Source organism: Ochotona princeps, chromosome 30 (assembly GCF_030435755.1).
Source record: "Ochotona princeps isolate mOchPri1 chromosome 30, mOchPri1.hap1, whole genome shotgun sequence".
Taxonomy (NCBI): Eukaryota; Metazoa; Chordata; class Mammalia; order Lagomorpha; family Ochotonidae; genus Ochotona; species Ochotona princeps.
The window spans coordinates 21,257,364-21,401,542 of NC_080861.1; the positions used below are offsets into that span (position 1 = coordinate 21,257,364).

General features: G+C 46.7%; 2 protein-coding genes and 1 long non-coding RNA gene across 3 annotated transcripts; 1 reads left to right on the plus strand and 2 right to left on the minus strand.

Moving 5' to 3' along the window:
- Nucleotides 1-12,266: 12,266 nt before the first annotated feature.
- Nucleotides 12,267-88,256, minus strand: LOC131478333 (serine/threonine-protein kinase OSR1-like). The gene is made up of 18 exons (XM_058657034.1): nucleotides 88,221-88,256; nucleotides 87,516-87,598; nucleotides 69,807-69,877; nucleotides 69,344-69,485; nucleotides 53,794-53,849; nucleotides 51,837-51,946; nucleotides 49,682-49,783; nucleotides 47,400-47,533; nucleotides 42,788-42,836; nucleotides 41,964-42,020; nucleotides 30,520-30,642; nucleotides 24,932-24,967; nucleotides 22,508-22,654; nucleotides 20,018-20,082; nucleotides 17,429-17,481; nucleotides 16,128-16,196; nucleotides 15,268-15,332; nucleotides 12,267-14,873 (listed from the first exon to the last, which is right to left on the minus strand). Exons 1-18 carry the CDS (start codon nucleotides 88,254-88,256, stop codon nucleotides 14,799-14,801), a joined length of 1,473 nt encoding a protein of 490 aa, XP_058513017.1. The 3' UTR covers nucleotides 12,267-14,798.
- A 19,738-nt stretch (nucleotides 88,257-107,994) lies between these two features.
- Nucleotides 107,995-112,667, plus strand: LOC131478334 (ADP-ribose glycohydrolase MACROD2-like). Its single transcript, XM_058657035.1, has 3 exons — nucleotides 107,995-108,094; nucleotides 112,465-112,581; nucleotides 112,648-112,667. Exons 1-3 carry the CDS (start codon nucleotides 108,049-108,051, stop codon nucleotides 112,665-112,667), a joined length of 183 nt encoding a protein of 60 aa, XP_058513018.1. The 5' UTR covers nucleotides 107,995-108,048.
- An 8,963-nt stretch (nucleotides 112,668-121,630) lies between these two features.
- LOC131478361 (uncharacterized) lies at nucleotides 121,631-123,201 on the minus strand. Its single transcript, XR_009244429.1, has 3 exons — nucleotides 123,167-123,201; nucleotides 121,908-122,110; nucleotides 121,631-121,775 (listed from the first exon to the last, which is right to left on the minus strand). It is a non-coding gene; the product is annotated as an uncharacterized LOC131478361 (long non-coding RNA).
- Between the last annotated feature and the right edge of the window lie 20,978 nt (nucleotides 123,202-144,179).

Genomic DNA, 144,179 nt, shown 5'->3' on the forward strand with positions numbered 1-144,179 from the left:
GACCCTGGCAGGCTGGCGGCTATGCAGAGGCTCAGCAAGTACCTGCTGTACACATACGAATGAACAAATGAACGAACGAGCTAAACAACGGTCAACTACCATCACTCCACTAAGGCGCAGGTTGCCTGTATAGCAAGAAGTCATTTCAAGTGTGTAGTTACAGGGCTGGCTGGGTGGCAGATCAAGCTAATCCTCTGCCTGTGGTGCTAGGATCCCAAAGGGTCACAGGTTCAAGTCCTGTCTGCTCTGTTTCCAATCCCGTTCCCTGCTAATGGCCTTGGGCCCGTACACTCACATGGGAGACCTGGAAGAAGCCCCTGGCTCCCGGCTTCAAATGTGCTCAGCACTCTTTATTGTAGCCATTTGGGGAGCTAACCCGCAGATGGAAGGTCTCTTTCTCTTTCAGTCTCTTCCTCCCTCCTTCCCTCTCTGTAACTCTGAATTTCAAATAAATTTTTTTTAAAGAAAAATTTAATGCACAGTAAGAAAGATCAGGCTCCACAGTCAAAATTCAGTGGCCTTGTGTGACCCTGAGCCTGTTAGCTCCCTGTCCTGGTTTCCCAAACATAAAACAGGATCAAACCATACTCCATTGCATCATTAGTCTCCTAGGACTAAAGTAGGAACACATTCAACACACTTAGCTCATAGCATTCACACAGCAAGCTCTCAGCACCCAGTAGCTAGGCGGAGGGTGTGAGTAGAGGACTCAGCCCAGACACAAGGAATAGGTGCAGGCCTCTGGTAGGATTTTTCTGCCAGCCTGGCACCAGCTTTCTCAGGTGCCTCTCCCAGGACAACCAGACAGAACCAGGCCTTAAAAACGATTTCAACCAACAACTGGCAATGCCACTTTTGCTCTGTGCAAGTGGAATGCCCCTTCCCACAGTCAACGTGCCCCGTCCCCACCCACGAGCCAGAGGATCTGAAACCTCCTTTCCCCCCCCGCAAAGCGACCCCCTCTACAGGAAGTCATTTCTGCCTGGGCTGGATGTCACAGTTTCCTTAGACCTGAAAATCCTAACCCTTACATCCTGGCTTCTCATTTCCACTGTGAGCCACTGACACAGGTTAGGATGGGTGTGGAGGCCCAACCAAGACCGTAAGGTGGACTCAGGACAGGTGCCGAGGCCACCCAAGACCGTTAAGATGGCCTCAGGACAGGTGTCGAGGCCTACCCAAGACTGTTAGGTGGCCTCAAGCCAGATGCCAAGGCCCACCCAAGTCCAGAAAGCGGCCTCAGGCTGCAGGTGGGTTCTGGCTTGGGAAAGAAGCCAGCAGCCTCCCTGACATAAACTGCCCGGGCTGCCCTACAGAATCCCACCGTCATCTTCCTTAAGCGTGCCTCAGTTCCTCTGCCTCCCGCTCCATCTGGCCTCAACCCTCTCAGAGCTGTCTTGTGCACAGTCCAGCTTCCATCCATGCCTTACCTCTTTGGCCTCTCTCATCCCTGTCTCTCCCTGGGTCCTAGGGCACCCGGATGATGATGTTCATAGAAGACTCTTCTCCCTCCCTCTGCAGAGTTCTCTGTGCACAGGCCTGGGAGTCCTCTGTTTTTTAAAATTTTTATATTTTCCAGGGATGAGCACCCAGAAGATGCTGGCCACATACACTGGAAAAGAAACAGAGCCTGGTTTTCTAGAGCACTTACACTGATAGGGAAACTGCCTTTTTTTTTTTTTTTTTTAGATTTATTATTATTGGAAAGCCGGATATACAGAGAGGAGGAGAGACAGAGAGGAAGATCTTCCATCCGATGTTTCACTCCCCAAGTGAGCCACAATGGGCCGGTACGCGCCGATCCGATGCCGGGAACCAGGAACCTCTTCCGGGTCTCCCACGTGGGTGCAGTGTCCCAAAGCCTTGGGCCGTCCTCGACTGCTTTCCCAGGCCACAAGCAGGGAGCTGGATGGGAAGTGGAGCTGTTGGGACTAGAACCGGCACCCATATGGGATCCCGGGACGTTCAAGGCGAGGACTTTAGCCGCTAGGCCACGCCGCTGGGCCCAAGAACCTGTTTTTCATTCTAAAGATTAATGTCTCTTTATTTAAAAGGCAGATTTAAAGAGTGGCAGGGAAAGGATGGAAAAAGATCCTCCATCTGCTGGCATACTCCCTAGACAGCTGAAATGGCTAGTCTCCCACGTGTGTGCAGGGGCCATCCTCCACTGCTTTCCCAGGCCATTAGCAGGGAGCTGGACTGCAAGTGGAGTAACCAGGACTTGAACCAGTGCCCCTACTGGATGCTGGGGCTGCATTTCAGGAGGATTAGCCTGATACATCACTGTGCCAGCCCCACAGTTTTTGTTTCAGGTCAGAACAGTCTGAATGTGAAGCAGTGGCTTACCATAAGAACTTGTGAGGTGTCAGCTCAGTGTGTGTCCTTTCAGGTGGCAAACAGCTGGATGAGTTTGCGCTAAGGTGGATTAGCATACAGCATGGTGTAGGAGGGGAATATTCCTTTAGGAGTCACTCACTGCTCTTGGCGTGACGGTGTGGCCTAGCAGCTAAAGTCCTCGCCTTGAACGCGCCAGGATCCCATATGGGCACCGGTTCTAGTCCTGGCAGCTCCACTTCCCATCCAGCTCCCTGCTTGTGGCCTGGGAGAGCAGTCGAGGATGGCCCAAGGATTTGGGACCCTGCACCCGTGTGGGAGACCCGGAAGAGGTTCCAGGTCCCGGCTTCGGAGCTGCGCTCACTTGGGGTTCAACAGTACCGGCCCGTTGCACTCAAATGGGGAGTGAATCATCGGACGGAAGATCTTCCACTCTGTCTCTCCTCCTCTCCGTATATCTGACTTCGTAATAAAAATAAATAAATCTTAAGAAAAAAAAAGGAGTCACTGCTATTGTGAGGGTGCTGGTAGCAGGGAGTGGGTTAGGACCAAGGTCCAACCTCAAGGATATGGTTGCAGGCTGAGGCCTCTGAGTCCTGCCAACCCCTGCCCAGCAGGGGTGCAGCAGGGAGACTGAGGTCAATACCAGATCTGAAACACTCAAGTGGAAACCTAACTATCTTGGCTCTGCAGGCCAGGGACAGTGGTGGCATCAGGAGTGGAACTCTTCCCGGCCCACAGCATACATCTCAGTGTGTGCCCCTGGGCTTGCACACCTGTGCACACACTCTGCAGGGTGTGAGTGAGCCTGCCTAGCGCCCCCACACAGATGCCTTCCCTGGCTGCATTCCTGCCAGTGTCCCCAATGTAAAGAACTGGCACCTGAGCTGAGGTTCCACTCTTAACTCCTTCCTCACCTGCCGAGCCTGGGGAGGAGCATCCTGCTAGCTGAAAAACTTGCCGGGAACAAGCCAGAAGCTGCTGCCAGAAGTTGGTCCTGGCTCCAAAGGCTGCCCAGCATGCTCTGTGCCCATGTACAGAGGTCTTGGGGATGTCCTTGGGAAAACAATGTCAGCTGCCCTGGAGCTTCTGGAACCTGAGGGAAGCCGCCCTGGAGTGCCTTCTGCACAAGAATCCATGTGTGCCATGATGACCACTGCCCCAAGTCAGCCATTCGAGCACGTACCTGTGGAGGCCAGGCCCCTGCCTCTTTGACATGAACTTTGAGTCCTTGCTGAGCATCACAACAGTCAGGTACTTGACCATGCTAATGCAGATCCCTGGAGCTGCTCCCCAAGCAATCAGGAGCATCCTAGTGTCACTGGCTTTACCCTTTGCTGGCATGGTTTGGTCCTTTACCTCGCCACCCTTGGGCAACAGTGGAAGGACCAACTCTTCCCACCTCTCCCTAGGAGACACGTGGTCTAACTTCCGAGGAAATCTATTTGTAGGTGGTGCTAGAGACCCAGGCAGTGGTTCTTCCTCTTTCCAGTTCCAAGGATGGAGCTTTAGGAATGATGGAAGCCTGAAGCTTCACTGTGGCATGTCACATATGCAAGGATGGGGACACAAAGACCCCTGATTCCCAAGGCAGACAAGTGAGGCTCTCTGCTCTAGCCAACATCACAGTGGGCCAGTGCTGTGGCACCGCCTACAATACTCACACTTGACAGTTGCTCCACTTCTGACCCAGCTCTGTGCTGATGCATGGGAAAGCAGCAGAGAAGCATCCAGATCCTTGAGTCCCCACAGCTACATGGAAGACTTGGAAGAAACTCCTGGCTTCAGACAGAACCAACTATGGCCATTGTGGCCATTTGGGGAGTGACTTAGTAAGCCAAACATCTCTCTCTTCACACCCTGTGAATCCTGCCCTGTTTTTAACTTTCTTTTAAATATTGTTTTTATAGTTGAGATGAATGCACACCCACGTGGGCCTCTGACAAGGGTAGGGAGGTTCAGGTACAAAGAAGGTGGGTGGAACAACGCCTGTCAAATAACTAAATCAATTTTCAAACTATATATTTAAAAAAACAAACAAAAAAAGAAGACAAAAAAGAAGAAGGTGCTTGGTGCTCGGCTGGCTGCAGGACAAGCCCCAGAGTCCTGGTGTCCTTCAGGATCGTCACGACTGGCAGGCAGAGCCAGAGAGACACGGAAAGGAACAAAGGCCACACAAAGTGAGCGGAAGGGCTGAGAAAGAGAAGCAGAAAGACGCAGAGAGAGAAGTAGACAGGAAAAGGGAGCGCTTAGGAGACACAGGTAGACAGGCAGGGACAGAACAAAAAAGGCCAAGGGGTTGGACACACAGATGGTCAGGGTCAGGGTCAGGAACACTGGCCAGAGAAAAAGGGGGAAGACAGGAGAGAAAGGCAAGCAATGAGACAAGACAAAGACAGGCAGAACTGAACAGGTAGCTGGGCAGATGGAATGGGACGTACAGACAGGTAGAGGGGCCAACAGGCAGAGGATGAAGAGAACAGGACGGGCTGGCAAAGCACAAAGCATGCAATGGGGACAGCCATGATAGTGAAGGGACAGACCCAGAGACTGATCCCAACGAGGCACAGGACTGTCCAGGCTTGTTGGTAGGACAGCCCCAGCTGGCCTCACCAGGCTCTCTCACTCTCTAGGGGGTGGCTGAGGATGCTCCCCAAGCAGGCTGACCGATGTAGTGGCATGTGTGCCAGGAGGCATCAGGCAGCCGGAAGTTGCGGTAATGGGGCAAGACCTTGGGCTACACCTGGAAGTGAGCAGAGTGGCTCATCTCAGGTAAGAATTGGGCCAGACTGAAGCCATGAGCTCCAGTGGGGTTTCTTACAAGTTGAAGTGCTTAGTGTAGGGAAAAACTTAGTAGCACTTCTCCAAGCTTAGTGTAGGGAAGAACTTAGTAGCACTTTTCCAAGAGTTCAAGGACAGTCATTCTCTGGTGTTGTCTAGAGACCCTGTCTGCTCATGTGTGCCATGAATGGCTTCTGTTACCTAATGAAAATACACTTTGGTAGGAGGCATTCATGCCTTGCTCGATGGAGTCATGTCATAGAGGGTGAAGCTGCTGCCTGCAATGCTGGCATCCCATAGGGGTGCTGGTTCCAGTTCTGACTGCTCCACCTTTGATCCAGTTCCCTGTTACTATGGTTGGGAAAGCAGCGGAGGATGGCCCAAGGGCTTGGGGACAGCCACACGGGCAGCAAAGCAGCAGATCCAAGATCACTATCTCTCCCTCTATATACAGCTCTTTCCAAACGTATCTTTAACAAAGTCTGGGAGACACATAAAGTTCTATTAGCAGGTGCATATTCCTTCTGGTGTCTGTTTCAGGAAGTGTCATTTAGGATTTTCGCTAGAAGAGGATCTGATAGCTATCAATTTGGTAATTCCACTGACGAAGGCAATCAACTGATTGTTAGCTTTGCCTAATGCTACTGTGTTACTCGTGTGGTGAAGTGAGGACCTCCATCACCTCCAGCACTGGAGACTTGTCAGGAATGCCCCGAGTGAACCACACTTTAAGATTTGTTTTCAAGTGTTACAGAGAGACAGAGATCTTCCACCTGCTGGTTCATTTTCCAAATGATTACAACTGCCTGAGTCAGAAGCTCCCATCTGGGTCTCCCTGATGGGGGACAGGGGTCTAAGTCCTTAGGATGCACTTCTGTTGCTTTCTCCGGCACACTAGCAGGGAGTTGGGTCAGAAATGGACCAGCCAGGACTCAACTTGGTGTTGATTCATTCTCAGAGCACAACATGGGCTCGGAGAATCAATTTTCCACTAAGCTTACAAAATTGTTCTTCCACCATGGGAAAACTTCCATGAAGAATAAAACATACATGGAGGGTGGCCATGGCTTGAATGAAAACTGAATGTCAGGGCAGGCACTGAGACGTAGTGGGAAAGCCTCCACCTGAGACACCAGTGTTCCATATGGGCACTGGTTTGTTCCCAGCTGCTGTACTTTTTCTTTTTAAGATCTATTTATTTGAAAGGCAGAGTTACAGATTGAGGTAGGGGTGAAGGAAGGAACAGGGCTTCCACCTACCAGTGGAACCCACCAGTGGCCACAGGATGGGTCAGAAGTTAGGAGCCAGGGTCTTCATCTGGGTCTCCCACGTGGGTGCAGGGGCCAAGCTTTTGAACCATCATCCCCTGCTATTTTTCCTGGGACATAAGCAGGGAGCTGGATTGAAAGTATAGCAAGCAACGGACATTTGAACCAGTGCCCACAAGGGATGTTGGTATTGCAGGCTTCAGTTTTTTTATATACATATATATTTTATTACAAAGTCAGATATACAGAGAGGAGGAGAGACAGAGAGAAAGATCTTCCGTCCGATGATTCACTCCCCAAGTGAGCCGCAACGGGCCAGTGCGCTGATCTGATGCCGGAAACCAGGAACCTCTTCCAGGTCTCCCACGCGGGTGCAGTGTCCCAATGCATTGGGCCAGGCCACAAGCAGGGAGCTGGATGGGAAGTGGAGCTGCCGGGATCAGAACCGGCGCCCATGTGGGATCCCGGGACGCGCTCAAGGTGAGGACTTCAGCCGCTAGGCCACGCCGCCGGGCCCAGGCTTCAGTTTAAAACCTGCTATGCAACAGTGCCAGCCCCACCTGCTCCACTTGTGAGCCAGCTCCCTAACATTCTGAGAAAAGTAGCAGCTGATATATGGCCCAAGCATTTAGGCTCCTGCTACCTACGTGGGAGAGCGGGAAGAGGTATCAGCCTGGCCCGGCTCTGGCTGGACTCATATGGGGAGTGAACCAGCAAATGCAAGATTACTCTCTCGCACCCCCCTCCACCAGCTAACTCTTCCTTTTAAATAAATAGAAACCCTTAGAAAAATACATGTCTACTTGTTTAAACGATCCAGGAGTGGGAAACAAATCACCTGACGCTTTTACTACCTTACCAGAATGATGGACCTGTTACAGCAACATACATCATTCTAGCAGTAAGGGAACTCTCAGGAATGGCCCTATAGCATAGGAAATTAATCCACCACCTGTAATGCCAGCATCCCATATGGACACTGGTTCTAGTCCCAAATACTCCACTTCCATTCTAGCTCTCTGCTTACGGCCTGGGAGGACAGTGAAGGATGGCCAAAGACCTTAGAACCCTGTACCTGTGTGGGAGACCCAGAAGAAGCTCCTGGCTCCTGGCTCTGGCCTGGCCCAGCTCCTGCCACCGCAGCCACTTTGGAAGTGAACCAGTTGGTGGCAGTTCATTTTCTTTCTGTGTAACTACTTTTCAAATAAAGAAGTAAAATAAATTAAAACAAAAACCCTATAATCTCACAGGCATTTTTCCATCATTTGGATCACTTCACTGTTCCATGATGACTCGGGAAGGCAGAGCTGTTAACAGCGGAGTTCCACTGTCCATAACTCGGGAGAGCAGAGCTGTTAACAGTGGAGCTCCACTGTCCCATGATGACTCGGGAGGGCAGAGCTGTTAACAGAGGAGCTCCACCGTCCCATGATGACTCGGGAGGGCAGAGCTGTTAACAGAGGAGCTCCACCGTCCCATGATGACTCGGGAGAGCAGAGCTGTTAACAGTGGAGCTCCACTGTCCCATGATGACTCGGGAGGGCAGAGCTGTTAACAGAGGAGCTCCACTGTCCAGGATAACTCGGGAGAGCAGAGGTGTTAACAGTGGAGCTCCACTGTCCATGATGACTCGGGAGGGCAGAGCTGTTAACAGAGGAGCTCCACTGTCCATAGTAACTCGGTGGACCTTCTCTGTAAGTCTACCCTGGGTGTTAAATTTGCATCCTTCCGGACAGCGACTTCATTCCCCAAGTGCACTGTGCTGTCTGCATCTTGTTCTGTTGGATGCTGGATCAAAAGCGTTATGAGCCAACCAGTTTTTCCGTTACATTTTGGGTTGCTGCATCTTAACACTAGAGCACCTGGGTGCAAGACATGGCTCCAGCCCCCAACTCCAGCTTCCTGCCAAGGTGGTCTTGGACAGCTCAGTGCTTGGGTCCCTGTCACCTGCACGGCAGACCCAGATGTAGTGTACAGCTCTGGGCTTTGGCCTGGCGCAGTCCATGACATTACAGGTATCTGGAGTGTCAGTAGATGAGCGCATTTTGTCTACATCTCTCTGTATCTCAAAAATAAGTTTTTAGTTTTTTTTATTGGAAAGGCAGATTTCACAGAGAGAGAGAGAGAGAGAGAGAGAGAGAGAGAGAGAAGGTAGGAGCCAGGAGCTTCTTCTGGATCTCCCACACAGGTACAGGGTCCCAAAGATCTTGGGCCATCCTCTGTTGCTTTCCCAGGCCATAAACGGAGCTGGACCAGAAGTGGGGCAGCTGGGACACAAATTGGCACTGATGTGGGATGTCAGCACCACAGAGCAGATTAGCCTGTTAAGTCACAGCATGGGCCCCCTAATTTCTTATAAAGCGATGATTAAAGATCTCATTACCAAAAATTATGTAACTGACAAGGGAATTCCATATTTTAACACCTAGAATTGGGATTATACCAGGATTATTAAATTTATGAGAATTTTACATTTCTAAAATATAGTGCCAATACAAATATAAGAGAAGCTTTAGCATCACTTACTGTTTGACAATGCTTCTCACATAACTAAACATATTAAATAGCCCAATTATTTAATACCTCTTTTTATAAAAAGTATTCCTTTGAGGTTTTCCAAGAGCCCATCTAAAAATCCTGAAGCTTAAAAAAAAAAAAGACAATTCTGGGGTGAGCACAGTTGCACAGCAAGCTAATTTTGTGTCCTGCTGTAGCAGCATCCCGGTTGGACACTTGCCTGTATACCAGCAGGGGATCCCAGTGCGTTCAAGGTAAGAAGTTTTTTTTAAAGATTTATTTTTATTACAAAGTCAGATATACAGAGAAAGGAGGAGAGACAGAGAGGAAGATCCTCCGTCCAATGATTCACTCCCCAAGTGAGCCGCAACGGGCCAGTGTGCGCCAATCCGGTGCTGGGAGCTAGGAACCTCTTCCGGATCTCCCACGCGGGTGCAGGGTCCCAAGAATTTGGGCCATCCTCAACTGCTTTCCCAGACCACAAGCAGGGAGCTGGATGGGAAGTAGAGCTGCCGGGATTAGAACCGGCGCCCATATGGGATCCCGGGGTGCGTTCACGACGAGGACTTTAGCTGCTAGGCCACGCCGCTGGGCACTCAAGGTAAAGATTTAAGCTGCTAGGCCACGCCGCCGGGCCCAAAAATAAATGTAATTTTTAAAGACGTAATGTATAAGTTGATTTTAAGAAGTTCAATCCTGGGCCTGGCACAATAACTAAATCCTCACCTGGCAAGCACTAGATTCCCATATGGGCACTGGCTCATTTCCACCTGCTCCACTTCCCTTCCAGCTCCCTGCTTGCAGCCTGGAAAAGCAGCAGAGGATGGCCCAAGTCCTTGGGATGCTGTACTCACACGGGGGACCCAGAAGCTCCTGGGTCCAGGTTTCACATAGGTGCAGCTCTAGCTATTGTGGTCACTTGGTGAATCAATGGATGAAAGATCTCTCTCTCCTCTCCAGAAAATGATCTGCCTTTCCAATCAAAAAATTAGGTGTCTTCAAAAAATTTCAATCCTGTTATGCAGACCAGAGAACTTTGTTTTGAAATGATCAAAAACTAGCTTGTGTTGCATGCTTTAGGTATTTGTAGCTCTTCCGACTTAACTAATTACCAACAAATTTTACTTCGACAAACCTAAATTTCCTTATCCATTCAGGTTTTCATTTTTATTTTCTGGAAATGTATGCATTTACTTCAAGCAGGGAAGGAGGAAGGTTGATCTGTGTCTTCGGGTTCATTCCCCAATGGTCAGGGTTAGTTCAGGCCCAAGCCAGGAGCTTGGAGCTCCACCCCAGTCTCCTCTGGGGGTGGTGCAGAGGCCCAAGCATTGGGTCACTGTCCACTGCTTTCCCAGGGACATTAGCAGTGAGCTGGATTTGAACTTGGACTAGGGTTCCAATATGGGATACAAGCATCGTAGGCAGCACCTTAGCTCACTGTCACAAAGGCAGCCTGTCACTCAGATGTTGTCCTACCCTCCTTTCTCATTTTGAAAAACTAATCTTAATGGTACTCCAAGACAAAAACTATTTTTTCCTGAATAAATTTTCATAGTTTTCTTTTTCTTACACAAAGCACATCTTATTTTCCTTGCATACAAAGTTTTTCCTACTATTTCTAGTAATTTTAGCTATACATACTAAGTAGTTTTTAATACTTTGTGATCTTAATTTCCACAGAACAAGCAGCAGCAAGTGGGGGTTGACACTGTGGTCTGCTGGATAAAGTCACTCTTGCAGTACTGGTATCCCATACGGGCACTGGTGTGAGTCCTGGCTTGTCCACTTCTGAATCAGTTCACTGCTTAATGGCCTAGGAAAGCGGCAAAAGATGGTCCAAATGCTTGGGCCCCTACCATCTACAAGGGAGAGCAGGAAGAATCTCCTGGCTCCTGGTTTCACTCTACGCCAGGCCTGACCATTACAATCATCTGGGAATGGAAGTCTTTCCTTTGTCTCTCTCTGTGGCTCTTTCTTTTATACACAGACAGACAGACAGACACACACACACGGAGAGGGAGGGAAGGAGAGAGAGAGAGGGAGAGAGAGAGAGAGAGAGAGAGAAGAGCAAAGGTAGAAGATCAACAAGACTCGCCTTCACAATTTAGCAGAGTGCTACAGACATGACGTCAGGATGGTACTGTGAAACAAACATGCAACACAGGAACAGAACAAGGAGCTGAACAGAGTCATGTGTGTCACCAAGCGATTCCGACAAACGAGTGGAGGCAATACAATGTGGGGTAGACAGTCTTTCAGGCAAACACTGCTGTACAACCGGCCATCCACATGCGAAAGAACGCGGTCTAAAGATAGACCTCGCACCCTGCACAAAAAATGAACTCAAAATGCACGAGTCCTACACAGCAAGCCTAACTCCTGCAAGAGTACAACAGGAGAAAACAGACATCGCTGGGCATGGGAGTGGCTCTGGTACTTGAATCCCACCACCCCATGCCTCTGCTTCTGCCAGCTTCCTGCTAACAACACTTGGAGAGCCAGCTTGAGGAGCTAGGTCCCTGCCAGACACAAGGGGATCCAGAAGGCGCTCCTAGCTCCTCTCTTTAGCCTGGCCTACTCCCTGCTATTGTAGGCATTTGGGGAGTCAACCTGGGCATGGATGAAGACGTGCTGTTGGTCATTCTACCTCTCATAAAAATATATAAACATTAAAAAACAGAGCAAAAAATTACCTTGGAAAAGGTGATGAGGACTAAACTGAGGACTAAAGCTAAGGACCTGGGCCTAGGGACATGCCCTCCCCCAGAAGGAATGGGCAGGTAGAGACCAGGATGACTGATCCCTCTAGCTCCTTCCCCTGACACGCAACAGTCCCTCATTGGTAACCTGCACTGGCCCTAACAGAGTTCATTTTTGTCAACTTGTTTACCTCTGTCAGCAGTAGGCTGCAAGGTGCTAAAACTGGAAGACTCCACAGCCACAGACCATGCTGGTGGGGACAGATTATGATCGGGGGACCCAGCACGCAGGTGACCAACAGGAATCCAGAGGAGGCCACCCTCTTAGCACCAAGGCAAGCAGGGACAAGGTTAGCTCTGCTCTGACCTTGCCAGAAGGCTCCACACTGCTATCTGTTGCCTGCCCTAAAGCAGATTTCTGCCAAGAACCAACCACAACTATAGAAGTTCTACATTTCACCCACGTGACTTGGGCAGATCTGTCCCTCCCCAACTGCACCATGACTGTGCATAGGCTGTGAGAGGTCATCTGCAGAGGCGCACACACATTTCACAGCTGACCAACACTCTGGCCTCTGCCTGTCCCAGGAAAAAAGAAAGCTAGTAGTGGCCTCACGGAGCCACTCTCCTTACCGACAGCCACTCGAGGAAAGCGTCCACACACCACTAAAGACAATTTACTCTTTACTGATTAAAAATGAAGAAAACATGCAGTAAAATACAAAGTCAAAAAGGGGAGTGGGAAAGGGAGGGGGGAGAATATTTTATGTCCTCCATAATCTAGCATTGCTGTTAAGGAACCTCCATTTAGTAACACACTGTAACTCTCTCGCAAATTATCAGAAAAATCAGTTGGCTCTAGGATTGGGTTTACAACTTCAGCAGAACAATCCCAACAATTCTGTTAGTCATTCAGGAAGACCACGCATCTCACAAACTGCATTGGCACATATCACCTTGTGCTACAGTACGTCCCAGGCCCAGGGACCCACGGACGGTGAGGCAACCCAAACTGCCCGAGGAAAGGAGTGCCCAATGTACAACACAGAAGAAGTAAGGAACTGGGTGCTGGGACTCCATTTCTATTCTCAAATTCCCAGCAGACAGGCCATGATCCGAAAAGGAAGAGCGCCCCAGTCTACCTGCACCATCATGGCTGCAGCCCTGCAGCTGGAAGGCGACCAGCAAGCCGGACAAAGCAGACAATACGGTGAGCTGTGTCCACATCTGGACTGGCACCAGTTCACTCACAAATGTAACGCTACCACCACAGGGCTTCACAAGTCAGCTGCGATGCAGTTACTTGCAACTGAAAACAGACTCTAAGGTAAGCCATAGGCCTCGTGCCAAGAGGTCACCATCTCTCTTCCATACCTCATCCCCACCTCCTGGTCCTTGTTTCCACATGCCCTAATACCCCCCAAAAGAAAAAGTAAACAAACACTCGCTGTCTTTCCATCTTTCCTACCGCTCCCCCTAAAGCAGATCCCCTCCATTTCCCCATCCTGCTGGGACCCTAGATTTGGGAGGTCTCAACTTCTGATCAACTCTTCCTCTAATCCACATCCCACACCCATCCCTTCTCTCTCCCTTCTTCCCTCCCGCCCTCCCCCCAACCTTCATCCCTTTCCCAACATGCCTCTGCGCCTGCGAGGTACCACGTGAAGAAAGCCCAAGACTAAAACCACAGGCTTGAACTGAGTGAGACAGAGTGTTGACCAGTCAGCTGCAGGGAGCACTGTCAGGTGCATCCCAGGAGAAAACCAAGGGCACCTTATTCGTCGGACCAGCAGAGCTGGAGAGGGCACAGGTGACTCTCTGGAAGGTGGAGTCCGTGGGTCCACAGCCCAACTGTGGGTGTCTTAAGGCCAGGTGGGATATTCTGTTCATATATAAAACTTGGTAGGGCTATTAGCAATTACACAGAGGCTGCCTAGGAATCAGTAGGAAAAAAAAGAGAATCAACCCCCAACCAATTATTCCCATATTGCATTGTGAGTGCCCACTTTCTAAACCTAAAGAATAATTTATATTATTTCTGTAAAAAATCAAATGAACACTGTCTACTCGGAAACCCTAAAGGTCACGGCACATGTGGTTTCACTTGTCATCTTGAGTCGGGTCTGGCGTGCGTGCGGCCCTCTCCATGAAGTCAGTGCAGGAGAGGGAGCGGAAGGCAGGCCCCTCTGGCCCAGTGCGGCTCCCTTTATTGCTGTGGGCGTCTTAGCCTTGCACACCCAGTCCCTTGTGACTCTGGAGGCCAGGTGAACCAACTCTTCTCACCGGAGGAGCTGAGCAGCAGCTTCTTCTCCAAAGTTCATTTCTCCCAAGATCTGAAAATAAATACTTCCCAGTGATAGTTGTTTTCCTGTTCAAAACCACCGCTGGCCAAAATGAATTCACTCTCCTAAGCCACCACTTGACACCTTCTTTAGCAAACGGCCCAGAGTTCCACTCTGAAGCAGCCCACGGCTGAAGTTCAACTACAGTCAGATGTTTTGCACTGGCTGATGTTAAGGCTAGCAACCCTTCCAGAAGGGAGCGCTGGAGAAGGGAGTGCCTGAGCGCAGCTTCAGCAATACGCTTAGGAACGCCAGGAAGGAGACAGTACGCAGTTTAGGCTGCCTCCACCCAAGGCTGTGCTTTTTTTTTTTTTTTTTTTTCCCCTAACAAAGGTTGCTAGAATTCTTCTCAGGTACAAAGAAAAAGTACAAAATGAAATTCTCTGGGTTCCAGCTTCAACAGTCAGCTTTGAATTGCTACTGCAGCGGAAAAGAGATATCCCAAGACACCCACACCCTGGCAGGTGTGAGGGAGCAGGTGGATTGAGGAAGCCCAGGATAACTGCTACTTTCCACCTGGACCAGCCTGGGAGTAAGGCAAGAATGAGCCAATAGCTCTCCCTCCTGGCCTCGAGGAACACGGGCCACTTCTCATATGGAGGAAGGTGGGGACATAGGCAGGACATCAACTAACGGAACTCTTGAAGAGGGTGCCGGCCACAAGTGACCCAACTTCTCTTTCCCTGTGGGGAAAAGGGGGACTGATGACGCAGGAAGAACAAAAAGAAACAACTCTAAAGCTCCTAGCTGGGAGGTGCGTGGCTGGGTTCTTTGGCAGTAGTGGGCTGAGGCCAACAGAAGCAACAGAGATATGCAGGTGTGGAAACTCCTTAGGCCATCTCCTCTGGGGCTGTGACTTAGCTGGTGCTGAGCTGGGCGAATCCAATGAGCTTGCCATCATCAGGGGTATCTGAGCCTTCCACACCAGATGCCTGAAAACCAAGCAAAATGAGCAGAGCTTACTTAGAAACAAAGTGGCAGGTAGCAACCAAAGCAGATATAGGGCAGCGGGAAGAAAGGCAATGGGCCACAGCTCCTCGGGATACAAACAAGAGGCTGACCAATGTGGTTTTTTTTGTTTGTTTGGTTTGGGTTTTTTGCCCCCCTCCCCCAAATGGGGGCTGGTACACATCTGGAATGAGGGTGTGAGATCAGAGACCTCCTGCTATGGAAAGGGTCAGGAAGCACTCCAAAGGACACATCAGTCCAGGGCCTCTGGGAGACTGGCTGGATGTGACCCATCACATGCCAACATCCTCATCTTGGAGAATGCAGGGGCTGGTCACAACGGGCAGGAAAGTTTAATAAGCAGAGAGGGATGCATACCAATTTGAAAGTGACAGACCGGTTCGACTGAGGTTCTTCTACAATTTTCTGCAAATTAGCTGCCACTGTAATCACACAAACAGAAAAAGTAACGAATGACAAGTTACATGAAGTTAACTTGTAACCATATTTAAAAAGGTTTAACTAAGGTCAAGAATAGTACAGGGGCTGGTGTTGAGGCAGAGTAGGGTAAGCCGCCTGCAGGGTTGGCATCCCAAATCCTGGCTGTTCCACCTCCCATGCAGCTCTCTGCTAATATGTCCGAGAAAGTAGTGAAGACACCCCAAGTCCTCGGGCTTCTGAACCCACATGGGAGACCCAGAGGAAGCTCTGGGCTCCTGGCTTTGGATGGATCTGCCCAACTTCAGCCACTGGGGCCATTTGGACAGTAAGGCAGCAGGTGGAAGATAATCTTTCTCTCTCTCTCTCTCCTCCCTTCTCTTTTTCTCTCCCTCTCTATTTATATATAGCCTATATATATGTGTCATAAATCTATTTATAGGATATATATATCCTCTATAAATCTGCCTTTCAAAAGAAAAATACATCTTAAAAGTGTTCCATGTACAATCAGAACGAAAGCAACAAGCTGAAATGCACAGTGTCCTTTCAACTCATCTCCAAGTCATACAAGGACTTGAAATCTGAACACCAAGCACCTCTCAGACTTAGTGCTGAACCCCCTTAGTGACGGTTCTTGAAATGGTTCCTGGCATTGCTGCCTTTGCAGGCATTGTAACTAGTTCCTTACCCACCTCCCAAACCTCACCTCTGAGCTTGCTGTTCTTTTCTTTCTTTTAACTCAATTGCTTTAAGAGGCAAAGGCACATGGGCACAAGGACACAACACAGGGTAGTTACCTATCACTAAATCCCTTCCATCGACCAGGCCAGCAGATATGAGCTCCTGGGAGACCCCCTCCGCCGTATCTGTAAGGACAAAGAGGGGCTAAGTCTCACGCACATTCAGGTCACCACCACCTCATGGAACCGTGTGGATGCCAGCACTGCTGGGCCCAAGGTGTTCACTCGATCTACAGAAAGCAGGCAAGGGGCCTCCTCCTACCTGGGAATTTTCCCTACCACTGGGGATGATCTCAAGTAAGGAATTCTCCCAAGTTTGGCCAGAGGGCAAGAGCCACCGCGATACAGAGAATCTGTAGATGGTGCCATGTAGACAGGCTGAGCTCATGTCAGAACACTCAACGTGATGTTGCAGGGGCAATCCTTCTTAGGGCACCCCAGGTGTGACACCTCTGACCTCCAAGACATGCCACTGAAGGAGGAAGAGTTCTAGGGCTAAAAATACACAAAAATCCATTCTCAATTAAAAGTCAAAGAAGAGCAAACTGCAAGCTCTCCTCTGGCGATCATATTCTAAACGATTTTCATTTGGTATAGCTTTTCTTTTTGCATCATAACCCCAGGTATTGTAACCTCAGCAGTGGGGGGGAGGGTAACTAGAAACCAAAACTGGGACAGAAACCCCCAATTAACCTCTTCCTCAAATGACACAGTGGCGTCAGCCCCTCAGAGGCAACTTGAGCTCCCTCACCTAGCAGTCAGAAACTGGATATATTTCCTGAGAAAGCGATTTTGTTGGACTTTTAGGAAGTAAAAGAAACTTCTCTGCACCGGTTTCCTTTAACGGTTAGTCTAGTCACTGCTGACATGGAGACAGCACAATGAGTGGCTGGGGAGGGAAGACAGCAGAGGTCTCGTCTCTCTTTTGCTGTCACGAAGGGCCAACCACGTAGGGCCAGTGACAACAGCAGGGGCATTGGCCTTGGACAGATGTGGTCTGCCCTCCAGCTCTGCTTCTTTCTAGACCTGTAACTTACACAGGTCACTGAGACTCTCACCAAGCTTTGATGTTTACATCTATACAATGGAGATGGGAACTTATGCCTAGGGGCTGCTGTGACAATCTATTTAGATGGTGCTTAGCATGATGCCCTATTAATCAGTAAATGACAGCTGTCTTCATTTAGGAGTCTAAATGAATTTAGTAGTAAGTAAACTGTATTTGAATTTTATTCATATACCACTTGGAATCTTTAAACCAGAAAAATTTTTCTCATCCTTTATAAACAAAACAGATCCAAAGGACAGAACTTCACATTTCATGAAATACTTTGTTATCAGTATTTCTGAAGCCTCACCTCTCCCAGGAGTAAATTCAAATCGGATATCATTTAGTTCTTTTTTAGAATTCCTAGGAAAGAAAACAAAACATGCAGAATAAGAACTTCAGATTCCGTGAGTAGATTCTGCCAGTGTTTATTAGGAAAGCTATGTTTCCGTCCCCATGGATAGTATAACTCAGAGTGACCATCCAGGATCCAAGCAGCAATCTGACTCACTCCATCATCAATCAACGTGAAGATCTCACACTCTGAGGAGGCCCTTGCACGTCCTTCCCTCTGATCCCCACAAAGATGACGCCCCTGTACTGGGTGTGGAGAGCGGGGCCATGACAAGAGGCCAGTTCCGAGGGCTCTGCTGGTCCAGCATGGGTGGCTCACAGCAGCCCACGGCAGGTATCCACGAAAGGGAGCTTGGATTCTCTTGGTTTCCCATCTTCTACCACACAACCCGGCCCTGAGGTCCTCGTCATAGGTGAGCCCCAGCATATGGATTGCCAGCCTCCAGGATTAGAAGCAAGCCTCTGTCCTTTAAAGTCACCCAGAATTCAAATAAGAGCAAAATCTGTGTTTGAGTGGGGATGTGTGGCGCCTCCTTCATCTTACCCACGAACTCTGGCCCACGACTGATGAACAGCTCATCAAATGAAACGCACACCACAGGGACTCAAAGGACACATGAGAGCAGGATGCAAAGGGAGAGCCTTCCAGGTAGTCCTTAATTTACTTCCTCCATTTCTTTAAAAGGCAGCAAGTGTGGACAAATACCCTCAATAGCCAGGGGTGGCCCAGGCAGAAGTCAGGGGTTGGGAACTCAGTCTGGGTTTTCCACGTGGGTTGCAGGAGCCCAAGAACTTGAGCCATCAGCTGCTGCCTTCCAGGCTGCACACTAACAGCATGCTGAATTAGGAAATGGAGTCAGGATATGAACCCAGGCATTCTAAAACAGGATGCAGGCGCATCTGTAGATGCCATACCAAATGCCTGCCTCCAGATCTGACAGGACCTCATGGACAGGCAGGTTGTGGGTAGGTGGGCAGAGAGAATGGGGAAAGCAATTGGGCCTGTTAACGTGTGGCTCCAGAGGAGCTGGCACTGTGGTGCAGTGGGTGAAGCTGCTACATACAATGCTGGCATCTCATGTGGGCACCGCTTTGAGTCTTGAGTTCAATTCCCTCTTAATGCACCTGGGAAAGCAGTGGAAAACAACCCAAGTGCTTGGGCCCCTGATGCCCTTGTGGGAGACCAGGAAGAGACTCCTGGCCAAAGACTCTTGACTTTGATCTGGCCAGCCCTGGTTACTGTGCCCATTTGGGGACTGAACCAGTGGACAGAACAGTTTTCTCTTTCTCTGTCTCTATCCTTCCCATTCTCCCTTTAATTTTTGCATTTCAAATTAGGGAAGTCTTTAAAAAATATACATGACTGCAGAAATTCAAATGCATATGACTACTGAGGGACAGTAATGTAGAAGGGGATGAGCTGAGGAAATTCAGTGGACTGTGAGTACTGGTCAAAGGTGGCCAGGCAGCCTCCAGTCTTGTTTCTTTATTTAAAAAAAAATATTTTAAAAGTTGAGCCAAAGAGAATTCCATCTGCTGTTTCAGTCTCCAAACGCCCGATACAGCCAAAGCTGGGCAGGGCAGGGACTAAAGGCAGAAGCTCAGCCTTGCACACATGTGGCAGGACCAGTGACTCAGCCATCACTCCTGTCTCCAGCATCTGCATTAAGAGAGCCAGAGTCAGCCTGGGCATCAGACGCAGGCACTCCAAAGCCGGCTACGGGTGTCTTAGTGGCTAGGCCAAACACCTGCCCAGGAACGCTTTGATGGTTAATTTGTTCTTCAAATGCATTTGCATGTAGAAAGTGACTTAACAAGAGCCAAAGCTATTCTGAAATCCTAACCTCCAAACTGGCAGAGGGAAGGAGGGAGCTGGCTAGAACAAACTCCGCTGAAGACACTTCCTTTTGAGCAATCCCTGTAGGCCCCACCAGGCTGCCCATTAGAATGGAGACAGGCTGCAAACACACAGAGAGGTTTTTCTTTTCATCTTTGAAGAACAAGACCTCTATTATCATAATCAGAAAGCTTTCCTTCCCTCTTGGGCAAGCAACCTCCAAGTCCATGGTGCTTATCCAAGGGTATGGCCAAAAGCTAGTGGAAAATGGAACTGAAGTTTATTTTGGTGCAAAAACTTTCTGAAATCCAGACATCACTTTTTGCTCATACCCATCTCCATAAACTTTCTGAAGATCCCACCTAAGCTCACAATGACAAAACTGTTCTTTAGATGTGCCGGCCTGTGTTGCTTTTCTCATGACCCTGCATCGCAGGCCACACTTCCTGACTCTCCACAGCTACCCTGCAAAGGTTCAGCAGGTGCATTGCTGTGAGCAGGGAAACAGCTACAAGACCATGTGTGTCACAAGTCAGGGCACTTGTCAACACCCAGGTCCACACACTGCCACTGGAACCCCTGAAGAGCACAGTACAACCAAGCAGACAGCACCCAATGCTGGACGACAGGCCATGCTATGCAGCAACTCTGAGCCACAAAGTATTACAGAATACACACGACATTCAGAGAAGGAAAATGACTCCTTACCTTAATCTTAACACTAGACTGATAGGAATCTTGACCTCCTGGGAACCTGCTCCTGAAGTCACAGCCTGAAAAAGCATCAAGTTACAAAGTCACTGCCTGGCACACCAAGCATAGAAGTGACAGCAGGCATCTGCAGCCAGCAGGTTCCCGCCTTTCCTGGGGTCACCTGTCCCCAGTTCACTCCCTGCTGCAAGAGGACACGCCCTTGGGACAAGGGACAGCATTTCACATCAGCCTCAGTCAAGCATGGTCAGGAAAACGTTCCTCATGCCTAGGTGACATTCCATACATGGGCACCTTTAACTTTTTCTACTTTGAAGAGCCCTGCAAGTGGTTTCCCACTATACACATAGCCAGGGTTCCCAGCACCATCTGGGGAGCTGCAAACAGAACATCTCAAAGGCAACCAAGTCTGGGAGATGGTGGGGTGAAGCCATTTCTGCTGCCTGCAAGCGAGGTCTCCAGAACCAAAGGAAGGCATCTGAGCTTCTCTTAACACAGAAGGTGCCATGGCTGGAGATGAAACTGAATTCTGCCTGGGCGAGAGATGTCCTTATGTGCACAAAGCCAAGAGCGGCGCAGTGATTTCTGGTGGCAAAGCGGGCGGAATCAGAGTGGTTTGGGGCCAGGGACCCGGTGCGCAAGGCAACAGTAGCCGGGTACCTGCCCAGTTCTGAGGTGACCTTCATAACTCGTGATGCTGTTCCCCCTCCCTCTAAGGATTCAGTCTACTGAAAAGTACGTAGTCGAAGTGCATGTACTCTCTTGAACAAAACAAAACAAATTTTCCAACACAGCCCAAGGCAACACACATAGAGCATGGCCTAAAGCAGCGGCCTCATGGAAACCCATCCACCTGGGGCGCCCATCTTCCTATGGCTAACCTCACCCTCTCTGAGAGCTAACATCCATTTCTCATGACTGCAGCATGAGCATTCCTTTAAACAGTTTACAAAAGGAATCCCATCTGTCCTCAGTCTTCCTAAGGAAGCTCTGTATATTTTCCTACCTGGTGGGCATAATGGGAGGAAGTGACTAATCAGAAGAGTGGTCTTTAAAAGGGAAAACGCAAGTCAACCCATTGGGATGCAGAAGGAGAAAAATCAGAACTTCATTTATCTTCTTTTCATTAAGATATCGGGAAAAAAAATACTATTTATCAGTCACAATATTGACCAGAAATATTTGGCTAAAGGTGTTTGACACAGAGTGGGTGCCGGTTTGTGTCCTGGCTGCTCTATTTCTGATCCAGCTCCCTGCTTACAGTCTGGGAAAGCAGAAGAACATGGCCCAAAGCCTGGGGTCCTGCACCAGATGGGAGATTTTGTAAATCTGCCTTTCCAATTAAAAAAAAAAATCTTAAGAGACAAAGACTTTGAAAGAAAATCTGAGACCAGTGCTCTTTCTTAGATATTTCTGGTCTCAATAATCTAAACATTCATTTGCACATTCATCTCCATTTTAAAGGCACTGGAATGACGCTGTTTTTTCCTCCCAAGTACTTGTATCTGTGATGTGATCCTTGCAATTTTTGAGTCACGCTTTCAGTTACGTCTTCACGATTGTATGACTGTCAGATTTATTCCTCAGTAAAACTGCCACCTCGGTAAGTAAAAAAATAATAAAACAAAAGATATCGGAAAAGGAATCCTGGGTTCTGCTGAACATGGCCATGAGACCACGTAGAGCACGCAGCGGCCGAGGTTACTCAGGGAGCTGTGGAAGTCGGACAGCACGCAGGGCTCGCAGCAGGCCCACCTTCCTTCAGGCGCGGTCAGCACACTGTCATTTAATGAAGTCGCATGCCAGATCTCAAGGGGGTTCACAGGTTACATATCCTGATTTCAACAACATCGATACTCACAGAATTGACAAGCTCTTGCATCTCAAAAAGAGTCACTCAGAAAAGCCAAGAAATGGGCAGAGTATTAATAGAAATACAACTGGGCAATAAGAAAGCAGCACAGTGGAGAGCGTGTCTCGCTTCCACGTGAACTTACCTGCTGCCTTCTAAGCAGACTGCAATAACGATACAAGGAGGACCTGACAAGAAATCCGGCATTTGGAACTGATTTGGTTACGTTACTAGCCCTTTGTTAGTTGTTATTATTATTATTGTTTAAAATCTCTAAGATCCTGATGAAACTCCCTTATCTGTAAAGGCATAATTCTAACTGCTTATAGAACCTAGCAAGACATCACTCTGTGCATTTATATACATGTATTAATCATATTCCAAACAATTTGCATGTTTGAAATATAAGAAAATTTAATTGTATGATTTGGGGGAATCCCTATAGGTAGTATAAAAAAGTGAGTTAAACAAACAAACAAAAAAAAATCAGAGTTAAAAGAGGAAAAAATTCAAAGGGAAACCAGAGAGGCCTAGTTGTTGATGTATAAGCAAAGTGACACTGGCTCGTGTCCTGCATGGGTACCTGCTCTTCCCAGCCACCCCAGGCTGCCCGTCGCAGCCCTCCTTGGCCTCACCTGAGCTGTTTGTGCTGGCTCTGTGGGAGGTGGGAGGGAGACTTGAGTCGGCTGTGCAGGCATCGGTGCAGCTGGCTGAGGTAGGTGAGCAGAACTCTCTTCTGGAATTTGCAACAAAGTACCCATGGGCTCAGTTGTTGAAAAGAGCTGTAACAGAAACACACCCCCAGAGTTGGGGTCGCAGCTGAGCAGGGAGGGAGGCTGGTCTCCTGTGGGGGGGACCTCCCCAGGGCACAGCTGCCAAGTGGGGTTCAGTGTCACTGGCTGCACTGGCTCACCACCACTTCTGTAAACACATCTGCTCCAAACAGAAGTCAAACAATCCTAGGTTTTTCATCTTTGTGGGCTTTCTGGACTGCTTTTCTTTGTTTATGAGAAACACACACACACATACAGAGAGGGAGAAGGAGAGGGAGAGAGGGAGAGAGAGGGAGAGAGGGTGACAGAGGGAGAGGGAGAGGGAGAGAGAGAGAGAGAGAGAGAGAGAAAGAGAGAACAACAACCCACTGGTTCACTTAAAAATGCTGGCAACAGTCAGGCCTGGGCCACACTGAGGCCAGGAGCCAAGAACTCAATCCAAGTAGCCCACATGGGTGGCTACAGATTAAGACACCGAGACATTGCCGCCTCTCCTAGGGTTTACACTAACAGGAAGGTGGAATGAGGAGCAGACCTCGAACTCGAGCCTACACATGACAGTGTGAGTGCATAGTGAGAAACTGAGCAGACCTTGAACTCGAACCCACATACGACAGTGTGAGTGGACAGTGAGAAGCCAAGCAGACCTCGAACTCGAGCCCACATACGACATTGTGAGTGGACAGGGAGAAACTGAGCAGCCGACACAGGTGAAGCTGGGTTAAGAAACGATCCTAGAGCAACAGGTCAACATACAGTCTACGTGTGTCTGGCTAAGAAGGGCTAACAAGGGCAGTATGACGTCTGTCAGGACACAGGCACCGCTTGGGGCGGCAGGGGCGGGGCAGGGGGAGGTCATGGGGGCAGAACAGTGGCCAGGGTAAGAAAACAAAGGGACCCGAAAGAGCAGCTCTTCCTTCTGCCACATTCCCACCGGTCAAAGCAACAAACACCACTATGTGTAATTCCAAGGGCGCAGGGCAACGTAATCTCATCATAAGCCAAGATGAGTCAGGAACCCTGGTGAGCCGCAGTGCTGATGTAAGTCGTCAGAGACAGGCCTGTTACTGTGCTGAGGTACCGTATTTACATGCAGTCTTAACAAATTGTGTAATTGTGTATATGAAGTAGGAAGTGGCCGGCACGGGCATAAAGATGGCGGTCACGTAGCAAGAAATCAGGTTTCACAGAAACAGCAAAGTTTGGTAAAGACAAGAACGCTGAGACCGGATTTGAACTGTAATACTACAGTAAGGTGGAGCAATCCACCAGGGGGGAGGGCACGGGGAGGGGATGGGGGAACATCAGAGCCTATGAAACGATGTTATAAAATGAAATGCACGGGCTTGGCAGCGTGGCCTAGTGGCTAAGGTCCTCGCCTTGATCCCATATGGCTGCTGGTTCTAATCCCGGCAGCTCCACTTCCTCTCTATCTCTCCTCCTCTCAGTATATCTGACTTTGTAATAAAATTAAAATAAATCTTTAAAAAAAATGAAATGCAATAAAAAATGCAATAAAAACAACAAAAAAAGAACGCTGAGGATAAGAGAAGGAGATAAGAAATGCTGCCTGTGTGTACCCAGCAAGCTCCCAGGTTGTAACCGCCAAAAGCTAACCTCCGTGTATCCCTGTCTGCCTGCCCCCACAGGAGCTAAAAATGGGTTGTGCAACTGCTCTAGATAAGCTCAGAGAGGATAGACCATGGAGGCCCAGCCTTTCCTGAATGGTCCACGTTGGTGCCCTCTGGGGTAATAAAGGCTACTGCCTTTCCACAAGGCTGTGTATTTTCTGGTGCTCAATTTCCAGAACATACACAAACTGCATGCTAGCAAGGGGACAGACACCCTGAAATCCAATACCATGAACTGAACGGTGCTGTCGGAAGGTGGCAACTAGGAATGGATCCACGAAATGATGCTTTTCCTCAGGCAGCAACCATACACAAAGCCAACCTAATGGATTCTGTCTAGCAGGAGGTCTGTCATGGAGAACAGAAGCTTTAAAACAAGAGGCTCGAAGGAAAACTCAAGACACAAAAACATTTCACAGCCCGTTTCTGGATGGACGAATGCAAAACATCGACTTTGCACAGCCGGCTGCCCGAGCCAAGAGAGCAATTCACGATCCAGGCAGGAAGGAAGAGCATCCCGGGCTCTCAGGTCAGCTTCCCTAATTCTGCCGGTGCAGGCTCACTCCCATTCAGGCACCCCATAAAGGAGCTTAAAACTAAAACCAAACCTAGACGCATGAGTACCTTAAAGAGATTCGTGATCACAGTGACTTACCTCAGAAGTCGTTAAAGGTTCTTTCACTCGGGGAGACTAAAAGAAACACAGAAAACAGGATGTTACTTAAGTCACTTGTAGACAGTCAGAGACTTCAAGTTCTCCATTTCACTCTGCTGCAGACAGTAACTCACCCTCGTCTCCAGGACCGCTTTCCAGGACCAAGTGGGAGGACTCTAACACTACTGTATTCTCAGTAATGCACGTGCCCAAGTGCTCACCATGGTAAAAATGTCACAACCTGAGCTTCACATGCAGACACTACGGGACTGCGTTCTCAAGCACTAGGGAAGTCACATTCTTCAAAATACTATACTTTCTACTAACCTACATAACATCACAGACAAAACTTAACACTTCGAGATAATGAGCCAACTTATCCCCAAAGCAGAGTAATGGGCCCAGTGCGATGGCGTAATGGTTAAGGTCCTCGCCTTGAATGTGCCGGGATCCCATATGGGCGCCGGTTCTAATCTTGGCAGCTCCACTTTCCATCCAGCTCCCTGCTTGTGGCCTGGGAAAGCAGTCCAGGATGGCCTAAAGCCTTGGGACCCTGCACCCATGTGGGAGACCCTGAAAAGCTCCTGGCTCCTGGCTCAGATTGGCTCAGCTGTGGTCGTTGTGGTCACTTGGGGAGTGAATCATCAGATGGAAGATCTTCTTCTCTGTCTCTCCTCCTCTCGGTCCATCTGCCTTTCCAATAAAATCAATAAATCTTGAAAAAACAAAAAAAGCGCGTCCTATCCAGCAGCTTCCCGGCCAAGCCAAATGTCCACCATCTGATGACGGGCTTTCCCGGAGAAAACCTGAGCCACAGCTGAAGCACAGTGACCCGAAATTTGCATTTCAAGAATCTATACCCTTACTCTTAGAGTTCTAGAACATACATGGGGGCTGTCTAAAAATGAAGAACAGGTACAAGAAAGAAACGGGTGTGTCAATACAGATTTAGGTATCTTGCATTAACGTTTATGTGCAAATGATCAATCAAATCTGTCATGAAATCAATACTGTGTTTATTTCGTAAACTCTAAGTCAGTGTTAATTCTGGATATGGACTCTGCAGTTTTACCAAAAAACTTTCCTCTAAATAACTATCCATTTATGATTAATCATGCCAACTATGGATTTAGTCAAGAAAGGCTACTTAAGGCTTTTCTATCATCCTCACCGTTAAGGAAAATCAAGATTCAGGTAACAAGTTCTAAGTTATCAGAGCAAGCAAGCAGTCCACCCAAAATCTTAAGAAACAAAAACAAAAAATAAACCTTCATATTTGATTTCAGATGCACAGAACTATGTTGTTAGAACAAAAATGCAAAGAACATCATTCTAACCTTTACTTAGATACAGAAATATTAACTTTGCTCTCTTATCTACTTCACTGTTCCTTTCTTACTCAATTTATACATTTAATAGTTTCCTGGGGCCGGTGTGATGGCACAACCGACTAATCCTCCGCCTACACGCACCAGCATCCAACATGGGCGCTGGTTCTTGTTCCAGCTGCCCCACTTCCCACCCGGCTTCCTGCTTGTGGCATGAGAAAACAGTAGAGGATGGCCCAAGGCCTCTGGCCCCTGCACCCATGTTGGAGATCTGGAAGAAGTTCTTGACTTCAGATCAGCTCAGTTCTGGCTGCTACATCCACTTGGGGTTAGTGTTAGAGTGAACCAGCAGATGGAAGATCTTTCTCTCTGTTTCTCCTTCTCTCTGTAAATCTGAATTCCCAATAAAAAATAAACAAATCTTACAAGAAAATGATTTCTTGTATCATCTGGAAATAGGCCTCCTGTATCATGACTGTTCACCACTTCACACAGTACGTACTTCCCTCAGGAAAGAGACTTCTAAAAGACCAACTTCAGGAGACCTAACAATGACACAACACTCACATCTAATTTACTGTTCACAGTCCTACTCTCAGTTGATCCTAAGGGCCACTGTAGCCTTTTTCATCTCCAGCACAGGGTGTGGTCTAGGACTCAGGTACTGCAACTGGTTCCCAGGTCTCCTGGTATGTGTAAGACCTGGAGTATGGGCATTTTGAAGAACACAGTCCCCTGAACCCCACCACTTGAACCCCACCACCTCTGCCGCACTCTGCCCAGATGCAGCTGCTCTGATGTCCAGAGGGCCAGGAAGGGGTGCAGAACTTTGTGTCCTTCTTGGGTATCATCATTTGCGCCTCACTAGTGAGTTTAATTTTAACCACTGGGTCAAGGAATTTTCTGGATTCTCCAGCATACAGTACTTGTTTTTTCCCCTTGACACTGATAGACAATCTGTATGGGGAGGGGCACGGGAGCATGAAGACCTTGGGACTAACCTACCTGTTCCCCAAAACTGCCCCCTTGGGTTCAGCATCCACGGATGTCCCAACCCAACCTTTAGGATGATGGCTGCAGGTCAGTACGTGGCATCCAATGAGAAATCATTCCTTTTTTCCATTCAATCATATATATGTTTTATTGGTACGGATACACACATTGTAAATTTTGTTTATAAGAGAAACTAACTTCCACCTGCTGGCTGACTCTACGAATGCCTCTAATAGCTTGGAGCTTAGCTGAAGTCAGGAGCCAGAAAGTCCATCCCCCGGGTCTCCCATGGGACTGGCAGGGACACCTGCCGCCTCCCAGGGGTCACATGTACAGGAGCTGGAGGTGTGGGCCAGGGCCAGGAATGCCACCTGGGCACTCCATTATGGAACTTGGGGTTTTAACCAATGTCGAAAATCATTTACCCGGTTGCTATAAATAATTTAGAACTCACTACTGCACTTAATTTATTTTGATGGTTAAGCTATCAGAGACTGGCCCAGTGGGAATTCCTTCAAGCTGGCTCTGATGGCATTTTGACGATGTTGGTAAGTACATAGCAGCAGCAGATGATACTCTTGTCATCTTGGATCTCTCCTGCCCAAGTCCTGGAATCGGTAATTTCTCAAAGGAACTCTGGTTCCTTTCAGCAGATGATGCTCCTGCAGGCCTGGCTGGAGGATGCAGTCACTGGGACCGAGCTGTCTTTGTTTCTCAGTGAATGAGACATTTTTAGCCACAAAACCTTAAAAACAAAACACCACCACTAGCAGTTCAAAACATAAAAATTGGGCCCGGCAGCGTGGCCTAGCGGCTAAAGTCCTCACCTTGAACGCCACGGGATCCCATATGGGCGCCGGTTCTAATCCCGGCTGCTCCACTTCCCATCCAGCTCCCTGCTTGTGGCCTGGGAAAGCAGTGGAGGACGGCCCAGTGCCTTGGGACCCTGCACCTGCATGGGAGACCTGGAAGATGTTCCTGATTCCCAGCTTTGGATCGGCGCAGCACTGGCCGTTGTGATCACTTGGGGAGTGAATCATCAGATGGAAGATCTTCCTCTCTGTCTCTCCTCCTCTCTGTATATCTGACTTTCCAATAAAAATAAATAAATCTTAAAAAAAAACATAAAAATTACTAGGGAACCCTATTTTTGAGCTCCTGTCCATCTGGTGCATCCCCCAAATATCTATAACAGATGAGACAGAGATGGGGCCAAAGATGGGCACTGGGAACAATATCCAGTGACCGCCCTCTCCCCACAAGAGTGGCAGGGAACCACACACATGAGCCATTCCCTGCTGCCTCCAAGGTTCTGCACCAGCAAGAGCTGGGACCAGGAGCCAGAGTCAGCCAAAACCAGACACTAATGACACAAGATGTAACTTTTTGTTTGTTTTCATTGAAAAGGCAGACGACAGAGAGAAGGCGAGACAGAGAGGAAGATATCTCTTCTATCCACTGGTTCACTTGCAATGTGGTCGCAAAGGCTAGAGCTGAGCCGATCCAAAGCCAGGAGCCTCTTGTGAGTCTCCCACGTGGGTGCAGGGTTCCAAGATTTTGGGTAATCCTCAACTGCCTTCCCAGGCCACAGACAGGGAGCAACATGGGAAGGGAACTTTCAGTACATAAATGGCACCTATATAGGATCATTGTGAATGCAGAGCAAAGATTTAGCTCAGGCCCTAGAGACAAAGGTATCTTAACTGGCTAAGTTAATGTCTGCCACTTGGTTTTATATACCTTTAAAAAAAAAAAGATTTATTATTTTCATTGGAAGTCAGACCCACAGAAAGACCTTCCATCTGCTTAGCCACTCCCCAAGTGGTTGCAACTATGAGAACTGAGCTGATTCGAAGCCAGGAACCCAGAGCTTCCTCCGGGTCTCCCAGGAGGGTGTAGGGTCCCAAGGATTTAAGTCGTCCTCTCCAGGGAGCTGGATGAGACGTAAAGCAGCCGGGATACGAACTGGCGCCCAAATGGGATCCTGGCACTTGCAAGGCAAGGATTTTAGACACTAGGCTCCCGCCCCAGGCCCTATATTCTTTCTTTAAAAGAATTTATGCAACCAAGTGGGAGACCCAAAAGAAGTTCCTGGCTCCTAGCCATTGCAGCCACCTGGAGAGTGAACCCGCACATGGAAGATCTTCCTGTCTATCTCTTCTTTGTAAATCTGCTTTCCAAATAAAAATAAATAGACCTTAAAAAAACTGTAAACGGGCCCGGCACAACAGCGTACTGATTAAAGTCCTCGCCTTGCATATGGTCTTCCTCCCATATGGGCGCCGGTTCTAATCCCAGCAGCCCTGCTTCCCATCCAGCTCTCTGCTTATGACCTGGGAAAGCAGTCGAGGACAGCCCAAAGCCTTGGGACCCAGCACCTACTTGGGAGACCTAGAAGAGCTCCTGGCTCCTGGCTGGCTCAGCTCCAGCCATAGTGGCCGCTTAGGGAGTGAACCATTAGACGGAAGATCTTCCTGTCTGTCTCTCCTCCTCTCTGTGTGTCAGCCTTTCCAACAAAAATAAATAAATCTTTAAAAAAAATGTCTAAAGATGATGAGATACTGATCAGAAAGCTACTTGTTTGGGAGACAGGGGGTTAAGCCGCTACTCGATACACTGGCATCCCTTTCCAATGTACTGGTTTGAGTATCAGTGGTCCTGCTCCAAGCTCCCGGCCAATGTGCCTGAGAGCAGCAGCAGACGGGAGATGGAGAAGCAGCTCCTGGCTCCAGACAGACCCAGCCTTGACTGCTGCAGCTATCTGGGGGTGAGCCAGCACAGCTTTATGCCTCCTTCTCTCTCTGTAACCTCCTGCCAAGTAAATAAGTCTCTAAAAAATGTTTATTTTATTTGTAAGGCAGAATGAAAATGGCCAAGAGAATGAGTGAGTTGGGAGAGGGAAAAAAGAGGGGGAGGGGAATCTATCTGCTGATTCACTCCCCAAATTCCTGAAAGAACCAGGGCTGAGCCAGACCAAAACCATGAGTCCAGGAATTCCAGCCAGGTCTCCCAAAGAGGTGGCAGGCACCCAAGCACTTGAGGGATAAGGTATTGCCTCCCAGGACACATTAGCAGGAAGCTGGGTCTGAAGCAGAGAGCTGGGACTTCAATGGGGACTCTGATAGGGCACAAGGGAGTTGTAGGCAGCAGCTTAACGAGCTCTGCCACAAAGTCCACATCCTGACTCTTGTATTCTTTATATTTAGTTGGCTATCATGAACAAAACCCATAGAGAGTTCTGCAAGCATACGGTTTAACAACGCTTACCCTGAGTTGTGAAACTGCTGCTTTCCCCTCCTCACTTTCTTCATCGAATTCATCGTCGCTCCACTCCCAGCCTCCATCCTCTGTCTTATGAAGACGGCCACTGGAACCTGGCACTCTGCGGACCTGCTCATCGGGAAGACACGGATTACGATTTTGTTTCACGTTTGCCAGATAAAACATTCATTCATATTTTCTTCCATTTGTGTCATTTCAATCCATAATAATTTTCCCCAAAAGTAAGTGCCCTCATGCAAATTCACATCTCCCAAGCTCTTTCTTCACAACATCCACTTTGCCTTTAGTCACAATCAGACTTTCCCTGTACTTCCACATCCACACCCAAACACCAAGTCCTTCATGTGAAGTCAGCTTTAAGCTGATCAAGGTATTAACATCCTCAAAACAATTTTAGGGCCCTGCACAATGGCTTAGTGGCTGAATCCTCACCTTATACATACCGGGATCCCATATGGGTACCAGTTCATGTCTTGGCTGCTCCCCCTCCCATAGAGCTCCCTGTTTATGGCTTGGGAAAGCAGCAGAGGACGACCCAAAGCCTTGGGACCCTGCATCTGCGTGGGAGACCCGGAAGAAGCTCCTGGCTTCAGATTGGCTCAGCTCTGGCCACTGTGACCATTTGGGGAATGAACCAGCAGACGGAAGATTTCTCTGCCTCTCCTTCTTTCTGTAAAATTGCCTTTCCAATAAAAGTAAATAAATCTTAAAAAAAAAAAAACTTGAAAGTTTTTTTATTCAAAAGGCTAAGTAACAGATAGAGAGGTCTTTTAACTGGTGGCACACTCCCTAAATGCTGGGTGAGGCCAATGCCAGGAGCCTCAAACTCCATCCGGGTCTAATGTGGTCAGCAGGGACCCAAGTACTTGGGTCTTCATCCACTGTTCTCCCAGGCTCATTAGCAGGAAATTGAATGAGAAGCAGAGGAGCCAGGACTCAAAGCGGTGCTACAACACAGGATGCCAGCACTGCAAGTTGTGGCCCAGCAAGTTACGCCATAATACTGGCTCTTCAAAAATTGTTTTTAATGGAAGAGGTCTTGGATCTAGGAAGTCAACCCAAGAGATTGCTCTTGTTAAATAAATAAATAAGTCAAAATTACATTTGTGCCTAGAGTCATGGAGCTGTGCAAGTTTTGTTTAAAAACAAAAAACCACCACCAAAACTGCTGTAGGCAAACTACCTAGGCTGTTTTGTACATTGCTGGGAGAAAATCAGCCAACAGCTGGTGGGCATTTGGGGCTGTTTAATGCCAAGTTTGTGTACCCCAGCACAGTGGCTTTTCTTTAAGTGGGGAAAGTGGAAACTCTAGGCTGGCACACACCACTCTGGCCCTCAGGCAGTGGTGATACAGACCGCCAGGGGAAGGAGGGCTGGAGATGTATTAGAGCACCTGAGGGCATGTTTGACAGGGAAGGAATGATTTTGGGGGTCTTCACAGACCAACCCACTGCACTCACAGGTAAGCAAGGGAGCAGAAATGCAATAGTTTAGAGGTGGGAAACTGTAGGATATATCTGGGAATATATATCTGGGATATATACATGGGAAAGCTGGGGCTGGTGTGCATGCTGGCTGGGCTAGGCCATACTACCCATCAAGGAATGTCAGAGCAGAGGGTGAGCCAGTCAGGCTGGACCACAGCACCCACCAGAACATAAGAGAACTGGATCTGAGAGCAGATTCCGTAAGGAGCTTGTGGGTTCGCCTCTTTGGGACTGCAACACCACCAGTTTACACAGGGAGTTGGGACGGTGACAGGCCAAGCCAGGCTGGACCACAAAACTCAACTGACACCCATCTAATACTCGCAGCAGCTGGGGCTGCGAGAAGCTGCGTGGGGCCAGGCTACAGTACCTTTTGGTGCACGCAAGGATCAGTACTAAGGGCAGACCGTGCCAAACAGGGCTGCTGTGCCCGATGGCAGACATGAGACCCAGGGAAGTGAGTGAGCCTGGTAGGGGAACGTGGTACACCGCTCCCACTGGGGAGCATGGGAGCAGGGGCTGCGGGCAGGCCAGGCCAGGCAAGCCTATTCTATTGCCGTTTTTGTGGGCCAGGTCTGGGGACAGACCAAGCTGGGACAGGCCTCAGCATCTATTGGCATGCACGAAAGCCAGGACAGGGTGTGGACCTTGCCCAACTGGGCTGGGCTAAAACACCCACCAGTGAGAGCAGAGACTGCAGGTAGACCACACCAGGCTGGTTGAAATACCCACCAGCACACGTAAGACATGGGGCTGGGAATAGGCCTGGGAGGGGAACTTTGGGGACTCCCCTGTTAGGCAAGACTGAAGCACCCATCAGCATGCATGTGGACTGGGTCTGGGGGCAAGGCAAACCAGGTTGATCTCCAGCACCTGCCGGTGCTCCTAAGAGCCAGAATGGCTATGGGACAGGCCAGGTTAGGTTGCAATACCTGCTGGTTCACATGAGAACCAGGTCTTGGGGTAAGACAGGCTCAGCGAGGCTACAGCACCCACCAGTGAAGAGTCAGAATGGGTGTGGACCAATCTAGCTAGGCCAAAGTACCCACAAATGAGTGCCACGCTGGGGATTAGCCATGTCAGTCTGGGCAGTAGAACCCAACAGCACACGCAGGATCCATTGCTGGTAGTGGACCAGGGAGAAGAATTTGGAAAACTCCCCTACTAGGCAAAACTACCACTGGTGAGCCCAACGGCCAGGTTGGGAGCAGGCTAGACCAGGCTGTGACGCAGCATCTACTAGCACGTGTGTGACAGACTGGGCAGGGTCTGTCCACAGCACATACTGGTATGAGAGAAAGCCAGGGCAGGGCTCAGGCCAGGCTGGGTTTGATAATAATACCTGTCAGTTCACATGAGAGTTGGGGGTGGGTTGGGCTAGGTGAGGCTACTGCACCTGCCAGCAAGAACTGTGACTAGGGGTGGGTAGGGCAGAGCCACGCTGTAGCAACTGCTGGTAAATGCCAAGACTGGGGACAGGCCATCTCAGACTGGGCCGCAGCACCTGTGGGCACACACAAGACCAAGGGCTGGGAATGGACCTGGTAGGGGTGAGCATGAGAGCTGAACTGGGGGTGGGCCTTTCTTGCAGGTGAGCCTGGCTGGGCTAGCCTGTGTACCTGCTGGCATACACAAGAGCCAGAATGGGTGTGGGCAAACCAAGCTAGGCTGCAGCCACTAGCCGGCAAGAGCTGGGACTGGATGCAAGCCATGTTAGGCTGCACCACACTATCCCCTGGCAAGTGTGAATTCCAATGCGGGGACAGGACAATTAGGGAACTGTGGACACTTGCCTACTAGGCTGTACCTATCACTGATGAGCAAAAGAACCAAGCCTGGGGGTGGGCCATGCTGGATCAGGTAGCGGCACCTGCTGACAACTGTGAGAGCTGCATCTGGGGACTGATCAGGTTGAGCTAAGCCTCAGTACCCATGGATGTGCATAACAGCTAGACAGGATATGTTCTGGGCTGAGACTGCATGTGCAAAAATGGGCTGGGGGCAGGCCTGGTGGGAGTTATTAGAGGTCACCCTGACGACTCCGTGGCAACTGTTGGTATATATGGGGACTGGGTCTGTGGCGGGCTGGCTGGGCTGGGTCATATCACCCAACAGTGCATATGAAATACGGGGCTGAGGCGGAACTGAGCAATCTGCCTCCAGCAGTATGTGCATTGGCTGGTGCAGATGACAGACCATATCTGACCCTGAATGGCTGGTGCATCTAAGAGTCAAGCCTGAAGTCAAGTCAGGTGAGGTTTCCTGGGCAACTCCCCAACTAGACTGCTGGACTCAGACCCTGGCCACAGGAAAAATCAAAGAATGTGTAGTCTGACCTTGGAGAACGTGTACCAAGACTGGGCCTCCTCAGTTGCTGATGCCTGTGCAGTGGACAGCATGTCCTGATGCACACGGGGGACATGACAGCCAGTTCATCTGTGTCAGCAGAGATGTCAACTGCCTCGATATAGGGTGGAAAGCTGCACAGGTTGGACAATTCTGGCTGCGTTTGGCAGCATGTTCCCGGGTCTGTGGATGCACTAAGGTGGATGTGTCAGCCAACAGACCTCAGAAAGATTTTCTCAACCATGCGGCAAGAAGCCAACAATGTCTTGGGGCTAACAAGACTACTTGAGTAACATACTTGCAACTCTCTTCCCCACATGGGGTGTCTGCTGTACCATTAAAGGGCCATCCCCGATCCCTGGTTGCTGACGTAGTTTGACAGCAAGGAGTGTGCCCCCGACACTCCTCCCCTGCAGACACAGGGGAATAAAAGATTGTAGCACGAGTCCCCCAGGTACCTCCATACCTGACCCTCCCCACTCCAATCTGAGGACCACATGGGCCTGTATTCCTCTCAACTATGTAAACAATATTAAAAATTAAAAGAAAACTTTTTTTAAGAGCCATCTCTTAGACTCCATCTTCGTCCCCCACAGGCAATTGCTTTCAACAAATTTTACCTCGCTCCTTTGAAATCTGCCTTAATTTTTTTTTTCTTGATTTATAAACTTCTCAATTTGGAAGAACAGAATTTAACTCTATTATCAACCCTCTACCATTTTCTCAAGAACACTGTATATTTGGTTGGATCGATATTTACTGTTTATGAACATGGTTATATATAAGAAACAGCCATTTCTCTTAAAGTTGCTGATTTTTTTAAGCTTGTTTTTATTACAAAGTCAGATATACAGAGAGGAGGAGAGACAGAGAGGAAGATCTTCCATCCGATGTTTCACTCCCCAAGTGACCTCAACGGCCGGTGTTGAGCCTATCTGAAGCCGGGAACCTGGAACCTCTTCCGGGTCTCCCACACGGTGCAGGGTCCCAAAGCTTTGGGCCGTCCTCGACTGCTTTCCCAGGCCACAAGTAGGGAGCTGGATGGGAAGTAGAGCTGCCGGGATTAGAACCGGCGCCCATATGGGATCCCGGGGTGTGATCAAGGTGAGGACTTTAGCCGCTAGGCCACACCGCTGGACCTGCTGATTTTTTTTAATGCTCATTTATTGATCTATTTTATTTGAAGGGCAGAGACTGACACAGAGAAAGATCTCTATTCTCTGGTTTACAACCCAAGCGCCAACAAGAGCCAGGGTTGGGGCAGGCTAACATCAAGAGCTTGATTTGAAAGGCAGAGAGAGAGAGCTTCCTCTGCTGGTTCACTCCCTGGATGGCCACAATGGCCAGAGCTGGGTCTCGCAGATGGGTGCAGAGACCCAAGCACCTGGGCCATCTTCTATTGCTTTCCTAGATGGATTAACAGGCTCTCAAATTGGTGTCCACAGGGGATGCTGGCATTGGAGGCAGCGGCATAGGCCAGTGCGCCATGAAGACCTAAGACTTCTGTTCTAAAATTTATTTATTTTTATTCATTTGGAAGATACCAAATAGAGAGTGAATGAAGCGAGAGATAGAGAAGCTCATCTATTTGCGGCATTACTTTCAAAATCGTCCCTGACCCCAAATCAAGGCTGAGCCAAGCTGAAGCCAGGAGTCAGAACTACAGCTGAGTCACAAAAAGAACTTGAGGCATCATTTGCTGCCTCCTAGGCAGGTAAGACAGCAGGAATCTGGAAACAGAAGCGAGACTCAACCCCGCACGACAAAAGTGGTAGCTTGGGCTCAGCGGTGGCCTAGTGGCTAAATCCTCGCCTTGCATTTGGTGGGATCCCATATGGGCACCAGTTCATATTCTGGCTCTTCCACTTCCCATCTAGTTCCTTGCTTGTGGCCTGAGAAAGCAGTCAAGGACGGCCCAAAACCTTGGGACCCTGCACCCACAAGGGAAATCCAGAAGCTCCTGGTTCCTGACTTTGGGTTGGCTCAGCTCCAGCCATTGCGGCCGCTTGGGGAGTGAATCATTGGAGGGAAGATCTTCCTCTCGGTCTCTCCTCTATGTAAAACCACCTTTCCATTAAAAAAAAAAAAAAAAAAAGAGAGAGAGAGAGTGAACCAACAGATGGAAGATAGTTTTCTCTCTCTCTCCTTCTCCCTGAATATCTGCCTTTCCAATTAAAAAAAAAAAGAGTGGTACCTTAACCCTCTATGTACCACAACATGTGCCCCTCCAAATGACTTCTGTTAGTGGTTATGCTGTTCTAGAGGCACGCTTTGAAAAGAAGAAAGCTTTGTTAGGATGTAATTCCTTTATCACACAATCAACCTATGGGATAATCAGAATTGCGTGCCGGAGTCCAGCTCCAGCCGAGAGTTCGGAGCTCGGGAAGGGTGCGTGGCGTCGGCGATAAAGAAAGACACAGACACTGACACTTGGAGCGTTCTTGCTATATGCCTTTTTTTCTCCAAAAGAAGCTGTCCTTTTTATTTACTTAGACACATCACTAGCCTCTGCACAAACGTTTGATTTTTTATCTTTAACTTTAGAACTAAGACAGCATACACAGATGTCCAATTAATTTTTACTTCATGGTCAACCAGGTGCTCTTAAAGATAATTCTGCAAGTTACTATAATCAGTTTCTTTAAAGCAAACCATTATTCATTCTTCAGGAGTAGCCATTAGGTGACAGCCAGAACTCCAAGGCCGAGGCACAGATGGTTACCTACTAATCAGTAAAACATTCCTACCTACTACATTTTATTTTCACAACTTATCTATCACATAATGGGAAAGATACATCAAAAGAAAAGAACATAAGGATCTAAGGCAAAAAGTTTCAAACATTAAATCCCCCTACAACTGCAAACCCTACAACCCCATAAACAATTAAACAATAATCAAAAGTATATCTCTGTGATGTTAGTAAAATTGCCCTAAATTTCCTCTAGTTAAAAAAATTATAAAAACGGCTAGAACAGCTGCATTTTCTATGCTCTAAAAGTTGCAAGGACAGGCTAACCTTTAAGGTCACAGTAACTATATATTTTTTGCCATAGCAGTTTCCACTCATACTCCCATCAATTCTGTTAGTTTGTAAAATTCTATTAAGCCATTTCCCAGAAGGCATGCTATATGTCTGGGCCAGATTTAAGGACAATGGGTAGGTACACAACAAGGTGTCCAGAAATGGCATGGGTTTAATTGTACTCCTGTGCGCGGTTAAAGGCCCACTCACCAAGACATTATCAGTAACATTAACTCTCAAGCTCCTATTACTTGCCAAAGCCATCTCACAGGGGTAAACAATGCCTCAATAGATTACAGGATTCTTAGCGGGGTGCTTGAGTGTCCATGCAAAAGGGTGGTGAGACTGCATCAAGGTGGTCAGAGAGAAATCCGCCGGGCCCTGCCAAACAGCTGGAAGCTCCCCTGGGCCCTGCCAAGCAGGGGAGCTGTTCTCTTCACACCTTCGTGCCATCTACACCTACTGCACGGTCCCCTGCAATTGTGTAACCATAACTACAAACACGCCATACCAATAGGCAGTCATGGTCACTTGCTTCCAATTCCCTAGTCCTAGGCAGCCAGTAGCTTTTTTGTCTCTCTACATTGGCCTGTTGTGAATATTTCATGCACATGGACTCATATACTTTCAGGGCACTTTCAAAAGTTCATGTGAAAACAATGGAATTAAAAGTTTACTCTGGGAACGGTGCGGTGGCCTAGCAGCTGAAGTCCTTGCCTTGAACGCCCTGGGATCCCATGGGTACCAGTTCTAATCCCAGCAGCCCCGCTTCCCATCCAGCTCCCTGCTTGAAGTCAAAGATGGCCCAAAGCCTTGGAATCCTGCACCCATGTGGGAGACCCAAAAGAGCTCCTGGCTCCTGGCTTCGGATTGGCACAGCTCCAGCTACTGTGGTCACTTGGGGCATGAATAATCAGACGGAAGCTCTTCCTCTCTGTCTCTCCTCATATATATATCTGCTTTGCAATAAAAATAAATAAACCTTTAAAAAAATCTTTTAGTGATCATTCATTCCCTGAGTGCCCACAGTAGCCAGGGCTGGGCCTGACTGATACCAGGAGCCTGCAACTCACTCTAGGTGCTCCAGCTGGGCGGCAGGGAGCCCACGACTTGAGCCACCACCTGAACTGCTGTTCCTCCATGAACTTTGTGAAGACTCCTCAGGCACCATCTGTTGTAAGCGGCTTCTTGCATATTACTTTAAGGCTGATCTGTATTGCAGTGCACATTAGTACAGATGCTCCTTGGTTTCCAACAGGTTTACATCCTGATTAAGCCTCCCACTGAAGCTGAAAATGCACTGAATATACCCAACTTAGCAAGCATCCCAGCTGACTAACACAGGTGACACCTTTGACTTCTGGCAACCGGAAGCTGGGGCTTGCTGTGGTGACAGAGCTGTACCACATACTGCGACCAAGGAGAGGATCAAAATTTATAATCTGGGGCCTGGTGCGGTGGCCTAGCGGCTAAAGTCCTTGCCTTGAACACGCCGGGATCCCATATGGATGCCAGTTTTAATTCCGGCAGCCCCACATCCCATCCAGCTCCCTGCTTGTGGTCTGGGAAAACAGTTGAGGATGGCCCAAAGCCCTGGGACCCTGCACCCGTGTAGGAAACCAGGAAGAAGCTCCTGGCTCCTGGCTTCTGGTCAATGCAGCACCAGCCATTGTGGCCACTTGGGGAGTGAATCAATGGATGGAAGATCTTCCTGTCTCTCCGATAAATTTTTTTTAAAAAAAATCCTAAAAAAAAAAAGTATAGTCTGAAGTACAGCTTCTACCAAATATGTATCAAAATCTACAGTGGGACAATCTAAATGTTGGACCATCGGTATTTTATTACATTTTACTGCCAAGTAATATTCCCTATACGAATACACCACATTTTTTAGATCTATTCATCAGCTGAGGGATATTTGTGTTATTTCCTCATCTTTGTTCTTATGAATAATGCTGCTATGAACGTTTGGGCATAGGTTTTGGTATATACCTAATAATTTCAGTCCTCTTGGGTACGGCTAGCAGCAGTAACTCATTTATTCTTTCGAGGAAGTTCCAGTCTGCTGTCTGAAGTAGCTGCAATGTTTCACACTCCCATCAGCAGTCAACAAGAACTCCAGTTTTCCAATATCTTTAATGACAGCTATTTTGGAATGTATTTTTGTCCTTTCATATCATTCTAGTGAAGTGGCATCTCACTGTTAACTATTTTGTATTTCTCCAACAGCTAATGATACTGAGCATCTTTAAAAAAAAAAAAGCTTTATTTATTTATCTGGAAGGTAGAGTTACAGAGAGAGAGGAAAGGAGAGACAAAGAGAAAGATATGCGATCTGCTGGCTCGCTCCCCAAATGGCCTGCAATGGCCAGGGTTGGGCTGGGCAGAAGCCAGAGGGGAAGAGTGTGTTGTGAGCACGTGGGTATAGGCCCCCGAGCTCCCAAGCAGGGAACTGGAATCGGAAGTGGACTAGCTGGGACTCCGACTGCTGGCTCTGCGGGATGCTGGGGCTGCAGGCTGCGGCTTAGCCAGCTATGACACAAGGCCAGCCCAAGCATCTTTTTATGTTAAGTGGCCAATTAGACCTCATTGCCCATTTTCCTGGTCTTTTTATTTCATTTTAATTTTTACATGTATATTCTAGATGCAATTATCTTATCAGATATGATACACATATTTTTGCCATTCTGGATACATTTTTTTTTCATTTTCTTGATGGCATCATTTAAAGCAAAAAAAAAAATTCTTGTTGAAGTCAGTCTATTTTCTCTTTTGCTGGTGTTCTGGAGTCACAAGTAATAAGCTTTGACTGATGTCGCAAAGCGTCACTGCTAGATAGTCAGTCACCTCTCCTCCACAAGGGGCGGACACAAAGTCTTAAATGAACAGTGCTAAGTCTCATCGGAAGGGCTACAGACTGCTGCCGGAAAATGTGCAAAAGCTATACATACAGTTCAAACCTGTCCCACCAAAATAATTGACGCTTTAATTCTAGCTTGCCAGGAGCACCCTGAAGTTTTGTTAGCTGCCTGAAGTGCTGGCTTAGCAACTACATTCCTCTAATTGGCCATGTTCTTTGTCACTAATTACTGGCATTTTAATTTTGAAATTGATGCCAGCTTTCACTCCTCTCATGGTTGGCATTCATTTGGGGTTGCTGACTTTCCATTCCTTAGCAGTTGGAAGCACAGAAGGTGAAGCTCAACTGAAGTATTCACTGGACGGCCTTTCTGAGGTCCACTCTCCTCGGCCGAGTCACACTGCAGACACGCACTCGGTAGGGCCCTCGGCTGGGAGTTCGTGCAACTTTAATCTGCTCTTGTGTGACCAAATATCTACGGATAGGAACACTTCTAGACACATTGGAGACAACAATGAAGAAAACATTGTGGTTCTTACTAAGCTTTGCTCTAATCATACACAAAGACTATATAACATATCAGGCACCGGTGAGTTCTTTTAACGACGACAAGGTAGGCGAAGGGACAGCAAGCACGGGAAGGTGCTATTCCGAGGCCAGGCCCCTTCACCGAGGAGCTGAAAAGCAGAGGAATGAGCAAAGTGTGTCAGCTCATGGCAGTGGTGACGCAAAGCATCTCAGGAAAAGCGAATACCAAAAGATCCGGAAGCAAGAGAGAAAACTTTTCCAGGTGGTAAGTGGCATAACTTTAAATCAAGGTAGGGAAAGAGCTACAGAACGAGTAACTGCTGACGCTTCGCAAGAACTGTTCAGGAAGAAAGCAACATCTGAGCTTCCAACTCTGTACAAGTTCACCGCCAGGACTTGGTGACAAAACCCCCACTTCTGGGAGTCTCGTACACTTTCCCGGTTCATTAAGGAAAATCTTTTGGGTAGTACCCAATTCACAAGCGGTGTGATGCACGGAGGAGAATTACCTACGGCCAGACACTAGACATGACGCTGCTGCCTCCCTGGCGGGCCTCGCGCTGCATCATGACACACCTGCACTCGGGTGCACCAGGCCCAGCCTGTACGTGCCCCGCAAGGCCGCCATCAGCTCACAGCCACCTGGCCACTCCTTCCTTCACACTGGCTAAGTCAGACAAGCTGGGGAGTGGGCGAGGCTCTCCCCACCTCTTAACAGGACCGTAACATTCACATGGAAGGGGAAAACCCATATACTTTGCCCAAACTGAAACCTAAATTCAGGCTCACATTAGCATCAACCTTCTTCGAAATTACACATGTAAATAAGATTGTTTGGATCTGAATACAAAGTCCAGAAAATGTAGTGCCTTAAGTGGGTGTAGTGACTTCAATTATAAACCATGTAAACTCAGACAGCCACCTGACAGCTGGAAGCAGTAGTTAACAGGGCTTAGAATTAATTCACTAACTACTTTCTCAGTTCTGGTGGACAGTACAGTAATATGTAGCTATACATTAGACCAATGATACGCACTGACAGAATACATCAAAGATTGCTTTAGAAACAGCAGAAACAAACTTCATACACTATTAACAGTGTATCACTTAACATATAGATTCAAAATGCAAAGATAAAGTAACTAAGTAACTTGCCAAGAAAGAGGAATTCATCTTCCTTTACCTTTTTAGCTCTTTCAGAAATGGTAGGTGCTCTCTGCAGTATTTTTTCTTGAAGAAACTATTCTGGAGAGAGAGAAAAGAAAAGTATTTTCTTAAAAATAGAGTTTTTTTAAATTGTTATTCTTCTTTTCCGTTTGAAGTTTTGAAGGTAAAGGGCTTCCTGCCCATCATCCCCTGTGTTTTACAGTGACACAGTCCTTCCGCTGTAGACCTGACTCCAGCATTCTGCTCTTCACGTGGGTCAGCCATGGGAGACAGCCTAGTATTTTGTTGTCTAAGTAGATCAGAAGTTTCACTGGGGGCCTTGTTTTATTCACAGAGACGATCACAGCAACCAGCAGGTGAACAGTATACAAAGCCCCCCAGGCTTTCCTCGCCCTGAGGCACCCCACAGCTTCACACACCATCAGCACACCTGAGGAGCCACAGCCTGCACACTCCCAGGCCCACATTTCCAACCAATGTAATAGCCCACTCTCCCATCTCTTTGGGAAACGAAGCACTTACTACATCAGGAGTAACCCCTAAGGGGAGAGCTCAGTAGCTCCCATCCCTTACACTTAGAATATTTCAATATTCACTGTTGTTTTAGTAAGTCTGGCCTACTGTTTAATGATACTCAGAAACACATTTATTAAATTCCAAAGTATCTTCATGTACCAAGGGTGGTACTCACAGCGCCCTCAGCGGTTCTTTCGGTTGCCCTCATTCTTCCAAACAGAAATCAGCGTTAGGAAACGTTAACTTCTAAACAGTGAACACAACACACATACATCGGAGCAGCATCACACGAACACAGAAAAAAACAAAGCTGTCATTTCTTACCTTTGCTTTCTGGAAAAACTTGTGCCTTAGCAGTTCTGCTGCGGTTGGTCTAAAAGCAGAGAAGAAAGTGTTCATAGTTAATTCAAGTATAATGTGGGCTTCCATTTGTGAGAAAATGATTTCTTGAGTTACAAAACAGAACATTATATTCTACCTGGCTTGCCTGCTAAAAAGCAGAATGCATGAAAAACTTGGTTCAAGTTGCTAAGCAGAGTAAAATCCTCAAATACCAACGTGCTATTACCTATCATAGGTTCTGTGGCACAGCACAGAACCAGTGCCTCAGAGGTTTAGCATAAATATTAAGAAAGTGAATAAACGTGAAAAGCAATGTTGTGGTCCTAGACAGCTAGGTTTGAGGACACGCACTTGGAAGCCACTCCTCCTGCCCACCTATTATCACCTGGAACCTGACAGGAGGCAGTATCACACTGCTGCAAACCCCTGTAAAGGCCCATGATGGGGAGGGGCTCTCTCTTGGTCACGTGCTTCCATCGCTCTGGCACTCTGACTCACTTGGCCTCCCTAGTATCTGCTTGCTCTCTGGCTTCCCGCAGACAGTTTCCAAGGACACATAGCCCGCCTGAATGTCTGTGTTCCTCACCCACTGTTCACTGCTTAGGCGGGACAGTAAAGATGCTATGCTTTGTATTTCTAATTGTGTGTACTTTCCAGAGTTCCAGGAGAGGTGAGGCCTAGGAATACCAGAATGTGCTCAGAGAAGCCAAGGAAAGGTCAATGTCTGCAGCCTTTGTAATTGTGTCCAGGTTGTTTGCTGCATGTCTTTTAGGATAATTTACACTGCTGCGGAAGCTGGCACATACGATTTCAGTTTGTTTAATGCACGGGTTTCACGGTAAAAACCCATTTGTTCCCCTCGAGATTTCGATTCAGACTGGACTGTCACTGGACGTGTCATTTGCTCATTTCTAGCGGGCCCTGTTATCACCAAGTGTGGTTAACAGAGACTCCTTAATACTTCCTACACTTGTCTGGCATGATCTGGCTCATAACCCACACAGCGGTAAGACTGAAATAAGACATTCCACTGTTGTTTTCCCTTCAACCAAGATTTCAATGTGTCCAAAACCTTATTTGCTCATCGAGCACTTACTCATGCCCTTCCCCTGGGCCCACTTCCCTTTATCTAAAACGCATGTTTGTAAGAGCTCTTTAAATGACAGTGACAGGAAAATCCCATTTTTAAGTGGAAAGTATTTTAATTTCAGCTCACCTTTGAATGACTAATGAGAGGGGAAATTGTAGTTATTTTCTCTATGCATTATTTAACTATATGGTGGCCTCACGGATTCTGCAAAGTTCTCGGCCATTTGCTCTGACTCCGGCTGCTCCAACATTCTCTCTAACGTATCTAAATAGGGATGTGCGTGCGTTCATGCACGTGCACACACATACACACAGTAGACCTTCCCATCCTGTCCCCCAACGTAAGCCTTTCTTCCATACTTCTGTCTTCAGTCATTCTGCACTACTTCCTAATACACGGTGGTGTGATTAAGAGTAGGTTCTGCTGTCAGACTGCCTGGGCTAGGTTTCTCTACTCTTTATTATCTGCCGTTTACTGTGACTTTGGGAAAGATTACTCAACTTCTCTGTTACCCATTTACAAAACAGAAAATAACACTAATACAGGAATATTGTGTAAAATGCAATGATACATATTGTTTACAACAGTACCTTGCACTTGATGAGCCAAAAGATAACTACTTTCTGTTTTACTAGCTCTCTTGTTCAACTTTCTAATTCAATTAAAGTGTTTGTTCTAACATAGAAATGTCCTAAATAAAGTTTAACTGGAGGTTACAAACTGGAATATTTTCAATTCCTTCCACGGTGGTTTGTTTGTTTAGACTTATTTGTTTACTTGAAATGCAGAGCAACAGAGAGAAGGAGAGAGAGTGATACTGTTCATTAGATAGCTCGCTTGCTAAATGGCAAAATCAGCAGGCTCAGGACAATGGACAGGGAGTTCCTAGAAGCCAGGAGCCAGGAACTCCACCCAGGTCTCCCACGTTAGGGTGCAGGAACCCACACACTTGAACTATCATCTGCTGTGTTCATGGGTACTGGCAGGAAACCAGACTAGAAGTAGAATAACTGGGACTTGAATCAGCACTCCTGTATGGGATGCAAATGCCCCAGGCAGCAGCTTAAGTTTTTGTGCCACATTTGCCCCATTTTTTTCTTTTTTGAAGTAATTTTAGGCATTTAGAAGATTTGCAGAAATGGTATAAAGTTCCTATGTACCCTTCATCAGCTTCCACGAGTGTTATGCTACATAATCTTCATATCATTATCAAGAAATTAACTGATACAGTAACAATGGGTATAACAGTACTGCCTAAATTACAGACTTCATCTTCCATTAATGTTATCATGTAACATATCTTGGTGTAATTACAGGAAATCAATGAAAGTTAAGTCACCACCTCCTGTGCCAGCATCCCTTATGGATGCAGTTGTGCATCCCTGCCGCTCCACTTCCTGTTGAGCTCCTGGCTAATTGTGTCTGGGGAAGGGAAAGCACCAGAAAGTTGGCCCAACTGCTTGGGAGACCTGCACCCATGTGGGAGACCCAGAAGAAGCTCCCAGCTCCTGGTTTCAGTCTGGGCCACCCACAAATGCTGCAGCCATTTGTGAGTGAGCCAGCAGATGGACGATCTCAATACTATTTAACTCTGCCTTTCAAATACGGAAATCTTTAAAAAAAAATGAATCACCTGAAACATTAACATGGGTAAAAAACAATGTTACCTAGACTACAGACTTAAGGAAGGACCTTCAAAACATTCATGGAAATTTCATATTATCTTTCATTTTTTCACAAACCTTTTTTTTTTTTTTTAAAATGATCTATCTATTTTTATTGGAAAGGCAAATATACAGAGAGGAAGATCTTAAATCCACTACTTGACTACCTAAGTGGACACAACAGCCAGAGCAAAGCCAATCCGAAGCCAGGAGCCAGGAGCTTCTTCCCAGTCTCCCACCAGGTGCAGGGTCCAAAGGTTTTGGACCATCCTCCACTGCTTACCTAGGCAACAAGCTGGATGGGAAGTGGAGTAGCTGGGACCCAAACCAGCACCCAAACGAGATCCCAACACATACAAGGCAAGAATTTAGCCATGGAGCCATTGCACCGGGCCCTCCTTCCAATGTTTCTAAGAGCAAATTCTAGATCCCCACTGTGTACCCTACAGACATGATCAAGGAAGTCAAAAGTTCTTCTTTCTTTTTAGGAAACAATTAGGACAGAACTCACTTGAGGAAGTCGAAATCTTTTACATTTCTTCAACACTGAAGAAATACTTGTGTTAAAATGTACAAGCAACACAGAGTTTTCTCTGTACTAAGGTAGACCAGCTCCGGGCCAGCCTATGGAGGCCATAACCTAGAAGGACCACCTCCTGTAGAATGGGACTGCACCTGTATATAACCGATGCACATTCTGCTACGTACTGGAAGTCACCTCTACAATGCTGCATTGTTCTGGGAACGACTGAAATAAAAAGTCTGCACGTGTTCAGTACAAATGCAATACTAAAAAAAAAAATTGTTTTTCAATCTGCAGCTGCTGCTGCGGAAGTGACATGAGGAAGGCTGACTGTGTGTCCAACCAAAACATAGGTCACAGGGGAACAAAACCCTGAGTAGGAACCAGGACTTTGATCTCAAGCCTCAACTCGATGACTGAGTATGTGTATAACCTCAAAGACAAAACTCAACGATCCCCAAGCGTCTGTCAACTTATAAAGTTACATACATTACGTACTCTTGATTAGCCCCCGGCCACTGAATCTGTCAAACACTGACAGAAAAGGGTACTTGAAGGTCTTGCTTTGTTAATAAAATAAGTTAACACTAAAATAAGTCAAATTATTAGATATTAAATATACTAAATATAAATTTGCTGTTTGTACTTACTTTGCTATTAACAAATGTAAATTCTAGCATTAAGTTATCAATTTGCCCATAAATTTTATGAACTGGAAAAAAATCTATCTAAGTAAATAGAAATCCCAATATACAATTTTATAATTATAGAAATTAACCAGGAATGGGCCCGGCGGCGTGGCCTAGCAGCTAAAGTCCTCGCCTTGAACGCCCAGGGATCCCATATGGGCACCGGTTCTAATCAAAGCAGCTTCACTTCCCATCCAGCTCCCTGCTTGTGGCCTGGGAAAGCAGTTGAGGACGGCCCAACGCATTGGGACCCTGCAGCCGCGTGGGAGACCTGGAAGAGGCTCCTGGTTCCCGGCTTCGGATCGGCGAGCACCGGCCTGTTGCGGTCACTTGGGGAGTGAATCATCGGATGGAAGATCTTCCTCTCTATCTCTCCTCTCTGTATATCTGACTTTGTAATACAAAATAAATAAATCTTAAAAAAAAAAAGAAATTAACCAGGAAATAGTTACACTCTTCAGGATGTACTGTACACTAGTAAGAATCCACTTGTTTCAATCCGGCAAAATTAGCGGTTTCTGTACACTTAATAAAGTCTTTAGTTTTAAAAATACACAAAAATTCCCTATACATGTCAGCATATAACTGAAAGACTTTCCACAATCAGTTACCGTATCTCATACTTTACCTTTTCTCTGGGTCTTTTTGAAGGCACAATGAAATCATTTTTCTAAATGATTTTCCATATTTTTTCAGCATTTCCTTATCTTGAACACCAGTTTCCAAAGACGGAGGATCATTCTGCAGTGTCAGCATTAAAACCTGTAGGGATTTTCAATGCAGCATGAAGCTCTGGTGACTCAATGAAGTGCAATCAACAAGTGTGGATAAGCATTCATCACCACATACAGGCACGTCTAACTTTCTAGAAGTCCACATCCAGATGAGTTCTGTAGAATCCGGAATATTCCATGTGTTTTCTACATACACTGGTGTGACAGATCATCAGCTTCCCAGGATCGGGAGTGCTAATGGCCTGGAGCTAGAATTCTTTCTTTATATTCCATCCAAATTCTAATACTGTCCAAACAGTTTTAAACACAAACTAAAATCACGGCAAAACTAAGAGTATGACTTTGTTGCTTTTGTCTATTCCCGGCCCTGTTCTACCCTGGCCTCTGGCAACACGGTCTCCTTTTCTTACGGCCTCAGAATCTCCTAACATAGAAATCACTGAAGCCAGCGCTGTGACACAACAGGCTAAGTCACTTGCAAAGGCACATTATCAAAACCGCCAATGCAAGTTGCATTAATAACTATAATTTATAAATTATACCATATAAACATATACTTATATATACATTTATAAATCATAAAGTTACAATGATAAACATCTACATACCTACAGATGGACCATGAAAATATAAAAAGCAGCGATTAAGAATTCAAGAAAGATGTGGACAAGAACCTCCGCTCCATCAGACAATTTTGGCTGATGGGCAGGGAGTGCAGCATGGCCCGAGCAATTAAAAAGCAGCCAGCGCCATCTTGTTAGGGGTAGGCATGCATATGGGAACCTCCACTCCATCAGCCATTCTTGGCTGACGGGTGTGGGGCCGCAGCTTAGCCCAATTGCTTAAAAAGCAGACAGCACCATCTTGCTCGGGTGGCCAGAGTGACCATCGGCATCGGGCTTCGCCTGCTGCCCACACACCCACGGGCTCTGGGGACGTGGGGGTGAGAAATTACTGCTAGAGGGACACCTACGGATAAGGCCACTGTACATGTAGGTGAGGAATGAGTCCTGAGGGATTCCAAACGACATGGCCACTGGACTTGCAGGTAAGTGAGGGGACTGAGACCTGGTGGTTTGGAGGGAAGAGACCAGAAGATCTGTACGGGTCAGACTGATTCATCAGCCCACATGGGAGTCCTGAGATGGGTTTGTTAATGCAGAGCATCACTGACCACCACACACCAGCCCACACAAAAGCTATGGCTGGGGGCCTGTCTATACCTGACTCAGTGTCGGAACAGGGGATGGGTCATATTAGGCAGGACCACGACACTAACCAGCATGCAAGAGAACCAGGCCCGGGGGTAGATTCTGCGGGAGATAGGTGGGCCCAATTCTGTGGAAATACAAGTCCCGCTTGTTAGCTTAAGAGTTGGGGCGGTGATGGGCTGAACTGGATGTGATCATGGAACCTGCCAATACAAAGAGGTACTGGGGCCAAGAATAGGCTGGGTAGGTCCAAGCTGCAGTATCCACATGTGCATCAGAAAATAGGGTGTGAAGCTGTAAAGGCTGCAACATTCACCAGCCCATACAAAGGCCAAGGGCAAGGGCCTAACACCTACTGGCATGCGTGAGATCTGGGTCTGGGAGTACGCCGAGTGGGAGAAAGTGGGAAACTTCTCTAGTGGATCACAGCTCACATTAGTGAGCACGAATCCAAACCTGGGTGTTGGGCAAGCTGGGCAAGGCAGCTCCATCCACTGGCAAGTGTGGAGGTTGTTTTGGGAAGGGGGAATGTGGAGGGCGTCCCTGCTGGACCACCACTCCCAACCTTGGACTGGGCAATGCATGACTGATAAAATGCCGTCAGTCTCATCTGCCTACTGCAGGGTCCTTGGGGTAGTCAAAGTCAGAGCAACCAAAGTGGAGCAGGAGGAGCTGCGGGAAGGCAGAATCGGGAGGGTGGGACATGGCGCTTCAGTCGTTAACGATGAAGAGCTCGGACGCAGTGCCGGCTGAACAACATCACTAATGGGTTAATACCATGCAACTGTATGTGCACTTACACGTGGGGACGCGGCCAGCTGGGTGTGTATTTTACCATAACTGAGAGGAGAGAGAGAAACAGAGAGAGAGAGAGGAGAAAAGAAAGAGGAAAGGCAGCAAATGAGGAAAGGCTGTAAGCTGCCACGCGAGTTGAGATGGGCAGGTACTGTGAATGCAGGCCTCACCTTCATTGGTGGGTACTTATGATAAGGAGCTGCCCCCGTGGCCAGTTCAATGGCTGTGATTCCAAAACTCCAGATATCAGCTTTGAAATCATAACCTCGGACCTGCAAAGAACAGAGAAATGTATCTGATTACTCCTACCAGCATGAAAGTGCTTCTAAAGACAGTTTCTAAGATACATCAAGATCACTGAAAGTGTTCATAACTTTAATCTATAGCAGTGTTAAGGTAACAAAAGCAATTTGAATGCTTTCCAATAATGCAGAAATTATTAACTATAATATTACTCACTTCAAAGAATATTAATTGAAAGCACTGCTTATAAATTCAATGTGGACAATATGTGACAAAATGTTGGCAAAAATGATACTGTTCATATTTTTTTAAATTTAGATCTCTTCAAATATTCTGATTATTACACTTCTTTATTTATTTGACAGAGAGAGCGAGAAAGAAACAGCCTCCCTCTGGTTCCTTTCCCAACTCCCCCAAGAGCCAGGGGCCTATCGGCCCAACCCTAGAGTCAGTAACGTAAACCAGGCTTCCCACGTGGGTGGCAGGGACCACCATCACCTGCTGCCTCCCAGAGTACACGTTAGCAGGAACCCGACGGTGGGAAAGGGGCCAAGACCCAAGCTCACGGACTCCAGCATTGGATACAGGTAACTGAACTGGTATCACACACACTGGCCAGCCACCATCCCCCGATTCAGACACCACCACAAACAGGTACATATTCCAGCTTAAAAAGATTAGAAAGAACTAGACAGTTTCACGGTGGTAGCAATTCTCTTATTTCCCTGATGCTCTATTATGGTATTTTACCACCTTAATCTCTAAAATGAAAAAAGATACAAAGGGTGTGAATATTTCTATGAAGCTATTAACAGAAATGTATTGGCAAATTCACCTCCTTTTATACAACCAAATAGTATAAGCTTACAGATTTTAATCTTCTTCACAAAGCCATACAGGAGAAACTGGCTTTGGCATATTAAGATCTAAAATTACAGCTCAATATTACGTGCTGCCCTGCCAGCTGGTAAAATAGGAGGGCACCTAATGCTGTCAGCGTAACTTCTCCTCCCCACTCTGCTCCTGTAGATAAAGTCCTGCAGCCCAGCAAGCCTCGGTCACACAGACCAGGAGCAGTTCTGTTTCTCCCTGTATCATCCTCAGTCACAGCATCCAAAGGACAGTCGGGGAAGGGAGGGAGGGCTCACTGTTTCTCCTGTAACCTCAGGTGGCCCTGCAGCGTACACAGTGTCACCCAACCTTGGACTGGGCAGATGTGTGACTGATAAAATGCTGTTAGTCTCATCTGCCTACTGCAGGCGTGGGGTATTTCAGCATCTCCATCATCATCACTGACATAGTGGACACAAGTGATAAAAACAGTGAGAAATGAATTCAAGTCTTCACACCCTGAGTCTGCTACACCTGTAAGACATGTATGTAAAGCATCCTTAGAGGACCGGAAATGCAAGCCCTCCCTGGGTGGCACCTTGGGAAACATCCCTGGGTGAACGCAGTTCAGAAACCATTAGTAAGCAGAAACGCAGGCTGGGGCACTGAGGCAGGCAGTGAAGCTGGAGGGGGGCAAAGGCCAAGGACAGAGTCCTGGGAGGAGTGCCATTCAGGAGTGGGATGGCCAGGAACAGAGAGGCTGCGGGAGGAGACGAGGAGGCAAACGGAGCCAGCAGGCAGACACCACGCGGGTGTGGGCAGTTTCTCACACACCAAGAGGACAACTGGTCAGAAATAACATAGAAGCACTGGGTTACATCTGAGAACTAGCAGGTTCCTTAATGTGACGGCATGAGTCACACCGAACGACCGCCATCAGGAGAAGGCCATTCCAGAAACAGCAATGCAAGCTGGATGTGAAGCCATGAGGTCATGTCAGCTGTGCTAAGGAAGGTGTGAGAGCCATCTTGATCACCGTACCCATCAGGCTGTCTCTGGCATACATAAATCTTCATATGCCCTCTTTAAATTCTAGAGTGCTGTGTTTTCTTTTGTTTTGGTTTTCAGGGTAAAGTCTTAATTAAAGAATAGACATGTTTTTTCCAAATCAAACAAAAGCAGACACTGCCAAGATTTCTCAGTTTAATAACAGAACCTTAGACCATTTTCAAAAGACAAGGAACTTGGTACCTGCTCCATCACCTCAGGGGCCATCCAGCAAGGTGTGCCAACAAAGGTCTTTCTCGCTTTGTTTCGCGTAATATCACCACCAGTTGCCAAAAAAGCACTAACTCCAAAGTCTAAAACAGAAGACACCATGAAGACATTAAAACTACTGCTTTACGAAACAAAACACAGTCACTGTACCATATGCAAATAAGATAAACAGCATGCTAATTTCTTTTTTTAGCTGAAATTTTTGATAAATTAAGACATCACTAACAGGTTTCTTACTCCATTCCTTTCCAACACCACTCATCATCATCTCATATTTTACTCGTTGCTACAACTGAATCTACACTCTGCAATCACATTTATTCTCTTTTATTATTATTATTACTGTCGTTCTGACATGGCCTTCACGGCTCGAAAAACCCAACCGAACAAGTGAATCCTTTATGTAGTGGCATTCAAACAGTGCTAAAGAACATGACCCCAAATAAATTCGAAGCAATCCTGCCTTTACATTCTCTTTTTTTAAAGATTTACTTATTTTTATTAGAAAGGTAGATTTACAGAGAAGACAGAAAGATCTTCTATCAGCTGGTTCACTCCCCAAATGCCCGAAACAGCCAAACTTCTTCTATGTCCCCCACTTATCCCAGCTGTTCCATTTCCCATCCAGCGCCCTGGTTGTGGCCTGGGAAAGCAGTGAAGAATGGCCCAAAGCCTTGAGGTCCTATGTCTGCGTGGAGGACTCAGAAGCTCCTGGCTTTGGATCAGCTCAGCTCCAGCCACTGCAGCCATTTGGCAGGTAAACCAGCGGGTGGGGGACGTTTTCTCCCTATAAATATGATTTGCCTTTCCAATAAAAATAAATAATCTGCTAAAAATTGTTATTATCTTACCTGAAGGACATGAAGATAAACTACCTTCTAAAAGTCAAATACATAATTTCAGATCTCAGTGGGTTTTCTTTTTTCTGCCACACCCATGACCATTCTAAGAGTCTGAGAAGAAGCTGATGTAACTGTAAGCCAGCTCTGGGTGTAGCCATCAGGGAGCCTGAACAAGCAGGCGTTTCAGCATTCTTGGCTTTAGACTCCAGCTCTTAGTCCTTCGGCCCTAAAACTGCCTGGCACTTCGTTCTCCCAGGACAGACGCCACTCCACATTTCTAAATACAGTGAGGATTCCAGCCAACTACAGAATGACACGACAACCCCTACAGGAATATTCTAATGAGTCTAAGGGGTGGACAACTGAAAAGGAAAAAAACAAAAGAAAAAAATATATAACATAGAAAATAAAGGATGTGGGCCAACATGGTGGCATAGCAAGCTAGTAAACCTCCCCCTGCAGTGCCAACATCTCACACAGGCACCTACTTTCTTTTTTTTTTTTTTTAAAAGATTTATTTATTTTTATTGCAAAGTCAGATATATAGAGAGAGGAGGAAAGATAGACAGGAAGACCTTCCATCGATGATTCACTCCCCAAATGACTGCAATGGACGGTGCTGAGCCAATCCGAAGCCAGGAGCCAGAAGCTCTTCCGGATCTCCCATATGAGTGCAGGGTCCATAGGCTTTGAGCCATTACAGGCACCTACTTTGACTTCAGCTGCTCTACTTCCAGTTCCCTACTTGTGGCGGAGAGAGCAGTGGCGACTGGTCCAAGTCCAGTGGGAGTCCTACAAAAAGTGCCTGTCTTCAAACCAGCCCAACTCCAGCCACTGCAGCCATTTGGAGCGTGAACCAACAGCTGTAAGCTCTCTCTCTCTTCCTCCCTCCTTGAGTGAGTGAGTGAGTGAGTGAGTGAGTGTGTGTGTGTGTGTATTTCTCTCTGTAATGCTGCCTTTCCAATAAAAACGGAAAGAAGGAAGGGAGGGAGGGAGGGAGGGAAGGAGGGCGGGCCAAAGATGAAGAGTCCGCAGGATGTGCCGACCTGTGATGTACGTAGTGGGTTCAGAAAAACACCAGTCATTACCTGCAATCTGAACTGATCCATCTTCTCCAAGGAGAATATTCCCAGCTTTCACATCTCTAATTTAAGGGGAAAAAGTCACATATTAAAAAACGCCTCTTATGTGCAGTAACATAACTTAGTTGCTTTCAATGTTCACAGAATGTTCATAGTACTTCACCATTTCTTTCTGTTTTAAAAGGTAGTAAGGCCAATAGTTAAAATTATTAAAATTTTGGACACTTCAAAACACCCACAGAAAGATAAAATAAACATGTTTGCTTTGGTACAAAAAACTCTGAAATCTATGCACTACCCTATATAAAACACATTTCCATACACTTCTTGAAGATCATTCATAGCTATGGATTTCAAAATTTTTGCATCAAAATAAACAAAATCCTGGGCCCCGAGCAGTAGCCTAGTGGCTAATGTCCCCGCCTTGCACGTGCCAGGATCCCATATGGCCATTTCTGTCCCGGCAGCTCCACTTCCCATCCAGTTCCCTGCTTGTGGCCTGGAAAAGCAGTACAGGGTGGCCCAAAGCCTCGGGACTCTGCATCCAAGTAGGAGACCCAGAAGAAGCTCTTGGCTCCTGGCTTTGGATTGGCTCAGCTCCAGCCACTGAAGCTGCTTGGGGAGTGAACCATCGGATGGAAGATCTTTTTCTCTGTCTCTCCTCTTCCCTCTATATCACACTTTGCAAGAAAAAAGAAAGAAAAAAGAAAAAAATCCCACAATCCCATGTTCTAAGAACTGTTGAAGTGCTTTCCACATTAAAATTCAAATAATAAACAGAAAGCTACCATAATATACAGCTTTTTCCTACAGTATCTAGAAAAACTCAAATGATTAAATGTGTTTAATAAGGATAACAGTAGCCAAAAGATGTGGTCTTCAATTACTATAACCTAATTCCACATTTTAAAATATATTTTTTCTAAAAATTGCCGAATTGTTCCTTCCTTGCTGCCCCAACTCCCACTCCCCGCCTAACTGATCAAAAAGATTGGAACTGGCATTTAACGATCTGAGTGTCAGCACACACACACACACACACACACACACACACACAGATGGGAGGTGCTCCCATCCTCTGGCTAGCTCCCCACAAGCCTGCAATGGCCTACTGGCTTAGACCAGGCGAGGATCAAAGCCAGGACTGTAATCCACGTTTCCAGTGTGGCTGGCCGGAACTCACTCCTTAAGACCTGACTACTGCCTTCCAGGGTCTGCGTTGGCAGAAAACCCAGGACAGAACCGAGGCACACTGATTTAAGGTGTATCTTTGAAAAAAAAAAAGATAGATTTATTTTTATTGGAAAGGCAGATTTATACAGAAGAAGAGACAAAGAGAAAGATCTTCCATCTGCTGGACTCCCCAAGTGGCCACAACGGTCAGAACTGAGCCAATCTGAAGCCAGGAGCTTCTTCTGGGTTTCTCACTCAGGTGTAGTTTTAAGGCTCTGGGCCATCCTCCACTACTTTCCCAGACCACAAGCAGGGAAGTAGGAGGAAGTGGAGCAGCTGGGTCATGAACTGGAACCCGTATGAGATCCTGGTACAAGCAAGGCAAGGACTTTACCCACTGAGCCATCGCGCCAAACCTGAGATGTGAGTCTTACCCACGAGGGCAAACCCCTGTTCTCTCCTATTGCATATTTAAAATCATCAGCATGCAGTTGAAACTGGGGATATGCCAGGCCTAAGGGCAGCAAGAGTGTATGACAAATAAAATACATATATTCAGGCCTTTGTATTTTTATTAACTATTTGTAGTAAATCAAGGACTACATAAACATATCCTTGTTTTACAAATCTAAAATAAACATTATTAAAAAGACCTAAGACTGGGCCCAGCATGATAGCCCTAGTGGCTAAAGTCCTCGCCTTGCACGCCCCAGGATCCGCTGGTTCTAATCCCAGCAGCCCCACTTTCCATCCAGCTCCCTGCTTGTGGCCTGGGAAAGCAGTCAAGGACGGCCCAAAGCCTTGGGACCCTGCACCCATGTGGGAGACCTGGAAGAGCTCCTGGCTCCTGGCTTCGGATTGGCTTAGCTCCAGCTGTTGTGGTCACTTGGGGAGTGAATCATCGGACGGAATATCTTCCTCTCTGTCTCTCCTCCTTTCTGTATATCTGCCTTTCCAATAAAAATAAATAAATCTTTATATAAAAAAAAGACCTATGACCATCTTGTTCAAGTTTAGTTTTGTTTCAAATATAATCAATCCAATTATTCTAATTACTAAAACATGCAACTGTGACATAACAAAAATTATTCATTTGATTTACAACTTATTTTTTTTGTTTGTTTCACAAGTCAGTGAAGAATTTAATAATAGAAAAGAAACTATTTTGAAGAAATAATAAAAACAATATCAAAACCTATCAGTTGCAGCAAAAGCAGTATTGAAAAGGTACTGATCTTGTCATCTGCATGAAGGTTGCTTTGTATCAGAGAGAACATATGGTGTTTGGCCTTTTGGGATTAACTTATTTCACTGAGCACTATGGTCTCTAGTTGGGACCACGGGAACAACATGTTTTCTTCCAAGCAACAACAGTAGTGGTAGTGATGGTGATGACGTCAGTGGCAGGGACAGTGTCTCAAAAAATCAAAAATTCCTTACATGTAGCAAATCTATCTTTACAACCTAGAAAAAGTCTCACACTGTGTGCAAGGCGCCCACTACAGAACTGTTCCCAGCAGTATAAATCACTAAGAGTAGCAGAGATTAAAGTCAGTTACATCCATGAAACAGAATGGCCAACCAACATGTTGTGACAAGAAACGCCCTGGTTAAATAAACAAATCAAACAGGAAAGCAATATATTTTATGGGGTACTATTAATGTTATATACACACACTCCTTTCCACACTCATATGTAGCCACTGAAGAGTCAAAGAATAGTTCCTTTTATGGAAATGGATGGAAGCAAAATTAAGGAGAGTAGTATCTGAGTATCTTTCTGGAATGTACTCACGTGTCCATTTTGTAATTTAAACTAAATATAACAAAATTAACCAAAAAAAAAAAAAAAAACACACAACGGTCTTTAAGGCTCAATAGCAGGGAAACCGAGTCTAGGGCATGGAGGAAGGCCTCATTTGTGATGCACAGCAGACAGTTCACCCTCTCTGGTTTTCTTTCTCTTGGCCTATGAAAGGCCCAGGTTTGCTGGTCACACCAAAGTAACTGGGATTCCAACTGGCACACATATTAGACGCTGGCGTCACAGGCAGCAGCTTAACCCGTGGTGCCATAGCACTGGTCCGAGACTGTTTTAACTGCTTCTGATTAGCTGGATATAAACTGCCCACTAGCCAGGATCAATTAATGGGTGACCCAGATAAAGTCCTGGGCTTCCAACTCTGGCCTGGCCCAGCCCTGGCTACTGCAGCCATTTAGGGAATAAATCAAGATGGAAGAATTATCTGTAATTCTGCCTTCCAATAGCAACAACAACTGGGTGTACGCGTACAAGTATATACACATGTATATGTGGGTGTGTATATACGTGTGTGTGTGTGTGTAAAAGGGGGAAGCTTACGGTGCTGTCAGCATTGTGAAATAATTCCTCTTAAAGATACGGATCACTGCCTTTTCTGTTCCTTTTTTATCATGATCTTTTTTATTTTAACTTAAATTCTCTAAAATGGTGTCCAAGTTTAGTATTTTTCAATTACGTTATATGAGGTAATTTTCTGATGCAAACAGAATACTCTCTCAGGAGATGTTATCAGAAAATCATCGCAGGTCCTTTTGTCTTCGTCTTGGTCTTTGAGAATGGCCTGCAGCTTCTTTCTTGTATAATCTGGTGGCCTGAGTTTCTTCAACAAAAGGACTCTTCTGGAGTCAACTAAGCACAGCAAAAACATTTTTGAGCTGGTGATGTAACAGGTAGTGGAGACAGAGAACTCTAGAAACCAGAAAGCTGGGAGGAGGATTCACTCCAGTATCGCTGGACTAGAATGTGGTTAGCATTAGCTAGAACGGCTTTGAGCTGTTGGGACACAATGAGATCTCCATCCTTATCTTGGAAGAACCAGTGGTCAGAGAGTCAAGAGCACTACATTCATGACGCACAGTTTATTTCCATTTTTTGTTTTTTTGAGGATATTCTCCTAGATGAGCTATTTAAAGGAGACTAGCAAACCAGGAGGAGATATGCTCCAGGAGGTGTCTCTACTTCAGAAGAAAAGGAGGACTTTGAATGAATCAGTTACGCATACCTTGACACCATGACACTGCATTTTCTAACCTTGCCTATACCTATGACGCCATGATATACTGGACTAGCAGAATGTTAAACTGTTACTGAAAGACCATACTACTAGGCCTGGTGCAATAGCGTAGCGGTTAAAGTTCCTGTCTTGAATGCCGCCAGGATCCCAAATGGGCGCTGGTTCTAATCCCGGCAGCCCTGCTTCCCATCCAGCTCCCTGCTTGTGGTCTGGGAAAGCAGTCGAGGACGGCCCAAAGCTTTGGGACCCTGGACCCGCATGAGAGACCCAGAAGAAGCACTGGCTCCTGGCTTTGGATTGGCTCAGCTCCAGCCATTGCGGCCGCTTGGGGAGTGAACCACAGAATGGAAAATATTCTTCTTTCTCCTCCTCTCTGTATGTCTGTCTTTCCAATAAAAATAAATAAATCTTAAAAAACAAAAAAAAACTACACTACGTAGTAGTATCAGGGAATATGGCAGGGAGTTAGGAAAGGGGGAGGAGGAATCCCTATGCCTACAAAATTGTAACACGGAAAATAATAACAATGTTAAAAAAGAAGTAAGCAAAAAAAATTATTTTACTTAGAAAGTTAGATTTATAAATGCCTGCAACAGCCGAAGTTGAGTCGGTCAGAAACTAGGAGCCCGAAGCTCCTTCCAGGTCTCCCACGTGGGTGTTTGGGCCCAAGGCCTTGGGCCATCCTCTGCTGATTTCCTAGACCATAATCAGGAGGCTGGATTGGAAGGGATGCAACGAGGACATAAAGCAGAACCATATGGATGCCAGCGCCGCAGGCAGAGCGTTAGGCTGTTATGCCACTGCACCAGACCCATGATGCACAAGTTGTGAGGTTGGTGGGTCTAACTCCTCATCTTCCCATAGTGAGATATCACCAACAATTACTACACATTTAGGTATCATGCCAGCCATATAATCCAACTTCTTTGGGGGAAGAAGAGAATTGCAGGTGTATGTTTAACTTAAGAAATTTAAAAAGATAAGATATATCAGATAAATATCTGGCCAGTTATTATCAGTTGTTATTTCTACAACTCCAGAATACTTTGAACCCGCTTTACTAGACTGGGGAGTTTTCCACATTATCTAGTTATTATATAAACACATTTAGGCAACTCCCTAAGCCTTGTTCACCACAGACTTCAAAGAACAATACTGGAACTGGAGCTGTGGCAATGTGGGTAAAGCGATGCCAGCATTCTAAAAGCTGGTTCATGTGCCAGCTGCCCCACTCTGGACCCAGCTCACTATGGACGTGGAGGATGGCCTAAGCAGGTGAGACTCTGCACTGCCATGGGAAACTGCAAGGATGTCCTGACTCCTGGCTTTAACCTGGCCCAGCACTGGACACTCAGGCCAGCTGGAGAGTGCATGAGCAGGACAACAGATAAACCACACCCAGCGTGGATGAGCCCCCGGGTCCAGGCTGAGAGGGATTCTACCTCCTAGGCTTCACCTCGAGACCCCTGCACTTCCAGGGCCTTCTGCTCACGGTACTCACAGGGAAGCTGTCAGAACAAAACAGGCCCTGGGGCTTTGGTCCTGTTCTAGTAGAAGCTACTGGGTCAGACTGGCCATCTCTTTTTCCCTGAACCTAACCCTCCTGAGAGGAGTACACATTTGCAGTCCCTCGGGTCTTCCTGTCCCACCCCCTTCCCACTGGGGACTGAGAAGCCACAAGAAGGCTAAGTGTGCACTCAAAGACAGCAACTTCATCACACTCTCCAAAGCAGCCCTCCTCCCTGTTAACACGGCTCCTGTTAACATAGCTCCTGCGCAGTGACAGAGGGTCACCAGACGGAAATTCCTGTTTCAGGCCTGAGAAACCTCACAGCCACGATCCCAACCACTTGCCCTTTGCTCCTTGCTAACTGCAGCACTTTCTGCTTTTGTGGTTTCTGCCTTGCCTGCTTGGCTGGAGGCTGTGTGAACTCCAGGCCTGACAGTCTACGTGACATCTGACAGCCTACGTGACATCCGACAGGTCACGTAGCCAGAGCATTCCTCAGGAAGGAGGCCCCTGGTGTACTTTTTAGATAAGACTTGCTAACTACCCCACAGCACACCAGTTCGTACTATTTGAAAGATGCTCGCTTCAAACCCACCAATAGAAGCCTGCTAATTTGCTCTTTCTAACTGACCAATCATGACTGTGGAATTGTGTGGAATTGGCCCGAAATGTATAAAAACCCTGTGCTGTCCAACCTCAGAGCTGCTCTCCCCCAGTCCCGCTGCACTGGAGGCGTCTGGGAGCCCAGACCGTCTGAATAAACCGCCCTTATGCGTTTGCGTTGACTTCAGCCTCCTGATGATTTCTGGGGATCTCAAAACCTGGGTACAACAGGCCCAAAGATGACAGGGAAGACGAAACTCTTCAAAAAAGTAAGAAAAAAGAATCTGCCCACCAAAAGGTAAGAATTACATCCTGCTTCTCAGAAATCATGCTAGCAAAAAGACAGTGGAGTGCAATCCTCAAACCCATCAGCTCTGATTCTATCCAGAAAAATTGTTCGTCAAAAGGAGAGGAGATGGCATGGTGGCACAGCCAGCTAATCCTCTGCCCTGTGACACTGGCATCCAATACAGGCTCCACTTCCACTCCTGGTTGCTCCATTTCCAGTCCAGTTCCCCTATGGTCTGGAAAAGTGGCAGAGGATGGTTCAAATCCTTGGAACACTGCAGCAACATGAGAGACCCAAAAGAAGCTCCTGACTTTCAGCTTTGGATCAGCTCAGCTCAGTTCTGGCCGTTGTACCCACTGGGACTGAACCAGCAGGGCTCACTTATCTGTAAAAGTCAGTCTTTCAGGGCCCAGTGGCGTGGTGGCCTAGCAGCTAAAGTCCTCGCCTTGAATGTGCCGGGATCCCATATGGACGCCGGTTCTAATCCCAGCTGCTCCACTTCCCATCCAGCTCCCTGCTTGTGGCCTGGGAAAGCAATCGAGAACGGCCCAAAGCCTTGGGACCCTACACCGCGTGGGAGACCTGGAAGAGGTTCCTGGCTTCGGATTGGCTCAGCTCTGGCCGTTGGGTTGTTGGGCCGCTTGGGGAGTGAATCAAGGGACAGAAGATCTTCCTCTCTGTCTCTCCTCCTCTCTGTATATTTTATTTTGTAATAAAAATAAAATAAATCTTCTTAAAAAGTCAGTCTTTCAAATAAAAATAAATAAACCTTGAAACAAAAATAAAAACCAAAAGTGAAGGAGAGAAGCTGGGGTTGTTCAGATTATTAAACTTTCTCTGTCTTGGGTGCTCCCTGCTAATGCACCTAGGAAAGCAACAAACGGTGGTCTGAGCACTCCTCCGGCACCTGCCACCAGCAGGGGAAACCTGGATGGAGCTTCTGGCTCCTGCCTTCAGACTGCACCAGCACCTGCTTTGGCAACCATCTGAGGGGTGAACCAGTTCATGGAAAACCAATCTCTCTCTCTCTCTCTGGCTTTCAACTCACATCAATCAATCTGGAGCACAAATATCAATCAACTTGGAGCATAAAGACTTTGAAACAACAAGCTGAGGAATTTTGCAGTCAGCAGGTCTGCTTGCAAGAAGTGTCAGGGGAAGAAAATGATCTACATTAAGAGATCTCCATTCAGTTGATTCATATCAAGTGCAGGTACAAAGTTTAGACAACTTTGTAGACTGCAGCACCTGCTCTTTAAAATACATTTCAAAGTTGCCTGAGGGGCTGCCACTCAAGAAGCAACATCTTGACACAATGTTATTGCTAAAATTATCTTTGCAATCTCCACTTGGGCTGCCCTCAGAGGCAGCTTTAATAAGCCATCCAATCTCTTCTTCGCAAGCTTAAGCAAACCTTACCCTAGAGTAAGGCACATTATCTTCACTTGGCAAAGTGCAATTCATAATACCAATCTATAAACTAAGCTCTTACTTTGCAATTTAACAATACAAAATGTAAATACAAAAGCATTTCTTCTCTACAGAGTTAAGAATTTCTTTAGAAGGATCAAATATGTATTCATGCTTAGGACAATCCCCAGAGAGCAGAAAACACAAAAAGAGCGGAGTGAAGAAACTGGCGAATCCCCCACAACTTTGAAGCCAGGTAAACCGCGTAAGACCACCACTGCAGTGCCCCGGAAATCAACCTCAGGAGCACCGGAACTTGAACAAGCGCCACATATCAGGTAAGAGCAGCAGGGCTCTGCTCTGGGCCAGCTGCAGCCTAGGGTCTGGGAGGAGGCCCCAGCAGGGTGGACAGACAGCCATGGGTGCCGCCTTTTCTGCTGGAAGGAACCTGCCTGATCAGAAGCAGGGGACACAGCAGAGCCCAGCGACAGGAATGGGAAGTGATTCTTTGCAGGGTGGCCTCCAGGAGGACCAACAACGGCTCCACTAGACTCTGGCTGCCACCCAGAACGAGACAGGGATCTTCCTGGCTGACGATAAAGGCACACAACTGAGACCAACAGGACCTTGCTTCAAGTTTCATACCCTGGCCACCCCAACGGATGCAAAGAGCACACGAGATGCAGAAGGCCCAGAGAGAGACCCAGGAAAACTGGGAAAGAGCCTGAGCGCTGGAAATACTCCAGTCTAGACTCACAGCAAGATCCAGTGACGACGGAACACAAGCAACCGCAGAGGCACTGCCTGTTGTATCAGCTGTCCACTCACGAGCTGCCTACCAAGCCACCCAGAAACAGGCCCAAAGAAACCAGACTTCAAATGAAGCAATGGCATACTAACCAGCACATTAGTAGCTAATACTACGGAAAGAGAACAGATTTCAGACTTATCCTAGGCAAATTAATTACAAACAAACAAAAAACATAAGCAAACACAAAAATAAGAATAAACATTCAGACCCAGAATTTCTACAAAATATTACCTAAAATGTCCAGTTTTCAACAGAGCAATAAGCGGGGCCAGCATTGTGGTACAGCAGGTTAAGCTGCTAACTTCAACGCCAGCATCGAATATCAGAACGCAGCTTCCAATCCATCATTCCTGCTACTCACCTGGGTGATAGAGACGAGATGGCCCAAGGGCCAGTGCCCTGCCAATCACTTGGGACATACAAATGGAGTTCCAGGCGCTGGGCTTCAACCAGACTGGACCTGACTGTTGCAGCCCTCTGGGGAGGGAACCAGTGGCTTCACTACACAGAGCCTAGTATAAGTCGCTGTATCAGTTACCTGTGCCCTCAAAAAGAACTGCAGAGCCTTGCACTTTGGTTTCCAGACTGGCAGTGTGATCTCCTGCCATACCCATTCCCACTCCCATCCGAGCTGGCACCTGCCATAGCATACACTATGCTGTATGGACTGTCAGCCTCAAAAACACTAAACTAACCACATTTCTTTCCTTCAAAATGCTAACAAGGGACCAGCATTATGGCATGGTGGATTAAACCACCATTTGCAAGGCTGGCATCACATTAGTGCACCAATTTGAGTTCTGGCTGCTCGGCTTCCAATCCAGCTTCCCACTGATGTACCTGGGAAAGCAGCAGAAAATGATCCAAATACCTGGGTCCCTGCCATCTACGTGGGGGTTCCTGATAGAGCTTCTGCCACTAGGCTTAGGCCTGCCCCACTGAAGCCATTTGGGGAGTGAACCAACACACGGAAGATATGTGTGTCTCTACTCTCTGTCACTAGGCTAAGCAAACATCAAATGAACACACCATTATTAGACATGTATACTACTAATAGGGATAAGCACATTTTTAAAAAGAATTTAGCACCGGGGGCCACTAACAACTTGGCAACAAACCCCAGGCAGAGTGTGCCATGCAACACCAGAAGACCAAGCAAGGCTCAGGGCCCGCTGCCAACTTGGCCACAGACATGGTGGCTGCGAACTGCCCTGGGAAGGGGATCTGGGGATGTGTGGGTGGGGGAACCACTGAGCAAGCACATTACAGGTGAGGAATGACTTCTGGGGGACTCCCACAGACCAGGCCACTGCAACTGCAAGCAAACTGTGGGGGCTGAGACCAGGTGGTTTGGAGTGGGGGAAGCTGGAAAACATGTCTGGATCAGACCAGGACACCTGCCACATGACAGACCTGGGCTGAGCTAGCTGTCATCAGTCACAGCCTACTGGTGCACACAAAAGCTGGGGCTGGGGTGCCTTCCTGGCAGGATGAGGCCACAGCACTTTGGAGTGTCAGGGCAAGGGGTGGGTCATGTTAGGCTGGACCATGACACTAACCAGTACACAAGACAGCCAGGTCTGGGGGGTAGATTCTAAGGGTAATTTGTGTGCTCATCCCAGTGGGACTATAATGCCATCTGGTTTAAGCAAGAGTTGAAAGCGATGATAGCTGAGCTAGACATGACCACTCATGGGAACTGGGGTTCAGAGAAAGTTGGGTTGGCCCAAGCTACAGCACCTGCAGGTGCACCCAAGAATCGAGTGTGGGGACAGGCAAAGAGATGGCATCCAACAGCACTCACAAGAGCCAAGATTGGGGGCAGAATACGCTGGGCAGCGTACTAGCACTAAGATCGGGGCTTGGGAGCAGGTCTGGTGGAGGAACATGGGGAACTCCCCTACTAGGCTGCAGCTCCCTCTGGTGCGCATGAGTTAGGGCTGGGTGTGGGCTAGACCAGGCAGAGCTAATCCGCTTGTCACCAGGTGTGTGGGTTGGCTATGGGGGTGGACCAGGCCAGGCCAAATTGTAGCCCCCACAGGCAGGTGTGGGAGTCAGGATGGGGTGCAGGCCATGCTGAGCTAAGCCTCTGTACCAGCAGTCTGCATGAGAACGGGGGATGGAGGCAAACTGGTCAGGGCTAGATGACAAAATATACCAGTCAGACTTACAACCAAGGGGGAGGGGGTGCAATGGGGCCAGGCTGCAGTATCTGATGGCAAAGGCCAAGCCAAAGGACGGGCAATGCTGGGCTAGGTTAGAGCAATCACCAGCAAGTGCACAATCTGTAGCTAGGAACAGGACTGTTGGGGAGCTAAGGTGAACCCCTATTGGGCTGTGATTCCCAATGGAGAGTGTGAGAGCCAGAATAGGGGGTCACAAACTGGGCTGGACATGGCCAAATCAACCCTTGGCATGGGTGTGGGGTGGTCTGGGGTGTCAGACTGGGCTAGGCTCTAACAACGCTGGCACTCACAAAAAGCAGAGTGGGTATAGGACAGGCTGGGCGAGGTCTCAGCAGCCACTGAACCATATGAGAGCTGGGTCTGAAGGTGGGCCAGGTATGGCTGGGCTATAGCAGCCCATAGTTAGAGTCGGATGGGTGTGGTCTGGTCAGGCAAGGCCGCTGTACCAGCTGGTAAGTGCCAAGATAGAAGGTGGGCCAAGTCGGGCTGAGCTAAGGACCCAACGGTATGTGAAAGATTTGTCACTGAGAGGTGGCCTGATACAGGAGCTTGGGGAACTCCTCTGTCAGGGTACAGTGCCCACTGGTGAGCACAAAAGCCAAGACTGGGAGCAGTCCGAAACAGGAAAGGTTAGAATACCCACTGGTAAACATATGGGTCAGGTCTGGGAGCGGGCCAGGCTGAGCCAGTTCGAACCACCCACTGGCAGATACCAGGATGAGATGTGGGACGGGCTGAGTTGGGCCACAACACCAACCAGTTCACACCAGGGCCAGGAATGGGGGCTGGCTGGGTGGGCTAGACTGTTCCCCCAGCTACAGAGAGAAAACACACTGGAAGCAACTGTCTCACCACTTCCCCCATTCCTTGACCCTTTCTGCCCTAATCAGTGGTCCACGTGGGCGTGCATCCTTATCAACTACGTAAATGTCACTAAAATAAAATAGACTTATAATTAAAAAAATTTCAGCAGTATCTTCTAAGAGCCTTTACAATATATTTTCCCTTATACCTCACGATCTGTGATATTAAGATTTTTAAAAATAGGGTCCAGCATGGTAGACTAGTGGCTAAAGTCCTCGCCTTGAATGCACAGGGATCTCACACGGGCACCAGTTCGTATCTCAGCTGCTCCATTTCCCATTCAGCTCCCTGCTTGTGGCCTGGGAAAGCAGCAGAGGATGGCCTAAAGCCTAGGGACCCTGCACCCATGTGGGAGACCCGGAAGAAGCTCCTGGCTCCTGGTTTCGGATCAGCTCAGCTCCGGCCATTGCAGTTACCTGGGGAGTGAACCAGCAGACATAAGATCTTCCTCTCTGTCTCTCCTCCTCCTTCGCACATCTGACTTTCCAATAAAAATAATAAATAATCTCTTTTTTAATTAAAAAAACAATAAAAAAAATCACACGGGCAATGGTCATCATGTTGAGATAACACAAATCTTAAATACACGGACAATGGTCCATATAAAAACCTATCATATTACACACTTGGAATTTGAGCTCAGGAATAACAGCTCAGTAAAAAAGTGCTGGGGTCCGGGTGGTGGGTGTAGACCACACAGAGGTGTGAAGAAAAGAGCTCCCCCTGTGGTAAGCCTGCGAAGAGCTTCCAGCAGTATGGCAAGGCCTGGTGGGTGTCTCTCCAGCCACCTCAACTCAGTCTCTCCCCCTTTTGCATGGACACTCAACCACCCCACTAAGAATTCTGTGATGTATTGCGGCATTGTTGCTTGCCCCTGTGAGACGCGTTTTGCAGCTGATGTGAGGTTGGGAATTAATGTTACTGACAATGTCTTAGTGAATGGGCCTTTAACAATTTATGAGAATTCATACACACAGGAGTACAATTAAGCCCATGCCATTTTTGGACACCTTATTGTGTGCCTACCCATTGCCCCGGAATCTGGCCCAGACATGTAGCATCCTTTCTGAGAAAGTGCTTGACAAGTATTCTAACAATTAATGAAAGTGATGGGAGTATGAGCGGAAACTGCTATGGTGATACAGTTACTGTGACCTTAAAGACTAGCCTGTCTGCAATTTCTTTGAAGCATGGAAAATGTATCTGTTTTTTAGCCACTTTTATAATTTTTGGATAAAGAAATTAAAAGATGTTTTTATTAATATTACAGAGATATGCTTTTAGTTATTGTTTGTTTATGGGGATGTAGAGTCTGTAGTTGTAGGGAGATTTAACATAGGAAACTTTTGTCTTGGATCTTTGTTTTTTCCCTTTTTTCCCTTTTCCCTTTTGATGTTTTTTCCCTTGGATCTTTTTCCCATCAGTGATAGATAAGTTGTAGAAACAGAAATGTAGTGGGAATGTATTACTGATTAGCAGGGAACCATATGTGCCTTGACCTTGGAGTCCTAGCTGTTGCCTAACGTCTACTACTGAAGAATGAATAATGGCCTGCTTTGAAGAAAACAAATATAGTATCTTGCAGAATTATCTTTAAGAATACCTGCATAACCATTAAGTAAAAAAAAAAATAGAATGAAATGTCTGTTAACCCCCAATTACTCTTAAAATAAAAACAGAACAATTAAATGTTTGTAAGGAAGCTTGTGATGTGTCTGAGTAAATAAAAAGGACAGCTTCTTGAGCTGTTGTTGGAGGGCACCAAGTGACCGTGTCCAAGTCTCTCTTCGCTGCCAACTCCACACACCCTTCTCAAGCTCCGAACTTGGCTGGAGCTGGCCTCTGGCAAAAGGTAGTATTATCTTAAGTCCAAGAAATACTTTCAATCCCAAACACAACAGCACAAGTTTGTTTTTTCTTTCTCCTCTTTAAATACACCCGAAATTCCTAGAAACAAGCCATGGACCAACCACAGAAGCTCTGAAGGGTGGCAGGGAAAGTCAGAGTGGCATGGGGCCTCAGGACTTGGACAGCAACACGGCATGAAATTTTCTGAGTTTCCTTTCCATCTACTATAGCTTATGTGGCTACTAAAGAGGTCTAAAACCTAGAATCATTAACAAACATGAGGGGAAAAAAAGTCCAAACCTGCTCTCTGTGGTCAAATGAGTAGGAAAGAGGACAGCCTCACAGAGTCCCAGCAGGCGACCCCTCTTCCAGCTCCACACGATGGCAGGTGGGTCCACTGACGTCGAACCCGTGCACCAATGAAGGCAAGCTGGGAACTGGTCCTTTGCTCCACATTCAGTGCAGCAGGCCAACTAAGCAGCTGGCATCTCCTAGCTCTCTGGTGCCCACTCCTGGAACCATGGGCCCAGCGCCTACCTCTCACCCTTTCTCCCTAGCAGCACCATCCCAGACATGCGTTCCACCCCTATGGGTGGCATCAGCAGCTGGGAGTGAAAGGCAGTGAAAAATCAGATCAGAACACAAACAGGACTCAAATCGTCATTGGAAGGGTAGTCCAAGGAAGTAGGCCAGAACCTGCACAGGGTAACTGCCTACTAAAACAAATGATCTCAACAGCAGCAGAGTAACACAATGCTTAACATTCAAAATCTGCAAGTTACAATAAAGTAGCCATTGCTAGCACAAGAGTAACCAGATGCTGGAAACATCTGGCTGGTACTCCATGAGCATTGGTTCAAGTTTCAGCTTCTCCACTTCCGATCCTAACGGTGCAGCTGGGGGAACAGTGGAGGATGGTCCGGACCCTTGGGCTCTGCGCTCACAGGGAAGGTTGGATGGAGCGCCAGGTTCCTGGCTGCACCCAACTCTGGCCACTGCAGCCACGTGGGGAGCGAAACAGCAGCTGATCTGTCTCTCCCTCATTCTCTCTGCAACTCTGCGTTTCAAATAAATAAAACAAATCTAAAATATAAACTCTGAACCGTGAATTTTTGTATGCAGTAAAAATTTAGAGATGACAGCAAAAGACATTCACAAATAAAGCAAGTCTAAATATTAATCACTTCTGGAGCACACAGAACCTATCACCATCTGAATTCTCGCCATCTGGACTGATCAGTTAGTCAGAAACACTTGAACCACAAGATATTTAAAAGTTCTCAATGATGTACTATCTATTTAAAGCAAAAAAAAAAAAGAGCTTTAGTAAAAACTTTATTTTACAAAGAGCTTTTGCTATTTTAGGAAAACACAATGTAAAACAAGAAAAGCAAAAAGTCGCATATCAGGTACTGTTTTAAGTATTAAGCACACGAAAGAAACATGGAAAGCAATATTCCAACACGTTAATATAGATGACCTTCTGGTCAGAAACTGAATTTTTCCTGTTAATGCATTTTTCCCATTTTGCTACATTACTTGTTATTTCTTCTTTGTTCAAAATAGGCAATGTGCTGACCCCACTTACAAGGTTTGAGAGAGGTACATCTTGGCATAAAAACACGGCTGTCACACCTCTGAACCACAGAGGGATCTGCTTGTTGTTTTTTTACGACTTACGAGCTATATAATGAAATCCCCAGACACAGTACAATGACACTGGTGATGACCAAGAGCCAGGATAACACTAGATCATCAGGACTGTGTCTGCAAAGGCAGAGACGGCAGGGCCCAAGCACGACATACCTGTGAATCTGTCCGTTCTTATGCAGGTACTCCAGCCCTTCCAGGACCTCTCGGAGGATGGTAGCGATGGTCGGCTCATCCAGGACTCCGCTCTTGTGCTCCCCCTTTGCCACAATGTGTTTAATAATATCTAGAACAGAGCCTGGAGACGGAAGACACAGTTTACTAACCAAAAAATGTTAATGCATTCAGTATAATTCACATCCATTTGGGAATCAAAAATATGCAAAGAACCACTTCATAAACTCAACTATGTAGAAAACAAAAGGGAAAACAGCAGATATGAGGAAATGTTTCAAATAAGTGATTTAGTCTCAGCTTTAATTTAGAACACAAAGTCGCCTGTTAACATCCAAAGGCCAGCATTTCCTCTATTTGGAAGAACTGGATTTTTAACCCCCGCTGAGGAACACCCACTTCGGCCACACTTCTCCATAACACTCCAGTGTAAGATAACACAAACCAGGGCCAGCTCTGCACGTATCAGGCTGCAGAGGCACACGGCTGACATGCAGGACAACCAGATAACACACACTAGAAAAAGAAAGGCCAAAAATGTGAAGCATACTAACTCAAGGACTGCAATTATTCTCCAAGGCAATGACAAAGAGAGACTAGATGGGACAAGGATAAATATGAAAAGACTAAAAATGACAGTTCTCTTTAAATAACACCCCAGACCTATGTCTCAGGGACTCCATTCTTCCCAGGACAGAAAAAAAAAATGCTCCACTGAAGGATGGGGAGGAAATTGAGGAGGGAGGACAGTACGGCCACACAGTAACTAAAATCATAGGAAGCGGACCACCAGAACGGACCATACCAAAGGAGAGGGCTCAAGGCTCAGACATGTCTGGACGCACACTGGCCCGTGAGGATCAGAAAACTAAAGCAGACCAAGAAAAGACAGAAGACAGAACAGGACAATCATTCATCTCAGCTATATGCTGGCAGCGAAATATGGGGCAAACGGAGACTTTATGATGGACCATATCAATCAGTGGACGACCTCATCGAGCGAAACTGGCAGTGACTCATAACTGGAGAACTATTAACACCACTTGAGCAAATATCTCAGAGCATGCCCACATCCGGGACTTGGGGTGGGCAGGAAACCGGGTGGGGCTTCTCCCTCAATATCCCCCTTTACCTCAGACACATGATGGAAACAATATGGACATAATAGCATTACCCACTTCCCTATCCCCCTGAACCTTTTTTTTTCTTTTTTCTTCTTTTTTCCTTTAACTGTAATTAACTATGTAAAGATTGTCAACAATACAATAAAAATAAATAAATAAATAAATAAAAAGCTTGCTTGCCACACTTGCAACATCTAGCAGCCACAGATTCAACCTTGCAATCTGCCCAATAGCAACCCTTAACAAGTGAATACTAACTAATCAACAACTCTTAACAAATGAATACTGCTGGAGGATAACCAAGGGAAGTGTCTCCCTAACCTGGCTGCTGGCACTTACAGACCTTCTAAATCCACTTGGTTATTTTTTTTCCTCCCTTGTGGAGCCAAGCCCACTTGCAGAGTGAAAACAACCAGTCCCAGGAACAACCCATGACTCCGACTGTGAGGCAGTCCTCATCTCACCACTAACTGAAAAGTTCTGAGAACCTTCAGCTGAAGACCAGGCAGCTGTCTCCACTGACAACCATGCAGGTGCCCACAGCGCAGCACACCCCCACAGATTCCAGCACTCCACAGGGCATGCAAGCCCACAAAGGTCCCACTTGGCCGCCCACCCACAAGCCCATACTCCAGCCCGCAATGCCCAGAAACTAGGACCCTGCAGGACCACCGTCTTCATAGCCGCTTCCAGGAGCCCACCTCCCTCCACCGCACCAGCCCATTGGGGCTCCCCAAGCACCATTGGGACTCCCACGACAGGGCTCCACCACCACAAAAACTCACCAAGGCCGCCCCTCCAGCGCTCCCGGGCTCCTGAGGCAGGGACCAGGAGCTCGGGCTCCACATCTTCCTGCCTGTCTGCTGGTTGCAGGAGCACACAGGCCAGCAAGTCCAGCCAGCTGGCCCGCCCCACACCTGACTGCACAGGGCCACACCCCGCCAGGCACGCCCCGCCCTGCGCCACTCCTTTTGGTCCTGGGCCGGCACACCCCCTCCCAGGTTCTGCCTGCTCCTGCTTCTCAGCTTAACTGACACTTGCTAGGAAGCATCAATGGAGTTTCTGCACCCTACCCTTCCTGCATCCCCTCCTGCCAGCCAAGTTACTTGAAGGTGCAAAAAGTGCACCCCACTCCTGCCTTCCATACCATTCACAACAACTGACAGTGAGGAAATGACTCCATAAGCTCCATGCACCTGGCCCCTCCTGCCTCCTGCTCTGTTACCTTAGGTTAGGTGACTTTGGGCTCTGGGAACTCCCTGCCGACCTGCCTGCCTGAAGCATTGTTTCTACCGCATGGCTCTCAATCTGATGGGAGGATGAGAGCTTAAAAACCCCTGACATTGTGGGCTCAGCACAGAGGCTCCCTGAGTGCAGCTGGACCTGCTGTCACCAAGCTTGGGAAATAAACTTGTCTCCTCACATCCTACACTTGGGTCAGTGTAAACTCTCTCACGCCTGCAGCAAGCAGCATGCTAGGCTAAGACCTCAGTGCTTCCATCCCACATGGGTGCCATTCAAGTCCTGGCTCCTCCAAGTCCCCTCCAGGGCCCTGATCACACCTCAGGGAGAACAGCTCCTGGTTCCTGGCTTTGACCCGACCCAGCCACAGATATTGTGGTCAGGTGCAGAGTAAAACCTGTTAGTTCTTTTCGTCCTTAGCTGTTTTTGGCATGAGCCCTTTTTGTTTGCCACCACAAGTTAAAACACCAGACACAGTAAGCTGTGTGGGAGGTTTTATTCCAGCAGGCAACAGGGCCACAAGGACACAAGCAGAGGCAGAAACGAGGAGCACAGACAGAAACCTATTGTTAGGACTAGAGGGTGGGTATTAGGGGCACGGGGCCATGAGGGATCGGCACACAGGGCAAGGGCGGGACACAGGGGATTGGTGGATAGGACTGTCGGGGCCACAGGGAATGGGAGATGCTGCGGTACTGAAGACCATGGGGAGGGGACACAAGGGATTGGTGCATAGGGCCATCAGGTACACTGCCAGGACGTTACAGCGGATGGGTGGGAAGAGGGTTAAGAGCTCACAGCAGAATGATAGGAATGATCCGCAGGCAACCAAATTTGAATCTACAAAGTGTGAAGTGTGCACACATGAACCACGGGAGGAAGGAAGAGACCCAAGGCAAGCAGGTATTCCAAATGGCACCGGGTCCAAAATGGCAGGGTCTTGTCCATCTCTGGGGCCAACATTCCAGTCACTCCTCACATACTGTCTATCTTTCAAAACGGTAAAATAAGTCTTTAGAACACAACACAGCTACTTACCAAATCTCCTTTAGAAAACACTCAGCAGTGTCATTTTCAGTTCTAGAGCGCATTTACAATTGCTTTCTTTTGAATCGAGTGAAACTTTCTGCTAACTTCCCCATACGTCTTGGACCCAGGGTAAAGAGCCCTGCTCTCCTCTGAATGAAACTGAGAATGTGGCTAAAATCATCACATTTTACACAGTCTGTCCACCAGTGAAGCTGCTGTCAACTGTTGAATCACTATGGCTCACTGTCTCCTGCCACTCACCATCACTACCTACTCACTCTGACTGGGATGCCACACACACCTAACAGGGCCTACTCACTGAGAATACATCCCTTCGCTTTCCAATAGTCATCAAAACTGCTACATGGCTCTGCTTGAGAGAAGTAACTGCTGTCATGTTACCTGATTCAATACTCCAGAAGGAGGCATTACACAAACACGATTTGAAATTCCACTGCATCAATTCTAAAAACTCAACTGTTTCAAAACACGGTAGGCAGAAAGAAGGATGGACAAGTCCACAACCTGATAATCAAACTTCAGTTAACAAAATACGAAAACAAAAGCAAGTTGTTACATCTGAATGATAAAATTTCTCAAATTGTAGACAAAATGCATTTTAAATTTCCCTGTGGGTTATTTCCCATGAAAATCACTGTTCAAATTGAATTAAAATCCTGATCGGTTACTAATCAGAGAACTTTCTTTTCAAAGGGAAACTTAGCTGCAAAACAAAACCATGCGGCTCTTTTCCTTGGGCACGTGACAGGAACATGAACCACACAGTTAATTCACTCTATGGAATTGTCTACTTGCAGATTAATAATAATAATGTAAACAAAAAAAAAAACCAGAGAGTAAACACGCGCATCCTTTTCCTAGGACCATGGGACGCCTTCATACACTTGCTCAGCTCACACAGCCCTCCTGCACTGACAGCACCCACCCAGGAAATACAACATTTCCAGAGATCAAGAGAATACAAATGGCTCCAAATATCATGATCATAACTACACACCGTACAGGATGCTTAACATTCTTTTCTGAAACTTCACCAACAAACTGCTGATAAATGTCCATGCTCACACTGCCGCTAAAACCTGTCTTCTTTCTAGGAACTGCAAAGACCTCAGAGCCCTACTCAAAGAGCTCTCAGGATGTCTAGAAGTTTCACAATGCTCACACTTTCCACCTTGTCCTCTCCCTTATGGCATTAGCTAAGCTGGTTCCCACAACTTGCCTCCGTGAATACCTGGCATGCAGAAAGCTCAGCTTGTGAAAGGGAACAGTCCTTACACCAATAACACTTACTGAGGTTTGACAGTGCAAAGTCAAGCAAAGTGACCTGAAACTCAGACAGCTGAGAATACTAACAAACTCGATTATACTCCATTTATGACAACAGGAGCTGATCGTTGAGAACAACTGAACTGCTTACAGCCTAGTCCAGTTGTCACTGCCTGACAAGCTGTTGGCAACTGGACCTGGTAACAAGACCTGTGGCCTTCTGAAACCAATTCATTCTCATTACATTCTACACTGTTTGTCTGTTGGGCCCTGTGCAGGTGTCCAGCACAGATCCATGGCCTCCCACAAAAATACTAATCCTAGACTGCACCGTGGTATCACTCAGGACAAACAGCTATGTTCTTGTGCTTCGTAGTTGGTTCTTATTCAGAATCATTTCCCTTTTTCTGCATGCTACAGAAGAAGCCTTTTCCTAGAAATAGCCCTGGCTGCGCTAAATCACAGGTCTGAAGTGCTGTGCATTGCACCCCCCAAGAGGAGCAGCCTCCACAAAGCTGAGCCACCACCAATTTCTGCTGATGCACAAGAGACATCCAGCAAGACTTCTCCCACAAAGCACCAGCACAAAACCCTGCTGGGAGCTATAGAAGCTGCAGGTGAACCCACTCGCTGTGTGGCATCAATTCCAGATTTTGATCATGAACTGCTCAATGTTGTGCAACAATAGTTGGGCCAGGAGAAATTAAGTTAAACAGTCTAGAAAAGGTTGCCGAACTTCCTCCTGCTTTCCCTCCTACAGAATGTGATAGAGTCCCTATAGACTGTAGTTAGAAACCCTGAACCTAAACCAAACCATAATCCTATATTCTTGCAATAATATCGGGGGAAATGGCAGGAGGGGGAAATGGGAATGGTATAAGGTGAAGGAGAAATAATGAACCCCTATAGCTACCAAAAATGTATCTCATAAAAAAATTTAAAGAATTAGTAGATGAAGGCAACATGGGTTTTGCAGACTCTCTGTTATTGTGACAGAGATCATCTTGTCTGGGGGATATCAAATTTACCTCATTATCAAGCCAGGAAGAGGTAGCCCTCAAAACAAAGCAATGAGGTACTTTGCACCATGTTCAATAAACACAAGATGTTCCAAATTCAGCGGTCACAATGCACCTTCTATTTGGCATTTCAAAACAAAACCCCTAAGGATTTCAGAGAAAACACACTGCCAATTCTAAAGCTGACTTGCAACTGTTTAGTAAAACGCGCTGCACTTGGAATATCTAGCACCCACAGGTTTGACTTTTCAACTGTCTCTGAACAAATGAACACTAACAATCAGGACAACCATGTGTCAGCACACAGGATAAGGGATTCACTAAGGTGGCCACAGAGCAGCTGGCCCTTACACACCTCCTGAATCCCCTCCACTATTCTTTCATGCTTGTACAGCCTACTGCATCAGGCACAGTGAAAACACACGGTCTCATGAGCAACCCGTTACTCCCACTGTACTGCAGTCCTCACCTCACCACCAACTGAAAAGTTACGAAAGAAGCACACAAAGAACTGATAGCCAGCAGCTGAGGACCAGGCAGGTGGCCACAGCACAGTGCCACCCAGGCAAGTGACCCAAACACCCAGGGCAGGGTACAAGCACCAGACACGCCCCTGCTGGGCCACTTAGCGTGAGCAGTTACTATATCAGCCATTGTAGTCCTACAATAACAAAGTCAACACTGTCTAGTCCTCAGCCATGTCAGGTGCTATTTTGAGAAACATTTAATGATGATAGGACCTCTAGAACCAATGAATAATGGGTCCCTCCTTCATTCTGTCTCATTTTGTAAGCCAGTGCGGGTTTTTTTTTTTCCAAGATTTATTTTTATTGGAAAGGGAGATTTACAGAAAGAAGAGACAGAAAGATCTTTCATTCACGGGTTTACTCCCCAAGTCGCAACAACAGCAGGACCCACCAGCAGCCAGGAGCTTCTTCCCCGTCTCTCACGAATGTGCAGGGTCCCAAACTTTGGGCCATCCTCTTCTGTTCTCCTAGGCCACAAGCAGGGAGCTGAATAGGAAGCGCAACAACCAGGACACAAACCAGTGCCCATATGGGATCCTGGTACACGTGAGGTGAGGATTGAGCCACTGAGCCGTCACTAGGCCCTTTCCCTATTCTCTCATTGCTCTTTGAAACAGTCAAAGTTGTGTGGAATGGGCCGGGTTTGGTTGTGACAAAACCAGTACACATTATGGAACGCCAGGGCGTGGTTGCCTGTACTGGATATGAATGCAGCACCCATCCAGCACACGTGAGATCCAGGAAGGGAGAGGCAGAGCTGGCGGGGGGGTTAAGGGGCTGGTCCCCTCACTGGACAGCCACTCCCACTGGAGAGCGTGGGCTGGGATAGAGACAGACACGACTAAGCAAGGCTACAACACCTGTGCGCTGCATGTGGACTAGATCAGGGCCACAGCATCAGCTGGCAGAAGCTGGCACTGGGGACTAATTCTGTCGAGTCAAATCACAGGACCACCTAAAGAGTGCATAAACCGGGACAGAGAGACCTGGGAGGGAAAAGTGGGTTCCCCCTTCTTGGGTCACTATTCCCGTGGGAGGGCATGAAAACTAGGACGGGGGCTGGGATGGCTAGATAGAGAGGCACTCAACAACACCCGTGAGGGCTGGATGGTTGAGTTGGTTAGATAGAACTAAGCTTTAATACCCATTGACAAGTGCCAGAGCCAAATGGGATGGGGGACAGACTGGTCTTCTGCTACACATACTGGCAAACCAGGGTAGGGGGCGGGCCTGGTGGGGGTTATTGTGGGTCACCCCGACTAGGCTGCAGCTCCCACTGGTTTGTGTGAGGGCCGAGTACGTGCTGGGGAGAACCAGACTGGACTGCAACACCCATTGGTTCAAGTGCAACTCGGGACTGAAAACAGAACCAACCCAGCAATTGCAACCACCAGCTGATCGTGGTGATGGACTGTGCCGGGCCCTGTGCTTGCTAGAGCATACAAGAAACTAGTCTGGGAATACCTCAAAGTTTCTTTGGAGATCTCCCTAATCGAACTGCTGGACTCAGAACTCTAATCAAGAAAAGACAGAAGACAGAGCAGATCAATCATTCATCTCAGCTATATGTTGGCAGCGATATATGGGGCAAACGGAGACTTTATGATGGACCATATCAATCAGTGGACGACCTCATCGAGCGAAACTGGCAGCGATTCATAACCGGAGAACTATTAACACCACTCGAGCACATATCTCAGAGCATGCCCCACATCCGGGACTCGGGGTGGGCGGGAAACTGGGTGGGGCTTCCCCCTCAACATCCCCCTTTACCTCAGATACAAGATGGAAACAATGTGGACATAATAGTATTACCCACTTCCCTATCCCCCTGAACCTTTTTTTTTCTTTTTCTTTCTTTAACTGTAATTAACTATGTAAAGATTGTCAACAACACAATAAAATAGATTATTAAAAAAAAAAAAAAAAAAAAAAAAAAAGAACACAACACAGCTACTTACCAAATCTCCTTTAGAAAACACTCAGCAGTGTCATTTTCAGTTCTAGAGCGCATTTACAATTGCTTTCTTTTGAATCGAGTGAAACTTTCTGCTAACTTCCCCATACGTCTTGGACCCAGGGTAAAGAGCCCTGCTCTCCTCTGAATGAAACTGAGAATGTGGCTAAAATCATCACATTTTACACAGTCTGTCCACCAGTGAAGCTGCTGTAAACTGTTGAATCACTATGGCTCACTGTCTCCTGCCACTCACCATCACTACCTACTCACTCTGACTGGGATGCCACACACACCGAACAGGGCCTACTCACTGAGAATACATCCCTTCGCTTTCCAATAGTCATCAAAACTGCTACATGGCTCTGCTTGAGAGAAGTAACTGCTGTCATGTTACCTGATTCAATACTCCAGAAGGAGGCATTACACAAACACGATTTGAAATTCCACTGCATCAATTCTAAAAACTCAACTGTTTCAAAACACGGTAGGCAGAAAGAAGGATGGACAAGTCCACAACCTGATAATCAAACTTCAGTTAACAAAATACGAAAACAAAAGCAAGTTGTTACATCTGAATGATAAAATTTCCCAAATTGTAGACAAAATGCATTTTAAATTTCCCTGTGGGTTATTTCCCATGAAAATCACTGTTCAAATTGAATTAAAATCCTGATCGGTTACTAATCAGAGAACTTTCTTTTCAAAGGGAAACTTAGCTGCAAAACAAAACCATGCGGCTCTTTTCCTTGGGCACGTGACAGGAACATGAACCACACAGTTAATTCACTCTATGGAACTGTCTACTTGCAGATTAATAATAATAACGTAAACAAAAAAAACCAGAGAGTAAACACGCGCATCCTTTTCCTAGGACCATGGGACGCCTTCATACACTTGCTCAGCTCACACAGCCCTCCTGCACTGACAGCACCCACCCAGGAAATACAACATTTCCAGAGATCAAGAGAATACAAATGGCTCCAAATATCATGATCATAACTACACACCGTACAGGATGCTTAACATTCTTTTCTGAAACTTCACCAACAAACTGCTGATAAATGTCCATGCTCACACTGCCGCTAAAACCTGTCTTCTTTCTAGGAACTGCAAAGACCTCAGAGCCCTACTCAAAGAGCTCTCAGGATGTCTAGAAGTTTCACAATGCTCACACTTTCCACCTTGTCCTCTCCCTTATGGCATTAGCTAAGCTGGTTCCCACAACTTGCCTCCGTGAATACCTGGCATGCAGAAAGCTCAGCTTGTGAAAGGGAACAGTCCTTACACCAATAACACTTACTGAGGTTTGACAGTGCAAAGTCAAGCAAAGTGACCTGAAACTCAGACAGCTGAGAATACTAACAAACTCGATTATACTCCATTTATGACAACAGGAGCTGATCGTTGAGAACAACTGAACTGCTTACAGCCTAGTCCAGTTGTCACTGCCTGACAAGCTGTTGGCAACTGGACCTGGTAACAAGACCTGTGGCCTTCTGAAACCAATTCATTCTCATTACATTCTACACTGTTTGTCTGTTGGGCCCTGTGCAGGTGTCCAGCACAGATCCATGGCCTCCCACAAAAATACTAATCCTAGACTGCACCGTGGTATCACTCAGGACAAACAGCTATGTTCTTGTGCTTTGTAGTTGGTTCTTATTCAGAATCATTTCCCTTTTTCTGCATGCTACAGAAGGAGCCTTTTCCTAGAAATAGCCCTGGCTGCGCTAAATCACAGGTCTGAAGTGCTGTGCATTGCACCCCCCAAGAGGAGCAGCCTCCACAAAGCTGAGCCACCACCAATTTCTGCTGATGCACAAGAGACATCCAGCAAGACTTCTCCCACAAAGCACCAGCACAAAACCCTGCTGGGAGCTATAGAAGCTGCAGGTGAACCCACTCGCTGTGTGGCATCAATTCCAGATTTTGATCATGAACTGCTCAATGTTGTGCAACAATAGTTGGGCCAGGAGAAATTAAGTTAAACAGTCTAGAAAAGGTTGCCGAACTTCCTCCTGCTTTCCCTCCTACAGAATGTGATAGAGTCCCTATAGACTGTAGTTAGAAACCCTGAACCTAAACCAAACCATAATCCTATATTCTTGCAATAATATCGGGGGAAATGGCAGGAGGGGGAAATGGGAATGGTATAAGGTGAAGGAGAAATAATGAACCCCTATAGCTACCAAAAATGTATCTCATAAAAAAATTTAAAGAATTAGTAGATGAAGGCAACATGGGTTTTGCAGACTCTCTGTTATTGTGACAGAGATCATCTTGTCTGGGGGATATCAAATTTACCTCATTATCAAGCCAGGAAGAGGTAGCCCTCAAAACAAAGCAATGAGGTACTTTGCACCATGTTCAATAAACACAAGATGTTCCAAATTCAGCGGTCACAATGCACCTTCTATTTGGCATTTCAAAACAAAACCCCTAAGGATTTCAGAGAAAACACACTGCCAATTCTAAAGTTGACTTGCAACTGTTTAGTAAAACGCGCTGCACTTGGAATATCTAGCACCCACAGGTTTGACTTTTCAACTGTCTCTGAACAAATGAACACTAACAATCAGGACAACCATGTGTCAGCACACAGGATAAGGGATTCACTAAGGTGGCCACAGAGCAGCTGGCCCTTACACACCTCCTGAATCCCCTCCACTATTCTTTCATGCTTGTACAGCCTACTGCATCAGGCACAGTGAAAACACACGGTCTCATGAGCAACCCGTTACTCCCACTGTACTGCAGTCCTCACCTCACCACCAACTGAAAAGTTACGAAAGAAGCACACAAAGAACTGATAGCCAGCAGCTGAGGACCAGGCAGGTGGCCACAGCACAGTGCCACCCAGGCAAGTGACCCAAACACCCAGGGCAGGGTACAAGCACCAGACACGCCCCTGCTGGGCCACTTAGCGTGAGCAGTTACTATATCAGCCATTGTAGTCCTACAATAACAAAGTCAACACTGTCTTGTCCTCAGCCATGTCAGGTGCTATTTTGAGAAACATTTAATGATGATAGGACCTCTAGAACCAATGAATAATGGGTCCCTCCTTCATTCTGTCTCATTTTGTAAGCCAGTGCGGGTTTTTTTTTTTTCCAAGATTTATTTTTATTGGAAAGGGAGATTTACAGAAAGAAGAGACAGAAAGATCTTTCATTCACGGGTTTACTCCCCAAGTCGCAACAACAGCAGGACCCACCAGCAGCCAGGAGCTTCTTCCCCGTCTCTCACAAATGTGCAGGGTCCCAAACTTTGGGCCATCCTCTTCTGTTCTCCCAGGCCACAAGCAGGGAGCTGAATAGGAAGCGCAACAAGCAGGACACAAACCAGTGCCCATATGGGATCCTGGTACACGTGAGGTGAGGATTGAGCCACTGAGCCGTCACTAGGCCCTTTCCCTATTCTCTCATTGCTCTTTGAAACAGTCAAAGTTGTGTGGAATGGGCCGGGTTTGGTTGTGACAAAACCAGTACACATTATGGAATGCCAGGGCGTGTGGTTGCCTGTACTGGATATGAATGCAGCACCCATCCAGCACACGTGAGATCCAGGAAGGGAGGGGCAGAGCTGGCGGGGGGGTTAAGGGGCTGGTCCCCTCACTGGACAGCCACTCCCACTGGAGAGCGTGGGCTGGGATAGAGACAGACCCGACTAAGCAAGGCTACAACACCTGTGCGCTGCATGTGGACTAGATCAGGGCCACAGCATCAGCTGGCAGAAGCTGGCACTGGGGACTAATTCTGTCGAGTCAAATCACAGGACCACCTAAAGAGTGCATAAACCGGGACAGAGAGACCTGGGAGGGAAAAGTGGGTTCCCCCTTCTTGGGTCACTATTCCCGTGGGAGGGCATGAAAACTAGGACGGGGGCTGGGATGGCTAGATAGAGGTACTCAACAATATCTGTGAGGGCTGGATGGTTGAGTTGGTTAGATAAAACTAAGCTTTAATACCCATTGACAAGTACCAGAGCCAAATGGGATGGGGGACAGATTGGTCTTCTGCTACACATACTGGCAAACCAGGGTAGGGGGCGGTCTGGTGGGGGTTATTGTGGGTCGCCCCAACTAGGCTGCAGCTCCCACTGGTTGATGTAAGGGCCGAACCAGACTGGACTGCAACACCCATTGGTTCCAGTGCAACTCGGGACTGAAAACAGAACCAACACAGCAATTGCAACCACCAGCTGATCAGGGTGATGGACTGTGCCGGGCCCTGTGCTTGCTAGAACATACAAGAAACTAATCTGGGAATACCTCAAAGTATCTTTGGAGATCTCCCCACTTGAACTGCTGGACTCAGAACTCTAACCAAGAAAAGACAGAAGACAGAATAGGACAATCATTCATCTCAGCTACATGTTGGCAGCGAAATATGGGACAAATGGAGACTTCATGATGGACCATATCAATCAGTGGACCACCTCATCGAGCGAAACTGGCAGTGACTCATAACTGGAGAACTATTAACACCACTTGAGCAAATATCTCAGAGAATGCCCCACATCCGGGACTTGGGGTGGGCGGAAAACCAGGTGGGGCTTCTCTCTCAATGTCCCACTCTACCTCAGATACATGATGGAAACAATATTGACATAATAGCATTGCCCACCTCCCTATCCCCCTGAACCTTTTTTTTTCTTTTTCTTGTTTTTCCTTCAACTATAGTTAACTATGTAAAGATTGTCAACAACAATACAATAAAATGGATAAAAAAAAAAAAAAAGAAACAGTCAAAGTTGAGAAAGATGCAGAGATTCATAATCCCCAGAAGACAGAGGCTGACTGGACAGCATTTCCAGCTCAACCTTCAGCTCCATGAAGCGACCTCGATTTTCCACCTAACATTGTCTGCTTGAACAGTGGGCCCAAAAGCTCCAGCACCCTTCTCAGGAGCTTCAGCCAGGCTTTCCTGTCTTATGATCCTCTGTTTAAGACTTTCTTATGCAGCTAACACAAACAGGAACAAAATCTAGCTAAATGACACATGTTGTATTACATGTTTCCTGAACATATGCAGACTTTAATTGCTATTACTACTACTGATACTATTTCTGAAGAGCAGAGATAGAGATTTTCTAACTGCTGGTTCACTCTCCCAGGGCCCTCAACTGCCACAGCTGAGCCAGGCGAGGCCAGGCACCAGGAGCTCCAGCCAGGTCTTCCACTTGGGTGCTAGGAACCCAAGTGCTCAAGTCACCTTGTGCTGGTTCCCTTCCCAAATGGCCACAAAGGTCAGAGCTGAGACAGACTGACGCCAGGAGCTTCCTGTGGGTCACCCATGTGGGTGCAGGAGCCTGAACACTTGGACCATCTTCTGCTGTTTTTCCAGGCACATTTAGCAGAGAGCTGCGTGGGAAACACAACAACCAGGACTTGGAATTGCTGCTGACACAGGATGTCAGTGTCAGATGAATCTGACACGGCACAAAAGGTCAAAGATGCTCACCTGACAGCAACAAATTTTGAAGAGGAATTCACTCAGCTCCTGGGAACTCTTGGCCAATTTTCTTCAAACAGAGAAGATCTGCTAAGACACCTCCAAGTGTTCCTAGAGGCCTCCAGTAGGAAAGCATGCCTGTAAGAGTCTCCACAGCTGACAGAACACGTTACCTTAAGCCAACCTTCAACATGCCTCCAAGAAGTGAGAGAAAAGCTACAAACACCACTGGTAGCCAAAGAAGCCACAGTCAGGCTCCTCCAGGAAGAAATACACAGAATGGCTTCTTCAAAGGCTCACCCCACCGCACTGGAGACAGAACACCAGCAAAAGTCTTCAGAAATTAAGCAACTTGGCGTCGTATGACAGCCTAGCAACTAACTCCTCGCCTTGCCTCTGCCAGGATCCCATAGGGCAACCGGTTTGTGTCCAGGCTGTTCAACTTACAGTCTAGCTACCTACTTGTTACCTGGCAAAGCAATAGAGAATGGCCCAAAGCGTTGGGACCCTGTATCCACACGGGAGTCTCAGAAGAAGCTCCAGGCTCCTAGCTTGGCATCAGGTCAGCTCTGGACATTGTGGTCACCTGGGGTGTGAACCAGTAGATCTTCCTCTTTGTCTTTTCTTCTCCCTATAAATATGCATATCTGAATTTCAAAAAAAAACCAAAAAACCCTACCTTTTAACAGTAAAAGTAGTACAGAGTATAAAAGCCCACTGATTACGTCCTTATTCTTGGTATGTATCAGATATATGACCTTAGGCAAACCAATAGAGTGGTTTGTTTTACTCCATGGAACTTCCATTCTTCCTCCCTCCAGTATTTGCCTAGGATCAATGTACTATGCTGAGAAAACACAGTCACGTAAGAAAGTATCCCTAAGCTAAAACAAAAAAACAATTCAAGGGCCTAGCAAGAAAGCCTAGTGACTTAATCCTTGCCTGGCCTGCACCGGGATCCCAAATGGACTCCTGTTTGTATCCTGGCTGCTCTGCTTCCCTGTCAGCTCCCTCCCTGCTTGTGGCTTGAGATAGCAACAGTGGATGGCCCAAAGCCTTGGGACTCGGTACTCCTGTGGGAAACCCAAACGAAATGCTTGGCTCCTGGCACCAACTGGCTCAGATGCAGCTGTTGCGGACATTTGGGGAGTGAATCAGTGCACACAAGATCTTTCTCTCTGTCTCTCCTTCTCTCCAGAAAGCTGCCTTTCAATAAAATCAGTAAATCTTTAAAATCAATTGAAAGCATACAAAATAAAGATTAAAGAACCAAGGAGGCACATGTCTAGCAAATATCATACTCAAGACAGTTCTACTCCTCGGCTGTAGTTAACACTGTATTAATAATCACAGGACTCTCTTGAGTGTAGAGGGAATGATGTCTATTGGCTGCTTGAAATTGAGGCAGAGGTGGAAGGTACTGGTACCTGCACGGGCAGCTTACACACATCATCACATATCCAAGGTAACTGACACCTCTCACCTTTGCTCTAACATGTCACACATACATCCCTCTGCTAGCAACGGGTATTTTCTAAAACCCTAGATTCCTGAATTCATCCATCCAGCTACCGAAAAGCAGAAAGTTTCGAGGAATAACTTTGATTTCTTTTTTTAAGGTTTATTTTTAGTGGAAAAACAGATATACACAGAGGAGAGACAGAGAGGAAGATCTTCCCTCCACTGGATCCCTCCCCAAGTGGCTGCAATGGCCGGAGCTGAGCTGATCCAAAAACAGCAGCCAGGAGCTTCTTCTGGGTCACCTACATAGGTGCAGGTCCCAAACTCTGGGCCATCCTCCACTGTTTTCACAGGCCACAAGTAGGGAGCTGCATGGGAAGCAAGGCCACTGGAACACAAATCGGCACCCATATGGGATCCTGGTGTGTGCAAGGCGAGGAATTTAGCCACTAGGCTAATGCACCAAACCTGAATAATTTTTACTAGTAAGCAACAATACGTCTTCTCCCCTTCCTGTGTCAGTAACTCGAAGCTTTACAGATGACAAAATTTCTCCAGCACCCTGACTGTGGATTTCCAGCCTCTAGAGCTGTGAGAAAATAAGTTCTGTTGTGAAAAAAGACACAGAGAAAAATTTAAAAGCAGAATTGAATACAAAGTTCCAACTCAACCCTAGTTTGATCCAACATAATGCTAATAAGATTTAAGAGATCAGTCCCACATCCTAAATAATATATCATGAGGTATTGAGTAGTAATATAGCAAACAGCAGCTTACAAAAATTTGCTGTGGACAAAAATTAGGACATCAACATTCACTGAAAAGACTTAATAATAAAGTGTGACAGGCCCAGGACAACGGCTCAATGGCTAAATGCTCACCTTGCTAGTGCCAGGATCCCATATGGCCATTGGTTGTGATCCTGGATGTTGCGCTACCCACTCTGCTCCCTGCTATGGTCTGGGAAAGCAGTAGAGGAAGGCCCAAAGCCTTCGGATCCTGCACCCTTGTGGGAGACCAGGAAGAGGTTCATGGCTCCTGGCTTCAGATTAGCACAGTTCCAATTGCTCTTGCCAGCTGGGGTATGAATCAATGGATGAAATTTTTTTTTTCATGTCTCTCCTTCTCTCTGTAGACATGACCCGTCTTTCTAATAAAAATAAATAAATCATTCTAAAAAGGAAGGAAGGGAGAGAGGGAGGGAGTGAGGAAGAAAAGAAGGAAGAGGAAAGAAAGAAAGGCAGGCAATATTTGGGTTTTTGAAATCTCACAACAAACTGAGTGCATCTCTCTGGCAGTAAAACCTATATATGTGTGTGTGTGTGCACATGCGCGTGTGTAGGTATTATGTATATATATTTGGTGTGACAGTTTACTGCCAACATCAATAAACCCAATTTCAGGTTCAGCAGAGTAGAATGGGAGGAAAGAAGCAGCTTCAAGTAGAGGTCCACAGACATGCCCTCTTCCCACTGAAGTCACAGTAGTCTCTTCAGCACACAAGTTTCCCTAATTGTTTTTTCCTATTTGATTGACGCACAACATTCTGACATGGCTGTGTCCAATGTCTCTTTCAGAAGGGAAGGTCAGAGAAGGAAAAAAAAGAGAGAGGCAGTAAGAGAAGAGGGGACTAGAGATTGGAGTGGGGAAGCAGAGGGAGAAAGATTGGGAGAGGGGAAGGGAGTCGTTGTTGATGCTGTGTTGGGGCTTTCAATTGATATGGATGATACTCTGCCAGCTCTGCCTTCAGACCAGACATGGTCTCCCCAAGAAACCGTTGAACTTACCTGGACAATAAGATGCTGGACTCTATGCTTTGTATACACTTGCGATGACAGAATCTTGACTGATTTTGAACTGTAATACAGCAACAAGGTGGAGGAACCCACCATGGGGGGAGGGCATGGGGAGGACTTGGGGGAATCCCAGAGCCTATGAAACTGTCACATAATGCAACGTAATTAATTAAAAAAAAAAAGAATTCCTGGATGAAAGGAATGTGGGTTTTACAGCCACTTCACTTTCTTTTTTTTAAAAATTTATTTATTATTTTTAATTCATTAATTACATTGTATTATGTAACACAGTTTCATAGGTACTTGGATTCTCCCCACCCCTCCCCAAACCCTCCCACCATGGTGGATTCCTCCACCTTGTTGCATAACCACAGTTCAAGTTCAGTTGAGATTCCCCCATTGCAAGCATATACCAAACATAGAGTCCAGCATCTTATTGTCCAGTCAAGCTCAACGGCTTCTTAGGTATACCCTCTCTGAAGCCACTTCACTTTCATGACATACATCATTCTTGTCTGGGGAGGATAGGGAATATACATCATTATCAGGACAGAACCAGTCAGACCTCAAAAAGAAATCCCTAAAGATTTCCTGCAAGACACACCAACGATCCTAAAGTTGAGTTCAACTATTATAAAAGCTTGCTCACCGCACTTGCACTATCTAGCAGTCCCAGGTTCGACCTTGCAATCTGCCCAATAACAACTCTTAACAAACAAATACTGTCTGAGGATAACCCAGGTAAGCGACTCCCTAACTTAGCTGAGGGCCCTTAGAAACCTTCTGAATCCCCTTTGCTATTTGTTTTTTTACATTTGTGAGCCAAGCCCACTAGGCAGAGTGAAAACAACTGGTCCCAGGAGCAACCCATGACGCCCACTGTGCGCCAGTCCTCATCTCACCACTAACTGAAGTTATTAACGGCGCCCGAAAAGTTCTGAGAACCTTCAGCTGAAGACCAGGCAGCTGCCCACAGCGCGGCGCGCCCCCACTGACCCCAGCACCCGACCAGCCACGAAAGCGCACAAATGGCCCTACTAGTCCACTTCCCACACCTTCCTTCCACGTTGCCGCAGCCCGCCCACCCACAAGCCCACAACCCCGGTCCGCAATGTCCCGGAGCCACGACCCTGCAGGACCACCATCTTCACAGCCGCTTCCAGAAGCCCACCTCCCTCCACCGCGGGCGCCCAGGGGGCTGCACGAGCACCAGCCCGGGACTCCCACGCCAGGGCTCCACCACCACAAAAACTCACCGAGGCCGCTCCTCCAGCGCTCCCGGGACTCCTGAGGCCGGGACCACGAGCGCTGGCTCCACGTCTGCCCGCCCGTCCGCCGGCTGCAGGAGAACACAGGCCAGCACGTCCAGCCAGCTGGCCCGCCCCACACCTGACTCTGCACGGGGCCACACCCCGCCAGGCACGCCCCGCCCTCACGCCGCTCCTATTGGTCTTGGGCCATCCAGGCCCGCCCTTTGCTCGCTCCTATTGGCCCTTGGCCTGAACTCGCACCCTCGCGCCTCTCCTAATGGTCCGTGTCAGCCAGGCCCGCCCTCCCGCCGCTCTTACTGGCCCTGGGCAGGCTTGCCGGCCCGGAGCGCTGGTATTGGTCCTGCGTTAGCCACGCCCATCCCAGGTTCTGCCTGCAGGTACCCTTCTTTTTTTTTTTTTTTTTGGCTTATGGTCAAGGAACTTTCTGATTTTTTTTTACGAATAGAAAAATAGAAATTTACAATGCCATGAAGTTAAACGCCATGTTACTAGTCTCCATTACACAGGTGCTATACATCCTCTTAAATGAAAAGCCACAAAGCAAAATCAACATCAGGGAGGAAAAAAAATTAACAACACCATGAAGTTAAATAACATACTATTAAATGACCCTCTCTAACCCCCAGATGCACGCCCAGGGGCCCAGCTCTTCTGGCGACAGTCACCAGGAGACAGTGTGTCAGCACCTACCTGCAGGTCCAAAATGACAGCTGCAGGTGTAGACATGTCCTCCCAGGGGACAACAGGGACAATGCATGCATGGGACACAGCCACCCCTCAGATGGGGGCCTGGGTCACAAGTCCCCAGAAACACACCCATCTCCTACAGGGCATGCTCCTGTGGCCTCCTGGTCGATCCCAGGAGTTTAAAAAACAAGTATAGGTTTGATGGTTCCCCAAAGGGAAACAGGGGTCGAGGGCCATAAGAACAAATGATTTCCACAGGTTCAGTAAGCAGCCTTACACTATGGTCAATGTCCCCAATCGGGTCCCCTAGTGTTGGCAACAAGGGTAGGGCTTGGGGTTGGGGACTCACCGCCCTGTCAAAGTCCTGAATCAGGTCTGCTAGTGTGGTGGCAGTGATCAAGGGTCTGCTGGTTGACCCCTTTGCACTCTAGTGGTACTCCACCCCAGCTACATTCAGGAGCAAGCTGACACCCACCCACCCCTGCAGGTGCCTGCCTGCTTACTTGCAAGCCTCCAGGCCCAATCTCCGACCAGCACACTAGGCACCAAGGTCCCAGAATCCAAGGATAAAGAATATGGAGTCAGAAGTGAAATTAGGGACCAGCGGCATGGGCTAGAGGCTAAAGTCCTTGCTTTGAACACACCGGGCCGGGATCCCATATGGGCGCTGGTTCTAATCCCAGCAGCTCCACTTCCCATCCAGCTCTCTGCTTGGGGCCTGGGAAAGCAGTCGAGGAAGGCCCAGTGCTTTGGGATCCTGCACCCGCTTGGGAGACCTGGAGGAATTTCCTGGCTCCTGGCTCCAGATCGGCACAGCACCGGCTGTTGCGCTCACTTGGGGAGTGAATCATCGGACGGAAGATCTTCTTCTCTATCTCTCCTCCTCTCTGTATATCTGATTCTCTGTATGTCTGACTTTGTAATAAAAATAAAATAAATCTGAAAAAAAGAAGTGAAATTATATAAGAGAGGTAGGGGAGTGGGAAAAGGAGAAGAGACCAGAAGCAACAGTGAGACACTGACTAAAGGGAAAGTGAAAAGGAGAAAGAGAGAGAAAGAGAGGAAAGTGGGAACCAGCAAGCAAAGTTAGAGAGAGAGAGAGAGAGAGAGAGAGAGAGAGAGAGAGAGACTGACTGCCTCACAAAAATCAGGAACCTGGTTCAGTCTATCCCAATGTTCCCAACCGCACAGGCACAGCAAAGACTTCCCTTACACACAGGTAAAACCCAGCCAGCACGTCACCCCAAGTCCGTTCCCACAATATATGCCAGGAGGGAGGGAGACCTTTCCTCCATCCCTGTCTCTCCTGGATGGTCCTCCCTAGGCAGTATTGTCACAAAGTATGGAAGGACTCTCTCTCCCTCCTGTGTCACAGCAGTTGAGGCTAGGCTAGGCCAAAACCAGCAGCCAGGAACAAGATCAAATCGGTGTTCCCATACGGCACGGCCAGTGTGTCTCCTGACAGGCTGTTTAGCATGTGTGCGGTGCCACAATGCCAGTATTCCCCACTGTCTTGCTTTCACTTTCTGTCTTTTTTCTTCATTTAAGTTGACTTATTTTCATTGGGAAGACATATTTACAGAGAGAAGGAGAGACAGACAGAGAGGGAAAGATTTCCATCCACTGGTACACTGCCCAAATGGCCACAACCATGGCCGGAGCTGACCTGATCTGATCCAAACAGACCCGATCCAATCCAAATCCCAGAGCTGGAAGCTTATCCCAGGCCTCCCACACAGGTGCAGGGTCCCATACACTTGGGCCACCCTCCACTATTTTCCAAGGCCACAAACAGGGAGCTAGAACAGAAGTGGAGCAACAAGGACTTGAAAGTGGAGGATAAGCCAGTTGAGCTATTCTGCAGCACCCTTGTGTCTGTCTGTCCTTCTTGTAAGATCTTGCAAGACCCAAGAATTTCCTCAGGGACAGAAAAGATGTGGCATGGAAACAGGTTAGAGATGTGAATGAAGAGCGGGGGAAAGAGAGAGAGGGCAGAGAGAGATTGAAATTGAGTTTGTGAAATTGAGTTAGTGAGAGTGTGACAATCATTCAGTCTTCTCTGCTCCCCATTTGCAGGTATGGTCCAAAGGGAGCAGCCAGGCTGGGGTTCGGTCTCTCTGTCTCTCTCTCTCTCAGACCCAGGAGGGGCCCTCACTCAGCTTTCTCTTTCCAATGTGTGAGCAGAAGTGGTTGCATGCTGAGTGGTTTCTGGGCAGGATCCAGAACATGGGGGGAGAAGTGTCAGGCAAGGCCACCTGTGAGATTTTTCATTTAAGGGGATGTATAATAACTGTGTGATGTGCCCGTGGCGTGGCCTAGCACCTAAAGTTCTCTCCTTGAACGTCCAGGATCCCATATGGGTGCTGGTTCTAATCCCAGTAGCTCCACTTCCCATCCAGCTCCCTGCCTGTGGACTGGGAAGGCAGTTGAGGACAGCCCAATGCATTGGGACACTGCACCTGTGTGGGAGACCCGGAAGAGGTTTCTGGTTCCCGGCTTCGGATCGGCATCAGCACCGTCTGTTGCGGCTCATGTGGGGGGTGAATCATCGGAAGGAAGATCTTCCTCTCTGTCTCTCCTCCTCTCTGTATATCTGACTTTGTAATAAAATAAATAAATCTTTTTAAAAAATAACTGTGTGATAGAGATTATTATATCCAGCAGCATGTAACTTCATGGCATTATAAATTTCTATTTTTCTTCCTGTGGTTGATTTGTATTGTGGCTTTTCATTTAAGGGGATGTACAGTAGCTGTGTAATGGAGACTGTCATATCCAGATGTGAGGATACAATGTAGTATGCATCTCTACTTTCAGACAAAGATGGACTCCCAATGAAACTGCTTACTAGGTCTTCACAATAAGATGCTGGACTCTGCCATTGTCCATGCCTGTGGTGATGGACATAGGACTGCATATGAAGAACTATAGTATGGTAATGATTAAGGGAACTCAGTGAGGAAGGAGGGAACTGGGGGGATAAGGGAAATTTCAGGGCCTATGGAACTGTGTCATAAAATGATAATAATAACAAGAAGTAAAATAAAAACATACAAAATAAATTTACAAGATTCTTAAATAAAAGAAACAAATCTTTTTAAAATAAATGAATTTTAAAAAGATTTAATTCTTTTTATTGGAAAGTTAGATATACAGAGAGGAGGAGAGACAGGAAGATCTGTTTCTCTTTCTCACACACACATCCTCACTGCTCATTCGGATACGCATACATTCACACTAACACAGACAAGTGCATACACACATGCACACACAGTACACACACACATATACATTCACACATCTTCACAGTTCAGACATGCTCCTACACACACACACACACTGACATGCACTCTTATAGACACACACTCACACAAACATATTCACAGTTACACACATGCAGACACACTCACCCTACACACATTCATGTCTAAGAGCTCAGCTGAGAAGCATCAACCATACTGGAATTTTCTGGAACAGCTGAAGCCCCGAGCCACATGGCACACTCTCCATAGCACTGCAAGACTCGCCTGTCCGAGGATTGTGGAAGCGTCCCAGCTGCACCCTGGAACTCCCTGTCTGGCTCCTTCGGAATATTCCCTTTGCATCCCTTCCAAGCAGGCCCACGTCACACCTGAGGCTCTGGGAGGATGTGCAGACTTCCCAGCATTCTCTACTTGTACACCTTCTACTGGGGGCCCATGTCTCCATGTCAGACTCAGCAAGCATTTTCAAGGAAACATCAGTAATGACCGTATTGACAGTGTGTGAGTCTGGGGACTCTTGCCACATTTAAATGCAAATCTGGATTCCCTGCTCTGGTGCAAATATACCCCATCTCCATGAGCCAATGCCAGCAGTCTCCAGTGAGGGAGGAGAGGTTGACCACTACCTACTCTGCCCCTACCCCCTACATTTCTACTTCCTGCAATCCCAGGCCCAGAGCAACCAAGGGGAACAGAGAGGGACTGACTGGCAAGTCCCAGGCAGAAGCAAGGTTGTTCTCAGAATCCATGCTGGGATTTGGGTGGAGGAATCTCCTTCCCACTTCCCCAGTGGATAAGGAGATGGAGCCCAGAGCCCAGCCAACACAGGAAAGTGATAGAGTACCTAACCATGGACGCTGGCTCCCTGGGATTAAATCCCAAATCCCTTCTGTTAGACTGCACCTCATCTCTGTTGGAGAGATCAAGAAACTGAGACCCATGCACAAGCATTAAACACTTCTCAACAGTCCCCAAGTGTACCATGAGAAACCCACCTTCACACACACCTGTGGACATTGAGGTTTTGAGACTTCCTGGGCTGTAGCAATGACTTCCAGGTGTCATGTGGACATTGAGGCTTTGAGACTTCCTGTCATCGCTGTGACAAGATGCATGGGATGCCCACTGGGAGGGTGAGCATCAAGGCGACTGCTGCACATGCCACAAACACTGGCAGCAAGTGCCAGGGCTGGGGAGTCCAGGTGAAGATAAGAGCCAACAAGCAGGATGAAGACCCACAAGCTCCATGTGAAAATCGTTAGCCCTGTGCATACCCGAGCTTGTTCAGTGATGCCCTGAATTGCTAGGGTGAGGACAAACTGGCAACCATGGTGTGAGTTAAGACACATTCACCCCAAGAGGAGACTCCTTGGTGCCCCTGCAGGCAGGCTGTGGCAATGTCTGGCCTGCTTGACAGGGCATGGAATCTAACATCAGATTCACTTGAAAACATTGTGGACTGGCCAAGACAGTGGCAGCATTTCTGACTCACAGGACAGGATTTCATAGCTTGCAAGGGCCATGAGGTTAAAGTACCATGGAGGCTTGGGGTCAAGGTCAGCAAAGTAGTGGACTGGGTCTGGAAGCTGGAGGCAGCCTGTGCAACCAGCATGGCCACATCTCCACCTCACCAAAGGCCCTTACTCTCAGGCTGGCTCCCTGCCCTGGGCTGGGCCCCACACTTCCCCAGTCTCAGGCCTTACCAGCAGCTACATCCCCAGCCAGCCCACCAGCACTGTGGCTAGCAGTTTCTGCTGCTGGTGCTTGGAGAGGGTTCAGGCAACCTAGAGGCCAAATACCCTGGCATCTGGTTCCTTGGCATGCTGTCCCCTCAGCTCCCCTCTTTGCTGAGTCTCACCACACCACCCTGTACCCTCCTGCCTGGTCGGCCCTGTGCACTCCACTCACCAGCTCCCACCTGCTACCCAGGGTGCTCCACAACTGTGGCCCATGCCACGACCACCCAAGGGACCCTGTGCACAAGTGCCAGGGTCTCCCACCCACCTGCATACTGCTGCCTCACTTCTGTTGGGCCAGGGACCCCCATGAGGCTGATGCCCACCAGCAGTCTGGCAGTTCACCAGAGCTTTGCGACTTGGTGTCCTGGATATGGTCAGTAGGCAGGCCCCACAGCTGACAGGATTGGCCAGGAAGAGGGTCCTTCTCTGTCTGTATGCTCTCCCATGCAGCTCTCAGAGAGAAGGTCAAACAACTTCTGTTGGTACTCAGGTTTGCTGTCGCATGGTGGGGGAGGCAATGACTGGCAGAGAGGAAACTCCCACTCCTAGGACTCAGACATGGGAACGGAGCATGTGCAACCATACTGTACACAGTGTTCTGTGATTCCCTGCCACACTATAGAACTTTTTCAGTTTTCAAAACGTTTTTACTGTTTTCCACAACATACTTTTGTGTGTCAGGATCTCACCTGAGACAGGGTCCTGCAGCCTCAGACAAGTCATTCCCTTCCCTCCCCTCGAAGACAAAGTTCATCTTCTAAACAGAAGAACCCTGGTTCTCTTAAACACTGCTGGGTATGGGGTCCAAGCCAACAGCAGCATTGGGATGATGAAGTGGTGCAGCTCCAGGGCAGAGCAAGGGCACAGAGGCCAGGCCTGCCTCTCAGGGGTCCAATGTGCCCCCACACACAGCTGGTGTTTACCTGCCCAAGTCCCAGATCAATCTTCAGGGGCAAGCCCTGCTTCTGTTGTGGGCCAAGCCTGTGCCAGGGGTGAGTCCCACACACTGATGCTCCAGCCCAAGTGGTCAGTCATGAGACTGACCATCTCACGGGTGTCACAGACCCAGGGATGCGGAACACTGTCTCTCTCCCACTCCATTCACACTGCTGCTCACAAAGCAACAGGTGCTGATAGGTGATGGACAAGGCCGAAAGAAAGTAGGTTCAGGGCTCCTTGCCATGTCAGAGTTGGTGTCTTCACAAGGATGGATCTGCTTAGTCTCTGGCCCTGGCGCACAGCTGTGGGAGAGTAACTTTCTTCTCTGACCCCATAGCTAAGAAGTCAGAGGCAGTTTGCACTTTCTGCAGACATTCGTGGCCTCAGCCCTGAACCTGGACTGGTGGGCTGGCCTAGTTTCCTGCCGAGAGGCACTGTTTGTGTTGATTCCCTGATAGGCCATGCATATGCCAGGGAACAGAGCACACCTGTGTCAGGGAAGTGTTCTGAGGTCCAGCCTCTGACTCCACAGTCAGAGGCAGCAGACACTGCTGTGGGGTTTTGACCTTCAGCACTGGCTTCATTAAGCACAGGTTGTATGGAGGCCTGATTGTAGATTAGGCAGTCTACTGATGAGTAGATGTGACCTTATTCGCAGGGACAAGATTCTTAAATTTCTCATGCTTAGTAATGGGAACAAGTCACAGTGGAAGCATACCTACCTTTGGTAACACTTATAGTTAGGGATAAATGTTTGGAATGCTGGCATTGAGGTGTGGTAAACATAAAGACCATGAACATATGGGATAAAAGGCCTGGGGTAATTCAAGACCCCAAAGTGCTAGCAAGAGTAGACTGCCTCCACTCCAAGGAAGGGCCTGATCCAGGGATAAAGATGAAGACTGCCCCAGCTGCAGGGATGTCCCTGATCCAACATTCACTCCCACATGAGAAGGCGGACAGCAGGGGCTTCAGCAAACAGTTGGGATGCAAATGCACTGTAAGATGTTGGCATGGAAGCAGAGGAAACCAGCACAAGAAAAACCCAGGCAAAGGGAAGGATCACAGACCTTCAACAGCCAACAACAACAGGATTTACAGCAGGACTACCTCCCTCCAAACAGACCCGATTACAAGGCAATGAAGAACAAGACCAACAGGCGCAATGTCAAGTGCATGCACCTGTTAGGTTACAGAAGCATGGCTGTGCCTAACTACATGAACTGCTATGTTTTGTCCCATAGGCAATGAGAAGGGTCAGCATGGCACTGGCTTTGGCTCTTGGTTGCCCACAGGTGGGTCCAGAACCTCTGAGAGATGCAATGTATGGGGTCTCTGAGACAGCACAGGCCAATCAATGGTTGCGTTCTAGGTTCCTGCCCATCATTGGCCAGCTGGGGTGGTCACGGAGGGAGGGTTTGTACTGGGAGAACCTGAGGCTCCACAATACTCACAGGAGTACAGGTGCGCTCTTCATCCGCTTTGAACTTCTGCTCCCAGACTGGCCCTGTTTTGACAAAGTTCCAGCTCGTGCAGCAAGCACACTCTTGGTCCTTTTCCTGGGTGAATTTCCGGGTCCACTGTCCTGTTGGGTGCTGGCACAGGAAGGAGGACAAGTCAGCATGAGAGAGGCACAGGCAGAGGGAGGGACCTCAGCCATCCCCACCCCACATCCCAGGGTAGCAGGATGGATCCTGCGTCTCCCTTCTTCCCTTCCCTCTTTTCTCCCTCCCTCCTATGGAGGCCCAGGTGAAAGCTCCCCAGGGGTCAGCAAGAACACACCCCCTCCCACAGGCATGCATCACTGCATCACCGTCGCATGTGTCAACAGGCAGGCTGGGCCCTTCCATGGGGACATGGGCTTCTGTCTGTCACCTGGATGGTGGCAGGCTGGTCCACCACTTGGTGGAGCTGAATCCCTTGTAGGTGCTGGTCTCGCATGAAGATGTCAGAGTAATTCATTGTGAATTTCCCATGTATAAACCAAGATGCTGATCTCAGGTGCTTCTGGGCTGGGGACCCATCAGCAGGCCTCATGACAGCCATAGCCAGCTCGGGGAGTCCTGACAGCAGGTCTTTCCTCTGAGTATGCTTATTGCCATCAGTACTGAGATGTGTGCTTGGTTGTTGAAATCTGCTGGGGCTCATACATTTGTGACTTTCCCTGTGGTGTTATGGCCTGCCTGCCCAGCCTTTAGCTGTTGTGTGGACCCTTATATGGCAAGCACCTGCAGTTTTACAGCAATTCCAGTAAGGTTTATGAGCACAGTGATATTATTTACCCACTTCTCCTGTCTGCTGACACACATCCCACTCTCACAGGTCTCAGATGACAGTGCCACTTTCCCACTGTGACAATATAACCATCATATTAGTCAGACACTCACCTTGACTCTCTCATGTACTCATCATATCTGTTTCTCACACTCACCAGGGCAGTGTCACTCCCTTCCCCTCTCTCTCTCTCACACACACACACTCTCTCCCTGACCATTTCACACACCTAGGATGTGCGAATATGCCAACAGGACAGTGTCACATGCCCACTATGAGAGTTTAACACAACCACCAGGACAGTCTCACATCTACCAAGACAATCATACACACCCACCGTGACATTCTCACACCCTCCATGGTGTCTCACATGCCCAGTAGAACAGTATCACACATCACTACGACAGTCTCCCATGCCTACCAGGACAGTCTCACACAACCACTATGACAGCTTCACACGCTCTCATGCCCACCATGACTGTCCCACATGCCCACCATAACAGGCTCATGCACCCACTATGGCAGCCTCTCAAAATAACCTGCACAGGGTCACACACTCACAGGACTGTGTACAGGTGCCTCCCCCATCTGATGTCATCGCTCCTCCTTTGGAAGTGCCCACCAGTGTCTCAGGCTATCCCATTGGGATCTCTGCTGAGTGTCCATGCTCCAGGGATTCCATAAGCTTTACAGAACACACCCTGAATCTTTTGAGTAATGTAAGAAATAGATTCTTTGATGCCACTCTCTTGGGCTTGTGTTTGGACGAGAAGACTCATTTCCCCTGGCCACACCTACAATGGCCATGGAGCTGGTTATCCCAGTCTGGGCTAGAAAGAGCCTCCCTGGAGCCAAGGATGTCTCAATGCTTGCCACTGCTGAGACTTGGAAAACACACAGAACGAATGTGAATACAAACAGATTCAGGTGCAAAGAGCTTAGAGAGCTCCTGAGCAGCCCAAGGTTTCCTGATCAGAAGACTTCTCACATGTTCTACATCCCTAGAGAGTTCCTTGTCAGTAAAGCAGGAGCTTACGATTGTCCAGTATTACCAGCACATGGGGAAAAAGGATGAGTTAGGCCTGTGAGTGCCAGTGGGCTGGCTGCCCTTCAGGGGCCAGGCTATGCAGGCTCACAGGGGTGATCTCCTTGCTTGTGACTCCTTAGTACTTCTCTGATCTGAGACCAGGAAGGGCAGACTACTCTGCTCTGTGAGGAAGAGCACTCAAGGATGCACACTTCCTCCTTGCCTGCCCCTCTTGGTGTGTGTACTCCTTCGGGCAAAGTTGCCCTAAGCAGTTACTCATTCTCATGTTTTAGGAAGCGCCAAACACATTCTCAGTTAGGCAGGGTGGTAACCACACCAGACCTCAGAGTGGAGTGTGGTGCTTGCAGCAGACACACTGTGCCCCCCGTATCATGAGGGTTCTGAGAGATGCACAGTGAAGCTAGCAGTGCAGCTCTGTGGCCATGCGTGCACAGGAGCCTGAGGTGCTGGCCCTCAGAGGAGGACCCAAGCTGGACCCTGAAAGCACCATTATCCCTGGAGTGACACACATCTGGAGTCAGCAAACATCAGACCTTTCAGTGCGCAGACTCGGTCTCTTGTGATAACAGAACATGGATGCCACCAGTCAATCTAACAGTCCACCTTAGCTAGGAAACACTGTTGCAGAAGGACTTCACCAACTTCATTGAAAATGTATTTGCTTCAGAAGTAAACATCAGGTCTGGCAGGGTAGCCTAGCGCTTGCCTCACAAGTGCAGGGATCCCATATAAACACTGGTTCTAATCCTGGCAGCCCCACTTCTCATTCAGCTCCCTGCTTGTGGGCCTTGGAGTCCTGCACCCATGTGTGAGATCCAGAAGAGGCTCTGGACTCCTGGCTTCAGATTGGCTTGGCTCCAGCCATTACAGTCACTTGGGGAGTGAATCATTGGACGGAAGATCTTCCTCTCTGTCTCTCCTCCTCTCTGTATTTCTGAATTTGTAATAAAAATAAACCTTTAAAAATTAAAAAATAAAAAGCTGTATACACACACACACACACACACACACACACACACAGTCAACACCAAAAGTTAGACGAGGAAGAGAACACCTCACCGAAAGGGGCAAGAGCTCTAGTGGGAACAGGCAGTCTTCCTAGTCTGCAGGTGGAAGCAGCAGCTTGCAGCTGGCCCTCACCCAGGAAGAATACATCTGACTGTGGGGCTGTCCAGAGGGTGTGAGCACAGGATACCCTGCCCCTTGTACATGACATTCTCATGGTCCCACCCCCACTGGTGCCTCTTCCCTGTGTGCAACACTGACAAGCTGCAGCCCCCTGCCCGTAACACTCACAGGACACCACACCTTTTCATCATTTACAGGTCACTGCCTCCACAAGGCCTCACAGAGCCCTGCCCCACCCACACAGGGCTCTACCCCCATATGCGGCATGCACATGGCCCCACTACTGCTGAAGGGAAAGAGTTCTTCTGATGGAGAAAAGCCTGCACTCCCTGCAGCATCAGCTGCTTCTGCCCCAGGGTGGCCTTCAAGGAGTAAAACAGGGACCAGGGGCCCATCTGCAAGACAGAGGCAATTGGTCTTCTGGGGGACCAGCAGTCCACTCACCCCATGGCACATGTTATAGGCCAAGCCTCCTCTAGACCCAGGCCTGGGGCCACTCAGCCGCTATACCCACTGGCATGGCCCCTCAACAGGAGCCACAGTCCAGGAAATACTAGGTCTCCTTTTCATCCCGACTCCTTTCCCTCCCCATCCTTCCCTCCTCTTCTCCATCCCCTCACTCCACTCCTCCCATTTTCTTTCACCTCCCTCCTCCCAATCCTTCCCTCCTTCCCCCCTCCCTCCTCACTGACAAACCCTCTTGCCTTTGGGAACCTTCCTGTACTCTCTAGTTCTGTAAGGGCAGCTTTTGTGGACTCCCCATAGTAATGATATTGGGCCAGTGTTGGCCTTCCATGTGATCCCTATTACAATGAACTTGGTGCTCATTGCCAATGTACATGCAGAGACTCAACCATCACATGGGACCAATTTCTATGCAAGCAGTTATGAAACACCCTCACAAGGCTCAAGGAAAAGAGAATCCACAGGCCGTTCTATTTGCCTCTTGGGTTGCCCCAAGCCTAGAAGGGGGCCATCTTTCACCTGTGGATCTCAGGGCTGATGTGTCTGGCTGGAGTGAGACAGCAGCAGGCTCTCAGTAGGGACCTGCTCAGCCCCTGCCATTGATCTTGGTTCTGAAGAGAGCCAGTGGCTGAAGTTTCAGCATCTGCAGGCTCAGCTGCTGGGTCCTCTTCCTCCACATGGTCCTCACTGCCCCCAGTGATGGGGGTGGAGGGATGACAACAGAGACTACAGCAGCTGGGGTCTCAGCTTCCATGGTCTCAGGTGTTGGGTCTTGGACCTCACTGCTCCTGGTACTGGGTAAAGATGGAAAGTCCACAGGGATGTCGTCTGGGACTGGGAAGGGATTGGGCAGGACCTGGGCACTCCATCCTGCTCTGGGTCAGGCAAGGGAGAGCCAAGCACACAGGCAAGAATAGTCTCCAAGGATGCAGGCCTAGGCTCCTGGTGGCCCTGAGGTGATGCAGGCTCACAGATGGGCAAGATAGGCTTTGATCTGGGCAGCCACACAGTCCAGTGTGCCGGTGCAATACATAGCATCATCAGGCTGGAGGTTGGGCCTGGTCAGAAATCTCCAAAGGCAGAACTTGCTCCTGGTCCCAATAGTCCAGTCCCAGAGATTGTGTGGTCTCCCTAGGAGCTCAACACAGCCCCAGGCCCTCCAGGTACTTGCACCTTAGGGTCATCTGGAACCTTGAGGAGCTGCACGTAGGTAGTCTCAGCAACCTCATCTTTATCTTCATCTTCATCTTCATCTGAGCATGGCTCAAGCCAGTATTGCTCCCTGGGCCATACTGCTGTAGGCTGCTGGTTGGGATCCCACATTAGCAGGCACTCTAAGTACTCTGCCAGGCTTGAACTAACTTTGACAGGCAGAGTACAATCTGAAACAGGGATACCAGGTTGGACATCTCTGGTGTGGTAACTTCAGATATGGAGGTAGGCAGGATAGGAGCTCAGTGACTTCCCTGCCCAGGGCTGAGCTGCCTACCACATGGCCCCCAGCATGAGATGGCAGGAGCTATCTGACTCCCAGTGCTGAATTCAGACTGGGAAGTTGGCCCAGGCCTTGCTGCTTCCTGCATAGGTCCCTGGAGGGCTCACCCTGCAGGTTCCAGTGGTGAAAGCAGGGTTTTAAAGCCAGGTTTTAAAGTGCTCACAGTCCATTCTCGGCTGCTTTAGCTCTAGCTCTTTCCTTTCGAGGTTTATGGGAGAGACATCAAAACATCATGCTGCAAGTCAATCATTTCTCCTAAGTCTCTGCTTCATCCAATCTCCTCTGACTCTATACTTACTCCCCAGGTGAGAACTTCACATCTCTGACTTCTAAACAGCCCATGAAAAACCAATACCCAAGATTTGTTTTTCAAGTTCTTATCAGCTTTTAGCTCATAGTGGCAGGGATCTGTGGGCTGTTTGGTATTGTGTCTTTTGAAGCCTCTCTTGGCCTCTCTAGGCCACGTGACTCAAAACTCTGGCCACAGGGGGAATCAGAATTTGTGATCTGATCCTAGAAAACATGTGTTCTAACTGGGCCTCCTCAACTGTTGGTGACTATGCAGTGGACAGCCATGCCCAGGTGCAAATAGGGGATAGTTCATTCTGACCTGAAGAGGGTGGCAAGTACTGTTCAAGGAGATGGAGAACAGAGCAGGTTGGACAACTCTTCTGGCTGAGCTGTGGCAACAAGTGTCTAGGTGAGTTAATAGACTTTGGAAGGATTTTCTCAACCTTAAAGCAACAAAACCAACACCGTTTCAGAACTGTCAAATTTACTCAAGCAATACCCTTGGAACATTCTTCTCCATATCAGGCTTTCTAAGATGATATCAAATAAATGTGCCCCATCGCTGTTTGCTGGTGAAGTTGGGTAGAAGGGAGAAGTTCATCTGGCACACACACACACATACACACACACGTACATACACACATACACAGAAACACACACAAATACACACATATACACACACACATACACAAATGCATACACATGCAGACATATTCAAACACACTTACACACACATACACACACGCACATACACACATACAACACATACACACAAACATACATATACACATACATACACATATGCACATAGATACACACAGACACATACTCACACATACACAAACATACAAACACATACTCATACATACATACATACATCCATAGACACATACACACACACACACATACACACCAATACACACATACACACATACACACATACACACACATGCTGCACACATATACACATATACACACATACATGCACACACACATACACATACACACACATACACACATAAACACACATACACACACTTACACACACAAACACAAACACAAACATACACACACATACACACATACACATAAACAAACACGTGCACACACATACACACATACACACATACATACACATACAAACACACACATACATACACATGCACACATGCACACAAACACACATATACACATATACACACATACACACATACACACAAACATGCACACATCCACACATATACAAACATACACACATCCACTTACATACACACACATACAAACATACACACACATATATACACACGTGCACACAAACACACACATGCATACACACATATGCATACACACATACAAACACACACATACACATACACACGTACACACCCATACACACATACACACACATGCACACACATACACTCATACACACATATACACATATACACAAACATACACACAAATACACACTTAAACACACATACACACATACATACACAAATACACACATACACAGATACATACACACATACACACACATACACACATACAGACATACACACATACAAACATACATACACACATACAAACACATACACACATAAAGACATGCATACACACAAACACACATACACACATACACACTCATACACACAAATACACACACATACACACATACACAGGCATACATACATACACACATACATACACACATACACATACACACATACACACAGATATATACACACATACACACACATACACACATACATACACACAAATACATACACAGAGACATATGCATACACACACATACACATACACATACACACAGATACACAGACATATATACACATTTACACATACAGACATAGAGACATACACACATGTACACACATGCACACACATACATACATACATACTAATAAAAACACACATGCACACACATACAAACATGGACACATGCAACACACTTGCACACACATACACACGTACACAGATACAAACATATACACATACACACACATACACACATACACACATACACACATATGCACATACACACACGCCTACACACACATACACACATACAGATATACACATATACATGCACACATACACACAAATACACACACATCCACACATACACATACATACAAACATGTATACACACATATACACATACACACATACTCTGATGCATACAGTCACATAAACACACACATACAAACACATACACACATGCACACATGCACACACATACACACATACACATACAAAATTACACACACATACACACACAAACACATACACACACATACACACATGCATTCAGTCACATACACACATATTTAGACACACAAATACACACATGCATACATACATACATACATACTAACACACATACGCATACATACATACACACATACACGCATAGATACACACATAGAAACACACATATATGCACATACACACATACACAGGTATGCACACACATACACACAACAAACACATACACACATACACACATACAACACATGCATACACAGACGCACACATACATGCACACACATACATACACACACAAACACACATGTACACGCATACACACATACACAAATACATGCACACGCATACTGACACATACACACATACACACAAATACACAAATACATACTCTCATACAAAGACACACATCATCACGCATATACACACATATACACACATATACACACATACACACATACACATACACATATACACACATATACACACATACACACATACACACATACACACATACACAACACACACATACATACACATACACACATACACATACTCATGCACACACATACACATACACATATACACACATACATACGCACACATAAACACACATACACATCACACACATACATACACATACACACATACACATACACACAATCACACCCCAACACATATATACACACATTCACACACATACACACTTATACAACACACACATACACACACATACACACATACACATATACACACATACACACTCATACACACATACACACATAGACACATACATACACACATGCACACATACACACATATATACATATACACACATATACACACATACACACATTCACACATACATACACACATACTCACACACACATATACACATACACACACTTACACACACATACATGCATAGACACATACACACATACACACAACTGCACACCAACACACACATGCACACAAACACATATATGCATACACATACAAACATACATATAGGCACATAGAAACATATACACACATACATAAACATACACACAAACACACACACATAAAACACACACATACATGCATGCACACATATACATACACACATACATATACACATACACACATACACAGATACACACATGCACATACAGATACAAAAACATACAGACACATACACAAATTCACACATACATACACACATACTCACTCACATACACACATATACACATACACACACTTACACACACATACATGCATAGACACATACACACATACACACAACTGCACACCAACACACACATGCACACAAACACACATACGCATACACATACAAACATACATATAGGCACATAGAAACATACACACACATACATAAACATACACACAAACACACACATAAAACACACACATACATGCATGCACACATATACATACACACATACACACATACATATACACATACACACATACACAGATACACACATGCACATACAGATACAAAAACAGACACATACACAAACTCACACATACATACACACCTACACACATACATACATACACACATACACACACATACACAGCATACACACCTACACACAGATACACAAATACACACATACACACATGCATACACACATACACACATATACACACGTACACACATACACAATACAACATGCACACATATACACATACATACACACATACACACAATCACACACATATACTCATACTCACATACATACCTACATACATACACACATACACACAACTACACACCAACACATATACACACATACAAACACATACACACATATACATATACACACATACACACATACAGACATACACACATACATACACACTCACATACACACATATACACATACACACACTTACACACAGATACATGCATACACACATACACACATACACACAACTGCACACCAACACACACACATGCACACAAACACATATACACACACATATGCACACATACACACTCATACACACATACACACATACATACACACATACACACAAACACACCCCAACGCATATATACACACATTCACACACATACACACTTATACAACACACAAACACACAAACACACATACACTTACATACACACACATACACACATACACATACATACACACATACACACATATACACATACACACATGCATACATACATATACACACATACACACAGAGTATATAAGCAAATTGGCATGTTGTGATATGACTATTGTTTTAAACCTTATCTATATTCCTGAAGAATGATAATCTTTCTACTTTTCACCTAAATAACTCTTTATGTAAATGAGCATTAAATTTGTAATAATTAAGCAAATTCAAAATGTTACCACACAAATTAAAAGCAAAAAAAAAAAGGAAAAAAGGAGGGAGTAAGAGAGGGTAGTATATTTTCAGTATCTATGAAATAAATGTTTTATTCATAATAAATTAAAAACATGTAAAACAGAGTGAATATTAATTTCTAGATGGAAATATTCACCAAGAGAGAAAAATGAAAGAAAACTAAGTTCAGGGGAAGAAATGAGAATTCTGTTTGTTACATAGTACATTTCTGACACTTTTGAAACACATATATGCTTAACACTTTTGAATGATAACAGTACTTTCTCAGAGCAATTAATATTAAATTTTGAAGAAGCACCTTATAAATAACATTGCCTGAACATTAAAAAGTTATGATTATTTTGGCTTTAGAGAAGGGATGATCTACAGTTTAATGGTTCTTAAAAAGCACAGTCAGATGTACTGGTCCAAGATTGGAGTGCAAACAGCTTCCCTGATTCCAGGGAAAGAGAAAAGTGTCCAGCGTGAAACATGTTCCTGCAGACACCTTACATCTAGCATTCGAAATAAGAACTCAGTATTTTTTCCATGAAAACTGTAACTGTCAGAGCATTGCGTAATATCATTACTCTCCTTCCTAACCATTCTCTGAAACTTTCACCTTTTCTTCCTAATCTTCCTATTGGCATCACTCCATTACCATTTCTTATTTATTCTACTTTGATACATGATGGAGCAAGAATGACAAGCAGATCCAAAGCTCCCCACCACTTTTGGGTTCTTCGCTTGTATGACCGAAAGCAGGTTCCAATCCCTGCATCACTGAGACACCCTGGCGCCTGCTGCTTGATTCCTTAGACACCACCTCAGCTGTCAACCTACACAGGCCAAACTTGAAAAAAGCCTCATTTAACACCCACCACTTAAGGACCCTCAGTCTGTAAATCCCAGTCTGTGCGAGCACAGAGCTTGCTAGCAGGTGGGAGGTGGGAAGTGGCTCCCCAGTTTTATATCCGAGTAAACCCATTCTGGCTGGAGTGTGTTGTGTGCGTGCTATCAATAACATCTCTTGAATCAATGCCCTGATCCTTTTTCTACTGTCAATGCATGAATGCACATTTCGATTACTAGCTCAAATGTCCTTTCCTCATGGAAGTCTTTCCCCCCGCCAATTAAACGTTTATATATTTCCCAGCACTAAAAGTAAAACAGAGTGATAACAATGACGAAATAAAACATTTCTTTTTAACCTCACGATTCATCCTTCTGAGAGTGTCCCATTAGTGAAAACATGCTATTCCTTATACTTCCTCACGGGCTCGCTCTCTTTTTCTCTTTGAGAATGATGTGTTCCAGACAATCGTCTTCCTAACTCACGTCACACAGCATCTGAGTTGAAGACAGCACGCCCTTTTACCACGAGCACCAAATTAGCCTCCTCGTCAGAAGAAAACAATAGGTTTGAGAAGAGGAGGTTTCTAAACGTGTTCCTAACTCTAGGAACCCTGCCCCTGTCCCTGCCGTGGACTTTATGGGAACACATTTTCAGAACTCTAACAGATTAGCACTACCAGCATCACTACCTCAGGGAAGGCGTAAGACGAGCCAACCTGTCTCCGCTGAATGCCCACAGGAATCTGTTGTGTTGTAACAGTTGGTACTTCAGAGTTTTGTATTCCTAACTTTCTGGTTTTCAAATCTTTTGAGCAGAGTGGTTTATCGGTGTTCTTTCCAAACTTCATCAAAGTGCCATGAAATGTGTTACTTTCACTACAAGGTCAAGGAACTCACCGCGTGGGTTCTGGAACACTTTCCCAATTCTTAAACTTCTTTTGGTCTTATTTGCCCACCAAGAATAAAGCTTCAGATTCATTGGCAGAACGCCCCCTCTGACAAGGCAGTCCGACTAAGCGTGGATAATTCGCGCTGCCTCAGCATCTTCTCTCTCCTCACCTCAGATACCTGAGGGAGCTTGGGCACGTTCGCGCCCCTGTCAGTCACCGGGCGCACCTGGCCCCGCAGGCCACGCCCTCAGGCGCCCGCGCACCGTGGGGGTCCAGCTCCACGCCCCGCCCCTCCAGAGGCCGTTACCGGCCCCTTCGCTCCCTGGCTCCGCCCCTCCCAGCTCCCTAACGTCCTCCGCGTCGGGCCCGGGCCTGCGCCTGCGCCTGCGCTCTGGCGCGCCTTGGCCAGAACCCGGAGAGCGGCGGGCGCTGCAGCCAATGGGCGACGTCGCTGCCCAGCGGCTGGAAGGCGGGGCCTGCGCGGGTGTTAGGTTAGCGCGAGGCGTGACCTAGTTGACAGGCTCTGAGGTGCGGCTGTGGTGGCGGCCGCGGGGCTGAGGCGGGCGGGAGCCGGAGCCGGGCGCGGGCTGAGGGAGGAGGGCGGCGACTGGAGAGCGGCGAGCGGCGCGGGACGCGGAGCCTCTGTCACTTTTTTTTTTTCCTTCCCGAGTGCCCGCTCCCAGTCCACACACACGTACAACCGTACACACCACCCACCCACACACCCCTGTTTGCCCCTGAGCCTGGGGAACTTGCAGCTTAAAGCCAGCCACCCCCACGGCAACATGTACCCCAGCAACAAGAAGAAAAAGGTGTGGAGAGAGGAGAAAGGTAACCAGCCCGTGGAGTCCTGGGGGTTCGCGGGGTGGGGGGCTGGGGTGGGGGCGGGGGGTCAGGCCGCCCGAGCTCCCGCCTCGCGCCCTCCCTCCCGGTGCCGCCTCCCTCGCGTGGCCGTGTGTACGCACGCGCACAGGCACGCGCACAGGCGCGCGCACGCCGCCCAGCACGCGCCGCCCCCGGCACCTGCAGCTCGCGCACGTGTGGGCGCACGCCCCTCCAAGGGCCTGGGCGGCGTGACCCCTGTCCGGTCACCTTGGCCTCGCCAGCCCTGGGGATCCCCCCACCCCCGGCCCCTCCTCGGCGTTGGCGGTTCTGGGGCGCGGTACAAGTTCTAGAAGACCCCGGCCGGGACTTTGGCACGCCTGGCTGGGGTGGCCCATGCCTACTGGCATAACTGGGGCTGCAGGTGCCGCTGCGCCTCCTTCAGTATTTGCTCACCTGTGCTACAGGCATCCCCTCAACTCTCAGAGCTTCCCCCCAGCTTCGGGTTTTCAGGGCTCCCCTTCGCCGCTGTGATGTGACTTGGGAAAGCTGAAACTCCGGGGGAACCCTGGAAAGGAGCATCTGGTCTGGAAGGACAAATGCCTTCAGAGAAGTCTGCAGGGACTTTCCTCCGGAGTGTTGGCTGTTTATATCCCATTCATGCTCGCATTCATTCAGGTTGTGCAGGGTCAGGTTGTGTGACTGATGTCACCCCCCATGGGCCTCTGCCACCCCACTGTTGCCTTCCTCGAGGTCTAGCCAGACCAGACACATTACAATGTGTCTTCCCCACCCAAAGTGCGCTCTGTGTCTCTCTGGCATCATAGATGATATTCTGTTGTAAAACTTGAGTTTTTACCATTTTCCTCCTTTTCACACCTCTGTTCCTCTTTTTTTATAGACACATAGTAAAAAAGTACTTGCACTTGAACGCTAGACACACTAACCTGCATCAAGGATGAGGCAGTGTGCAGTTTTCCTAAATAACTCATCTTTACAGAAGAAGGATGGGGAGGGGTGAATTGGTTGAAAGTTGATTTTCTTGACAAAAGCTCTGCAAACCCTAATTTGCAAGTTGTGATTTTTAAGAACATGAGGGCTAAAACGGAACAAAGAAGGGAATTAATGTGTGGGAAGCAGCAGTCTTTTGTATGGGGCCCACTTCTAACGACGCTTGAGCGTAGGGCTGAGGAAATTCTTTCTTTGAAGATAACCACTAGCAAGATTGAACATAACTGAACAATTAAAATGATCTTTAAAATGTTGAAAGATTAGCTTATACAACATTTTAATATGTTGAAGTGCTTATGGGCATTTAGCTAAAAGTTCTGGTGTTGGAAAATAGTGTTGAAGGTTAGTTTGTTTTGGTAGCAGCAGTTTCAACACACTGAACAAATATTGAAAATTTATGCACATTTTTATTGGTAGTTGTGAAATGTTTGCTTTGTATTACTGATGGTAATGAACGCAAAATAATAATGAGTACTGAAGTATTTTTCTGTCTTAAAAGAAGACAGTATTCCTAAAGCAACAGTGTTATAATGGTTCCTCCATTTAAATGCTGCACACTTGGTCAGTGATAGCAGGGATTTAAGAATTTACATTTCATTCTATTGTTATAAATTGTTATAACAATCAAGGAAATATCAAATAATACTTTCTGAAGAAGCAAATTTATAAGAAGGCCATTAACAGCATTTTTTACTCACTGAAAACTGAGATCTTATTGCATGAAGTGTAATATTAAATAGTTGTAGTTTGAAATTTTTCGTGTGTATGTCAGGGTTTTTTTTTTAATCAGTGTCTGTTTTTGGAATATTAATGTGTAAAACATAGCAGCCACAGGAGCGGAACATTTCAAGTGCAGTAGTTGGAGACATTGGCAGGGAGCACGGCCTTTTCCCTTTGTGCACTGGAGAGCTGATAGCACGGTGTTTTGCAGCAGTTATTTAAATTTAAGGGAAGGCTTACCTACCTCATGGAAATGTCAAGACGTTCTGTAAACGTAGTTGTGTTTTAACTCTGTAGCATCTAATAAGCAGATCTGTCTATTTACATGGTTGCTCCACAGAGAAGCAATTCATTGTAGAAGTAAATGATTTTTTAAAAATAAAAGTTTTATGTGATGCTAGAGAAACGCATAACTGCATTCCAGCACCACATGATAAATAAACTAGTGTTTTGAGTTCTAAAATTGAACATTGCAGTCTAAATTATGTCATTGTTTTTCTTGTTTAATGATTTATCTTGTTTGTTTTGTGGCCACATTTAAGATTTTCAATAAACTGAATGACAGAAACCAGGTTTTGGTTTTAAATATTTGTTCTGATAAGAACGTGTGAATTGCTTCGTAACATCTTCAGTCTCATCAGGAGTACCGTAACATCAATTGGTGATCTGAGAGGAGCTTTAGCAGCTGCTGGTCATCCACCATTAGGTCATAGCTCCGAGTTTACCATTCCCTTAAGTTTGTTGTTCCACTGAGACCCTGTTTCTCGATACCCAACAGAGGATGTGACTTTTTCATTCACAGGGAAAATCAATACCACATGAAGCAAACGGCCCTAGCAGCCTCTTCAGATCTTAATTGACCTGTGTCTTTACATGTCCTTTGGCTCTGTTCCCATCCTTAGGGGAATGGTTTTCTTTTTCATTCGTGTAATTAACTCCTCTGCTTGGTCTGTATAATCTATCTCCTTTGTTCTTTGAGCTCTTGTATCATCAATTCATTCACTCTTGTGTGTGTTTAGTTTTCTTGGTGTCTTCAGGTTTCTCCCCACTGTTTATGACAATACTCAGGTCTTTTTCTGAAGGTGGTTTTTCTTCTCCAGGGTGCCTCATTGTAGTTGATGGCTGCTCAGACTCTCCTGGACTTCAGTTACAGTCTAAGCGATTTACTAAGGTCATTCAGTGACAGCAATGTTGGTACTGATGTAAACACAGTGAACATTGAAGTTTGGTTTATGTGAGCAACTCTATTCAGTCGAAGTTGAGTGAGTTATCTCATTTGATGTGAACCACAAATCCGATGAAGTAGCAAATTGTGAGATAGTTACTATAGAATCAGGAGCTAAGAGTGCAAGTTACCAGGGTTTGACTCCTTGTTACACTATCTGCTAGTCATGGAACCTCATAGTATTTGACCCTTTATACTTTCCTTGTCTGAAAGTTGGGAATAATTAGGATAAAAACATTAGCAACTGTATCAGTTGCTGGGAAGATTTCAGTGAAATGACAAATGTCAAACACCTGGTATATAGTTCTTTATAAATGATACCTACTAATTATTATTTCCAAAATCCATTTCTTTTTAAATATTTTATTCTTAAAATCAAGATGTGCATTCAAAATGTTATCTCCACCACAAAGCTGTTACATTGAAAGTGTGTTTTATTAATTAGCATTATAGTATTAAAGAAATGTCTTGGTGGCTTCCTGTCTTTTGCTATTTGTAAAAATTGTTTAATTCATATAGACTTTATTTTATACCTTTCTCAGATTTCTCCTTTGTTTGAGTTTTGGGGTTCAGTATAACTTTTGTACCTGCACCTGACACACAATAGATTCTCAACAGATGTTGCTTCAAAGACTAAATAATCTTATTTACTTCTTGGACTGTCACAAAAGAGTTTTCTTCCTCAGGCTATTTAAAATTTAATTTTTTTCCAACATGTAATAAATTTGATATGTAAAAGAGAAAGCAATAGGAGAGGAAAGGTGAGAAAGAGTGCTGCAGTCAGCTGGTTCACTTCCCAGGTGTCTGAGGGGGTTAGGGCTGAGCTGCCTGGGCTGTACTGAAGCCTGATCCAGTACCTTAATCACGGTCTCCCTCATGGGGGTCAGGAATCCAATTACTTGAACCAGCGCCACTGCTTCCCTGGAAGCCAAAGTCAGGAGTCAGAAGCCAGAACTTGCTCTGACCAGCAGAGCCAGTAACTTGGATAGGGAGAGGGTCTGAGGATGAAGCACCTACAGGAGACCAGTGATGGTAGAAGTCTCTGCGAAGTCTCTTTATTGCTCCTTCACCTCTCCTTATATACTCTTCTCCCCACATCCTCATTTAGCAGGATATTGGATGCAGATGAGTCCAATTAGTCTAGGTGTTTTTAGGCACAAGCCCAGCTCCTGTTTCTGCCCAGGCTAACGAGTACTAATCAACTCCTTAGCCCACAACAAGAACTGGGCATCAAACCTAGTGACTTCGATGTGGGTCATCCCAGTTTGATATCTGTTAACACTCAGATATGGAGTCATTGGATTTGTATTTTAGTGTATTTCAAGACCATGCCAAGTCTTTAACATGATTAATATTTAAAGTATAGAGTAATTCTTGAGCTTAAAATGAAATACAAATGAAGATTGTGCTTTTGTTTTGCAAGAACGTTTACTGAAGATGACCTTAGAGGAGAGACGCAAAGAATACACAAGGGACTACGTTACCCTGAACACCATTCCATCGTGGAAGGAAGAGATGAAAGACAAGAGCCAAAATGACGGTAAGTTTCTCAGAACATTTTTCAGGTAGATGTTGTTCTTGTTTCTTTGTGACTCCTGTATGACAGTTGTTGACGAGAATGAGTGACATTCAATAAATAAATATTTTTATTATTGTGCTTATTTTTGCTTGTAGGTTGATCATATTGTTTTTATTTACCTTTCATTTATTAAGCTTCATAAAGTGTGTTAATATAATTTTTGTTCTGAAACATATCCTGCTTATTTATGGTACTTTTAAAGTTCTTGTTTTGTTTTGCTTTGGTTTTGCCCTATCCTCCAGTACTTGGAGCAGATACTATTAGGGATCTGGTACTTTGGTGTGATGTTTTAAATTTACTTTAATTAGTTTTATTTGCACTAGTTTTCTTTATTTTAAGAATTGAATACAATTACGAAAAAATTAGCAAGATTAAAAAAATGTCAGTAGTATTTCTCACAATTTTAGAGGAAAATATTTGTATGGCTTATTATTTTGTATATGTGAAGCACTTATACGACACTAGTACTTATAAGTTTTTATGTTTGATCACTCTAGATTGTAGTAATATATAAATGAACTTTTAAGGGTTAGAAAGGTACATGGGAAAGTTTCTAGAAAAACCATAATGACATTAATGTTTTATATGCTCAACTTTGAATTCATCTTGATTAGTGTTAATGATCTTGTATGTCAGGTTTAGACAACAGGATGCTTTTAAGGATATCCAGCAATTGAGAAAGAAAAAAAGTTTTTTTTTTTTTAAATAGACTGATCATGCTGATTTCACAGATTATGATCTTAGATATGTGGAGCTACAGAGGGTGCAGGGTACTATAAGCCAGGAAATGAAGATCAGCATGGAATTTCAATGGAGAAAATCTGTAAAAAATAGCCAAATTAGGTTTTGATGTCTGTGAAAACAGCACTTTTAATTGAGGTTTGAACTTTATAGTGTTATAGCTTGTCAATTTCCTGAGGGTGTAGTATTTAATATTTTTAATGAATTTTGCCTCTGGAAATAGAGGTAGAATTCTGGTGCTACCAAAACAATTGGCAAAGCAGTCGTTGAGATGCAGGCTGCATTGCTTAATGTGGGTATTGCTCACCTCTGCATGGAAGGTTTGATTTACTATTGGCTTCCTCTTTTTGAAGTTCAGCAATAACAGTGTAAGGTAGAACTAGCATGTTAAGAAAACTCAGAATTGTGGATTTTCATAGATAGCCAAACTACATCTCCTGCATTGGCAAAGACATGTTTCCAGTAGCAACGAAATAGTTGTTTTCTGACCAAATGCTGTGTAGTTAATTGTCTTCCAATGTGAACTTTTAAGTACCCTCTATATTTTTTTTCTTCATATTTTTGATTTTGAAAATCCTGCATGGGGAACTAGGTGATGTGATAGAAATTGTATTTCTGTATGATAGTGTTTTATTCTTTCCATCTAACATTGGAAGTGTTATTAGCTTTTATGAATTAGAAACCGATAATTACTTTTTTAAAAAGGAAATGAGATGGTTTAGTCTTCATTTAATACTTATTAATTTCTTTATAGAAGCATATTACAAATGTACTTTCTTGTGTTTCTTACTAAGGTCTCAGTTATAATAAATATTAGGATATTTTAGTGTTTTCACAGTTTAAAATACTTTGTTAAATATAAATTAACAAAAAAATATAGGATCATTATACATCTGGCTATATTTGTATATTTTGGAATGTTTGTGCTGTTGTTAGATGTATGTATATATGTGCATGAGTAGGTATTGATATTTATAAATGTTTAAATTTCTTTTTTTGTATAAATGAAATTATTTTATTTTTTCTGTATGACATGTAACATTTTTATATAAAATGCGTTGACATTTTAATATCAGTTTACATAAAAATCCTATTATTTTTACCTGTTTCACATTTGGCCATATTTATTTAGTCGGTGTCTTAATTTGGTTCTATTGTTATTATTTTCCATGACACAGTTGTGTAGGTATGGAAGTTCTTCCCTCTCCCTCCACTTCTTCCCTGCTCATTTTCCCCCTCTCACCCTTTTCCCCCATATTATCACAGTGGTATATCCCTTCAGTAACAGTTTAACCCTTTGCTATGTAGATGTATCTTATGGCGTGGTAGGTATAAGCAAAGGTAGAAATTCTGATGTCATACTATAAAGGCATATTTAAATGTTTTACTGGGAGTCCTACTTTTATTGCGGAGTAGAGGTGTGTGCTGCAGAATATGTTTAGCTCTCAGTATGCTAGCCTCCATTGTACAGTTATACATGAGAATATATGCTATATGTTTGTTTACCTATATCTGTTTATTTTGTGCTTTACATAAGTGCCATCATCAATCAGAAAAACATATTTGTCCTTCTGGAAATGACTTGCTTCATAAACAATAGTTTCCAGTTGGAACTAATTTTTTGCAAATAGTAGTATTTCAGCTTTTTATAGCTGAGTAGTATTCCATAGAGTAGATGAACCACAATTTTTCTATCCATTCATCTGATGACAGACATCTGGATTGTTGCCATGTCTTCTAAAAATGATATTTCTAACTATTAGAAGAGATCTATTTACAGTTGTTATTTAGTTTGTTTATAGGAAATGAACAACATTTTGAGTGCTGCATAGTATATGGATTTTAATGGTTTGTAATTACTTGTGGTTCAAAATCATTTTTGTGTTCATTTTATTGGAGAGAGGGAGAAGGAGAGAGGAGATGAGAGTGAATCTTTGCATCTGCTTGTTCACACCACAAATCCTTATGTAACAGCCAGGGTTTGCTCAGGCAGAAACCAGAAGCCTAGAACAATTGGAGTCTTTACTATGGGTTGCAGGGACCCAGGTGTTTGAGCTGTTGTCTACTGTCTCCCAGGATGTGAATTAGCAGAAAACTGGATCGGATTTTGAGTAACTGGAACTTGAACCAGGAACTCCAGTGTGGGATGTGGGTCCCCAAGTTGTCAATTTGACTTGTTGTGTCCTCAACTTACCACATACCTGTTTTTTTAAATTAAAGATCTTTTGGCTATAACTATGTTTACATGGGAAGGTCTTGGGAATTTTTCTAAAGTATTTTCCTGACTTTTCAGATGTCTTTTAATTAAAAGCTTGTTATCGTAGTAGAAAACTACATAAAAAAGGTGCGGAATGTCAGAATGTTTGTAGTGGTTTTTATTTTTACTTCTCTTGAAAGGAAACAAAAATAACTAAATAAATTAAAATTTGTTTATATGGAAAGGGAGAAGCAAGTAGATAATGTTATCGCTTTGACTTATACTGCCTTGATAACGTGGAACTTTGTGTATCAGAACTAAGTGTGTAAAATGATTATTGAAAAAATCTTGTCTCAGACCTGGAATGGCCTTTTCTATGCAGATTGGTACAGTGAGTATTTTAAATAAGAATACCTCTGAGGTTGTGTACAAAGATAGTTCTTTTGTTTTTAACAATTGACATTTATAAATAAATATGTCTAAATATGTATATATATATGAGACAGTATAATGAATTTTCATGCATCATTACACAGTTTCAATAATAATATATGCCTGATTCTATTCAACCGGTAATAGTAGTCCCTGTGTCTTCCCTCATGATATTCATGTGTATTCTGTTGATTTTCTGTAAATGTATGCATATGTGTATATCTAATGGGAGGGACACATTTTGACATTTTAATGGGCTGACAATATTGTTCTTATCTTTAAACCTCTTAGTGCAATTAAATAACCAATATTCACACTTTCCCTATTTTTCTCATAAAGGAATTTTATTTTGTACCATTAAATTGTTTGAATCAAGATCTAGAGTCCACATGTCACATTTAATTGATATGTTTAGTATGTGTCTTAATGCACTTAATTTTGTAAATTCTTTTTTATTGGAAAGGCAGATTTACAGTGAGAAGGAGAGACTGAAAGATCTTCCATCCTCTGGTTCACTCCCCAAGTGTCCACAAAAGCCAGAGCCGGGCCAATCTGAAGCCAGGAGCCTCCTTCGGGTTGCCTATTGCGTGCAGGGTCCTAAGACTTTGGGGCATCCTCTACTGCTTTTCTGGGCCACAGATAGAGTGCTAGATGGGAAATCAAGTAGCCAGGACACGAATTGGTATCCATATGGGATCCTGGTACTTTGAAGGGGAAATCAGCCAACTGAGTAATTTTGCCTGACCCTTGCACTTTTGTTTTTAAGATTTATTTATTTTTATTGGAAAGGCAGATGTACAGAAAGGAGGAGAGACAGAGAGGAAGATCTTCTGCCTAATGATTCACTCCCCAAGTGGCTGCAACGGCCAGTGCTGTGCCGATCCAAAGCCAGGAGCCAGGAACTTCTTTTCCAGGTCTCCCACGTGGGTGCAGGGTCCCAAGGCTTTGGGCCATCCTTGACTGCTTTAGCAGGCCACAGGCAGGGAGCTGGATGGGAAGCGGGGCCACCAGGATTAGAACCAGCACCCATACAGGATCCCAGCACTTGCAAGGGGAGAACTTTAACCACTACACTATTGCACCAAGCCTGACCCTTGCACTGTTACTGTTGTTATTTTTCTCTTTTATAATCCCTTGTAATTTATTTGTTGAGTTTATTAGGTTCTTTGTCCCACAGAATTTTTTCACTTTTGGATTTTTAAACTCTTTTTTGTCTGTTACCCAAGTGGCTATGAAGGCCAGGTCTGAGAACTGTCCAGTAGGGCTTAGAAACTTCATCTTGCCTTTCCCGTGTGTGACAGTCATCCAAGTGCTTGGACCATTCTCTGTCCTGCACATTAGCAGGAGTCTGGATTGGAAACGGAATAGCCAGGAATCAAAGCAGCACGCACATATGGGATGCTGGTACCTGAGCCATTGAGCAACAACTCTGATCTCTTAATTCAAATCGTCAGCCTAATCTCTTGTAAAGTTCCATGTCAGCATTTTACTTACAGGTTAAAAAAATTCATTTTTATTGCAAGGTCAGGTATACAGAGAGGAGGAAAGACAGAGAGAAAGATCTTTTGTCCAATGACTCACTCCCCAAGCAGTCACAATTGGCTGGAGCTGAGCCAATCCGAAGTTAGGAGCCTGGAACCTCTTCCAGGTCTCCCACGTGGATGCAGGATCCCAAGGCTTTGGACCATCCTCAACTGCTTTCCCAGGCCACAAGCAGGGAGCTGGATGGGAAGCCGGAGCGTCGGAATTAGAACCGGCTCCCATATGGGATTCTAGCACATTCAAGGTGAGGACTTTAGCTGCTAGGCCACTGCACCAGGCCCTACTCACAGATTTTAGCAACCATTAATACTTATTGCTCTGGCAGTTAGTTAGGGTTTTTTTTAAAGTTCTATTTCTTTTTGTTAGCTCAATTTCTATAAAGAATAACTTTGTCTTCTATCAATTCTTTTCTTAGTGTTTAGTACGGTGGCAGAGGAGAGGCAAAATAACTGTTAGATATCCTGCTTTTCTGAGGTTTGGAATTGAGTTGGTTCCCTGAATCTTCCAAAGATGACCACTGTTCACTTTTTGCTTTTGGACTGTTATTTAGGATGTCAGTGTCTCCTTCCCTCAGTACCCTGCTCTGTTTCTTACATGCGTGCATCGCATCTCGATGGCTAACAATCCAAAAATGATGTACTTAAAGTGACACTCCCATACAAATGCATATACTTAATAAAGTGTAGTCTGAGAGTGTAACAAAGATGTAGATTTATAAGTGTATAGATAGATTAAATATAGTAGATAACATTGGGTAGGTGTAAACACACATACACATACACACACATACACACACATGCACACACACACATACTCATATTCACACACACATATACACATACACAGATACACACAAATACACACACATACACATACACACACACGTACACACATACACACACATACACACATATACATACACAGACACATACACACGTACAAGCATGCACAAATACAACACACATGAACACACATACACACATAAACACATACACACACATACACACAAACATAAACACACGTACACACATACACACACATACACACAGATACAGACATAAACACTCATACACATACATACACACATATACACACGTGCACACATACACACACATGCATACCCACACATACATACACATACACACACATGCACACACATACACACATACACACAAATACCCACACATGCACACATACACATGCATACACACATAGACACACATATACACATACACACACACTGATGCATACAGTCACACACAGACACATACAAACACATACACACATGCACACACATACACACACATACACACATACAAAATTACACATGCGCACACACAAACACATATACACACATACACACATGAATCCAGACACATACACACATATTTAGGCACACAAATACACACATGCATACATACATACATACACACATATACATACACACATACATACTAACACACATACACATACATACATACACACATAGATACACACATACAAACACACACAAACACATACAAAAACATACATAGGCATGCACACACATGCACACAACACACACATACACACATACATACAACACATGCATACACAGATGCACACACACATGCACACACATAAACATAAATACACACAAACACACACATACACACATACACATACATGTACACACATACACACATACACAAATACATGCATATGCATACACAATACACATACATACATACACAACACACATACATATACATATACACATACACATACTCACACATGCACTCACATACACATACACATATACACACATACACAACACACATATACATACACACATACACATACACACATGCACACACATACACAATACACACATATACACACACATACAGAGATAAGCACATACACACACATGAAAACATACACATACACACATACCCACAAACACACATACACACACATACACACACACACATATACACACATACACACATACACACATACATACACACATGCTCACATACACACATACACACACATACACACATACATACACACATACTCACACGCACACATATACACATACACACATAAATACATAAACACATACACAACTACACACAACTACACACCAACACACACATACACACACATGCACACAAACACATACATGCATACACATACAAACATACATACAGGCACATACACACATATACACATACACATACATAAACATACACACAGATACACACATAAAACACACAAATACATGCATGCACACATATACACATACACACATACACACACGTACATACACACATACACATACACAGATACACACACATGCACACATACACATACAAAAATATACAGACACATACACAAATTCACACATGCATACACACATACACACACATACACACGTACACACACATACACATCATACACACCTATACACAGATACACACATACAAACATGCATACACACAGACACACATGCATACACACATACACACACATACACACATACATACACATACACACATATGAACATACGCACATGCATACGCAATACACACATACATACACATACACACATACACACATACATATATACATACATACACACTACACACCAACACATATACACACACATACAAACACATACACGCATCCACACATACAAGCACAAATACACATATACACAGATACACACATACACACACATACACACATACACATACACACATACATACAGGCACATACACACATACACATACATAAACACACACATACATATATACACGCATACATGCCTGCACACATATATACATACACACACATACATACACACAAACATAAACACACATACACAGATACATGCACAAATATACAGAAAAAAACATACACTTACACAAATTCACACATAAATACACACATACACACACATACACACATACACACATGCACAGCATACACACATACACACAGATACACAAATACACACATACGCACATGCACAGCATACACACATACACACAGATACACAAATACACACATACGCACATGCACACATACACATACATACATACACACATACACACATACATACAGATACACACACATGCATACACACAAACACACATACATACAGACACATACACACATAAACATACACATACACACATACAAACACATACATATGCACACATATACACATACACATGAATACACACACATACACAAACACATACATACACACATACACACATACACACATACAGGTTAGCAAGCAGATCAGTCTCTATCTCAGCTCCCGGGCCTAACAGCAAATGCAGTAGCTGGCTACATGGAAGCCCCCAGAATTTGTTCTTCCTCGACCAAGCATGCCCAGCTGCTCCCACTCCAAGATGTCCCCAGACCCCTTTTCCAAGCAAACTACAGCCCCCCGTACCTGGGGCACCAGGGTGGCATGGTCTTCGCCTCGTGTTCCCTGTTTTGCCCATAAGTCTTCTGATTAACTGCAACATCTTACAGTTTTCTGTAAAAAGAGAAGCCCACCTGTTTATGTGGCCATGGGTCGTGGGTCCTCAGCCAAGGGCCAGGAGCCGAGGATCTGAGGGGATGGGAACTCTGTTTTCACAGGGAGTCCCAGGGCGTTGCACCCATGTAGCCCAAGGTGTCCTATAGGGAGGACTAGGAACCCAGGTCACTGACAAGGACCCTGAGAGTCCAAGGGGCATGCCAGTCACTGCCTTGTGCAGCAGAGAGCAGGGGTGTTTGCACAGCATGGGGTGTGACTCAATGCACTGGAATCCATGCTTCAACCAGAAAATTCAATTTATTAATGTAGGGGATAGTGTAGGGAAAAGGTAAATGCGGGAAAAGGAGAAGATCTCTGGGTATATTAAGGTTGGGGGCTGGGGGTTTGGGGTGACTCGTTAAAGGTGATCCTTTTTCACCCCTGCTACTCTGTTTCTTTTTCACCCGTGGCTCTGGCCAGAGGGGTGCATGCAAAAACAGGCACCCAGCATGCGTATCCAGCCAGGGAGTCGGTGTTGTGGACGGCCCTGGCTGTGGTTTGACCGCCGCAGTCTGAGGCGGCTCCAGGGCCAGTGTGTGGTCTTTCCGCGTGGAGGTTCTGCCTGGGTCTCGGCTCCTGGGCATTCTGGGGGCTCCAGAGCAGGTTCTGGGGCCTGTGGCTGGAGAGCAGCTGCAGGAGTTGGCGCAGAATCATTGGTAAGACCTGCAGCAGCAAGTGAAGACAAGATGAGCACCACAACCCCTGCCGCTGCGCTAGCTTCCACACAGCATAGCGCCCTGATGCCTCCTCCTAGGGCTCCACTCAGCCACCACCCAAACAACCCACCCTCCTCACCCTGAGGCTCAGGCTCTGCCTCCTTGGGCTCCTGGTCCTGTAGCTGGCTCAGAAGAAGGTCGATACGCAGGGCCAGGTAGGACAGAGGCATGTGAGGTTGGCGGTACATCATGAGCTGCTGGTTCTGGCTGGCCTGGTGCCTGGGCTGGTGGATGTGCACCAGGTAATGATCCAATCTGATTCCCATGAGGCAGCAGAGGGCCCTGGAGACAAGTATGGGGACAGCAGAGTCAGGGATCTGGCATCTCCTGGCCCACAGTCCTCCCTTCCTCCTGTGGGGCTGGTCTCTGGGCAGAGGAAGCTCAGCCCCATGTGCAGGAGGGCAGTGGGAACCCCACACAGGAGCAGGATGCTCCCCACTGCACAGTGAACAACTGTCTCTCATCAAGAAAGGCATGGGGCAGAGGGTCTATGATCTTTTGTAGCAGAGCTTAGTTCAGCCTGCTCGCTATGCCCTGGAGACCCTGACACTTGTGTCTCCTGCAGAAGACAATGCCCTCGTCCACCGTCCTCAAGCAGGAATCAGAGGAAATGTGAGAGCTGGGGGTACAGCCAGTCCGCAGCCAGACACGGCTCATGTCCCAGCTGTGCAGATAGCATCATCCCTCATGTCCCAAAGCATTCTCACTGGTTTGGTCCACCTTCTTCCTCACAGTTTTGCCCCAAGTTTGGGACCCAGTGGAGGACAGGAGGAGTCACCTGTGTTGTTTTCTGTTGCACCTTCCCAGAGGTCTGGGATTCTCACTGACTGCCTGACTAGGAGAGCATGGACATTGGACTGTGCTATGTCCTCAAGTTTGCTGAAGTCTTGGACAGAGACCTGCATTCAAGGAGCAGTTCCCGGTGTCGTTGGTTGAGTGAAGGAAACCAATCAGCTCGTATTGCAGGTATCTGCACTGGCCTGGGAATCCTCCTCCAGCCTCTGGTGTCCCAACTCAACCTCTACTGGACAGACACCCCCCCTCATACACACCTGGAATCAGGAAGTTGGACAGGAGAAGAGAGGCCTGGGGCCCAGAGCTGCCACATGGAGTGAGGAAAATTTTAAGCCCAATCACTGTCCAACCCTTTCCTCCATGTCAGGGACCTGAAGCCCTTCCTGTGGTGAATCCTAGTAGTTCTGACATCATTCAGGCTCTGGCCCTCTGAGCACCCAGATCTGGTGGGAGTGATCAGAGTAGCTGCAAAGCCCAGGGCATCACTGAGACCCAGCTAGGAGAACCTGCATCATGTGCGTGTGTGCAGGTGCCAGAGCTCACCTGGGGAACAGCAGGCAAAGTATGTGATGTGTGCCTGCCTGCTGTGCAGGTAGCAGGAGGTTCATGTGCTTCTGCACCGTGCCTGCCTCCAGGATCCCCAGGTGGCTGGCCGTCGACCAGTTGGGTGCACAAAGGACGTGTGCTGGATGTTCCTGTGGCTTGTTGGGTTCACAGTCTGGGTCTGTGGTAGGACCCTTGGGGGGCTGCAGCACTTCGATGGCAGGAGGATGGACTGCCTGGGGCAGAGATGGTTCCTGCAGCTCTGGCTGACGAGCAGCTGCTGGGGTTGGCACCAAATGGAAGCAGAGGGAAATGCACAGGTCAGCACAGGAAGGCAAAATAGCATCAACACCTCACCTCTTCCCACTTGGTGCCACCCTCCTGCAGAGAAGTCCTTGCCCTGCCTCACAGCAGGACCCTGTCTACACTGGTCTTTGGTGCCCATCGACACCAGTCTCAGAGCCTCCTCCCATTGTGGCCCAGCCCCGATAGTCTTCTGAACGCTCACACACCCAGCCCAGCACTCCTCACCCTTAGACTCAGCCTTGGACTCCAGCTCAGCCGCCAGCTCCTTGTATTCTTCTTCGTTGATGAGCTGCGTGAGGGCTTGGAACTCCAGGTCACTATATGGCATCTGGGTCCAAGCGTAAGTAGCCAGTTTTTTCAGGCAGCTCAGGTCATGGGCCTCATAGAAATGCCCAGGATAATGCTGCAGCCAGGTTTCCAGGAGGGAGCAGAGGGCCCTGGGGACACACACATGGGCAGCAGAGTCTCAGATCTGGCTGCTTCTATCCCTCAGCCCTAGATTGTGCCTGTGACTTTGAACGTTAGGAACAGGATGGTTCTCCCATGTGCAGGAGGGCTGAGAGGCCTCTTTTGTAGCTGGCTCCTCCCCACCTCCCATCAGCCCCATGGGATGGGACTGCAATGTGCAGTCTCACTGGGATGGGTTGTGATTGGGTGATCTCTCCCTAATGTCCTGATTCCAGGATTCACCCAACTCTCCCTCCTCCTGCAGGCAACACTGTCTGTCTCAGACCTCTGGCAGGAAGCAGAGCAAGCCTGCATGTCTGGCAGACAGCCAGTCCATCCACACCCCCAAAATCCCAGCTGGAGATCATGGAACCTCCTCCTGTGCCAAGCCCACTCACTCCTTGCAGCTTTCATCTTGCTTTCTTCTTGAAAGTTGTGGTACCTAGAGGAGGACAGGAAGTGTCACCTCAATTGGCCTTTGTCCCACCTAACAGGAGCTCTAGATGTGGGACATCTCCCCGAGTGAGAGGAGGAATGGCCATGGTTTTGTGCTGTGCCTGGAGAATTACTGTGTGGCCTGGATAGGTGTCTTTGCACAGCGAGCAGTAAACTGTGTTTGTGCGTGAATATGTGACCTCAGACAGCTCCTCCCCAGTCATTTGATGATCCTGGAACCTCTGAAAATCCCAGGGCTTGATTCTCTGTACTTTCAAGCACATGGCCTAATGGCAAATGTGGATGTTTTGCTCTGAATAGGAAAAACGCTTTGTCCATGGCTGTGAGATTTGTACCCTGCGGTACAGAACCTTTCCATGGCAGCAAGAAAACCATAGGTGAATCCCAAGCCCTGAGCAGCCCTCTCCTTGGGCCAGGCACTTGGAAGCCCTCTCTCATCCCAGGGTTGGTCCTCTGAGTACCAAGAGGCTGTAAGAGCAACCTGGGACTCTGAAAGAGTCAGAGCACCACCCAGACCCAAGCATGAGTGGTGAGTGCAGGCCCCTGTGCGTGCAGGTGCGAGCCTCACCTTTGGAAGAGCAGGTCAAGGACCTGGTGGGTGGTGGCAAAGCTGTGGTAGGTCTGGAGGAATGCAGGCACAAAGAAGGGGTCCCCCCTCTGCTGTGCAGGCACCAGCTGAAATTCAATTCTCTTCACCATGCCTGCATCCATGGTTCTCCCAGGCCCAGCAGCAGCCACAGAGGGAGAGGATGAAGTGCCTCCTGGCTCCTCTGGCTCAGGGCTTCCCAGGACTGGTCCTGGTGCCGAGGAGGAGGGCACAGGTGGCACTTGTGCTGGTTTCTCTCTCCCCACGACTGGTCCTGGCTCCTCAGCTCTGGCCATGTTGGCAGAGTCCGGCTCTGCTGCTGTTGACTGTTGTATTTTGGCTGAGAGCTCCCCCTCAGGCCTGCCTGCCTTGATGGTCTGAACTCCACTGGAGTCCTTCTTCTTGGGTGTCCTCAGGTCACTCTGTGGTGAGATAAGGCGGTTGGTACAAACAGGTCCCGGACTTGGTGCCCCAGGTCTCCCAGTGGTGTCATACTTCCACTCTGTTCCCCGCACCTACCAACCCCCTGTCCCTTCCAAGGCCAAATTTTCCCCAGAACCTACAACACCAACACACACACACACATGCACACACACACACAGAGGAGTGTTACAGGGCCACCCAGCGGTACTCCAGTAGAGGCCAGCCCAGGTAGGCTATCTGATGTTACCTTTAGGACCCTCAGACTGAGTTGAGTGGATGAGTCTTGACGTGGACTGATCCACTGTCTGTATCTGGGCTGTGTGCGGGGCTGACCAAGGTCTGGGCCTCGCAAACGCAGGAAACAATGGGGATCCATCGTCTCCTCCAAGCTCTGGCAACTGAACGGCTGGGCCACTCGTGCCAGAGTGAGGGCACCTGGTTACCGGGGTTACCCAGGCTGTGTTCTATCATTGTCCAGGGAGTGATGTCACTTCCTGGCTCAGCCCCCTCCTTAAAGCAGCCTTTCCTTGAGGGTGGTGGGCTCCTTGTGGCCTCCTGTCACAGTTGCCTTGTGTACAGCTGCCTACACACAGTCCCACCAGCAGCACAGCCCAGCTCCCTGTGTGGATCTGGGACTGCTGGTCTTGCACTGAAAGGTGATCGTCTTGGTGTCAGACCCAGCCCTTCATTCCTCCAGGCCTTTGTTCCTGGACCACTCCTTGCACCTCTCAGGGCCTCCCACCTCTCCTCTTCTTGTAGGACATCATAGTAGCTCTTGTTTTGAGGATGCCCTCCGGTGTCTGGACCCAAAAACAGCTATGTGACCCACGACTCTATCAGGGTTTACATTGCACAAACCCAGAGATGGGATGACACCAAAGAGGACTGGCACCAGAAAGGATTATTGTGTCCTACATTGGGGTGATAATGCATTAGTACATGACATCTTGTGCTTGTATAAATGAATGTGATTTGGGGTTGTAAACATAAAATCTGTCTGTAAGTGTGTTCTGGGCATGTTTCAAGCAGTGCTTCTAGCTGTTGATATAGGTCCCGAGTGGTCAATATTATCACATACTCTTCATGGCTCTGTCCATTGCATCCATTTGGGAAGTGGGCCAGCATTGTCGATAAAGTTGTGCTGTGAAAGTCTATGTAATTATTGGTTACTCATTACTATGTCAATTAATTCCATAATGATGTAAATTTGTGCTGATGGTATGTTGGAGTTTTTAATTGATCGGGATGATACTCTGCTGGCTCTGTCTTCAGACCAGAGGGAGTATACCTAAGAAGCCATTGAACTCGACTGGACAATAAGATGATGGACTCTATGTTTGGTATATGCTTGCAATGGGGGAATCTCAACTGAACTTGAACTGTGGTTATGCAACAAGGTGGAGGAATCCACCATGGTGGGAGGGTTTGGGGAGGGGTGGGGAGAATCCAATTACCTATGAAGCTGTGTTACATAATACAATGTAATTAATGAATTAAAAATAATAATAAAAAAGAAAGTCTATGTAATGATGCATGTGCTTGTACTGCATTGATACTGCTTTCTGTCTATCCTCTTCTTAGAACCAAGTGGAGTAGTTCTATACTACTCCCGTTTAGACCAGTTCTATACTGCTGCAATTCTACTGTTCTCCTTCTAGTTACCATTAGCTTGTTTGATCACATACCTTTAGCACATTCTAATAATTATCTCTAACCATGTGTATTATTTTGAACTCTCATTTTGCAGCAGTGGAACCCTATTTCTTGTTTATATAAAGAAAATCCTGGTGTATATTTCAGTATGGTTAATTTGTGATAAAGGCAAGTTTATAGCTGTACTATGGAAAAGAGGCTCAAATATTGCTGCAATTCCTGACATCAGTTGTTGTGATTTTTGTCAATATCTCTTTGTCTTTCTTTATAAAGTGGCTTTTTATTTTAATACAGTATGTTTGCTGACAACTGTAAAATTTACATTGTGCAGGTTTCATAATAGACAATCTAGAAATTCTGATTCAACTTTTCTGTTGTGAAGTTCTAGAAAATATCCTAATTTGGGCATTCCCGTTTCTGTGCATGCAGCAATTACTCTATTTTTTTTTTTTGGAGATGTGTTCTGTCATGCATAGTGTACGTTCAACAAGTTAGTGTTCTGTGCAATAATTACATTTTGTTGCCTTTGTTTGCTAGAATACCCAGTTAACTTCAAGTGATATGTATTTATAGAAAGGAAGTATAGGAAGACAATTGTTCAAAACTGTTAAATGCAGTTTTCATTGGGTTTTACCTTGTTTATTATATTTTCCTTTAGCTAGCATGAAGATATGTCCTTTGCATTCTTCAGCAAAATATTACAGCAGTATCATTTGGAAAGACAGGTTAAATAGTGAAAAAGGATGACTTAGCAAAAATAATATTCTATGGTTAACTGATAAAACAATTATCTATTCTGAATTGTTTAGCAAATGAAAAGTTTTAGTCTTACAGAAGCTATCACTGACATCTTACAAGTGAATTTTTAAAAGCCACTTTCAAATGGAGTTGTTTTACCTGTTTGCTGTGCTGCTGTCATGGGATGACTGACATTACAGAAAACGCTATTGGTATGTCTGCAGTGTGTACCTGATAGTTCTAAAGGTAGACAGCCCTTTAGAAACATTATTCTGTAACATTAGAGGCTGTGAGTGTATCTGTAGTTTAGGTACAGTGAAGGATGATCCTCTGTGTAAGTTAAATTGGTGTGATGTTAGAAGTGACACATCACATTACAAAAATGATGGGTTATAAAATAAGCTTCGTTTGCCATTTATAACTCACACTGGAGATTGCTAGCCTTGGTCCTAAATTCTACCTAAATTTTGACAATCTCATTGGTGTCATACACACATATAACATACATACACATATATGGAGAGAGAGAGAGATCGAGTTTGATTATATGAGCTTGTGAGGTCAGATCTTCAAATATTAAGTGATTGGGACAAATACACAAGTGAAGATCCAATTTAATATCTCCTTGTCAATCACTGGTTTTCTTATTATTCAGTAAAGAAATTATCTTACCACTTTCAGAATCTAAAGCTTTCATTATGTCCTGATAGGATATAAAATGTTAAAAGAAATGGGCATTTTTAAATATTCTTTGTTAAAGAAGCTAATGCATCAGTCTTCGTCCGTATGTTATTTCCATTGCTGGTTTGGCAAGGCGTAACAATCACTGGTTCTCTCTGCATCTCTGCCATCTTGTCTGTCTTTTCCTCACTTTCTTTCTTTCCTTTTATCTTTAAAGCATACTTACGTGTGAGAATTCTTGAAGCCAAGGTGCCCTTCATGTTAATTTTCCAAATGGTTCAAATGAGGATGTGTCTGCAATGATGGAAGCTTCTACCATCGGATATGGTTGCTTCTTATTTGTGCTTGAAGCTAGAAGAGGTTTTTACGTCATAATACAAAATGAAATTTGGAGTCCTTACTTGGTTATTGTATTCTTTATTTAAAAATGTTTAATGCTCTATATTCATTTTATTTGACAGGAAGAATGGGAGGGAAGGAGGATGGCAGGACAGGGAAGAGGAGTTCTTTGAACCTTTGGCTCAATCCCTAAATGCCCACAACATATAGGGTCTAGGCTGAAGCCAGGAGGCAGGAGTTCAAATACCAATCCAGTTTTCCACATGGATAAAAGAGGCTCAGGTGCTTGAACCATCATCAGCTACCACACAGAGTGTACATTAGAGGGAAGCTAGAAGGGCCAGTGTCATAGAGTAGTAGGCTAAACCTCTACCCATAGTGTTGGCATCCCGTAAGGGCACCAGTTCAAGGCCTGTCTGCTCCACTTTCTATACAGCTCCCTGCCTATGGCATGGGAAAGCAGTGGAGGATACCCTAAGTCTTTGGGTTCTTGCACTCCTGTGGAGACCCGGAGCAAGTTACTGACTCCTGGCTTTAGATCAGTTCAGCTCTGGCTGTTGCAGCTATTTTTGGAGTGAAGCAGTGAATGGAATATTTCTTTCTGTTTCTGTTCTCTATAAATCTGCCTTTCAAACAAACAAACAAAAAAAGCAAACAAAAACAATTCTTAAAAAAGGAGAAGATGGGCCCGGCGGCGTGGCCTAGCGGCTAAAGTCCTCACCTTGAATGCCCCGGGATCCCATATGGGCGCCGGTTCTAATCCCGGCAGCTCCACTTCCCATCCGACTCCCTGCTTGTGGCCTGGGAAAGCAGTTGAGGATGGCCCAATTCATTGGGACACTGCACCCGCATGGGAGACCTGGAAGAGGTTCCAGGTTCCCAGCTTTGGATCGGTGCGCATCGGCCCGTTGCGGCTCACTTGGGGAGTGAATCAATAGGATGGGAGATCTTCCTCTCTGTCTCTCCTCCTCTCTGTATATCTGCCTGTACTAAAATGAATAAATCTTAAAAAAAAAAAGATTAAATTGGTGTTTCCATACGACAAGGCCATTGTGTCTCCTGACAGGCTGTTTAGCATTTGTGCGGTGCCACAATGCCAATATCCACCACTGTCTTGCTTTCACTTTCCTTTTTTTTTTTTTCCCTCGAGGTTGCCTTATTTTCATTGGGAAGACATATTTACAGAGAGAAGGAGAGACAGACAGAGAAGGAAAGATTTCCATCCATTGGTACACTGCCCAAATGGCCACAACCATGGCCGGAGCTGACCTGATCTGATCCAAACAGACCCGATCCAACCCAAATCCCAGAGCTGGAAGCTTATCCCAGGCCTCCCACACAGGTGCAGGGTCCCATACACTTGGGCCACCCTCCACTATTTTCCAAGGCCACAAACAGGGAGCTAGAACAGAAGTGGAGCAACAAGGACTTGAAAGTGGAGGATAAGCCAGTTGAGCTATTCTGCAGCACCCTTGTGTCTGTCTGTCCTTCTTGTAAGATCTTGCAAGACCCAAGAAGTTCCTCAGGGACAGAAAAGATGTGGCATGGAAACAGGTTAGAGATGTGAATGAAGAGAGGGGAAAAGAGAGAGAGGGCAGAGAGAGATTGAAATTGAGTTAGTGAAATTGAGTTAGTGAGAGTGTGACAATCATTCAGTCTTCCCTGCTCCCCATTTGCAGGTGTGGTCCAAAGGGAGCAGCCAGGCTGGTGTTGGGTCTCTCTCTCTCTCTCTCTCTGTCTCTCTCTCTCAGATCCAGGAGAGGGCCTCAGTCAGCTTTCTCTTTCCAATGTGTGAGCAGAAGTGGTTGAGTGCTGAGTGGTTTCTGGGCAGGATCCACAACATGGGGGAGAAGTGTCAGGCAAGGCCACCTGTGAGATTTTTCATTTAAGGGGATGTATAATAACTGTGTGATGTGCCCGTGGCGTGGCCTAGCACCTAAAGTCCTCTCCTTGAACGCCCCGGGATCCCATATGGGTGCTGGTTCTAATCCTGGTAGCTCCACTTCGCACCCAGCTCCCTGCTTGTGGCCTGGGAAGGCAGTTGAGGACAGCCCAATGCGTTGGGACCCTGCACCTGTGTGGGAGACCCGGAAGAGGTTTCTGGTTCCTGGCTTCGGATCAGCATCAGCACCGGTCATTGCGTCTCATGTGGGGGGTGAATCATCGGAAGGAAGATCTTCCTCTCTGTCTCTCCTCCTCTCTGTATATCTGACTTTGTAATAAAATAAATAAATCTTTTTAAAAAATAACTGTGTGATAGAGATTATTATATCCAGCAGCATGTAACTTCATGGCATTATAAATTTTTATTTTTCTTCCTGTTGTTGATTTGTATTGTGGCTTTTCATTTAAGGGGATGTACAGTAGCTGTGTAATGGAGACTGTCATATCCAGATGTGAGGATACAATGTAGTATGCATCTCTACTTTCAGACAAAGATGGACTCCCAATGAAACTGCTTACTAGGTCTTTACAATAAGATGCTGGACTCTGCCATTGTCCATGCCTGTGGTGATGGACATAGGACTGCATATGAAGAACTATAGTATGGTAATGATTTAGGGGAACTCAGTAAGGAGGGAATTGGGGGGATAAGGGAAATTTCAGGGCCTATGGAACTGTGTCATAAAATGATAATAATAACAAGAAGTAAAATAAAAACATACAAAATAAATTTACAAGATTCTTAAATAAAAGAAACAAATCTTTTTAAAATAAATGAATTTTAAAAAGATTTAATTCTTTTTATTGGAAAGTTAGATATACAGAGAGGAGGAGAGACAGGAAGATCTGTTTCTCTTTCTCACACACACATCCTCACTGCTCATTCGGATACGCATACATTCACACTAACACAGACAAGTGCATACACACATGCACACACAGTACACACACACATATACATTCACACATCTTCACAGTTCAGACATGCTCCTACACACACACACACAGACATGCACTCTTATAGACACACACTCACACAAACATATTCACAGTTACACACATGCAGACACACTCACCCTACACACATTCATGTCTAAGAGCTCAGCTGAGAAGCATCAACCATACTGGAATTTTCTGGAACAGCTGAAGCCCCGAGCCACATGGCACACTCCCCATAGCACTGCAAGACTCGCCTGTCCGAGGATTGTGGAAGCGTCCCAGGTGCATCCTGGAACTCCCTGTCTGGCTCCTTCGGAATATTCCCTTTGCATCCCTTCCAAGCAGGCCCACGTCACACCTGAGGCTCTGGGAGGATGTGCAGACTTCCCAGCATTCTCTACTTGTACACCTTCTACCGGGGGCCAATGTCTCCATGTCAGACTCAGCAAGCGTTTTCAAGGGAATATCAGTAATGACCCTATTGACAGTGTGTGAGTCTGGGGACTCTTGCCACATTTAAATGCAAATCTGGATTCCCTGCTCTGGTGCAAACATACCCCATCTCCATGAGCCAATGCCAGCAGTCTCCAGTGACGGAGGAGAGGTTGACCACTACCTACTCTGCCCCTACCCCCTACATTTGTACCTCCTGCAATCCCAGGCCCAGAGCAACCAAGGGGAACAGAGAGGGACTGACTGGCAAGTCCCAGGCAGAAGCAAGGCTGTTCTCAGAATCCATGCTGGGATTTGGGTGGAGGAATCTCCTTCCCACTTCCCCAGTGGATAAGGAGATGGAGCCCAGAGCCCAGCCAACACAGGAAAGTGATAGAGTACCTGACCATGGACGCTGGCTCCCTGGGATTAAATCCCAAATCCCTTCTGTTAGACTGCACCTCATCTCTGTTGGAGAGATCAAGAAACTGAGACCCATGCACAAGCGTTAAACACTCCTCAACAGTCCCCAAGTGTACCATGAGAAACCCACCTTCACACACACGTGTGGACATTGAGGCTTTGAGACTTCCTGGGCTGTAGCAATGACTTCCAGGTGCCATGTGGACATTGAGGCTTTGAGACTTCCTGTCATCGCTATGACAAGATGCATAGGATGCCCACTGGGAGGGTGAGCATCAAGGCGACTGCTGCACATGCCACAAACACTGGCAGCAAGTGCCAGGGCTCGGGAGTCCAGGTGAAGATAAGAGCCAACAAACAGGATGAAGACCCACAAGCTCCATGTGAAAATCGTTAGCCCTGTGCATACCCGAGCCTGTTCAGTGATGCCCTGACTTGCTAGGGTGAGGACAAACTGGCAACCATGGTGTGAGTTAAGACACATTCACCCCAAGAGGAGACTCCTTGGTGCCCCTGCAGGCAGGCTGTGGCAATGTCTGGCCTGCTTGACAGGGCATGGAATCTAACATCAGATTCACTTGAAAACATTGTGGACTGGCCAACACAGTGGCAGCATTTCTGACTCACAGGACAGGATTTCATAGCTTGCAAGGGCCATGAGGTTAAAATACCATGGAGGCTTGGGGTCAAGGTCAGCAAAGTAGTGGACTGGGTCTGGAAGCTGGAGGCAGCCTGTGCAACATAGCTAAATCTCCACCTCACCAAAGACCCTTACTCTCAGGCTGGCTCCCTGCCCTGGGCTGGGCCCCATACTTCCCCAGTCTCAGGCCTTACCAGCAGCTACATCCCCAGCCAGCCCACCAGCACTGTGGCTAGCAGTTTCTGCTGCTGGTGCTTGGAGAGGGTTCAGGCAGCCTAGAAGCCAAGTACCCTGGCATCTGGTTCCTTGGCATGCTGTCCCCTCAGCTCCCCTCTTTGCTGAGTCTCACCACACCACCCTGTACCCTCCTGCCTGGTCGGCCCCATGCACTCCGCTCTCCAGCTCCCACCTGCTACCCAGGGTGCTCCACAACTGTGGCCCATGCCACGACCACCCAAGGGATCCTGTGCACAAGTGCCAGGGTCTCCCACCCACCTGCATACTGCTGCCTCACTTCTGTTGGGCCAGGGACCCCCATGAGGCTGATGCCCACCAGCAGTCTGGCAGTTCACCAGAGCTTTGCGGCTTGGTGTCCTGGACATGGTCAGTAGGCAGGCCCCACAGCTGACAGGATTGGCCAGGAAGAGGGTCCTTCTCTGTCTGGACGCTCTCCCATGCAGCTCTCAGAGAGAAGGTCAAACAACTTCTGTTGGTACTCAGGTTTGCTGTCGCATGGTGGGGGAGGCAATGACTGACAGAGAGGAAATTCCCACTCCTAGGACTCAGACATGGGGAGGGAGCATGTGCAACCATACTGTACACAGTGTTCTGTGATTCCCTGCTACATTATAGAACTTTTTCAGTTTTCAAAATTTTTTTACTCTTTTCCACAACACACTTTTGTGTGTCAGGATCTCACCTGAGAAAGGGTCCTGCAGCCTCAGATAAGTCATTCGCTTCCCTCCCCTCAAAGACAAAGTTCATCTTCTAAACAGAAGAACCCTGGTTCTCTTAAACACTGCTGGATATGGGGTCCAAGCCAACAGCAGCACTGGGATGATGAAGTGGTGCAGCTCCAGGGCAGAGCAAGGGCACAGAGGCCAGGCCTGCCTCTCGGGGGTCCAATGTGCTCCCCCACACAGCTGGTATTTACCTGCCCAAGTCCCAGATCAATCTTCAGGGGCAAGCCCTGCTTCTTGACAGAAGCATTGTGGGCCAAGCCTGTGCCAGGGGTGAGTCCCACACACTGATGTCCCAGCCCAAGTGGTCAGTCATGAGACTATCCCATGTGTGGTGTAGAGATGAGTGCCATCTCATGGGTGTCACAGACCCAGGGATGCGGAACACTGTCTCTCTCCCACTCCATTCACACTGCTGCTCACAAAGCAACAGGTGCTGATAGGTGATGGACAAGGCCGAAAGAAAGTAGGTTCAGGGCTCCTTGCCATGTCAGAGTTGGTGTCTTCACAAGGATGGATCTGCTTAGTCTCTGGCCCTGGCGCACAGCTGTGGGAGAGTAACTTTCTTCTCTGACCCCATAGCTAAGAAGTCAGAGGCAGTTTGCACTTTCTGCAGACATTCGTGGCCTCAGCCCTGAACCTGGACTGGTGGGCTGGCCTAGTTTCCTGCCGAGAGGCACTGTTTGTGTTGATTCCCTGATAGGCCATGCATATGCCAGGGAACAGAGCACACCTGTGTCAGGGAAGTGTTCTGAGGTCCAGCCTCTGACTCCACAGTCAGAGGCAGCAGACACTGCTGTGGGGTTTTGACCTTCAGCACTGGCTTCATTAAGCACAGGTTGTATGGAGGCCTGATTGTAGATTAGGCAGTCTACTGATGAGTAGATGTGACCTTATTGGCAGGGACAAGATTCTTAAATTTCTCATGCTTAGTAATGGGAACAAGTCACAGTGGAAGCATACCTACCTTTGGTAACACTTATAGTTAGGGATAAATGTTTGGAATGCTGGCATTGAGGTGTGGTAAACATAAAGACCATGAACATATGGGATAAAAGGCCTGGGGTAATTCAAGACCCCAAAGTGCTAGCAAGCGTAGACTGCCTCCACTCCAGGGAAGGGCCTGATCCAGGGATAAAGATGAAGACTGCCCCAGCTGCAGGGATGTCCCTGATCCAGCATTCACTCCCACATGAGAAGGCGGACAGCAGGGGCTTCAGCAAACAGTTGGGATGCAAATGCACTGTAAGATGTTGGCATGGAAGCAGAGGAAACCAGCACAAGAAAAACCCAGGCAAAGGGAAGGATCACAGACCTTCAACAGCCAACAACAACAGGATTTACAGCAGGACTACCTCCCTCCAAACAGACCCAATTACAAGGCAATGAAGAACAAGACCAACAGGCGCAATGTCAAGTGCATGCACCTGTTAGGTTACAGAAGCATGGCTGTGCCTAACTACATGAACTGCTATGTTTTGTCCCATAGGCAATGAGAAGGGTCAGCATGGCACTGGCTTTGGCTCTTGGTTGCCCACAGGTGGGTCCAGAACCTCTGAGAGATGCAATGTATGGGGTCTCTGAGACAGCACAGGCCAATCAATGGTTGCGTTCTAGGTTCCTGCCCATCATTGGCCAGCTGGGGTGGTCACGGAGGGAGGGTTTGTACTGGGAGAACCTGAGGCTCCACAATACTCACAGGAGTACAGGTGCGCTCTTCATCCGCTTTGAACTTCTGCTCCCAGACTGGCCCTGTTTTGACAAAGTTCCAGCTCATGCAGCAAGCACACTCTTGGTCCTTTTCCTGGGTGAATTTCCGGGTCCACTGTCCTGTTGGGTGCTGGCACAGGAAGGAGGACAAGTCAGCATGAGAGAGGCACAGGCAGAGGGAGGGACCTCAGCCATCCCCACCCCACATCCCAGGGTAGCAGGATGGATCCTGCGTCTCCCTTCTTCCCTTCCCTCTTTTCTCCCTCCCTCCTATGGAGGCCCAGGTGAAAGCTCCCCAGGGGTCAGCAAGAACACACCCCCTCCCACAGGCATGCATCACTGCATCACCGTCGCATGTGTCAACAGGCAGGCTGGGCCCTTCCATGGGGACATGGGCTTCTGTCTGTCACCTGGATGGTGGCAGGCTGGTCCACCACTTGGTGGAGCTGAATCCCTTGTAGGTGCTGGTCTCACATGAAGATGTCAGAGTAATTCATTGTGAATTTCCCATGTATAAACCAAGATGCTGATCTCAGGTGCTTCTGGGATGGGGACCCATCAGCAGGCCTCATGACAGCCATAGCCAGCTCGGGGAGTCCTGACAGCAGGTCTTTCCTCTGAGTATGCTTATTGCCATCAGTACTGAGATGTGTGCTTGGTTGTTGAAATCTGCTGGGGCTCATACATTTGTGACTTTCCCTGTGGTGTTATGGCCTGCCTGCCCAGCCTTTAGCTGTTGTGTGGACCCTTATATGGCAAGCACCTGCAGTTTTACAGCAATTCCAGTAAGGTTTATGAGCACAGTGATATTATTTACCCACTTCTCCTGTCTGCTGACACACATCCCACTCTCACAGGTCTCAGATGACAGTGCCACTTTCCCACTGTGACAATATAACCATCATATTAGTCAGACACTCACCTTGACTCTCTCATGTACTCATCATATCTGTTTCTCACACTCACCAGGGCAGTGTCACTCCCTTCCCCTCTCTCTCTCTCACACACACACACTCTCTCCCTGACCATTTCACACACCTAGGATGTGCGAATATGCCAACAGGACAGTGTCACATGCCCACTATGAGAGTTTAACACAACCACCAGGACAGTCTCACATCTACAGACAATCATACACACCCACCGTGACATTCTCACACCCTCCATGGTGTCTCACATGCCCAGTAGAACAGTATCACACATCACTACGACAGTCTCCCATGCCTACCAGGACAGTCTCACACAACCACTATGACAGCTTCACACGCTCTCACGCCCACCATGACTGTCCCACATGCCCACCATAACAGGCTCATGCACCCACTATGGCAGCCTCTCAAAATAACCTGCACAGGGTCACACACTCACAGGACTGTGTACAGGTGCCTCCCCCATCTGATGTCATCGCTCCTCCTTTGGAAGTGCCCACCAGTGTCTCAGGCTATCCCATTGGGATCTCTGCTGAGTGTCCATGCTCCAGGGATTCCATAAGCTTTACAGAACACACCCTGAATCTTTTGAGTAATGTAAGAAATAGATTCTTTGATGCCACTCTCTTGGGCTTGTGTTTGGACGAGAAGACTCATTTCCCCTGGCCACACCTACAATGGCCATGGAGCTGGTTATCCCAGTCTGGGCTAGAAAGAGCCTCCCTGGAGCCAAGGATGTCTCAATGCTTGCCACTGCTGAGACTTGGAAAACACACAGAACGAATGTGAATACAAACAGATTCAGGTGCAAAGAGCTTAGAGAGCTCCTGAGCAGCCCAAGGTTTCCTGATCAGAAGACTTCTCACATGTTCTACATCCCTAGAGAGTTCCTTGTCAGTAAAGCAGGAGCTTACGATTGTCCAGTATTACCAGCACATGGGGAAAAAGGATGAGTTAGGCCTGTGAGTGCCAGTGGGCTGGCTGCCCTTCAGGGGCCAGGCTATGCAGGCTCACAGGGGTGATCTCCTTGCTTGTGACTCCTTAGTACTTCTCTGATCTGAGACCAGGAAGGGCAGACTACTCTGCTCTGTGAGGAAGAGCACTCAAGGATGCACACTTCCTCCTTGCCTGCCCCTCTTGGTGTGTGTACTCCTTCGGGCAAAGTTGCCCTAAGCAGTTACTCATTCTCATGTTTTACGAAGCGCCAAACACATTCTCAGTTAGGCAGGGTGGTAACCACACCAGACCTCAGAGTGGAGTGTGGTGCTTGCAGCAGACACACTGTGCCCCCCGTATCATGAGGGTTCTGAGAGATGCACAGTGAAGCTAGCAGTGCAGCTCTGTGGCCATGCGTGCACAGGAGCCTGAGGTGCTGGCCCTCAGAGGAGGACCCAAGCTGGACCCTGAAAGCACCATTATCCCTGGAATGACACACATCTGGAGTCAGCAAACATCAGACCTTTCAGTGCGCAGACTCGGTCTCTTGTGATAACAGAACATGGATGCCACCAGTCAATCTAACAGTCCACCTTAGCTAGGAAACACTGTTGCAGAAGGACTTCACCAACTTCATTGAAAATGTATTTGCTTCAGAAGTAAACATCAGGTCTGGCAGGGTAGCCTAGCGCTTGCCTCACAAGTGCAGGGATCCCATATAAACACTGGTTCTAATCCTGGCAGCCCCACTTCTCATTCAGCTCCCTGCTTGTGGGCCTTGGAGTCCTGCACCCATGTGTGAGATCCAGAAGAGGCTCTGGACTCCTGGCTTCAGATTGGCTTGGCTCCAGCCATTACAGTCACTTGGGGAGTGAATCATTGGACGGAAGATCTTCCTCTCTGTCTCTCCTCCTCTCTGTATTTCTGAATTTGTAATAAAAATAAACCTTTAAAAATTAAAAAATAAAAAGCTGTACACACACACACACACACACACACACACACACACACACACAGTCAACACCAAAAGTTAGACGAGGAAGAGAACACCTCACCGAAAGGGGCAAGAGCTCTAGTGGGAACAGGCAGTCTTCCTAGTCTGCAGGTGGAAGCATCAGCTTGCAGCTGGCCCTCACCCAGGAAGAATACATCTGACTGTGGGGCTGTCCAGAGGGTGTGAGCACAGGATACCCTGCCCCTTGTACATGACATTCTCATGGTCCCACCCCCACTGGTGCCTCTTCCCTGTGTGCAACACTGACAAGCTGCAGCCCCCTGCCTGTAACACTCACAGGACACCACACCTTTTCATCATTTACAGGTCACTGCCTCCACAAGGCCTCACAGAGCCCTGCCCCACCCACACAGGGCTCTACCCCCATATGCAGCATGCACATGGCCCCACTACTGCTGAAGGGAAAGAGTTCTTCTGATGGAGAAAAGCCTGCACTCCCTGCAGCATCAGCTGCTTCTGCCCCAGGGTGGCCTTCAAGGAGTAAAACAGGGACCAGGGGCCCATCTGCAAGACAGAGGCAATTGGTCTTCTGGGGGACCAGCAGTCCACTCACCCCATGGCACATGTTATAGGCCAAGCCTCCTCTAGACCCAGGCCTGGGGCCACTCAGCCGCTATACCCACTGGCATGGCCCCTCAACAGGAGCCACAGTCCAGGAAATACTAGGTCTCCTTTTCATCCCGACTCCTTTCCCTCCCCATCCTTCCCTCCTCTTCTCCATCCCCTCACTCCACTCCTCCCATTTTCTTTCACCTCCCTCCTCCCAATCCTTCCCTCCTTCCCCCCTCCCTCCTCACTGACAAACCCTCTTGCCTTTGGGAACCTTCCTGTACTCTCTAGTTCTGTAAGGGCAGCTTTTGTGGACTCCCCATAGTAATGATATTGGGACAGTGTTGGCCTTCCATGTGATCCCTATTACAATGAACTTGGTGCTCATTGCCAATGTACATGCAGAGACTCAACCATCACATGGGACCAATTTCTATGCAAGCAGTTATGAAACACCCTCACAAGGCTCAAGGAAAAGAGAATCCACAGGCCGTTCTATTTGCCTCTTGGGTTGCCCCAAGCCTAGAAGGGGGCCATCTTTCACCTGTGGATCTCAGGGCTGATGTGTCTGGCTGGAGTGAGACAGCAGCAGGCTCTCAGTAGGGACCTGCTCAGCCCCTGCCATTGATCTTGGTTCTGAAGAGAGCCAGTGGCTGAAGTTTCAGCATCTGCAGGCTCAGCTGCTGGGTCCTCTTCCTCCACATGGTCCTCACTGCCCCCAGTGATGGGGGTGGAGGGATGACAACAGAGACTACAGCAGCTGGGGTCTCAGCTTCCATGGTCTCAGGTGTTGGGTCTTGGACCTCACTGCTCCTGGTACTGGGTAAAGATGGAAAGTCCACAGGGATGTCGTCTGGGACTGGGAAGGGATTGGGCAGGACCTGGGCACTCCATCCTGCTCTGGGTCAGGCAAGGGAGAGCCAAGCACACAGGCAAGAATAGTCTCCAAGGATGCAGGCCTAGGCTCCTGGTGGCCCTGAGGTGATGCAGGCTCACAGATGGGCAAGATAGGCTTTGATCTGGGCAGCCACACAGTCCAGTGTGCCGGTGCAATACATAGCATCATCAGGCTGGAGGTTGGGCCTGGTCAGAAATCTCCAAAGGCAGAACTTGCTCCTGGTCCCAATAGTCCAGTCCCAGAGATTGTGTGGTCTCCCTAGGAGCTCAACACAGCCCCAGGCCCTCCAGGTACTTGCACCTTAGGGTCATCTGGAACCTTGAGGAGCTGCACGTAGGTAGTCTCAGCAACCTCATCTTTATCTTCATCTTCATCTTCATCTTCATCTGAGCATGGCTCAAGCCAGTATTGCTCCCTGGGCCATACTGCTGTAGGCTGCTGGTTGGGATCCCACATTAGCAGGCACTCTAAGTACTCTGCCAGGCTTGAACTAACTTTGACAGGCAGAGTACAATCTGAAACAGGGATACCAGGTTGGACATCTCTGGTGTGGTAACTTCAGATATGGAGGTAGGCAGGATAGGAGCTCAGTGACTTCCCTGCCCAGGGCTGAGCTGCCTACCACATGGCCCCCAGCATGAGATGGCAGGAGCTATCTGACTCCCAGTGCTGAATTCAGACTGGGAAGTTGGCCCAGGCCTTGCTGCTTCCTGCATAGGTCCCTGGAGGGCTCACCCTGCAGGTTCCAGTGGTGAAAGCAGGGTTTTAAAGCCAGGTTTTAAAGTGCTCACAGTCCATTCTCGGCTGCTTTAGCTCTAGCTCTTTCCTTTCGAGGTTTATGGGAGAGACATCAAAACATCATGCTGCAAGTCAATCATTTCTCCTAAGTCTCTGCTTCATCCAATCTCCTCTGACTCTATACTTACTCCCCAGGTGAGAACTTCACATCTCTGACTTCTAAACAGCCCATGAAAAACCAATACCCAAGATTTGTTTTTCAAGTTCTTATCAGCTTTTAGCTCATAGTGGCAGGGATCTGTGGGCTGTTTGGTATTGTGTCTTTTGAAGCCTCTCTTGGCCTCTCTAGGCCACGTGACTCAAAACTCTGGCCACAGGGGGAATCAGAATTTGTGATCTGATCCTAGAAAACATGTGTTCTAACTGGGCCTCCTCAACTGTTGGTGACTATGCAGTGGACAGCCATGCCCAGGTGCAAATAGGGGATAGTTCATTCTGACCTGAAGAGGGTGGCAAGTACTGTTCAAGGAGATGGAGAACAGAGCAGGTTGGACAACTCTTCTGGCTGAGCTGTGGCAACAAGTGTCTAGGTGAGTTAATAGACTTTGGAAGGATTTTCTCAACCTTAAAGCAACAAAAGCAACACTGTCTCAGAGCTGTCAAATTTACTCAAGCAATACCCTTGGAACATTCTTCTCCATATCAGGCTTTCTAAGATGACATCAAATAAATGTACCCCATCACTATTTGCTGGTGAAGTTGGGTAGAAGGGAGCAGTTCAATCTGGCACACATGCACACACACACATATACATACACACACACACATATAATCACACATGCAACATATACACACATACACATACACACACATGCACACACATACACATGCACATACACACATATACACACATATACACACAAATACACACATACACATACACACATACAAACACACACAAACACATACACTCATACACAAATACACAGACATACACACATATACCGACACATAAACACATATACACACATACACACACATGCATATACACACATGGACACACACATACAGACACATACACATACATACATACACACATACACACATACAAACATACACACATACACACACGCACATACACACACACCTATGCACAGATTTACACACACATACACACATACACACAGAACACACATACATACACACACATGCACACACACACATACATGCACATATGTACACACATTCACACATACACACATACATACACAATTAAACACACGCAACATACATACACATACACACATGCGCACATATACACACATACAACACAAACACACACATACACACATACATTCATACAAACACACATAAACACATACACAGATATACACACATACACACATATACAACCACATACACACATACAAATACACATACACACACGTATATACACATAAAAACACATAAACACACATACACAGATACACACATGTACACAACTCAAATACATACATACACACATATACACATATACACACATACACATACATACATACACATATACACAAATACACACACAGACACACAAAAACACACACACAAAAACACATACACAGATACACACAAACACACACACTTACACAAACACACACATACATACACACATACACACATACATACACGTACACACACATACATACACACATACACACACATATGCAGACATACACATACACAGGCATACACCCAGATACACACACCCATATACAAATACCCCCCACACAGACACACATATACACATATACACACATACACATAGATACATACACACATATACACAAATACAGACACATACACACAAAACACATACACACATACACACAAACACACACACTTACACAAACACACACACATACATACACACATACACACCTACATACACGTACACACATACACATACATACACACATACACATACATACACACATACACACACATACGCAGACATACACATACACAGGGATACACACACATACACACATGTACACATACACACACCCATATACAAATACCCACACCCACACACATACACACATACAGACATACATATGCACACACAGTCACACATACACATATGTACATACACACACATACATACAGATACACACGTATACACACATACAAACACATACACACATACACGCATACAAATACACATAGACACATATGTACACATACCAACACCCACACACACAGACACACATACATACGAACACACATTCACACATACACACACACATACACACGCATACATATGCACACACACGTATACACACATACACAGACACACATACACAGACACACATATACACACATACACACAGACACACATACACATACACACACATAAACACAGACACATGTACACACATACACACACATACAAATATCCAAATAGACACATACATGCACACGTATACACACATACACACATGGACACGCATACACACATACACACATACACAGACATACACACATACACATATGAATACACACACAAACACACACATACACACACATACACACGTACACACATAGAAGCACATACACACATACACACATACACACGTATACACATACACAAATACATATACACATAAATTCACATAAACACACATACACACATACATAAATACACATACACACACATTCACACATACATACACATACACACATACACAAACATATACACATGCAGACACACACATACACATATACACACATACATACATACACACATATCCACACATACATACATAAATACACATACACACCAACACATACAAACACACATATACACACATACACACAAATACACACATACACACATGCACACAGACATACACAGACATACACAGATACACACATACGCACTCATACACACATTCAAATACACACACATACACACATACAAACACATAAAAACACATATACACATACACACACAAACACATACACACAAACATACACACATACATACACATACAGAGACATACACACACATACACACACCAACACATACACACATACACATACACGCAAACATATACACATACACACATACACACATGCATACACACATACACACATTCACACACACATACACACACATGCACACATACACAGGCATACACACATGCACACATACACACATACACACACATACACACACGTACACACACATACATACACTCACATACACACATATA

What these genes read in the sequence shown, in the direction of transcription:
- LOC131478333 (XM_058657034.1), bottom strand. Translation starts at nt 88,256, where the DNA reads ATGTCTACACCTGCAGCTGTCATTTTGGACCTGCAG. An exon ending in AACCTTTAACGACTTCTGAG is followed by an intron (nt 22,655 to 24,931) that starts GTAAGTCACTGT and finishes TTTCTGTTACAG; the next exon opens with CTCTTTTCAACAACTGAGCC. An exon ending in TGAATTTACTCCTGGGAGAG is followed by an intron (nt 16,197 to 17,428) that starts GTGAGGCTTCAG and finishes TTGTCCTTACAG; the next exon opens with ATACGGCGGAGGGGGTCTCC.
- LOC131478334 (XM_058657035.1), top strand. Translation starts at nt 108,049, where the DNA reads ATGTACCCCAGCAACAAGAAGAAAAAGGTGTGGAGAGAGGAGAAAG. An exon ending in GGTGTGGAGAGAGGAGAAAG is followed by an intron (nt 108,095 to 112,464) that starts GTAACCAGCCCG and finishes TTGTTTTGCAAG; the next exon opens with AACGTTTACTGAAGATGACC. An exon ending in AGACAAGAGCCAAAATGACG is followed by an intron (nt 112,582 to 112,647) that starts GTAAGTTTCTCA and finishes CCTGTATGACAG; the next exon opens with TTGTTGACGAGAATGAGTGA.